The sequence below is a fragment of the Hyperoodon ampullatus genome, assembly GCF_949752795.1.
Source record: "Hyperoodon ampullatus genome assembly, chromosome: 17".
Taxonomy (NCBI): domain Eukaryota; kingdom Metazoa; phylum Chordata; class Mammalia; order Artiodactyla; family Ziphiidae; genus Hyperoodon; species Hyperoodon ampullatus.
In genome coordinates, this window is record NC_136930.1 from 46,892,345 (window position 1) to 47,036,523 (window position 144,179).

At 38.8% G+C, this 144,179-nt stretch overlaps 1 protein-coding gene across 2 annotated transcripts; it reads right to left on the reverse strand.

Moving 5' to 3' along the window:
• Window positions 1-299: 299 nt before the first annotated feature.
• LRP12 (LDL receptor related protein 12) lies at window positions 300-78,781 on the reverse strand (the record flags this gene model as incomplete). 2 transcript variants are annotated; one of them, XM_079722549.1, is made up of 7 exons in its annotated part: window positions 300-1,246; window positions 5,481-5,613; window positions 7,092-8,196; window positions 9,694-9,896; window positions 19,114-19,249; window positions 40,299-40,355; window positions 78,688-78,781. In XM_079722549.1, the coding sequence occupies 7 exons, from the start codon at window positions 78,764-78,766 to the stop codon at window positions 380-382; spliced, it is 2,580 nt and encodes an 859-aa protein (XP_079578675.1). In that variant the 3' UTR covers window positions 300-379. The 2 variants fall into 2 exon arrangements, with proteins under 2 accessions (XP_079578675.1, XP_079578674.1); XM_079722548.1 differs by lacking the exon at window positions 40,299-40,355 and having other exon boundaries at window positions 78,688-78,766.
• Between the last annotated feature and the right edge of the window lie 65,398 nt (window positions 78,782-144,179).

The window sequence follows — 144,179 nt, forward strand, 5'->3', positions numbered from 1 at the left end:
TTCAATTAAAAGAAGGTATTATTTTGAACAAAGAAACGTTTTAACATAGGATAGATAGAAACTGACAGTCAAATGAGTTTTAGCAGCCATATCTCTACTGCGAATTACAGTACCGGGATGAAAACAATTAGAAACAAATGGAAGAACATTACTGAACAATCTGAATACATAATGCATTTTTAGCTGCTAAAATAGTAAACTCTAAAGTTTATAGAGTTACAGGTGTTTAATTTAACCATGCAGGCTAACATATGAGAGTAAGAAATCACCCTGCATCTTTTCTCTTTTTAAATTAAAACTAGTTTAATTGTAAAGTTACAAAACAATGAATGGATATTGCTCCAACTTGTATCCAATCTCCCTGATGGGATTCTTGTACCTAACAAAGTAACAAAGCTTCATCATCACTCGTTTCATTTTTCAGCGTTGCTTCTAAGCAAGAGTCTGGTATCTGGGCAGTGTGGACAATACCGCAGCGCTCACAGGGGCCATCGCGATTACTTGGTCTTACTCCAGGGTTTGCTGCACTATATGGTTGTCTGAACCTCTGCCCTTGATCGGAGGCAAGATCAAGAAGAGGTCTGGAGCAGTCATTCACATCAAAGTCTGAAGCTCCTTCAGAAACTGGAATTAGCATTTCGACATCATCATCTTCTTCTCTTCCATTTACCCCATTATCAAGTTGTCTCAAAGGGCTCTGGTTCTGACTTACGGAACTTGATCGCCCTAATGTAAAACGTACCCAACGTAGCCCCTGAGTCATACGACTTAGCGCACTTGTGAGCTGGTGACGCGCCGGACTCACACTTGGGGGTTCCGCGCTTGTCACATCCCGTCCGGTCTCTGTGTGACCACCTCGGGTATTCTGAGTGGAGGAACTTCCACTTGCTCCCACTGTTGCTTCTACAGCTGTTGTGGGAGGGACTTTTTGAGGCAAAGGAGCTGCAACCCCGCCAGATGCTCCTACCGTATCTCTTCTCTCATTTTCTGTGTCTGTGTCATCAGATTCCACAGAAAACAAACTTCTGTGAGTATGATTTCTTTCAGGTTCTCTGCTGGTACTCTGACTAGGGGCAACCTCATCCCCATCTGCTGAGACCAGAGCCAATGACCCTGAATGGCGTGATCTTGCAAAATTAAAAATACGATTCCAGATGTTGCTGGATCTGCCTGCCATAGGAAGTCTGATTGAAGTAAATCCGAGCTGAGACCGTACAGCTAGCCTCAGGTTTTCCAAAACAGAAGCCTGCAAAAAAAAATAATAATAATAAAAGAAAGAAAGAAAAGATCTTAAGACAGCTAACAACAAGGTATTAAGATGGAAAACACCCTTCTATTCAGCATGTGTTGTGGATGAAAGTTCTATTACTCATTTCACGGTCTATGGAGGATGAATTAAATTCTCTCATGGATACAGGCTCACCTCACTCCAGAATCTAACCTATAACTTGAACCACTGTTCATTGTGTTTAAGATTTTCTTGATACTTCATTTCACATATGAACTTTAAAATGATGTTTAATGCCAATTACAACAGCAATTTTGTTTCAAAACTTCACATAGTAATCCAATCCTAGAAATGCACCAAAGATGGAAAATAATTTGATACTTCTTTAGCTAGGAAGATAGAAGAATCTCTACAATAATTCTCTAAATGACCTAAAGGAGTGTAAAAACCAGGCTGTTTGTTTTTTTTGTTTTAACACAGAACAAGTTAGACTTGATTTACAAGGTTGAAACCTTCCAAAACATGTAAAAGTTATATCTCACAGTTGGTTCTCAAGGATTTGTTGAATGAGTGGATATTGAGGATTTATTTATATTGTCATAAACAAAGAAATTACTGTATTTGTAATGCAGCACAGGAAACAAAAAGCCAAAGAAATTAATTTGTTTATAGAACTATTCAATGGTATTTGAGACATTTGGGTTCCTTCTCAATCTTAAAGAGTTAAGTCTTATTTTCTACAGCTTCATGTTAAACATAAATTATAACCTTATTCTTTGAAAATTGGTGATTTTTAATTAGTGCATATGGGAGGTGATCTTATTGCCCAACTGAAAGAAAAATCATCTAGATTTTCTTTTTTCTAGAAATGACTATTGGAATTAAACAAAACAAAACACTACAGTATTTACAAAAACAGTCTTTAAGCTCCATCTAGTGGTTATAAAAAGGAGTAATCAAACTTGGAACAAACAGAGCTTTCGTCAATCTGGCATTTAGTATTTAAAATACAGTATTTCCAAGAAACAATGGTGAATTGATATACTCCCTTTCAAACGGTGATACAGTTTCCCTCTGCCAAATGAATGGCTCTTGCCTTTCCCCCCACAGAAAAAAAGAAGGGAAGAGAATAAGAAGATGTGATAACATATGTTTTCCATCTCTGTTTATGACTGGTATTGAAGTAAATCCAAGCTGATACCATACAGCTAGCCTCAGGTTTTCCATATAGATTTGTGATTTCCATATACACCCTTTGAACATAATCCCTGGAATATAATTCACAGAAAGCTAAGAAGCTACTATCACAGGAATATTTCATAGTCTAGCCTTAGTAAATAACAGATTGTCAATAAGAAATCTGAATATCAGCACATAAAATTTATTATATGAATGAGTAAGGTTTTTCACCAATTGGGAATGTAACTATAAACTAACTGAAAAAAAAAAAAAGTGGCTCACATCCCTTTGAACTCCATAGATTTGGTCCTCCTCATCTGGCATTCACGTTCTAGTTCTAAGGCTTTGTGTGAGCACTGTCACTAAATCCAGAAATGAATACAAGGCTCTTCAGATATCCTCCCCTCTTATGCAGCTGCCACCCACAATGCCTTCAGCACACTTCAAAGCCGTCTTTAACAGTACAGTCTGTCAGTGAGATGAAGCTCTCTACTGGCTTCAAAGTCTGTTTAATTAAATGATTGCCAATTTAACATTAGATTCTACAAGGGGATCTCATGATTGTTTTAGGAATCATTTTATATACTTCTTCCGTTTATGAAGCAGAAGAAAAGCATTCTTCAGAAAGAATTGCTATTTTGAATGAGTTGGTAATCAAAAGATTCTTTTTCTTTTTTTCTTTCTTTTTTTTTCTTGCGGTACGCGGGCCTCTCACTGTTGTGGCCTCTCCCGTTGTGGAGCACAGGCTCTGGACGCGCAGGCTCAGCAGCCATGGCTCACGGGCCCAGCCGCTCCGTGGCATGTGGGATCTTCCCGGACCGGGGCACGAACCCGTGTCCCCTGCATCGGCAGGCGGACTCTCAACCACTGCGCCACCAGGGAAGTCCTATTGTTCTTTTCAAAAACAAATAAGGAAATTTGATAATTTATTACCAAAAGTTTCAAACATAAGAGTGTAATCTCATTAACTGAATAAAATCTAGTTTCCCATTTGCAAACATATTTTACTTTAAAACTTTGTTGAAGCAGAATTCCCTCACAAGGGTAAATTATAACCCTACAAAAACGCTGTAGTAGGTAGTAAAGAATTGAAACCTTACCCAAAGTGAGGTCTGACTTTTGCCCTTTACTTCTGGGATGAGACCTCAGACCTTGGAATGTCATCTTTGACGGGAGTGTCATTGCATGGAGACTTGGGCCAGCCAGAGAGTTGCACTGTGTTTTAGGTGGAGGCTCTGAGCCACACCAATGTGATGTAGCGTGGGAGTGTTGAGTCAGCAGAATCAGTCAACCTCTGCAGAGGCTAGAGGCTGGGATCAGCCACATGTGCAATTAATCATGCCTATGTGATGCAGCTCCAATAAAAACCCTGGACACCGAGTTTGGGTGAGCTTCCCTAGTTGGCAATGTTTTGTGCATATTGTCACACACCTGTGTTGAGAGAATGACACTGTCCTGACTTTATGGGGAAAAGACAATTGGAAGGGTCGTGTTTGGTACCCTCCTGAACCCTGTCCTATGTGTCTCTTCCTTTGGCTGATTTAATCTGGATCCTTTCCCAGCAATAATAGTTACACCAGATTATACTATTAAGTAAAACAGCTTTCAATGAGTTCTCAGTCCTTCTAGTGAATTATCAAACCTGAGGATGGTTTGGGAGCCCCTGTACTTAAAATTGGTTTTAGAAGTAAGGGCTGTCTTGTGTGGACTGTACTCCCTCTAACTTCACAGTTGACCAACCTCTTGAAGGTAGCCTCAGGGTATAGGGGTGGGGTGATAGATGGTGAAGTGGGTGGATGGAATTAACCATCCTCTGAATTCCTACCTAAAAAGAACCCTTCCCCACAGCAGGGACAACAATATATAAAAGCCACAATGTAGGTTTTTCCTATGTTGCACACAAAATTCCAACCAGTGGAAGTTCTAATTACTTACTTAGCAAATTACATCAAATTCTCACAAAGATTTCCTAAAAGACTCAAATAAGATGACCGACTGTAATTGGAAACCTATTTACCAAAAAAGGAAATGGTCTTTCATTTTGAACAGAATTAAATTACTGGGAAAACAATGTTCATCAATTTTTCTTAATTCTGATACTGGGAACAATTTTTAGAAATGTTTCTGGATAAATTTACATTTTAAATGTAGAAACCTTAATGGCCTTAAGAACCCTGGCACAATTGTAAGCATTGAAAAAGAAATTTAAAAAGAAATTGCAGGGAACTATATTCGGTATCTTATAATAATCTATTATGGAAAACAATCTGAAAAAGAATATATATATATATGTATAACTGGATCAATTTACTGTACACCTGAAGTAAAAAATTGCTCACAAAAATTTAAAGAATTCAGAAACATTAATAAAGAATGAGTTACTATTTAAAGAAAATGATATGAATTTTTAAGCACTGTAAAATCCAGCTGTGAAGAAGTTTTTTCTCAAGTCAGGTAGAAATGTTAACTTAATTTCAACAACTTTTATTTTAATTTAGCATGTTACTAATCTATTACTAAGCATATCAACTTTAGTATTTCTTTTTAAATCTTTGAAATAGTTCAAGTAGAAAAAAAGTTGTCAAACTTTACTTTTGAATTTTAACACACTGAATTATCCTAAACAGTAAAATGCTTAAGAATCACCTAACCAAATCAGAAGTAAAGAATGAAAAGTATACTTCTGAATTTGTTAAAATACAATGGAACAATCAGAGTTGATCCTTGAACAACAAGGGCTTGAAATGCACGGGACCACTTATACGTGGATTTTTTTCAATAGCAAATACTATAGTACTACATGATACATGGTTGGTTAAATTTATGGATGTAGAGCCCCAGACACAGAGGTCCAACTACAAAGTTACGTGTGAATTTTCACCTGCACAGAGGGTGGGTGTCCCTAGCCCCCTCGTTGTTCAGGGGTCAACTGTATAATTTCAAATCCTCCATATATTTAATTCTTAATGTGACTGCAAATATTCTGACCCAGTCAAGGATACTTTACCATTATATACAAGCATAGATTTCATTTTAAGAGGTACGGAAAGAGAGATAATAAATTGTAACATACCTGATTAGGTGGACAAACAGGAAAATCTTCAACTGGTGGAATTAAACCCTGAGCAATCAATTGTCCATAAGAGGGAGGAGCTTCTCTTCTTAACAATTCTGCTTCCACTCTGGACAACTGTGTTTCAAATGATCTTTGAGAGAAACAGGGGGATGAAAAGGGTTAAAAAAAAAAAAGGCAAGCCAAAACAGTAATTTTTAAATTATCAACAATTAAAACAATCTGAATTTTAATATATTTGTTCATTTGTATAAAGCTTACTTAGCCAACATTTGATGAGTATCTATACTACCCTACACTGAGAACACAAAGATGAAGCGGACAGTTTAGCCTCATGCGGTTTTACACTAGGGGCCTGGATCACTAAGTTTTAATAAATTAGAAATCTCCGTAAAAGATAAAAGTACTAGATCTTTAAACCCCTAAGAACATAGGGGCTTGAGACTTCAGGTGAAAGTATTTGAAAATTCTTAGAAGACACTTTATTCAGCAAGTCCAACACATTTACTTTTCAGATAAGGAAAAGAGTGAAATGAGTCACCAAAACCCTTTCTGGAATAACTTGTTCTTAAACTCAAGACCTCTGGTCTTCATTGTACTCCTACACTGCAATGTAGTAAAACATTTTCTGGCCATTTATACTGAACCAAAGATAAGATGCACTTGGTTATTGTGATATTGTGCATCTATTCTTAGCTGTCTGGTATGTGACTTCTTTGTTGTATCTATCATTTGTAATTCTCCTGGGACTGACGGTCATGGTCTCCACAGGAACTTTCTAGAAGGCCTCTCTGCCATCAACTTCTCCCAGGTCCAGTCTCTCCTCTACCACACCAAAGACAGCTCTCCCTGAAGGCCACTCTTTAACGCTGAACCACTGCTTACTTAACTGAGATCCTTCAACTTTTTTTTTTTTTGCGGTACGCGGGCCTCCCACTGCTGTGGCCTCTCCCACTGCGGAGCACAGGCTCCGGATGCACAGGCTCAGCGGCCATGGCTCATGGGACCAGCTGCTCCGCGGCATGTGGGATCTTCCCGGACTGGGTCATGAACCCGTGTCCCCTGCATCGGCAGGCAGACTCTCAACCACTGCGCCACCAGGGAAGCCCCCTTCGACTTTTATACCACTTTATTTTATAGCTCTTACAACATTTATATTTTTTGTCATCTAATTCTACCCACCAATTCCTTCCTTCTAACTGTAAACTGCCCATGAGATTACTCCTACTCATTTCTCTATTCACCTGTATAATGCTTTCAACATAGAAGGTTCTCAAATTATCTGGAATTGTTGAATATTTATAAAAACTGAGGTTAAAGAGCAACAACTGAGAATTACAGCTTGCAAAATTCCTGTAAGACAGATTAACCTGAAATACAGATTGGCTTTTCTCACCTCATAACTCTTAGTGTTTATGTGTTTTTTAATGTTCTTATTAGGCTTTTGAGTCATAGGCTTTTCATAGTCATTTTATAAATCATAAGAAGTATTTATTTCTCAACAATATAACAAAAATATATTGCTAATCTCATTAAAAATGTGTTGTAAATATTTGGGCCATGCTTTTACTGTAGAGAGCATAAGCACTATAGTTTTGTCTTGATACTGACCTTCGTTCAAACATTCTCAGAGAATAAAGCTTACAAGTACATCCCAAGGCAATGACCAGTAACAGGCCACAGATAAGGCTCCCTATGACAGCTGCAGTTATGACTCGGGTAGGCACGATTACCGGGCAATTCTCCTCATCGCTGCCATCGCCACAGTCGTCCTGAGAGTCACACACCCAGCTTTCAAACACACAACGATTGTTTTTACAATGAAAATTTCCTGGCTGGCAAAAAAAGCAGTTTTTTTCATCGGAGCCATTTGGGCAATGATTCTGGTAGTTGCAGCGATCAGAACGAGGGTAACAGACGCCGTTCCGGGAACATGGGAACTCTTCCTTTTGGCACATGGTACAATTGATTTCATCCCTTCCGTTTGGGCAATGCCAATACCCATCACAGCGCTGCTGCTCCGTATAACACCCCCAGTTCCCTCCGCAGGGTATTTCCCATGGCAAACAGAAGCCGTCTACTTGGTAAGTAGCATTAAATCCCCTGGCAGCGTTGACTTTATCGGCACAGAAATGTACCCTTATCTGTCCAGAAGAAGACACGACAGTGAGAGGTGCATGAGAATCAAAAGCAGTTAACACACGCAAAAGCTTGTGTGGATTCTCCTCTAAGCCATCATATATTTTGACATAATCACCATAACCAGTACCATCAAGTTTAAAGTCAGTGAAGCGTAAGATGACTTTACGATGATCACCAGTGTCTATTAACCAGGTGCAATTGCTTCCGGGAGGATAAAAGTCTGGATAGTTGGGAGAATTAAAAGTACCATAAAAATATTTTAACCACTGCCCACAAGTTGGCACATCACAGTCTATCTCATCTCCAAGGTCAAGGCAGTCAATGTTCCCATCACATTTTAAAGATTCGGGGAGGCAAGTGTAAACTTTGGTAAACCGAGATAGACACTGGAACTGGTTGTAAGCACAGGGTTGGAAAGAGGCAGATGTTGGAGGATTCACTTCTTTGGCACAGATCTCTTCATCAGAACTATCTCCACATTCATCCATATTATTGCATTTCCAGGCCGCTGGTATACACTTCCCATTACCACAACGAAACTGGTCACAAGCACAGTTTGGTTCCTCAGATTTCCCTGGGAGGACATTGGGAGGAGGGAGATGGAGAGATAAGGAGGAAAAAACATACTCTTTAAAGGGTATATAACAGCAAGTGGCATTTTTATCATAAATGCTGATTAGCCCAAATGATAGTTGGGCTTGATCAAAAAATAGGTTAAACTCTAATGGCAAATTAATATTGGCTTACTGATTACTCAACAACTTATTAAACACTTATGATTTGTTCCATGAAGATCTCTACAGCTGATCTAAAGAGAAAATACCAATCCTGTTTTCGCAGAAGCTATTTTACTGCAGAACATTTAGTAAAGTGATGTAAGATATGTAAGTCAGTAGGATGTATTGCCTAAGAATTTCAAATACTCTATTGTATAAACATTTTGCAATGAAGAAAAACTCCTCTATAATAATCACCTTTTCAAATCCAGTTTTAATATTCTTTTTGAGTTGTCTATATATATATATTATATATATATATACACATACACACAATATTTGCTGTGTATCATAGCATATTTTGCAAGCCCATTATTTAGACTCAAATTTTTGCTAAGATTATCATAAGTTAACTTTATTCTATTTCTAACATTTCATATAACCACAACATGGTACTTCCATTTTATAACTGTTTTAATACAACTGCAAAATATTTTATGAATCTGAGCTAAAGGTATAAATTTACTCAACAAAACAGTAGGGAGAAGAAGAGAGAAAAGAATGGAAATGTTTATAGAATTCTGATTATCTTAGTGGACTATCTTAAATATATAACAATAATGAGGTAGGGAAAGAAAACCAAACATTAGATTCCTACAGTCCACACTGATGGTGTCGGCCAATGCCTACCTCTCCATTAACAACTTTTATTTACTGGCAAATAGGTGACAGAAAATGTGCTTCAGAACCTAAGTAAATATTACAGACTGTGCTTTTAATAAAAAAGAGAAAAAGCAGCATATGTTGCTAAAGGAGACCATGTAATCTCAGAAAATGTAAAATGATTTTCAGCAAAGATTTATATAATTCTAATGCTCTGAGTTCTTCATATTTGTATGATTTGCTCACTCTTTTTGGATAAAGTTTAAGAATTAGCAAAAGAAGACTTCTGATACTACAAACTACTAAGGGGAAATTGATTATGTCTTTTCTTTGAAGGTGTAAAGACAAGGGTAATGCACACACACAAAAATACATTCTGAAGTAACTTGCAGGATACTGGTAAACACTTGAGGGGAAAAAGTTCCTTTTAAAATAAACGTATTCAAAATATTTAAAAAGAAAACTGACCTTAGTTTGTAAAATTAATCATTTTATTAGGATTATACAAAATGCCTTTTGGAGACCCGGATCTACGGTACCTGAACCTTTAGCCTCTAATTCCTCAATCTCAGCTGCCTTGAGGACTGAGTCACAATTAAATGGACATTGTTTAGAAGGCGAGTCCCGAAGTGACTGAGCAGTAAATACTATAGAATTCTGTTCCATATTTTTCTTCTTATTTAAAAACACACCTGAAAAGTATGCCAGTCTGAAACCCTTCCTAGAGATACTGTCATCGGAATGGAACCTGATCCAGACGTGGTCTTGTGAAGAAATATATGGTGGTGGGATTGTAGAACCACAGGCTCTGTAGCTTTCAATATTCTTGTATGTTTCTATCGTCAACCAGTCCAAACTGCATCTTCTGGACCCTTGAATATCAAAATCCTGAAAACTACAAATAAAAAGTCAGAAAAGCCTACTGAAAAGGAAATTTTGGAAAAAAATTTCATTAATAATACAAAGTAACTGAGGACTTTATTATAAGCCTCCATATATTCACTGATTCTCCTGGATCTTCTAGGCCCACGACTATATCATCAACAAATAATAATACTGCTTCTGTGTTCCTAACATTTGTATCTCTTTCCCAGATTCCAGAACAATACTTCTTCATAAGTAACACGAAATTCCAAAATAACGCTAAAAAACAGGAGACAATTGGCACCTTTCTTCTTTTTCTTCTCCCTGTGTGTGTTTAGGAAGGACCACTTCTAATTCTTAGCACCTTAAATTGTTCTCTGTTTGAACTACTCCATAATTCGATGAACTGAAAGACACAGAGAAAGTCTGCCTTCTCTAGATTAGACTGGTTCATCTGCTTGCTTAATGAGTTTACAGCTTACATTTTCAGGAGAGCAAATCACACAAACCTGAGCCAAGTAAAAAAGTTAAAAATGAACAAACAAAAAACTTCTTCAGTGAAAAGTCCCTGAGTGTGGGAATACTTTTCTACATAAATGGTTTATAACCAAACGTTATCTTGTAGTTCATAAAATACGGGCATGAATAAAGGGCAGAAAAGTCAAATAAGAACCACATACAAAATTAGCCACTGCTATGAAAAAAGAAAAAACAAAATAGCATTTTCTACTAACATGTCTCACTGAAAAGTGAGATTCCTGCCTTAAGCCAAGTGACGATAAAGTTAATTATCCAAGGATTATTATACCAGGATATTTCCTCTTTAAATATTCTGAGTAACTATAACAAAGGCTGACAATTTGACTGCTTCCAGTTTTTCACTATTATGAACAATGCTGGAATCCTTATACATGTTCTCTCCACACACACATGAGTAAGTATTTCTCTAGGACAAATTTTTCTAGAAGTAGAATTGCTAGGTCAAAAGACACAATTCCACTTTAAATTTGATAGCAACACTGAGAAAAATGTTTATACCAACTCACAATTCCACCAAGTGTGTATGAAAAAGCACCTTATACCTCACAACTCTGGCAAAATGAAACATTTTATTTCTAAAGATTTGTTGCCAGTTAGGTGGATAAAATAGATTGATCATTGTTCTAGTCTGCACTTCCTTATTTACTGAAATTGAAACACTTTTTCCTATGTTTATTAGCTATTTCTAATTCTGTGAATGGCCTTGTTATATCCTTCATACCTTACAATTTGTTCTTATTTAAGAGCTCTTTATATAGTATAAACATGTATCTATTTGGGGCATGTATGTTATGCAAGATATATGTAGATCCACTCAAACCCTCATTCTCTCCAACAGTTGGTGCTGTCAGTTTTTCTTAATGGTATCTTTTACTGAGGAGTTTTTTTTTTTTTTTTTTGAAGTATAGCTGACTTACACCATTATATTAGTTTCAGGTGTACAACACAGTGATTCGATATTTTTACAGCTTATACACCATATAAAGTTATTATTACATATTGGCTATATTCCCCTGTGCTGCACATGACATCCTTGTAACTTATTTATTTTATACATAGTAGTCTGTACCTCTTAATACCCCTCACCTATCTTGTCCCTCTCCTTGATCTCTGTATCTGTCTGTTTCTGTTTTGTTATATTCGTTAATGTGTTTTATTTTTCAGATTCCATATAAACTGAAAACATACAGAATTTGCCTTTCTCTGTCTGACTTATTTCACTAAGCATAATACCCTGTAGGTCCATCCATGTTGTTGCAAATGGTAAAATTTCACTCTTTTTTATAGCTGAGAAATATTCCATTATATCACATCTTCTTTACCCACTTATCTGTTGATGGATACTTAGGTTGCTTTCATGTCTTGACTACTATAAGTAATGCTGCTATGAACACTGGGATGCATATATCTTTTCAAATTATTTTTTTTCATTTCTTTGGATATGAAGAGTGGAACTGCTGGATTGTCTGGTAATTCTATTTTTAATTTTTTGAGGAACTTGCATACTGTTTTCCATAGTGGCTGTGCTGAATGGGAGACTATATTTGCAAATGATATGTCCAATAAGGGGTTAATAATCCAAAATATACAAAGAATTCATACAACTCAATATCAAAAAAAAAAATCCCAATTAAAATATGCACAGAGGATCTGAACAGACATTTTTCCAAAGAAGACACGCAGATGCCAATAGGCACATGAAAAGATGCTCAACATTGCTAATCATCAGGGAAATACAACTCAAAACCACAATGAGATATCACCTCACATCTGTCAGAATGGTTATTGTCAAAGCCACGTTGGCAAGGATGTGGAGAAAAGGGAACCTTTGTGCGCTGTTGGTGGAGACGTAAACTGGTGTAGCCACTATGGAAAACAGTACAGAGATTCCTCAAAAAATTAAAAATAGAACTACCATATGATCCAGCAATTCCACTCCTAGGTATTTACTGGAAGAAAAAAACACTAATTAGAAAAGATACATGCACCCCAAATTTCATTGCAGCATTATTTACAATAGCCAAAATATGGAAGTAATCAAAGTGTCCTTTAATATACTTTTTTTTTTTTTTTTTTTTTTGCTGCACCTTGTGGCTTTGTGGGATCACAGTTCCCCGACCAGGGACTGAAACAGGGCCATGCCAGTGAAAGCCCAGAATCCTAACCACTAGGCCACCAGGGAACTCCCAACTTTTAATCAACTAAGATTCATGAAATCAGGGACCTGATCCAGAACAAAAGAAATAATCAATAAATACCTCTTCACATATACACTACTAGGGATTTGGTCTGCTAATATTCATTTAGGATGTTTAAAATACATTTACAAGTGAAAGTAGTTTTCAGTTTTTCTTTTTTTATGCTTCAGAATAGTTTATGTAACAAAGACACTGTTTACAAACCTGTGCCTTGTGCCTCTTCAGAGTACAGATGATTTAGGGTAGAGATTTTCAATTTCTTCATGCTTTTTGGTTTAATCAGCTTTTCCTAAACTCATTAAGTCAGTTTTGATAATTTAAATTTTCTTAGAAATTATCATTTTATCTTGAAAGTAAAATTTATCATTGCAAAGCTTTACATAGTACTTTCATACAACTGGTTAAATTTTCATATCTGTGGTCTTTAAATTTGTTTGGATTTTCTATGTAGGTAAGTGTAGTATTGGCAAATAAGGAAAGTTTCACCTCTTCCTTTTCATTTTTTTTTTTTTTCTGGCGGTACGCGGGCCTCTCACTGTTGTGGCCTCTCCCGTTGCAGAGCACAGGCTCCGGACGTGCAGGCTCAGCGGCCATGGCTCACGGGCCCAGCCGCTCCGCGGCATATGGGATCCTCCCAGACCGGGGCACAAACCCGTATCCCCTGCATCGGCAGGCGGACTCTCAACCACTGCGCCACCAGGGAGGCCCCCCTTTTCATTTTTTTATACCACTAACCTCTCTTTGTTGGAACGTTGTATTGACTGAGGTTCAAGTACAAGCAGTGAAAGCATGTATCCTTGTCTTGGTCCTTAGTGCTAAAATTAACTTCAATATTAAGTTTGATTTTTAAATTTTTTAAACAGATAACTTTTATCAGGTTAAGGAAATTGCTTCTCTATTCATTTGGCAAAACTTGCCTGTAAAACTATCTGGGTGTAGAATCTTATTCTGACTGTTGATTTAATTTCTTTAATAGCTATTGCATTCATTAGTTTTCTAATTCTTCTTGAATCAATTTTGGTAACACACATGTAGAAAATGCTTCATTTCTTCTAATTGTATAAAAGTATCAGTATAAACCATTCATGATATTCCTTTACGACTTCTAAAATCTCTATTATTGTATTTATAACTATAGACACTTTTTAAAAAAATTTTTATTTGTACCTTTCCTCTTTTTTCTTCACTCTTGCCTTGAGATCTGTCTTTGTCTATTTTCCTCACTCTTTCAGAAAACCAGCTTTTGGTTATTTTTTCTATTTAATTATTTTCTGATCTTAACTTTATTTTTTCTACTAAAGATTTGTCCTGTAGTTTTTCTTCTAAACTCTTGAGAAAATGCTGAGCTTATTTATTTTCCATCTTACTAATTTTTAAATCAATGCATTAAAGCTGTAAAATTTTCTAAGTACTCTTTCAATGTATTCCAACAGTTTTAATATCTAATACTTTCATTATGGCTATTTAAAAATATTTTGAGTTTCATTGTGATTTCCATCTTTAATGCAGAAGTTATTTAGGAATACATTTCTGAACATATGGGGTTTTTTAAATTGTTGGCTTCTAATTTAACTGCATTATAATCAGAGAAAATCTGAATGATGTAAAGTCTGGAAATACATTCAGAATTCCTTTATTTAATACATAATCAATTTAAAAATAAACGTCACATATGTCTTTGAAAGGAATGTGTATTCTCTATTCACTGAAATAGGTATAAACATTACACACCTATGTAATACATGCGTCTACTGAATCAAGCTTGTTAGTTTTATCAAATCTTCTCCATTTTTACTAATTGTTTTCCTGTTTAATGTATTAAATTCAGATTAAAACATATGTTTAGAAACTTCCACTGAATTGTGCACTAGTCAAACCTGGTCAAACTTGGTAACTCCCCCCCCAGTCTGCTTTGCTTGTAAAGTTTTATGCTGTGTTATTAGGTACACAACGTTGAACCAGGATTTTATCTTCCTAGTGGATTATTCCATTTGTCACTAATACTTTGTGTCTTAAGGTTAATTACAACTGATGTTAACCTTCCTGCACTAGCTCTCTCCTGATCTGTACTTCTATAGCTTGTCTTTTCCTATCCTCATTTTTTTTTTTTTTTGCGGTACGTGGGCCTCTCACCGTTGTGGCCTCTCCCGTTGCGGAGCACAGGCTCCAGACGCACAGGCTCAGCGGCCATGGCTCATGGGCTCAGCCGCTCCGCGGCATGTGGGATCCTCCCGGACCGGGGCACGAACCCACGTCCCCTGCACCAGCAGGCGGACTCTCAACCACTGCGCCACCAGAGAAGCCCACCTATCCTCATTTTTTAGACTTTCTGTTGGTGTCGTTTTAGGTATGTTCTTATTAAGCCCACTGGAGAGGAATCATATCAATCAACCAACCAATAAACCTGATCGGATAGTCTATCTTTTAAAGGTTAAGTGAGTTTTTTTTGATTGAATAGCTTTTCTATTTGGGGTGGGGGATGGGGTTCTCATTTTCCTACTTTCCTGTATTCTTCTGTATTAATAGGTTTTTGAAGGTTTTTTATAAAAGTTTCTTTCCCTCTGCTTTGGTCTAATAAAGTCCAAGTAAGAGTATTCAGTGTTTCTATTCTCTCAAATTCTCAAATTCAGTAGAAAAATTTACTTTATTTTCACCCATCTGTAACTGAAATTTAACATTTCCTTCACTTATGACTATAAACAACAAACCATGAATAGTTTTTTTTTTAAATAAATTTATTTATTTTTGGCTGCGTTGGGTCTTTGTTGCTGCATGTGGGCTTTCTCTAGTTGTGGTGAGAGGGGGCTACTCTTCGTTGTGGTGCATGGGATTTTTATTGCGGTGGCTTCTCGTTGCAGAGCACGGGCTCTAGGCACGCGGGCTTCAGTAGTTGTGGCACACGGGCTCAGTAGTTGTGGCTCTCAGGCTCTAGAGCGCAGGCTCAGTAGTTGTGGCACACGGGCTTAGTTGCTCCGCGGTACGTGGGATCTTCCCGGACCAGGGATCGAACCCATGTCCCCTGCATTGGCAGGTGGGTTCTTACCACTGCACCACCAGGGAAGTCCCATGAATAGTTTTTATAGTACCTCTCACGCTGTCACCAATAGAAATCACAGATAATTTCATCTTACATTTCAGTTTTAATAGAGATCTAGAATAACTATTTACACTCAAAACCACTTTGAAAATAGTAATTGTTAAAAGCATGGCTTGCTCATTAATACGTTAATAAATAAGCATATATGTACTATCATATTATAAATTTGTAAAAATACCTGATAGCTATATTTCAGGAATAATTGGTTCCCTTTGTAATGCTATGTGTTTTGTTTTATAAATTTAAAAACATTCTGAGAAAGGATCTATAGGTTTCACCAAACTACCGAAGTGTTTGTGGCATAAAAAAGGTTAAGAAAAAACCCCCAATATATTAAAGTGTACAACATCTGTAGTAAATCTGTTCCAACTTGATTTTGTTGGCTGTTTTGGTTAGTATTAAAGTTTTTCAAACATTCTAGAAATTTGGGTTGCACCCTTTTCTTTTGTGAAAGATTTTTGGTGCTGTTTTTGTTTTGTTTTTAAAATTTTATCTCCTCCTATGTTCCTCCACGGCATCTGTTTTGTAGCTACCTCCACTTAGGTCTCCATCCCAAAACCAGTCCTAAGATGGTGGTTCAGAGTAGTATTACAGACCCCGTCACAGAGTCAATGGGGACTTAGTTAAATTCCTATTTATTATGGTATGTCTCCTACCTTTCTAAGCTCTCAGCCCCATGAAAGTTCAAGCAGTGGTTAGTAGAAGTTTTTTTCAGCCTCCTTTCTTGAGCAAAATATCCTGACCCTACTCCTTGGCTTCAAGCAGGGAACAAGAATCCAATCCTCTACCTCCTGTGGATAAGGTGGCCTTTGTGGATTTGGGAAGATTTAAAGGGAAGGGATAAAAATGTTTATATATCACCATCTTTAACCAGTTTTATAAGGAGAGGTCTAAATATTGTTTGTTTATAGTCGGTAATTTTAGTTTCTCTCTTTTATCTAGATTTTAATTATTTTAAGCTCAGGAATGAATGCTGATTTTGTTTTTACCAAAAAGCTTTAAAACATGTCTAGTCTAGATCATATACCTTTTCTCTGACTTGTTAATATGGTAAATTAATTTAATATTTCCTAATATTGACTCAATTGTGTGTCTAAATGAGCTGAATTTGATTATGGCATAAATTTCTTTTGAACAATATATTTAAGATATTACACCAATGTTCACAAGTGAAACTTGACTTTCTTTGTGTATTATGTGGGTGTGTCATCTTTTTAAAGTTTGGTATTGCCATGTTAATGGTTTCAGTAAGAACTAGGATGATTACTAAAATTACTTTCTGATTTTATGAGGCTGGCTGTGTAAATCCAAATTTGTTAACTCCATCCAGAATTTAGGAAATCTTCCCTTAGATGTGGAGCTCACCTCCAATATTGTTCTGCATTTCACTATTTTGCTTGGTTTTTAGCGTAGCTTTGTGAAATCTCAAGGATCCAACACATGATCAGAACCAGATGGCAGTACTCCATGTCACCTCCTTTGTGCTGGCAAGAATTTCCAAGTTTTACATAACTGAGCTGGTAGGCTGCAAATTTAATTTGGGGTTGGATTTTTTTTTTTTTTTTTTTTTTTTGCGGTATGCAGGCCTCTCACTGTTGTGGCCTCTCCTGCTGTGGAGCACAGGCTCTGGACGCGCAGGCTCAGCGGCCATGGCTCACGGGCCCAGCCGCTCCGCGGCATGTGGGATCCTTCCGGACCGGGGCACAAACCCTTGTCCCCCACATCGGCAGGCGGACTCTCAACCACTGCACCACCAGGGAAGACCTGGGGTTTGATTTTTAGGTTACAAGAAAAAAAATCTCCAAAAAGTCTAGTTTTATGTTTAAAAAATATTTGGAATCCCTATGGTAAAATATTACTTTGTAAACACATTTGTACTTAGTCATGTTGTAAGTAACAGAAAATAGGCATATTGTTCAGATTCCAACACTGGTACTGCTGCAGAAGGATAACCTTAATGATACATCCTACCAATCCATCAAGCAAGGGATCATACTTCTCACAGAGGAGTGTTACAGCTTCCACAGAAGCTCAGTTCCAGTGTTCCAAAAGATGTGGCCTGGGGCAGAGAGGAACCAAAGGAAAACATACCATATGTCCCTGGTTTACAGCTGCCACAGAAAAAAGGGGATAGACTACAATTGTGTTCCTCAAGAGACTGGTTTTCTCATTAGTTAATTAATATAAAAAAGGAACACGGAAAGATTCAAAAATAGGCTAAATTTACAATCTCATTTGTAAAAAATTGTAAAATTAAGAGATATATGTCTACGATTTGCAAGGTCTCTTCCAAATCTAAAATTCCATGATCTTTACCTATAAAAATGTAATTAATGAAAGAATGTCAAAGATGCCTTTGCGCTGTCTCTGTGACAGGAGTGGCATTCTTAACTGTGTCATGGTTCTTTGTTTAGGTACACTATTTTTTTTTTCTCCCCTTCAGGCAAATTTTTTTTTTCCTAATAGCTTTTTTTTTTTTTTTTTTTTGCAGTACGCGGGCCTCTCACTGTTGTGGCCTCTCCCGTTGCAGAGCACAGGCTCCAGACGCACAGGCTCAGCGGCCATGGCTCACGGGCCCAGCCGCTCCGCAGCATGTGGGATCGTCCCGGACCGGGGCACGAACCCGTGTCCCCTGCATTGGCAGGCGGACTCTCAACCACTGCACCACCAGGGAAGCCCCCTAATAGCTTTGATATAATTTCCTTAAGCAAGCAATATCTAGTTCCACTGAATGTTTCCTCCTTAACATCTTACTCCCACAGTTTTTCTCTGCAATTTTAAACGTCTGTAAAATAATCTTAATTTTCCTGATTTATATCATATTTATTCTTAGGATCTTAAATTTATGGTTATTTCCCCTAGGAGTATCTTTCGTTTTATATTCTTAACAAATGTTCTATTGTCTCAGTGCTATGAAAGAAAGAGATTTTTCTAGACACAGTATTTATCCACCATCAGCTTATTTCAAGTTTTATACACAGACATAGCCTACAATCATGTTTTAACTCCTTAAGGTAGAGGACTCTACTAACAAGACCAAGATTATGGGTTAGATCTCCAAGTGGATTATGGAGTCCTGTTTGTTTGTCTCATGGCCAAAGATTACACTGTTGATCCTAATAAGCTGTTCTGCAAATGTGTACCTTTTGTTAAAAAATTGCCTAGAAGAATACGGATGGCTCAGTGCAAATTCATTACCGCCACTAGAAAATATTCAAAACACATGCCCTAATAAAAGAGGAAGAACGGGTTGCTATTCCTACCCTCAAGACGGTACTGATAAATATAATTTACTATATTTTCTGAAAAATCATTTTTTTATATTACTGCATGTTGAGCAATGATACTTGGAAACTGAACTTATACTTTGTAATAAAATATCATACAATAATTCAGGAAGGTATCAGAATTACCTTATAGTAATAATTTCCCCTGGGTTTGCCCTTATGAACCAGCTACAGTTGATTTTAGCAGGATATTCAGAAGGCCAGCCTGGGCTCGTGATTATACCGCTTGGTACTTGAATTTGTTCTGGAGTTTCTCCACAAGCTGGAAGATAGTCAAAGCAATCTTAGCTAATTATTATACTTTAAAACAAAACATTAAGTAAATCAGTATTTATTAAAAAAAAAAAAACTTCAGACATCAAATCATATACAATAAAATATAGTACTGCCGACCTTAAAAAGCTTTTATTATTCTAATGAAATTATTTTATTTTCTTCCCTTTTAGTCAAAGTATCTTATTCTAATTAAATACGTCTTAGGGAGGTGTGGAAGTTTTCAAATTGGATCTCTGAATAACATTAAAATTGTTAAGATTGCTAGCGTTAGCCAGGCAGATCAGTTGATCCATCTATCTTTTTTCAAAATTCACTTTTAAATTTATTTTATTATAAACCAGCTAACGTTCAACTGAACTACTTTTTGGACACTTTAAATAAAAAAAAATCAGATAAATAGTCTTCTGAACAAAATAATTGAAGGAAAGCACATATAAACATAACAGTAAGATGCTGGGTTGTTAAGAAGTTAGTGGATGATTGGATAAAAACAGCAAAACATTACTTCAAAATTACTTCAAAGCAGTTCTTTAATTCATTCCATGAATACTTTGAAACTTTATTACAGGGTCATAAATGATTCCTAAATTATTTTAAAAATAAAGGTTTGAAATAGTCAGTGATTAAAGTAGCATGATGTGGTTAGATATCTAAATATCTTAGAATAGAGAATAAATTCAAACTACTACCAACACTTTCCCTGTATTATTCTCCTTTCATTATCTTGAACTCTCACAGTTCACATTTTACCAATCCAGAATTCAGCTGATAATCTGACAATTTATTCTCCCTTAATTTATAAAAGAGTCACTGGTTACAAGAAAATGGAATGAATGTTTAAACCTTCAGGAAAATGTACAATCTTGGAACCTCTTATCTGATAAAATGGATTAGCTTATTTTTAAAGTGAGAGCGGATTAGAAGGAGCAAATTAGAAGTGGGGAGAGCAGCTGCCAAAACGACCATTGTGTGTGTGTGTGTGTGTGTGTGTGTGTGTGTGTGTGTGTGTAATAGAGGTTATAGTCTGCTCAACTTAGGGTAATTATGCTAGGAAGTAATTTTACAAAATTTGTATCCATAATGATCAAAATAAAAGCAAGCTATATTGCTCAAAGAGTCAATACTTATTTCTATAGAATTACCCATTCCCTGAAAAAAACATGCAATGGAGGTTTTAAACCTCTGCAGGTTCATGCTTAAAATGCGTCTAGTCTGGAATTAGGGTATACTGCCAAAGGGATCTTGATTTTAATCACTTTTCAAACACAGAGATTCATGGCATAAAACACAAGGATATAATATATCAAGAGCCTAGCATACATCTTATTGCCCACAGACAAAGCTTCCAATTTTGGGGGGGTTAAATTTCATTAAGAGTAAAATTTCCCTTACAAAAAAGTGTAATTTGATACTTTAGAAAAAGACTAAATTTATCCAAATGTGATTCTATTTTGGGCTTATTAACACTGAAGTGCCAGAGTTTTGCTTCCAACCTTGTTCTAATGAGTTATTATCACAATAATTAATGAAAAGATGCCCTAAATCATTTATAAGACCTTTTTTCTTTCTTTACCTCCTCTTGCCAAAGCATTTTGTAGCAGTATACTGAACAAATTCTTAAGTTCATGAAGATACAAACATACAAATAAACTGGCAAAAACTATTATCATCTCTCCCCCAGGATGTAGAAAACTGTTCATTTTCATTAAAAGATTCATTTACATTAAAGAGAATAATACAATTTTGAGTTAAACTGTGTTTAACTTACAAGTATAACACTGTAAATGGCATATAAGTACTGAAATACTTATTAGCTGATCTAACAGCAGTGAGACACATCCAAAAACTGGGTGGAAATAATCTATGACAAAGCAAACAACTTTTTTTTTTTTTTTTTTTTTTTTGCGGTACGCGGGCCTCTCACTGTTGTGGCCTCTCCCGTTGCGGAGCACAGGCTCCGGACGCACAGGCTCAGCGGCCATGGCTCACGGGCCCAGCCGCTCCAAGGCATGTGGGATCTTCCCGGACCAGGGCACGAACCCGTGTCCCCTGCATCGGCAGGCGGACTCTCAACCACTGCGCCACCAGGGAAGCCCCGCAAACAACTCTTAACCTTTAAATAAATGGAGATGGAGAGACTAATTATAGGGAAAAACTAGAAATAATTTTATTAGGTTTTGCTTAAATTTTTTTTCCCCAAACATCTGAGAAACCCATAGGTGGTGCTCTTATACCAAAGACTAAAGAAATGATGATCTGGTATGGATGCTCAAAAATACTGTTGTGAATACTTTATTTTCACACAATTGCCAAAGGATAAGACATACCACTCGTAAATAAGAGTGGTTATTTTAAGATTCAGTATTTTACATTTTTAATTCACTTAGTACTTTTATAACATTATTTAAAAATATTAATGAGTCTCCCCAATCAAAAACAAAATTATTTTCTCTTAATGGGTTATGAATACATATTTTGCTTAAATTTTGCAACATGACTGAGTTTGGCATTTTGTTTTAGATCCAGCCAGTGGCTTTTTATCAACATTTTTATACGTACAATATTAATACATTGGGCATGTAGATTCATATACCCTAGCAGAACCGTAACTTATTCCCTTTTATATATGAGAAAGAATAAATCCAAATGCTCAGTGTGATAAACATTAAAAATCATTAAAAAATTTCCCTCCCTTTTGAGCTTAGAGTTTGCCTATATATACTGGCAGATTTGGAATCAGAAGACCTAGATGCCATCTGTTCTATCTGCCACTATTAGCTTTGCCACAGAATAAACTACTAAACCTTTTTAAGACTTGGTTTCCTCATGTGTTAAAATAAGGAGTTGCTGTTTGGGTATCTCTAAGGTCTATTTCAGCCCTAAATTATGGCCCCCCTCATCATCATAATATATTTCCACTACATTTCTGATACTTATCAGGATGCATTGATACATTTTTTTCGCATTTCATCACTTTGCATTTTCTCTTTGACCCACTGAGATCACACTTCCAATTCTTACCTTTACCCCTTAAGAACTGTGTTAGCAAGCAAAGGCCATCACTGAGCTCACCACCAAATCAAATGTACCCTCACTCCCAATGGTACCTGATCTTTCCAGAGCACCTGACAGTGATTTTTTTCCTCTTGATACTGTACTACCTTGACTTTGCAGACATCACTCTTCTGGTTCTTCTAACTCAGATTATTCAGTGTTAGTTCTCTAGCACTAGATCCCTCTTCTTCAGAGAGCTCCTGATATACTGGTGTTCATGGTTCATGCCCAAGCCTTCTACTCTTCTCACTCTCTATGGAAGATCTCATTCACTCCTACATTTCCACTATGATCTATAGTTCATGAGTTTAAAAACCTTTAACCCAGAGATTTTGCATAATCAAGGGCCCACTGGACATTCCAACTTCAAATTCAACATGATCAGAACTGTGTGTTTCTCAAATCCTTCTCTTTATTCTATATTCTGAACTGTTATTATCTTAGGCATCATATTTAGCAACAGGAATAGTCATTTCACCTAATTCAAGTAAAAAGGACACTTACTTTAAGAATACCACAAGCAATCTCAAGGAAATAAAAGCTCACAGCAACTAAAACTAGAAATCTCAAAGTCAGAACCTGAGGCTGCCTTCACCACCTCTTAAATCAAGGCTTGCTTTATCTCCTATACATCTGCCCCAATCTTCCAACTGGCTTTCTGAGTCCTCTATTTCTGAGTCCTCCTGCCCACAAGGGAGCTCCCTATGACACCTGGAATAATTATCAGGGAGTGGATGGAAAGCTGCCTCAATAGAATTTCAATAAAGATAAAAACGGTCTGTTTTGGTAAAAAATGTCTTGGTCCTATATTAATGTGGAGAGAAAAGGTATAGGATCTATGATAACACAGAGAAAGAGGGTATACTTAGATTTAAAGCTTCTAAAGACTGATTCCTATTTGCTACAAATCTATATGGGGACTGCAGGCAGGAGAAAACTGCTTCTTAGTCTCTTTGGAATTAAAAAAATGACTTAGAAAAACAGGATTCTAGAACTTTCTTTAATAATAAAACATACATATATACATTAACTATAGGTTAGCTGATTAGGGAATGGGGCAGAATAGAAGCAATAAGGGTATGCAGTGAATGCTGAGGGAACTATTGCAAAGGAAAGAGAAACAGAGAAGAGGAAAGTAGAGAAGCCTGGGTGATTAATGAAAAGTGGTTGTGTTCTTAAAGATGCTTAATACTGGACAGACTGGCCAGAGTTTACAAAGCAAGCATACTTAGTATGAAGGCCATGGGTCACTGACAACACAGGGCAAGTACCAAGTGAGTATCAGAATCTGCACGATGAATGACGTGGAAGTACAAGAGTGGTCCTTTGGCAGGCTGTGCCCCGTATGACACAGCTCAGCCCTGCTACTCAACAGGGGACCAAAGAAGTCCTGGCCAGGAAGAAACTCCTTCAGTTTGAAAATCCTCTTCTTGCAACTTGACTGGTTTTTTTTTTTTTTTTTTTTTTTTTGCGGTACGCGGGCCTCTCACTGTTGTGGCCTCTCCCGTTGCGGAGCACAGGCTCCGGACGCGCAGGCTCAGCGGCCATGGCTCACGGGCCCAGCCACTCTGCGGCATGTGGGATCTTCCCGGACTGGGGCATGAGCCTGTGTCCCCTGCATCGGCAGGCGGACTCTCAACCACTGCACCACCAGGGAAACCCTTGACTGGGTTTGTTGCTCACACTTAGCATCTTGATTTCTTTGACTCCTTTAATACCTGAGCTGTCATAATGGAAATGTCAGAACAGTCAACATACCAAGGATGGACTGAGCCGGAAGGAGACAGAGGTTGGACGTGATACTATCCCCGAGAATTACTCCAAATTTTATTCCAATTTTTTCAAGAAGTCAGCAAACTGAACTTTTCTTTTTAGGGAAATAAGTAGTAGCACTCTAACAGCAATATTTACTAGCCAAGATGAGAAAGCTTTTAATTATCATTTAAAAGGTAAGAATCAGGGGGCATCTTCAAGATGGCAGAGGAGTAAGACGCGGAGATCACCTTCCTCCCCACAAACACATCAAAACTACATCTACATGTTGAACAACTCCTACAGAACACCTACTGAATGCTGACAGAAGACCTCAGACCTCCCAAAAGGCAAGAAACTCCCCACGTACCTGGGTAGGGCAAAAGAAAAAAGAATAAACAGAGACAAAAGAATAGGGACGGGACCTGCACCAGTGGGAAGGAGCCATGAAGGAGGAAAGGTTTCCACACACTAGAAGCCCCTTCGTGAGTGGAGACTGCGGGTGGCAGAGGGGGAAAGCTTAGGAGCCGCGGAGGAGAGCGCAGCAACAGGGGTGCGGAGGGCAAAGTGGAGAGATTCCCGCACAGAGGATCGGTGCCGACCGGCACTCACCAGCCCGAGAGGCTTGTCTGCTAACCTGCCGGGGTAGGCGGGGGCTGGGAGCTGAGGCTCGGGCTTCGGTCGGATCCCAGGGAGGACTGGGGTTGGCTGTGTGAACACAGCCTGCAGGGGGTTAGTGCACCACGGCTGGCCGGGAGCGAGTCTGGGGAAAAGTCTGGAGCTGCCGAAGAGGCAAGAGACCATTGTTTTGGGGTGCTCGAGGAAAGGGGATTCAGAGCACCGCCTAAACGAGCTCCAGAGACGGGTGCAAGCCGCAGCTATCAGCGCGGACCCCAGAGACGGGCATGAGACGCTAAGGCTGCTGCTGCCGCCACCAAGAAGCCTGTGTGCGAGCACAGGTCACTATCCACACCACCCCTCCCTGGAGCCTGTGCAGCCCGCCACTGCCAGGGTCCCGTGATCCAGGAACAACTTCCCCGGAAGAACTAACGGCACTCAGCCTGTTGCAACATCACACCGGCCTCTGCCCCGCATTCCATACCCCTTCCTCCCCACGGCCTGAGTGAACCAGAGCCCCCTAATCAGCTGCTCCTTTAACCCCGTCCTGTCTGAGCGAAGAACAGATGCCCTCAGGCGACCTACACGCAGAGGCGGGTCCAAATCCAAAGCTGAGCCCCAGGAGCTCTGCGAACAAAGAAGAGAAAGGGAAATCTCTCCCAGCAGCCTCAGGAGCAGCGGATTAAATCTCCACAATCAACTTGATGTACCCTGCATCTGTGGAATACCTATATAGACAACAAATCGTCCCAAAATTGAGGCGGTGGACTTTGGGAGCAACTGTAGACTTGGGGTTTCCTTTCTGCATCTAATTTGTTTCTGTTTTACATTTATCTTAGTTTAGTATTTAGAGCTTATTAGCATTTGTAGATTTGTTTATTGATTTGGTTGCTCTCTTCTTGTAATTTTATATATATATATATTTTTTTCGTCCTTTTTCTCTTTTTGTGAGTGTGTATGTGTATACTTCTTTGTGTGATTTTGTCTGTACAGCTTTGCTTTTGTCATTTGTCCTAGGGTACTGACTGTCTTTTTTTTTTTTTTAGTATAGTTTTTAGTGCTTGTTATCATTGGTGGATTTGCTTTTTGGTTTCGTTGCTCTCTTCTTTCTCTTTTTTTTATTAGTTTTTAATTTTTACTAATTTTTTTATATTTTAATAACTTTCTTTCTCTCTCTCTCTTTCTTTTCCTCCCTCCCTTCCTCCCTCCTTCTCTCTCTCTCTTTCTTTTTCTCCCTTTTCTTCTGAGCTGTGTGGCTGACAGGGGCTTGGTGCTCTGGCTGGGTGTCAGGCCTGAGCCTCTGAGGTGGGAGAGCTGAGTGCTGGACATTGGTCCACCAGAGATCTCCCGGCTCCACATAATATCAAATGGCGAAAGCTCTCCCAGAGATCTCCATCTCAATGCTAAGACCCACCTCCACTCAACGACCAGCAAGATACAGTGCTGGAGACCCTATGCCAAACAACTAGCAAGACAGGAACAGAACCCCACCCTTAGCAGAGAGGATGCCTAAAATCATAATAAGGTCACAGACACCCGAAAACACACCACCAGACGTGGACCTGCCCACCAGAAAGACAAGATCCAGCCTAATCCACCAGAACATAGGCACCAGTCCCCTCGTCCAGGAAGCCTACACAACCCACTGAACCAACCTTACCCACTGGGAGCAGACACTAAAAACAACAGGAATTACGAACCTGCAGCCTGTGAAACAGAGACCCCAAACACAGTAAGTTAAGCAAAATGAGAAGTCAGAGAAATACACAGCAGATGAAGGAGCAAGGTAAAAACCAACTAGACCAAACAAATGAAGAGGAAATAGGCAGTCTGCTGAAAAAGAACTCAGAGTAATGATAGTAAAGATGATCCAAAATCTTGGAAACAGAATGGAGAAAATACAAGAAACGTTTCACAAGGACCTAGAAGAACTAAAGAGCAAACAAACAATGATGAACAACACAATAAATGAAATTTAAAATTCTCTAGAAGGAATCAATAGCAGAAAAGCTGAGGCAGAAGAACAGATAAGTGACCTGGAAGATAAAATAGTGGAAATAACTACCACAGAGCAGAATAAAGAAAAAAGAATGAAAAGAATTGAGGACAGTCTCAGAGACCTCTGGGACAACATTAAACACACCAACATTCGAATTCTAGGGGTCCCAGAAGAAGAAGAGAAAAAAAAAGGGACTGAGAAAATATTTGAAGAGATTATAGTTGAAAACTTCCCTAATATGGGAAAGGAAATAATCAACTCCAAGAAACGCAGAGAGTCCCATACAGGGTAAATCCAAGGAGAAACACGCCAAGACACATACTAATCAAACTATCAAAAATTAAATACACAGAAAAAATATTAAAAGCAGCAAGGGAAAGCAACAATTAACATACAAGGGAATCCCCATAAGGTTAACAGCTGATCTTTCAGCAGAAACTGTGCAAGCCAGAAGGGAGTGGCAGGACGTATTTTAAAGTGATGAAAGGGAAAAACTTACAACCAAGATTACTCTACCCAGCAAGGATCTCATTCAGATTTGATGGAGAAATTAAAACCTTTACAGACAAGCAAAAGCTAAGAGAATTCGGCACCACCAAACCAGCTCTACAACAAATGCTAAAGGAACTTCTCTAGGCAGGAAACACAAGAGAAGGAAAAGACTTACAATAACAAACCCAGAACAATTAAGAAAATGGTAATAGGTACATACATATCAATAACTACCTTTAATGTAAATGGATTAAATGCTCCCACCAAAAGACACAGACTGGCTGAATGGATACAAAAACAAGACCCATATATATGCTGTCTACAAGAGACCCACTTCAGACCTAGGGACTGAAAGTGAGGGGATGGAAAAAGATATTCCATGCAAATGGAAATCAAAAGAAAGCTGGAGTAGCAATTCTCATATCAGACAAAATAGACTTTAAAATAAAGACTATTACAAGAGACAAAGAAGGACACTACGTAATGATAAAGGGGTCAATCCAAGAAGAAGATATAACAAATGTAAATATTTATGCACCCAACATAGGAGCACCTCAATACATAAGGCAAATGCTAACAGCCATAAAAGGGGAAATCAACAGTAACACAATCATAGTAGGGGACTTTAACACCCCACCTTCACCAATGGACAGATCATCCAAAATGAAAATAAATAAGGAATCACAAGCTTTAAATGATACATTAAACAAGATGGACTTAATTGATATTTATTGGACATTCCATCCAAAAACAGCAGATTACACTTTCTTCTCAAGCACTCATGGAACATTCTCCAGGATAGATCATATATTGGGTCACAAATCAAGCCTTGGTAAATTTCAGAAAACTGAAATCATATCAAGTATCTTTTCTGACCACAACGTTATTAGATTAGATATCAATTACAGGAAAAACACTGTAAAAAATACAAACACATGGAGGCTAAGCAATATACTACTAAATAACCAAGAGATCACTGAAGAAATCAAAGAGGAAATCAAAAAATACTAGAAACAAATGACAATGAAAACATGACAACCCAAAAAACTATGGGATGCAGCAAAAGCAGTTCTGAACCAGGAAGAAACAGAAAATATAAACAGACCAATCACAAGCACTGAAACTGAAACTGTGATTAAAACTCTTCCAACAAATAAAAGTCCAGGACCAGATGGCTTCACAGGCCAATTCTATCAAACATTTAGAGAAGAGCTAACGCCCATCCTTCTCAAACTCTTACAAAATATACCAGAGGAGGGAACACTCCTAAACTCGTTCTATGAGGCCATCATCACCCTGATACCAAAACCAGACAAAGATGCCACAAAAAAAGAAAACTACAGGCCAATATCACTGATGAACATAGATGCAAAAATCCTCAACAAAATACTAGCAAACAGAATTCAATAACACATTAAAAGGATCACACACTATGATCAAGTGGGGTTTATCCCAGGAATGCAAGGATTCTTCAATATATGCAAATCAATCAATGTGATAGACCATATTAACAAATTGAAGGAGAAAAACCATATGATCATCTCAAAAGATGTAGAAAAAGCTTTAGACAATATTCAACACCCATTTATGATAAAAACCCTCCAGAAAGTAGGCACAGAGGGAACTTACCTCAACATAATAAAGGCCATATATGAGAAACCCACAGCCAGCATCGTTCCCAATGGTGTAAAACTGAAACCATTTCCAATAAGACCAGGAACAAGACAAGGTTGCCCACTCTCACCACTATTACTCAACATAGTGTTGGAAGTTTTAGCCACAGCAGAGAAGAAAAAGAAATAAAAGGAATCCAAATGGGAAAAGAAGAAGTAAAACTGTCACTGTTTGCAGATGACATGATACTACAGATAGAGAATCCTAAAGATGCTACCAGAAAATTACTAGAGCTAATCAATGAATTTGGTAAAGTTGCAGGATACAAAATTAATGCACAGAAATCTCTTGCATTCCTATACACTAATGATGAAAAATCTGAAAGAGAAATTAAGGAAACACTCCCATTTACCACTGTAACAAAAAGAATAAAATACCTAGGTATAAACCTACCTAAGGAGACAAAAGACTTGTATGCAGAAAGCTAAAAGACACTGATAAAAGAAATTAAAGATGATACAAAGAGATGGAGAGATCCATGTTCTTGGATTGGAAGAATCAACACTGTGAAAATCACTATACTACCGAAAACAATCTACAGATTCAATGCAATCCCTATCAAACCACCAATGGCATTCTTCACAGAACTAGAACAAAAAATTTCACATTTTGTATGGAAACACAAAAGATCCCGAATAGCCAAAGCAATCTTGAGGAAGAAAAATGGAGCTGGAGGAATCAGGCTCTCTGACTTCAGACTACTACAAAGCTACAATAATCAAGACAATATGGTACTGGCATAAAAACAGAAATATAGATTAATGAAACAGGACAGAAAGCCTAGAGATAAACCCACGCACATATGGTCACCTTATCTTTGATAAAGGAGGCAAGAATATACAATGGAGAAAAGACAGCCTCTTCAATAAGTGGTGCTGGGAAAACTGGACAGCTACATGTAAAAGAATGAAATTAGAACACTCCCTAACACCATACACAAAAATAAACTCAAAATGGATTAAAGACCTAAATGTCAGTCCAGACACTATAAAATTCTTAGAGGAAAACATACGGAGAACACTCTATGACATAAATCACAGCAAGATCCTTTTTGACCCACCTCCTATAGAAATGGAAATAAAAACAAAAATAAACAAATGGGACCTAATGAAACTTAAAAGCTTTTGCACAGCAAAGGAAAGCATAAACAGAATTTTTAAATTAAATTATTTATTTTATTTATTTATATTTTTGGCTGCACTTGGGCTTTCTCTAGTTGTGGTGAGCGGGGTTTACTCTTCGTTGTGGTGTTTGGGCTTCTCATGGCAGTGGCTTCTGTTTGTTGCAGAGCACGGGTTCTAGGTGCGCGGGCTTCAGTAGTTGTGGCACATGGGCTCAGTAGTTGTGGCTTGCAGTCTCCAGAGCACAGCCTCAGTAGCTGTGGTGCCCAGGCTTAGTTGCTCCACAGCATGTGGGATCTTTCCAGACCAGGGCTCAAACCCGTGTCCCCTGCATTGGCAGGCGGATTCTTTTTTTTTTTTTTTTGGCAGGCGGATTCTTAACCGCTGCGCCACCAGGGAAACGAAAAGACAACACTCAGAATGGGAGAAAATATTTGCAAATGAAGCAAGTGACAAAAGATTAATCTCCAAAATATACAAGCAGCTCATGCAGCTCAATATCAAAAAAACAAACAACCCAATCCAAAAATGGGTAGAAGACCTAAACAGACATTTCTCCAAAGAAGATATACAGATTGCCAACAAACACATGAAAGGACGCTTAACATCAGTAATCATTAGAGAAATGCAAATCAAAACTACAATGAGGTATCACCTCACACAGAATGGCCATCATCAAGAAATCAACAATTAATGCTGGAGAGCATGTGGAGAAAAGGAAACCCTCTTGCACTGTTGGTGGGAATGTAAATTGATACAGCCACTATGGAGAACAGTATGGAGGTTCCTTAAAAAACTAAAAATAGAACTACCATACGACCCAGACATCCCAGTACTGGGCATATACCCTGAGAGAACCATAGTTCAAAAAGGGTCATGTACCACAATATTCACTGAAGCTCTAGTTACAATAGCCAGGACATGGAAGCAACCTAAGTGCCCATCGACAGATGAATGAATAAAGAAGATGTGGCACATATATACAATGGAATATTACAGCCATAAAAAGAAACGAAATTGAGTTATTTGTAGTGAGGTGGATGGAATTTGTCATACATAGTGAAATAAGTCAGAAAGAGAAAAACAAATACTATATGCTAACACATATATATGGAATCTAAAAAAAAAAAAAAAAAGGTTCTGAAGAACCTAAGGGCAGGACAGGAATAAAGATGCAGACGTAGAGAATGGACTTGAGGGCATGGGGAGGGGGAAGGGTAAGCTGGGACAAAGTGAGAGAGAGGCATGGACATATATACACTACCAGATGTAAAATAGATAGCTAGTGGGAAGCAGCCGCATAGCACAGGGAGATCAGCTCGGTGCTTTGTGACCGCCTGGAGGGGTGGGATAGTGAGGGTGGGAGGGAGACGCAAAATGGAGGGGATATGGGAACATATGTATATGTATAACTGATTAAATTTGTTATAAAGCAGAAAAAAAATAAAATTAAACTTAATTGGTTAAAAAAAATTTTTTTAATTAAAAATAAATAAAGTTAAAAATCAGTGCAAGCAGAAAACTTTATATTAATTTATCACTCACACTCCGGATACTCTTTCATTACTTGCAGACTTATTTCCAGAAATCATACATTTCTACGGCAAGCAGGATATCCTATATCCAGAATGAATATTAAATGGATATTCATTCCTCTGTATTAGTACAGATACTTAAGAATGAACACTGCAATATCTTTATTCCTATTATTTTTAGTGTTTTTTTAAGGACCAAAATATTCACTTGGTCCTCAACTCTATTCAAGGCAGGTAATTCCTTGCTTTCTTAAAGCTCACTAATGTCCAGAACAAACAAATAATAATCAGAGGCTACATGGCAGTAAAATAATATATATTTTAAAAAGTCAAGGTAGGTACAAAATATGGAAAAAGATAAGAAGGAAAAATAGAAAAAACAGTTTTTTAAGTTGTAATAGGGTCACAGCACAATATGAATAAGATCAGAAGAGTACTCTTTTTTTTTTTTCGGTATGCGGGCCTCTCACTGTTGTGGCCTCTCCCGTTGCGGAGCACAGGCTCCAGACGCGCAGGCTCAGTGGCCATGGCTCACGGGCCCAGCCGCTTCGCGGCATGTGGGATCTTCCCGAACCGGGGCACGAACCCGCATCCCCTGCATCGGCAGGCAGACTCTCAACCACTGCGCCACGAGGGAAGCCCCAGGAGAGTACTCTTAATGGAACTAGCTAACTAGCTTTATCCTAAAACTTCTAAGGGCAAGAGTAATTTTGAAGTTTGCTACCAAAGCATAAGATAAAATGAATACAGAAGATTCAACCTTTTCTGTCTTTTTTAAAAAGGACATAAAAGGGCAATTTATTTCCTGGAAGAGCATAAAAACGATTGATATGTTACTACATTTTCTAAATTTAAGCACTCCAGGTGAATGAAATGCTAAGCAAACTACAACTTCTATTTCCTGAATGGGAAAAACTATTAATTTCTGAAGTTTACTGTGATTCTTGCCGGAAACATAGAAGAGGTAAGGCAGAATCAGCACATGAGCAGAGATAAATTGGCCTTGGAGTTCACAATTTTCTAAGTCATTTCTATCAGCCTTGATATAGTTTTTAGTATACTCACATCTTCTTCTGAGAGTGTTCCAGTCTTGGTGTCTTCTGTCAAGGGTGATACCCAGAAACAAAACTAATATCAGACTCTGTTAGGGAGGAGTACAGAACTATGACGGACTTTGTTCTGGATACTGTATTTCTATCACTGCAGCTTAAGATCAAACCACCCCCTAACTTGTATTGGTCTGTTAGTCAACCTGAAAACCAAAATTCAGTTTGCCTACCTGCTAAGTGACTGGCTTTTGCACAACAGATGCATAGTATCTTTAAATCCATGCCTTAGCAAAAGTACAAAAAATTAACATGATCTCACACTGAAGAATTATTCTCAAAGTAAAAAAAGGTTTATTCTCAAAGTTAAAGAATGGAAAAGAAAATGTCAAATGTTTGAATGCAACTTGTTTTTTACCTTCAATGGATCTGGCCCACTCACTTGAGCAGATAAACTTCAATTCTACCATCTAAGCATCGCACACTTCTGTCACATTACAACCTGTTCTGTCTATGGTCCTGGTACATTTAATGTTCTGCTGTTGAGTTTATTTATTGTTTATTATAGTAATAAACAATTATAAGATATAACAATCTTGCTATAAATATGTAATTGTTCAGTAAATATGTGATAACATATGAAATGTTATGACTATGTAAATGCTTCACATAAAATATATTATTGTATAATAAAATGTTATAAACAATATTTAATTACATAGCATATAATATTACATATAAAAGTATAATATATAATAAACATTTATAATATATAAACTTTATAACACTATATACTATAGTACTATATAATACTATATACTATAGTACTATATAATACTACCATTACTTTCTTTTCTAAAACTTACAGGGAATGCTCTACTCCAAAAGCTGAAGTGTCTCAAAAATAAACTCTGAAGGCAGGCAATGCCTTTAAAAGTTAATAGTTTCCTAAACTAATGTGTTGTTGGTTTTTTAAAAAAATGTACTCTGTCTTGTATTCTCCACTCACTTTCTTCATTTGAAGGACAGTTTCTTGGGTTCACACTAAGTTATATTTTTATATTCTAAAATCCTAAAAACCCTAAAATATATAAGCTTTCTTTTTTTCTCTCGGTTTGAAACATGGATAAAAGACACTGTATTGGACAAAAGAATTGGTGAAATTCTTTTTCATAAGTTTAGCAAGAGGTCCAGGTATTTAACTGAATAATTGAAAATAACAAAATAACAGGAAAGGTACAAAGGGGCACCTGCTGCTTTATTCATGCAACTTTTCTACATTAAAAAAAAAAAGCTGTAAACTGCTATCAAATAATTATAGGTTAAGCTTCATTTCCTTTCAGACTTTTTGTTTGGAAGATCTGAAAATTCTAGAATAATAAAAGTATTACCAGACTAGATGTTCTTCCACAGAAAGTTCAAATTACTGTATTATTATTTAACTGTGGTTAAAACAAAAGCCATTTTACTATAGTGCTCCACACTTCCGTAAAATGTTGCTAAACAATCTGTAAGCAAACTACTGCAATTTAGAAAATAATATCTCCTACTTTAAAAGGCCACAACTAAATTATTAGTTTAAAAAGACTTATAGGACCAGCAGTGTGCTAGGCCTTTGAGTACTAGAATAGGAAGTATAAAATGAAAAAACGCAAAAGCAAGAAAGGGTGATGATTTTGATGAAATAAAAATTCTGACAGAACATAGGAAGAACAACGCCTAACAACTACTATTTTCTATACTCTGCTAATTCAGTTAATATGAACAAGGATTAAGAAAGAAACTTCCCAAACAGATAACTCTCTTTCTCCACACCCAGAAACTTCAGCCTTGCCTAACAAAAGATTTGAAGTCAAATGTAAAGTAGACTCAAGATCAGGCTAACCTCAGGTAGAGCTTTTAGCTATGGATGTTATGAGGTACGAACATTTAGCAGCTGTGTCACTGGTGAATTGGGAATAACGTGTTAAACTTCATACATAAAAACTTTCTAATCGAGAAAGCATATGCCCCAACATCTGTTCCTACTAGCCACCAAAAAATCATTTTTAAATTTCAGGGTAGTTTTTGCCTAACCATAAAAGCCAATCCTATTCTTTTATTCTTTGCAATGTCACAACTCCAGGCCATGAATCAAGAGGAGAAATAAACAGTTACATTTCTGAACAGTTTGGGGAAAATAAAAGGTTGGGACTTTAATAGAAACATAGTAAGAAAACAGTTAAACCGGAAAAACATGCATTATATGCAGTGTAAGTGCTCTCATACCTTGCAGATAGCTGTGTAGATCAATACAATCCTTTTTGAAGGCAATCTGACAAAAGGTTTCTAGAGTCACTACATTATTTATGACGTTTGATACAGAAATTCCAATTCTAGAAATCTATGCTAAAGAAATAACCTCAGAAATTAAAAAAGGGCTATAATCTCAGAAATTAAAAAAGGGCTAAATGTATATTAATATGTTCCTTGCAACATGATACAGACTAGGGAGAACCCATTGGAAAAGAATCCATTGATATGTTTAAGAACATTACAATATAGCCACAGGATGGAAATTTTATACAGGCATTAAAATAACTATGTAAAAAATATATTCTATAAAATGTTAAATAGAAAAGGCAGGAGATAAAATTAGTTACAATCCAAATGCATATACACTTACCTTTAAGGTCCGCACAGAAAAAGTACAAATGAAGTAAATTATAATATTATTAATTATACTAAGAATGCAGGGTTAATGGGTGATTTTCGTAATCTTTTTGCTCTTTTTCCAATTTTTCTAAACATTTAATGAAACTTGTATAATGCATAAACAGAATTTGTTGAAACAAGCAAAAAACTAATTTGGAAGTAATCAAGAGTAATGAGGACATAATCAAATTATATCTAGAATTACACTTTTTTTTTTTTTTTTTGAGGTACGCGGGCCTCTCACTGTTGTGGCCTCTCCCGTTGCGGAGCACAGGCTCCAGGCGCGCAGGCTCAGCGGCCATGGCTCACGGGCCCAGCCGCTCCGCGGCATGTGGGATCTTCCCAGACCGGGGCACGAACCCGTGTCCCCTGCATCGGCAGGCGGACTCTCAACCACCGCGCCACCAGGGAAGCCCTAGAATTACTTTTTTTTTTTTAAATTGAAGTATAGTTGATTTACAATGTTGTGTTAGTTTCAGGTATCCAGCAAAGTGATTCAGTTATACATGTGTATATATGTGTATATCTATTCTTTTTCAGATTCTTTTCCATTATAGGTTATTATATCTAGAATTATTCTGACTCAAATAAATATAGATTATAGAGTAAAATTCAATTAAAGTGGATACATATTAAAAATCAAATATATTTGTTCAATTTGTATAAATCAATCTGATCTAAAAAAGTTTCATTCTATGTAGCAGATGAGCAATACATTAGCTATTTTACAAATTTAGACATTTAACAAAGAACATGAGTCATTTAATTTACATTTTTAAAAAGAACACTAAAATAGCCTTCCTATTGTCTCATATATACAATTATATTACTTGCAGTTTCTATGATGTAATTTCATAATGATTTTCACATATTATTAGATTTACAAAAATACCATTTGTCTTTTCTCCTTTCTCTATTTTATAAATGAAAGCAGATTTAAATTTCCGAACCATGAAAAGTTCTAAAGAAAAAAATATGTAAAAGAGAATACTTTATCCAGTCATTCTTTTCCATTATACAACCACTAGATGTATACTTTTTTGATAATTTACATTGTCTTATGACAATTCCTATAGCATAAGAACCAGCAAAAGGACAAAAACATATCTCTAAGCAAAGATCTGAGGAGGATGAAAATGACTAGAACGTTAGAAATAGAAACAAATTACCCTAAGCGTAAGAAGCCAAACTATATTATCAAGCAAAAATTGTTAATTCCCATAAAAATTATATGAATAAACAAAACTAAGTACTTAGTACTACTCACAATTAAATAAAGTAAGAAAAATACGAAGTCATTTACTACACACCAGACATTGTAACGAGGCCTTTTAAATAAATTCGTGATCCAACTTAACGTGGTCATTATTTACCATAGGATTTACTACATTAAGGCCACATTACAGGGGCATTTTTCACATGTCTACTTTCTCCATTAAATGGTAAGTTCCTGTGGCAGTACTATTTTACTTACTGCTAACTCCCACCCTTCTTGGCACAAGGTACACATCAGGTGTTTAATACATGCTGAATGAATTTAATTCGTTACAGATAGGGTGGCTCTACCTCCCAAACTGTCCAGGATAGTTCTGGTTTTGCCTGTGGTATCAGCATTATTAAAAACAGTATACCCTTTTGCTTTCAAAGTGTCCTGATTTGGACCACAAATTACCTGAAAATACTACTGCATGTAAGTTAAAATTCTTTCTAAAATGTCATTAAAATTTCCAGAATGCAAAGAATGAATGAGCTAAGGCACTGAGCACTGTCAAATAAAGTAGCAGAGGCAAAAAGAGCAGGTGCGGAGCAGAAGCAGGCAGCACCACAGAACACCGAGTCACCTCACCACTTCTGTTGCTTGCTGGTCTCAAGAGAAAGCAAGTCCTACGTTTAGAGATTCTTCCAAAAGCTAATTTTCCATTTATACCAGCACTGAAAGGACTCTCATTTCAACTGGGGATGCAAGGAATTCAGAAGGCTTATACTATATCAAGCATTACACCTTCTACAGTTCCATATTGACTAAATAAAGAAAAATTGCAATGAATCTGTATATCCAAAAGCACCTTTTGAGAGAGCATTCATTTATATTTTTAATGGTACAACTGGAATAGACTTCATGTTATTCTTCTCTTTCCATAGAAGAAAGATTTTATAAGACCAACCTTCAGAAAAACAATAAGGCATAAACAATGAGCTCTGAAATTAAGTAATTTATTGACACATAAATACATTTAGTTAAAACACTCATTTTTTTATGGGCAGAACTGTGTCAATCCCAAAACTCCTATGTTAAAGTCCTAACTGCCAGTACCTCAGAATGTGACTGGATTTGGAGACAGGATCTTTAAAGAGGTAACTAAATTACAGTGAGGTCATATGGGTGGGCCCTAATCCAATATGCCTGGTGTCCTAATAAGGAGAGATCAGGACGTAGACACACACAGAGGGAAGACCGTGTGAAGATAACAGGTAGAAGACTGCCATCTACGAGCCAAAGAAAGGTGCCTCAGAAGAAACCAACCCTGCTAATACCTTGATCTTGGACTCCTAGCCTCCAGAACTATGAGAAAATAAACCTGTAAATCCACATAATTCAGCAAACCAATATTTTCAAATAACTAATTCATATTACAAAATGATGCATGGTGAAAAAAAAACCCATTTAAAGGGCAAGAAAGGCCACTGGACTTTTGCAAAACAGAGAACAAAATGTTCACTGATATGGTTTCAGATCCTACTTGCAACTAACCTTTAAGAAACAAGCACTTGTTGAGCTTTGGTATAGGATCAAAGAAGAATATTCACAATTATCTGAAAAAGGCTATGGAAATACTCCTCTCTTTTCAAATTACACAACCGTGTGAGGCTGGATTGTCTTCATATTGTCAAACAAAGCAATATGTTACAAAAGTCTGAGCGTAGAAACAGATGTGAGAATCCAGGTATCTCCTTTTAAGCCAATCTTTAAAAGGTTTGCAAAATTATAAAACAATACCATTCTTCTTATTGATGTATTTAATTTTTACATTTTTAATAAAATTATGTTATTGATGTAAGCATGCAATAGACACTACTTTCATTAGCAAATGAATTAAGAAGTTTTTAAACAACTTCTCAGTTTTAATTTCTAATACAGTAATTATCAGTAGCTATAACCTACATAAACAAAAACTCTTTGAAGTCCTTGTTAGGGGCTGAATTGTGTCCTCCCCACACTCATTTGTTGAAGGCATAACCCTCAATGTGACTGTATTTGGAAGCTAGGGACTTTAAGGAGGTAACTCATAAGGATGGGGTCCTACTCCTGTAGGACTGGGGTCCTTATAAGAAGAGGAAGAGACACCACAGGCCTCTCTCTCTGAGTGCACACAGAGGAAAGGTCATGTGAGGACACAGCGAGAAGGCACCATCTGCGAGTCAGGAAGAAAGGTCTTCAGACCAGAAACCAATCCCACCAGCGCCTTGACCTTGGACTTCTAGCCTCTAGAACTGTGAGAAAATAAATATCTATTATTTAAGCCACTCAGACTTTGGTATTTTGTTATGGCAGCCTGAGCAGTCCCTGATAGTGTTAAAAGCTTAAAAGGGGTCCTGAGAACAAAAAATCTGAAAATCACTGAATTAGACAGTAACTATTCGGATGTGTAAATTAAATGTTTCTACACAACTTCTTACTTCATAATTACAACTTGGAAAAGTAATCATAATTTTCATTAGCTATCCAAAGTAGAAAAAGGGAGAAAATTAAGATCAACTCTAAACGAACCTTTTTTAACTTGATGTACACAACTGTATGCCATTTGAAAGCATATGAAAATGGGGAAACACACTGTAAAAGAATTAACGCAGGCTGCAAAAGCGCCTGCTTTTCATTTTCAGGAAACCAGGCTTGTCAATCTGCTTGGCCTAGCACAGACTAACTCTTAGAGTACTTAAGTCTATTCACTTTCTGAATATAAAATGAGACATAAAACAAAACAGAAAAACATTCAGTTTTCCTTCATGAGAAAAAAATAACCAAAAAATTCCAAGAAGACATGAAGAAATCAATCAATAAATTGATAAATATACCAAGTGCAATTTTTTTAATCACACAAAACTTATCAAGAATATAGGGAAATAATAAAATAGTAAGAAACTCAATTTCCATACATGCAAAAAATTAAAGATTCTGCTATCCTAGTAATTGTAGTTGATAATGCAAAAATGGTATCAAAGTTGTGGAGGTCACCCAAGAATGAAAAAAATTTTTTTTTTATTGAAATGTAGTTGATTTAAAATGTTTTGTTAGTTTCAGGTACACAGCAAAGTGATTCAATTATGTGTGTGTGTGTGTGTGTATATATATACATGTATATATATTCTTTTTCAGATTCTTTTACATTACAGTTTATTACAAGATATTGAATATATTTCTCCATGCTATACAGTAGTTCCTTGTTTTTTATTTTACATTTTTAAGAATGAACATTTTAATAGTTATGGGCCCTTAAATAATTATTAAGTTATAAAAGCTTAGATGAGTGGAAAAAAATGCATTTACCTCAACAAGTTTCTGAATTTCATGCACACAAATATGTTGTTTGGTTGCTTTTTAGTAACATATAAATTGTGCACTCAAGTACTACAGTTTTATGCATAGTAGTATTTTTAATCTAAAAAATCAAGCAAAATGCTTAATTTCTAAGGCTCTAATGCTAGGAATAGCATTCAAAATTACATTTTAATAAATTTCATTTCATATAACTTTGTATGTAAAGAAAACACTAATTCAACTTGAGCTAACTTTTTCTCTTGGCTCAGTGTTTGTATGGAAAAATAATTATGCAGTCCGTTTGGAAAAATATAATCAATCCATGGGCATGCAAGTATCAATTTTATCTTATGAGAATTTCTCCATATTCCAGTTACTTCATTCCTTATTACATGCTGCAAAAAGCAGTAATAATTTTTATAGCCAAATATCACTTCATAAGATACCAGGTGGCTGTCAATATTTACCACAGAAGTCATGCATGAAATTTAAACATTACAAAAAATGACTTACCAGTTGACACTCCTGAAATATGCACATTTTCAGAATGTTCTGCAAGAGCACCATTTCCTAAAATTAAACATAATGAATAAACTAATTTCCAAGATAAAATTTAAAAAAATATTTCAGATTCTCCCTCTAATAGAAAAACAGGTGCATAGAGCTACTTGTAATATCCAGAAATGAAACTGAAGTCTCTTACAATAATCTTCAAAACAGTACTAGGCAGCCCAAAATTATAATAGTAGTAGGGAAATCAAAACGTTTTGGAAATCACTACAATGTAGTGTAATATAAAGGCCAAATATATAGATCTGATTAATACCAGAAAGAATTTTCTATCAAGTTAATAGTCAAAAGATAACTTAGTACTATTACCAGAAAAGAGACAATCACATACTTTTTAAAAACAGCATTCCTCTAAAAGCATGCTTAATTAGTCCAGAATGTGCTTACTGCTGGGGTCACACGTGTGTCCCATGTCCTATGTTTTGCATTACCTTCTAAATCCTTCAACATCTCATCAACAACTCTAACAGTCTTTAGAGTAGGGACATGATTATATCCTATTTTGGTAGCCCCTGATTTTCTACACCTCCTACCACAAAGTTGGGCAAATGGAAGCGTTCAAGTAACTTACTGAAATGAGTTACTAAGTGTTACCTAGTAAAATAAAAGTGGTTTTAAAAAGACTCCCATTTAAAATAGAGATTATTTACTCCTTTAAATCAGTAAAGTGTCCCTCAGCTGTTCTTTTTTAAAATTTAATTTAGGGCTTCCTTGGTGGCGCAGTGGTTGAGAGTCCGCCTGCCGATGCAGGGGAAGCGGGTTCGTGCCCCGGTCTGGGAGGGTCCCGCATGCCGCGGAGCGGCTGGGCCCGTGAGCCATGGCCGCTGGGCCTGCGCGTCCGGAGCCTGTGCTCCGCAATGGGAGAGGCCACAACAGTGAGAGGCCCGCGTACCACAAAAAAAAAAAAAAAAAAAAAAAAAAAAATTTAATTTAGTTTTATTATAAATTATTTCCATCTACCTCTGTTCTTTTCTTTCTACAAGTTGCTCATCTTTACTTCTGAAGTTTTCTCTCTCTCTATGCATCAGGTCAATTTGGCAACACAACAGTTCAGGAATCCAGCTGACAGAGAAAGAATTCTCCCTGGAGTGGGGCAGGGGAGGAAGCTAGGTGGGAGAAACTTAGATGGCAAAAGCAGAATTCTCCTGATGGTTGAAAGAGTAGAGACAATAGCAAATATTATAATTAACAACTTATCTTTTACAACCATCACACTTCTATGGCTGCTTGATTACTGTAGAGCATCCCCCAATGCGCTAAGTTCTAGGACAGCAGAATCTGTGTAAACTTGCCACATCACTGTATGCACGGTTCCTAGAACAGAGCAGGTGCTCAAAGAGCTAACAAATGATGAATAAATGAGGGAGTTCATGATGATTAAATGAAATCATGCCAATTAAGCACTTGATATAGTGCCTGACACACAGCACTGAAGAGGAATTCATTTTTGTAACTGTGTGAAATATATTTTTACTATTACTAAAGAATAAAATAATAGTGATAAAACAACCTTCGTAGTTCAACTAGAGCTACAGCCTTCAAAATTAAAAGAAATGTTATGTTTCCCACCATTAAAAATGATACAGTGGAAATGGTGACAAAGGTGTGTAAGCTATATTTATTACACAAATAAATCTGATTACAGTTATTTAAGTACTGTGCATTAGTACCACAGAAGCCACAACTTAATTTTCCTAACAATGTTAAATGTTACAGACATAGAAATGAAGCTACTAGAAAGCTCCCACATTATTTCTTTAATGTGTACCAATGTGAAAATTGGTATCCTAAACAAAATGGTATAAGAAACTGATTCAATAAAACAACTAACAAGATTTGCCGAAGGTCAGTATAAGTTGCCTAAACCTTTGCTACTTACAAGTATATCAGCAGTACTGGCATTACCGGGAGCTTATTAGAAATGCAGAGTCTCAGGCCTTACCCCAGATTATTGAATCAGAATTTACATTTTAACAAGATCATCCCCCACTCCCAGTGATTTGTATGCACATTAACATTTGAGAGCCAATGGCTTAAACCTTCTACTTCTATAGTAGATACAACTCCAAATTAAAGCCGTGTAATTTGTGACCCTAAGGTTTCCAATATCCTTAAGGCAGCATATTAAATTATCCTCGGGAGTTTTAATATTAGATATATTTTATACATTAAATTTTTATTCTAATTCAGTAAACAGAGTAAAGATGGGCAGAAGGAAAACAGTAACATAATGCAGTATCTAAGACTGTGGATTCTGGACTAGATTGCTAGGATTCTAACACCAGTTTCACTTCTTACTTGCTGTGCAATTTAGGGCAAGTTACATAACCTCTTTGTGTCTTACTTTCATCTCAAAAACAGAGCAGATAATACCTATCTTATAGGGCTTAGTAGAATTCTTTATAATAGAAAAAAATAGAACTTAATCTACATCTCCATCAGCATGTAAATGAATAAACTAAAAACAGCCTTACAATAAAATATTCAAAAAACTGAATTAAGTAATTCTATATGTACTCACTTGGAAAGATATGCACATTGAGTTAAGTATGTTTCAGAGTAACATTAGCATATGCTCTAACTTTAACTTTTAAATGATGTCTGTATAGTTACTGTGCACATGTTACATAGGCATATGATATATGTATGTACATGCATCTGCACACACACACACAGAAGAGTCTAACGGTGTATACAAACTTAAATTAGAGAGGAAGGCTTCCTTTGTATACTTCAGCACTGACCGAATTTGCTACAACAGGCACAGAGTTCTTTAAAAAATTTATTCATATTATCAAAAAAAACAGGCGAAGAGACTATAGTTCATTCCCCGTCATTCTAAATAAAGAGGTCTGATAAATATTGTGTGAAATAAAATATTATAATTTCAGAAGTATTATTAACGATTTAAAAAACTGAAATAACAGTACTTTAAGACATAAAACATGATACTATTGCTAATTTCCCACACATTTACTCTAATTTAAAAACAATCCGATTTAGAAGTTAAAAAATCAATGATAATTTCTAATAAAATCAAATAACTATTCCTTTCTTTGAGATTACATTATTAGATATTTCTTATTCTAAGTATCACATGAAGTAAGTGGGCTACTTAATTTAGGTGTTCTGCCATTTTTACAAAAATGCCACTTACAAAATACAATTATTTCTGTTATAAGCAGAGAGCACCACCCCAAACTGCTTTGTTGATATAAAGCTCATTATATTTTCCCTAATGTCCCACCCCCAACTCCTGAGGGAAGAAAACCCCACACATATGAGGACGTACACACACCATCTCCTGACTTTAACTACACTGCAGCCATGCTAGACATTCTCATAGAAGTCACCCTTTAAAGGTGCCATATACTGGAAAAATATACAGTCTGATAAAACATTACTTCTATAACTATGCATTAGCAGCTGACTAGTTAGTAGACCAGCTAATTAACTAGAACTCCTAGAAAACAAGAAAAAGTTTCATTATCACCTAAATCAGGAAATAATTTTTTACGACTTAACTCTTTTTTAGTCCTACTAACCAAATACCAAAGGTAAGCAATTGTCCCATTATTCTTCTTGCCAAGCTGAAACATGGTTTTGTCGTTTTTTACTGCAATACAAGAGAGAATCTTCTAAAAGAGATATGTACTGTTTTAGGAAAAGAGGCCATAGGATATTGAGTTTGAGCTCTGGAACCAGACTCTGTGGAATCAAACCTCAGCTCTACTGTTTAGTCAGTCATGAGCCTTAACTGAATGATTTCTCCTAAGATTTAGTTTGCTCACCTGCATAATCAGAATATCATCATTAACAGGATGTCTAAATCTATGGTCTCTGCGTCCCTGTTGCTTTGTATCTTTCTTTCTGTTTATTGTTGTTCTTTTTATTTAAGAACTAAAGTTCTTAAAGAAGAGCTGATAAATACAGCTAAGACGTGATAGATACGTGCCAGCCAAACCCTAAGTGCCTCACAAGGCTTTCCTCAGCTCATCCTTAAAACAACAGTTCACTTTACAGGCGAGGAAACCAGCTTATAGCAACTTAGTAAATTTTTCAAAGAGCTAATAATTGGATGGATTAAAAATTCAAATTCACAGTCATTAAGAAGTTTGTGTTCCTTACTTTTTTTAAAAAAAGAATTTAGACATGAATATACTTCTTGCTTGTAAAAGAAACAGTACTTAACTTTCAGAGTTAAAACCCACCTGCCACCAGCTATTCCAATTTGTTATGGGGGAAGACCACTGGTTTAAAAGTTCATGAGCAGCAGTTACAAGTAACTTATATGCTCAGCATCCTACAATCTCGTTTTCACTGTGCCATGAGAACAGATGTCGAACATCAAAATATGTACACACATATATACACCCCCAACATCGTTCCTATTTTACTTTACTTAAAGAAAAAGTCCAAAATCCTAATAAGGCTTACCAAACTCTCCACCCTTCGAGTCTTCCCAACTACTCCAAAAGCTTCATCTTTTGTGATTCACTTTCCCACTCTATTTTCCTCTCCAGAAATATTAGATTTTTGCAGAAAAGGGTCAGCTGTCTCTCCTGCCTTTGGACCTTTCTTTAATATGTTCTTTCTTTAGGAAGGCATCTCCTGATTCCCCCATCCTAGGTTACGTCATTCTGTTATAGGTTCCTAGAATATCTAATACCATCACTTTTTGAAAATTTATCACACTTCTGTTATCTGTGTAATGTCTATATTCCTCAGCAGATCTTAATCTTGGTGGGGGAAGGTGGGGTGGAGAAGTGTGATGTGGTGCTGGGACATAGCTGGGTTTGTTTTGTTTTGTAACCCAGGGACTAGCAGAGAAGATACTCCATATCTGCTCAAACACATGAATGAATGGTAGGTTGATACATAAGTAAGAGGCATAGTCCCTGCCACCAAAGAGTTGATAATCTATTGAGAAAATAATTTAGAACATCTGGAGCAGAAGCAAACAATATAAAACCAAACTAAAATTAGCAAGCTTCTTACTCAAGTGGGAGGCTTTTCTACTCAAAAATGGGAATGGAAGATAGGAGTGCCCACCATGATATTAGCCAGGGCAATTAGATAAGAAAACACAATTATAGGCATAAGGATTGAAAAAGAAGAGGTAAAACTACATCTATCTGTAGATGATATGATTGTGTATCTATTTAAAAAACCCAAGACGGTCAAAAGAAAAAGTTATAAACAATATGAAAATTAGTAAAGTAGCAGGATATAAAATAAGCATACAAAAAATCAAAAGCCTTTGTAAATACGAACAATGGCCAGTCAGAAGACACAGAAGACACAATTCTTAGTAGCAACAAAAAGATTTTTAAAAACTCAAACACAGAACTCCTGCTGATGGTCATGGTGGAACAATGGGTTATGGACCAGCTTTCTCCAGGTAGAAAGCTAGTGCAATAAAAGAACTCATTCTAATTTGTTTCCGTTTTCTCAGAGATCACAGTCTTACACTGCCTGTTGTCCTGTGTCTGAAAAAGTTGGAAAAAACATGTTAAAAATAAAATTCAGACACAGGACAACAGGCAGTCCTAACCAACAATAGAAAGAAATCCACAGTGGACTTACTATTGCCATTTTGTTCATTGTTTTCTGGCTTTTTTATAATTCCGTTCTTCCTTTTTTCTTCTATTGCTCTCTTCGTTTGTGATTTGATGATCTTCTGTGGTGGTCTGATGAGATTTCTTTCTCTCTTTTGTGTATCTACTACAGATTTTTGCTTTGTGGTTCTCATGAGGCTTAAATATCTTATGTTTATAATGGTCTATTTTAAGCTGTTAATGTTGAATGCATACTAAAGCTCTACATTTTTAAGCCCCCCCATTTTATGTTTTTGATGTCACAATTTATATCTTTTAACCCTGAGTATTTGTAACAAATGTAGTCACAGTTACTTTTAATACTTTTATCTTTTAACCTTCATACTAGACTTACCAGTGATTTACTCACCCCAACACATTAGAGTATTCTGAATTTAACTATATATTTACTTTTTCCAGTGAGATTTATGCTTTATGTTTTCTTGTTACTAATTAGCACCCTTTCATTTCAACTTGAAGTCCTTTTAACATTTCTTGTGAGGCAGTATGGTGGTGAACTCCTTCAGCTTTTGCTTGTCTGGAAAACTCTTTATCCCTCCTTCAATTCTGAAGGACAATTTTGCTGGGTAAACTATTCTTGGTTGGCAGTTTTTTTCTTTCAGCACTTTGAATATATCATTCAACTCCCTTTTGGCCTACAAAGTTTCTGCTAATAGTCTTATGGGGATTCCCTTGCATGTAACAAGTTTTCTCTGGCCACTTTTAAGATTCTCTCTTTAACTTTTTATAATTTAATTATAATGCATACAGCTATCTGCTTGATGTTGTCCCATAAGTCCCTTAAACGATCTTCATTCCTTTTCATTCAAATTCCTTTTTTGTGTGTGTTATTCATTAAAGGATGCAAAATGCTGACCACACGAATTTTAAAAAGTAGTCATTTCTGGTTAGGACGGTTATTGTATTAGATGTTGTTCTAGTATGCAGACCAAATTTTTCTAAATTGTGCAAAGGGTATATGAGAATTTCTTAGACCCTTGTAGAAGCTACTAAGCATTTGCCTCTGACAATTCTACTATCAATCTGTAAAGGAAATAAGGTTTGCTAACATTGCTCTAACCAAATTCATATGGCTTGTACATTTATTTCCTTTCCTAGGTATTCATAAACCACTTCTTCTCTTTTGTATAATCTTCCCTAGAGCCATTATCACTAATTGCTGGTTTGCGGAATTCTCATCCCTCCTGCCCCAATCTGGAAAATCAAAATTGCATTTCCTGTTTCCAGTCATCTGATCTTTCTTTGCTTCTCTCATTCCTTGGAAGTATTAGCACCTAAGTCAGAACTCTTTAAGTTATTTAGAATACCTGAATGAACTCCTATAATCTTTGCACATATGTCCTTCAAGAAGGTTTTCAGATATAGTTACTCTTACCCTTTCGGTTTGAAGAGCATATTTGACAGAGGGGACATAAACATCACCAGTGTTACACCATTTGCCCAAGCAACAGCCCTATAAACCTTTCTGTTATTCTTTATTTTACAAAGAAATGTTTACAAGACCATTTTGTTGTCCTTGGTGTTTTTGCTGAACTCAATCTTGCATTTTCTCTATATTAGTAATACTTATAATTTATTCTTGGTTAAATATCCTTTTTATCTTGGGGATATGTTCTTAATTAGTCTTAAGTCATTGAGGAACCACTAATTTCCTTAGATTTTTTTGCCATTCATTCCTTTTTGGGTTTGTGATTTTAATAACCAGAAATCATTTTTGAGAACTTAATAACATCCATGGACTTTCCAGATTTTCATGTTGTGGAGGCATATTAATTTTTTTTCTAAATTACTTTAGAATCTATAGGTTTTTTTTAATATCTTTATTGGAGTATAATTGCTTTACAATGGTGTGTTAGTTTCTGCTGTAAAACAAAGTGAATCAGCTATATGTATACATCTATCCCCATATCCCCTCCCTCTTGTGTCTCCCTCCCACCCTCCCTATCCCACCCCTCTAGGTGGACACAAAGCACCAAGCTGATCTCCCTGTGCTATGCAGCTGCTTCCCACTAGCTATCTATTTTACATTTGGTGTTGTGTATATGTCAATGCTACTCTCTCACTTTGTCCCAGCTTACCCTTCCCCCTCCCCATGTCCTCAAGTCCATTCTCTATGTCTGCATCTTTATTCCTGTCCTGCCCCTAGCCTCATCAGAACCATTAGATTCCATATATATGTGTTAGCATACAGTATTTGTTTTTCTCTTTCTGACTTACTTCACTCTGTATGACAGACTCTAGGTCCATACACCTCACTACAAATAACTTTCGTTTCTTTTCATGGCTGAGTAATATTCCATTGTATAAATGTGCCACATCTTCTTTATCCATTCATCTGTCGATGGACACTTAGGCTGCTTCCATGTCCTGGCTACTGTAAATAATGCTGCAATGAACACTGTGGTGCATGTTTTTTTTTTTTGATTATGGTTTTCTCTGGGTATAAGCCCAGTACTGGGATTGCTGGGTCGTATGGTAGTTCTATTTTTAGTTTTTTAAGGAATCTCCATACTGTTCTCCGTAGTGGCTGTATCAACTTACATAGAATCTATAGGCCTTAAGCTCTGATTGTGCCCAAACTCATAATTAATATGTTGAAGCCCAAATGCCCAATGTGACTATACTTGGAGATAGGGCCTTCAAGGGGATAATTAACATTAAAGGAAGTCATAAGGGTGAGGACCTAATCTGATAAGACTGGTTTCCTTAAGAAGAGATATCAGATATCTCTCTCTCCATCTGCACACAGAGAATAGGCCATGTGAGGACACAGTGAGAAGAACACTGCAAGCCAGGAAGAGGAACCTCATCAGAAACCAACCCTGACAGCACCTTGATCTTGGACTTCTAGCCTCCAGAACTGCGAGAAAATAAATTTATGTTGTTTAAGCCACCCAGTCTGTGGTAGTTTGTTATGGCAGTCCAAGCAGACTAATATACACACTTTTCCCAGGTCATAGCTGAACTAAGATGTCTGCGAATGCCTTGAGAGTGTATGAAAAATTCAGTACATTCTTCTGAAAACAGGCTTCATAGTGTCTAACAAATACCTATAATGAGACATTTCATGCAAAAAAAGGTTAAGAAGTCCCTTGGAGACAGAGTTTATTTTCCTACTTTATTTAATTACTGGTATTCTAAAAGTACTACTTCTACAGCTTTTTAATTGCAGGTATTCATTTTGGATTTAATAGACTTTTATGAACTGGCCTGAACCCACCTGCCAATTAAAATAATAATGATCATTTACAACATTACTTTTTGTGGAAATAAACATTCTAATTTTCAAACCACATTCTTAAAAAACATTTGGGAGTTCAATGTTTTTATGTTTAGGCTTCCTATATTATGTTAGTAAGATTTTACATTGGAAATGTCTTCAAATAAGGGCATGATGACAATGAACTATTAGTCAAAGTACAAATACTAAACAAACACAAGTTCCCAGTATTCAGAGAATGAATCATATCCCTGAAAGGACATGCAAGACAGTTATGAATCCCACTGGTGAGTATCTCAGTGACAATGTTCATGCAGATGGAAATAATTTTCTTTATTCTAAAACAGCGTGAATCACTGATTTAAGAACCCACAAAAAAAAAACTAGAAAGGGGCTCAGCTAAAGACTATTTGGGTTCAAAGGTTCCTACCTGTGACTTCGGTGGTTCACAAGAGTAAATATGAAGGTTTGAAGGGATTAAGAAATCCAGAAAAAAAACAGAATTACACTCCTATATTTCCAGTGAGATTTACTGACATATACTTCACACAACATAAAACTCACCTTTTAAAGTGTGCAATCCAGTTATTTAGTATGTTCAGAAAGTTGTGCAACCATCGCCACTATCTCGTGCCTGAATGCTTTCATCACCCGCCCCCACAAAGTGTACCTATTAGCAGTTATTCCTCTTTTTGTTCTCCTCCAGCCCCTAGCAACAACTAATCTAGTTTCTGTCTCTATGGGGTTTTCCTTTTCTGGACATTTCATATAAATGGAATCATACAATATCTGATCTTATGTGTCTGGCTTCTTTCACCTTGCATAATGTTTACATGGTTCATCCATGTTGTACCACGAATCAGTACTTCACTCCTCTTCATGGCCAAATATTATTCCATTGTATGGATAAACCACCTTTTGTTTATCCATTCATCAGCTGACAAGACATCTGGGTTGTTTCCACTTTTTTGTGAACACTGCTATGAATATCTGTGTATACAAGTTTTTGTGTGGACATGTTTTCAATTCTCTTGAGGATACTCATAGAGTGGAATTGCTGGGTCTTTTGATAATGCTATGCTTATCTTTCTGAGCAAATGCCAAACTGTCTTCCAAATGGCTGTACAATTTTACATTCCCAACAGCCATGTGTAAGGGTTCCAATTTCCCCATATCCTCACCAACATGTTATTGTCCACCTTTTTATTACAGCTAGTGGGTGTGAAGTAGTATCTCACTGTGGTTTTATTTACATTTCCCTAACAAGTAACGATGTTGATGTTCCTTTCGTGTGTTTATTGGGAACTTATGTATATTCTTTGGAGAAATATCTATTCAAATCCTTTGCCTATTTCTTAATTGGTTGAATTGTCTTTTTGTTGTTGTTGAGTTGTGAGTTTTTACATATCGTAAAAACTTATCAGATATATGATTCACAAATATTTTCTCCCATTCTGTAGTTTAATTTTTCACTTTCTTGATGTAAAGATGTTTTCTGATGTTGAAATAAGTGTTTGAGATACAGGTGTTGTTTGATTTTGAGACAATCCAATTAACCTATTTTTGTTGTTGTTGCTTATGCTCTGGTGTCATATCTAAGAATCTATTTCCTAATCCAAGGTCAAAAAGATTTACCTCTATGTTTTCTTCTAAGTTTTAGCACTTACATTTGGTCTCTGGCCATTCTGAGTTAACTGCTGTGTACAGTGTGAGATAAGGGTCAAATTCACTCCTTCACATGTGGATAACCAGTTGTCTCATCACAACTTGATGAAAAGGTTATTTTTCCCCACTGAATTATCCTCACACTTTTCTGAAAATCAATTGATCATAAATGTATTATTTCTGGACTTCCAATCCTATACCATTGATCTATAATGTGTATCCTTATGCTAGTACCACACACTCTTGATTACTAGAGCTTAATATCGTACTGATATTGATATTGTAGCTTCAGAAATTGGGAAGTATGAGTACTCCAATTTTGTTCTTTTTTGATATTATTTTGGCTATTCTGAATCACTTAAATTTCTGAACTAATTTTATTTTATTTATCTATTTTTTGGCCATGCCACATGGCTTGCAGGATCTTAGTTCCCTGACCAGGAACTGAACCCAGGCCCTCAGCAGTGAAAGCACGGAGTCCTAACCACTGGACTGCCAGGGAATTCCCTCTAAATGAATTTTAAAATCAGCTTGTCAATTTCTGCACCAACAGCTGAAATTCTGATTTGGATTGTGCTGAATCTGTAGATCAACTTGGGGGGTATAAACAATACTAATTCTTAACAATATTAATTCTTCAGATATATAAATATGATGCAATGTCTTTCCATTTATTAGGTATTCTTTAACTTTTTCTCACAATATTTTGTAGTTTCTGAGTATTAGTTTCACAGTTTGTTATATTTATTCATTTTATTCTTTTTGATGCTATTGTTAATGGAATTGTTTTCTTAACTTGATTTTCAGTTGTTCATTGCTAGTATATAAGAATACATTTTTTCTTGTATTCTGCAACCTTGCTGAATTTGTTTATTAGCTCTCATAGGTATTTATGAATTTCTCAGGATTTTTTATATACAAGTATGTCATGTTTATAAACAGAGATAGTTTTATTTCTTCCCTTCTAATTAAGATGTCTTTTTTCCTTGTCTATTTGCCCTGCCTACTGAGTTTGCTTCCTTTAGGAGAAGTATGCATATTTTTAGGTGCCCAACAGCCCCATTACCTTCTATGGTCATTCTGGCACTGAGCCAATGCCCTCTTAGCTTATTTCTGTCACTTTCCTGGTCTTTGTCAATACTTGAAATTGTGATCTGTGGTGTACTTTTTGAGTCCAAGTTATATGTGTAGGAAAATATATGAAAGGATACAAAAAAACCCTGCTAAAAATGTTTACCCTACTCCCTTAACCCCATCCCCAAGGTAGGAAGAAGGGGAGACAGAAATGATTAGCTTTCATTCTTTTTTTTTTTTTTGCCATACGCGGGCCTGTCACTGTTGTGGCCTCTCCCGTTGCGGAGCACAGGCTCAGCAGCCATGGCTCATGGGCCCAGCCGCTCCGCAGCATGTGGGATCTTCCCGGACCGGGGCACGAACCCGCGTCCCCTGCATCAGCAGGTGGACTCTCAACCACTGCGCCACCAGAGAAGCCCTTAGCTTTCATTCTTGATATATTTCTATAGTGTTTGACTTTATTAAAGTATGTATTACTTTTGTAAGTTAGCTCACGTGGATTGATATTATGAACTAAAATGTTACCTTCTGAAAAAAAATTAACACAACATAAAATTCTATAGCTACAGTTTCAAGTTTTTCTTTATAATAATTATAATTAAAAGTGATTACAGATGATATCTTTTTTCTTAATATTATTGACAGAATGGTACAAGAACTGTCACTTAATATAAATACTAAAACATTCATTGCCATCTTGTATAGCAGCAAGTCACTTTAAAAAATGTTCGTATACATGAGATCCAATGATGAGAAGACTAATTTGTGGCTGCAACTTTCGTATTCTTGCTGATGTCACTAATAACACCATGGCGTTTAGGCACAGACCAAAGCACACAAATAGAAACAGTGTTGCTTCTGCAATAATAACAAAGATAAATGATTCTTAATGTATTTGTATTAGACTGCAGGAAAAGAGCTTTTTAAAGGTAAAATGATAAAGAAAGCATAATTTTAAAACCAGTAAACATCGAAATTTTTAAAGTATACTTTTAACAACATTTAAAAGAAATCACTAGGGCTTCCCTGGTGGCGCAGTGGTTGAGAGTCTGCCTGCCGATGCAGGGGACACGGGTTCGTGCCCCGGTCCGGGAAGATACCACATGCCGCGGAGCGGCTGGGCCCGTGAGCCATGGCCGCTGAGCCTGTGCGTCTGGAGCCTGTGCTCCGCAACGGGAGAGGCCACAACAGTGAGAGGCCCGCGTATCGCAAAAGAAAAAAAAAAAAAAAAAAAAAGAAAGAAATCACTAAACTTAAAATCATAGTCAATACCATTTGTAGACTTATGTTTTTCTTGACATTCACCCCATTTTCTTTTCTTGCATTAAATGTCCACACTGTTGTGTTTTCCCTACCTTTATTATTTATGAAGGATGAGATAAGTGATTTGTTTCTACTTCTAGTAAGGTCCAGAGAACATGACATTGTGAATGGTTAAGTATTTTGTTGGTAGGGAAGACTGTTCTCAAGTTTATCAGAGGCTCTATCATGGGACCCAAAAACTGTAAGTCTAAAAGCACTTTGGATCCTGCAGTCTCATTAGCCCCTCTCTTTCCTTCCCTTTAAGATCTTTCCTCTCTCTGGTTCCTTTGTTTTCTCTTGATATATTAAGGCCTTTCTCATCCATAAAATAAAATCATTTTTGCCAGTATACCTCCCTGTTTCTGCTTTCCTATCCTGGTCTTTACTTTCTCAGCCAAAAACTCTTTGAAAGAATCTACACTCACTAATGGAGCTTCCTTACTTCCTTATCATTTGCTCCTGTACTTTTACCCCCAGTGCATTTCTGAAACTCATGGGGCAAAGATTACCAAAGACCTACCTATCAAACACAGTCCCCCAAAACATCAACTCTGAATCCAGTTCCCTGATATAGGAGAAAATCATGTAACTATGTGGAACTGTGTCACGATAAATTCATGGTTTCATCTTGTCTGGATATTTATTACTGGAGTATGACCTTTTAATACAGCCTTATTCAGCTCTAACTCCAATTCCCTCAAAAACTACATTAGCCCTTTGAGCCTCCAAACCACTTCCTTGACCAATAGTTAGTAAATTATCTCCCTTGCCAACCACTCAGAGATCTTCTGGCATATTATCCCCTCCCTTTCTAGAAACTCTTCAGCATATACTCGAAAGGCTCGAGTCCTCCACATTGATATCTCTCAAATTTTTACCCATAATAAGAATCTTTCTCCTGAGGTGCACATTCTTACTTGACACCCACCTCCCCCAACATTCACTGGGCACTTATCTTGTGCCAGTCACTGTGGTTGGTGCTTTTCATATACTATTACTGACCTTTACAGCATCACTGTAAAATAGATACTACCGCCACTTTACATGCAGAAAAATTTAGACTCAAAAGAGGTTAAAGTTAAAAGACTTGCTCAAAGCCACACAACTGGTAAGTGGCATTGCCAGGATTTAGACAAATTTGTCTAGCTCAAAGCTCTTATTCTTAAAATAACAAGAGCAGCAACTAATGAGTTTGGAATATGTGCCAGATGATGGTCTAAGCAATTTCCACGCTTCAGCACATTTAATCTTCATAATCACCCTACGAAGGAGCTGCTATTATTATTTCCATCCGAAAAGTTGTCTTTTAACTTCCTACTGAACAGGAATTCGGTATTACCTTAACATTACCTAGCTATCTCAAACTCACTACGTGTGAGATGGAACTCCTTTTATCTACCCCCAATCTGCTCCTCCTCTGGTATTCCTTACCTGGGTGAACGACACCAAAATCTCCCGCTTGTCCACAGAGAAACCTGGAAGTCATTCTTTACCATCCCCATCTTCCCCTTTGTACTATATAGTCAGTTCTCTTGATTCCTTCCAAACCTGCTATTTCCTTCCTTCATGTCACTGATATTTCCTTCCAGTTTTACTGCATTAAACATAAGTTCCACGAGGACAGAAGTGTAGAATAATGTTTGGTTCACAGCAGACATTTGATAAATATTTGCTGAATGTATGAATGAATAAATGAATTAGCTTGCAAGCTTTGTACTTTTGGTCTTGCAGCTCTCTGATCTATTCTTCATAGCGCTACTACAGATTTTTGTAAAAGGTATATCTGATATGAATCTTCAGCTTATAAATCTGTAACTGGTTCAACTCCTTATATGTATTAAGAGCCCCTGAGACCCACTATGATCTGGCTCTTCTGTATCTCCTCGCCCCTAAATTTAATACTCCTTGTCTGCTTTTACCTCATACACATATATTCTGGTTTCAACACAGCTAAAGTATATACAGTTTCTGAAATTGTGATGTTTTTGAACATGACGTTGTCTCTGCCTAGAACAGTCTAGCACGCTGCCACCAGTTACCCGCTGAACTCCTTCAACTCAGCTCAGGAAACAGACCTCCATCCACCTCAGGATGAGTTAGGAGTCCTCCTTGATGGTCCCACAGGACATCACACTGGTACTGAGCATATCATTACCACAGTCCTTATCATCCTGTTTTGGCTTATTAATTTAACTGACCATCTTCCACAGCAAATTTTGAGTGTCCTAAGAGCAAAGAGAGTCTTGTCCCTCCTTTCCTTTTTTCTCTTTTTCTTTCTTTTTCACTCTCTTTCTCCCTGCCTTCCTAGTCCCCAGCAACCATCTCCCAGTTTCTGACACAGAGTGAAACTTCAGTAACTGTTGAGTTAAAGAATCAAAATTACTGGATTTTAAGATTAAGCATGGAACATCCTCCTTACAATTAGCCATTTGGTTTTCATGGTATAGTTTGCTCAGAGGGTAAGAGGGAAGAAGGAAAAGGATGAAGAAATATAAAGAGGAAAATAGGCATTCTTTCATTAGTGAATGAAGTTAAAAAGCCACAAGGGGAAAGAGAGACTTTGGATCCAACTGTCAACTTGGACAACAAGCTTTAGAGAGCTATTTCTTATCACTGTCCTTCAAAATGTAAAATATTGGTAAATGACTACTCAAAGCTCTTGAGCAGCTTCAGTCTTTATACTGTAAGGGACTCTACTCTGCATTAGCTTTAGCAACTTGCTGGTGGACAAGAGAGGACACCAAGCCAAAGGCAAGATGCTTTTACCATTTTTGATCTTCAATGACTCCTGGGTTCTTAATAGCTTATAGCCCATCAATCTAATAAATATATTTAAAGAATTCCCTTTTTTTTCTCTGAGCAAGTAGCTAGCTTTTCACCTACCTCTACTGAAGCTCATCTCATAACTTACCTATTCTTTCACAGAATCTTAAAACTGTATCTTGCAGTTTATCCTGTCAACTAAGCATTTTCCTATAGAAGTATCATATATGAAGTTGAGGATTATCCTTTTCACATATCTTTAAACAATTATTCAATGTAAGTGTACCTATCCTTGCTATATAGGTATGTTTCCTCAAGTGAAAAAAGAGAAAAATATTTATTTACCTAGCGTGTATTTGCTGCTGTACTATGAACTTTCAAAATTTTTAATTTACTTCATCATCAGAACAAATATTTGAGGTAGGTATTGTCTCCAGTTTACAGATGAAAAAACTAAACTTTAGAAATAGTAAACTACTTGCCCAAGGTGAAACGTCTAAGAAACAGTATCCAAACTTAGGTCTGTATCATTACACAGATCATGCATTTAATTCCTTCACTGTACTTTCCGAAATATAAATGGGTCACATTTTGAATAATGATTTTATCATTTGCAAAACACCTTCCTAATACGTATCTTTTAATTTTAAAACAATTCCAAGAGTAATGGATATTCCCATATTAAGGCCCAGGAAGTTGAGACTCAGCAGTTAAATCGATAGGACTAAATCTCAGTTACTGAGACTATAGTCAAGTACGGAATACCAGATCTTCTGCTACCAAGGCCAAAAGGTGCAGCTCTAACCTTAATAGATGCTCCTCTGTTACTGATGTCTAGATGCAGTGGAATAGAAGAAAAACAAGAGTTGTACTTAGATTGACAAGGATTCCAAGAGATGAGGGAAGTTTAAAAAGATAGGTCAGTAGTTGTGAAAAGCAACCCAGAAGACCATACTAAAATCTATTATAGACAGTATACGACAGCATGATGACATGGTGGAAAGTATATGAGCCTTGACATCAGAGTCTTGAGTTTGACTCCTGCTTTTGGTATTTGCTTACTTTCTTTTTTTCTTTTTGTGAAGCATGTTAAAGTATATGCCACATATCATTTCACCTCTGTAAACTTCAATATGCATCTCTAAAAATATAAACATTCTCTTACCAACTACAATGCTCCTATTTTAACAAAATTAATAGTAATTCTTGATATCATTTAATATAGCCAGGTCATAATCAGGTTTCCCTGGTTGTCCCATAAATGACTTTTTACAATCGGCTTATCTGAAGCAGGATCCAATGTCTCCACATTTCCTTTGGTGAGTGTATTTAAGTCTCTCTTAACCCACAGTGATACTCCCTTATTTTCCATGCCACTGACTTGTTACAGAAACCAGATCAGTTGTCCTGTAAGAGGCCCATATTCTGTGGTGTCACTTCCTTTTGGTGTCACTTAACTTTGTTCATCTAGCTCAAGGGTCAGCAAACTTTTTCTGTAAAAGGCCAGATAATAAATATTTTAGGCTTTGTGAGCCATATGGTCTCTGTCACAACTACTCAGCTCTGTCACTGTAACGTGAAAGGAGCCATAGACAAGACTTAAATGCAGGAGCTTCCCTGGTGGCGCAGTGGTTAAGAATCCGCCTGCCAATGCAGGGGACACGGGTTCGAGCCCTGGTCCAGGAAGATCTCACGTGCCACGGAGCAACTAAGCCCGTGTGCCAGAACCACTGAGCCTGCGCTCTAGAGCCTGCATGCCACAACTACTGAAGTCCACACGCCTAGAGCTCGTGCTCTGCAACAAGAGAAGCCACCGCAATGAGAAGCCCGGGCACCGCAAAGAAGAGTAGCCCTCGCTCACCGCAACTAGAGAAAGCCCGTGCACAGCAACGAAGACCCAACACAGCCAAAAATAAATTAATTAAATAAATAAATTTTTAAAAAAAGACTTAAATGCATCAGAGTGGCTGTGTTTCAACAAAACATTATGAAAAAGACAAAACAAAAAACATGCAGTGGGCTGGATTTGGCTCAAAGGCCATAGTTTGCCAGCTCCTGCTGCAGAAGCTTGATTTCATGCAGGTTCAACATTTTTGGCTGGAATTCTTCTTCAGAGTTGGTGCTGTTTGCTTTATGTGTATCCCTGCAGGCTCACTATCTGCTTGCCCTACTTTTTATAAGTCTGAGATTAATCAATAGGTCCAGATAGGGCAGTCTGATCTCTCTACTGTAACTTCCCACACAACCATTTGTCTAATAGTTTCACTTATTGATGATCATAGCCTGAATAAATTATCTCATTAGGGGTGGAAAAATAATTTTCTAATCCTGCCATTCTTTATACATTCATTAGCTAAACCTCTGCAAAGAACTTTCCCTCAACAAATGTTATTTACTTACCCTGAAACACAGTTCATACAGAAAAAAGGGAGGATAAATGCTTAATTCTTTCCTTATAATTGTTTATTTTCAGAGTAGGAGTTAATGCCCTGTTTGTTACTACTGCTATCTGGTAACTTGTTGAAGTGATGTGTGTGTGTGTGTGTTTCTTATTACAAGTCTGTTGTTATGAACCAAGGAGTTTTCTATATTCAACCAGCTATCTTTATTACTCTTTCTGATACTTAAGTTCTCTCATCTTTGGCCAATGGGAGCCTCTTTATATTGGTCCCTGTGTCCTTTTGGCATGAACCACTAACTAGTCTTTGAGAGTTCCTTGCTTTTTGATACAACAGAATGTCCCAGGCTCATCTTTTGGTATTTTCTGCCCCAGACTGAAATCAGCCATTCACCCATGACCCTTGGATCCTTTCAATGAGGAATGGTATTTACGATGACAGAGTTCCAGTTGTGCTCAATGCTGTTGTGCTGTTATTACAACATGTCACTGATGAGGGTATAAAAAATATATAATCTTGGGACTTTCCTGGTGGCGCAGTGGTTAAGAATCCACCTGCCAATGCAAAGGACACAGGATCAAGCCCTGGTCCAGGAAGATCCCACATGCCGCAGAGCAACTAAGTCCGTGCTCCACAACTACTGAGCCTGCGCTCTAGAGCCCGCGAGCCACAACTACTGAAGCCCATGCACCTCGAGCCCATGATCCGCAACAAAAGAAGCCACTGCAATGAGAAGCCAGAGCACGGCAACAAAGAGTAGCCCCTGCTCGCCGCAACTAGAGAACGCCTGCGTGCAGTGACGAAGACCCAAAGCAGCATGCATAAATAAGTAAATAAATAAATAAATAAATGAATAGTCGAATTCATGGGCAGAAGTAAAGTAGTATACTCTTTCTGGAAAACAAACCCTAACTCTAACTGTGTGACCTTAAGAAATTATTTAATTCCTCTATGGTTGAGTTTTCTGTAAACTGGAATTAAAACAGGGTCCACCTCACAGTTTTAATATAAAGATTAAATGAATTTACATATATATGGCATTAAAAGCAATGATTAGCATACGGTAAGCACTCGATAACAATCAGGTACTATTTTTATTGAGAGCTTTGAAAATACTCCAATCTCTGACCCAGTAACTCCACTTTTATGACTTAACCATAAGGAAAATAATTTAAAAGTTAAGATAAAAATTAACAAAAGCATGTCAATTACAGTATTTATAAATGTGAACAAATCTGTAAACATCTAATGGTCACCATTAGGGAAACAGCTCATGAAGAAAAAGTGATATGGAAAAATGCCCAAGATATATGTCAAGTAATACTAATAAACCCATCAGCCAAAGATACCATTTCTACTAGTCAAGTATGAATGCTTATTTCATTGCGCCCTAACCACACTTTGATTAGTATGCCTTTATTGAACATTTTGAACACTTAACAAAACAGTTTGAGTTTTACATATTTACTAAATTAGTACGTGGTATCTATTTGCATTTCTTTGTGAAGTTAATTTTTGTTTCTAATTTTATTAGCTGTCCAATTACTATTTCTGTAAATTATCTTTTGTCCATCTACTAAGGAAGAAAGAAAATTAACATTTTATATAGAAAGTATTTGCATAAGTTATTTAAAATGCTCACAACAAACCTTGAGAGTACACAGCATAAAATCCAATAATCCAGCATCTTGCCATTTAGAAATCTCAATTAATAGCAAACCAAAATTAATTCAGAAAACACTGGGACTCCCCTGGTTGCGCAGTGGTTGAGAGTCCGCCTGCCGATGCAGGGGACAAGGGTTCGTGCCCCGGTCTGGGAAGATCCCACATGCCGCGGAGCGGCTGGGCCCGTGAGCCATGGCCGCTGAGCCTGCGCGTCCGGAGCCTGTGCTCCGCAACGGGAGAGGCCACAACGGTGAGAGGCCCGCATACCGCAAAAAAAAAAAAAAAAAAGAAAACACTAATGATCTGGCATCTGTGGCTCATCTATCAGCATCACAAGCAGATGTGTTCTAGTAATGAATTTAAAAAAGCAAATATATCAGGAATTAATCAGTTTGCATATAAGCTGCATTGAGTTTAGGGAAGTCTCAGAGTAAAACTACAAAGCAGCATGGTATAATGGTTAAGAGCACCAATTCTTTGTGGGTTCAAATACAAGCTCTTCCACTTACTAATTATGTGACCTTGGCTAAAATACTTAACCTCTCTGTGTCTCTGATTCCTTATATGTAAAGTGGAAATAATAATAGTATCTAAGCTGACAGGGTTGCTATGAGAAGTAAATGAGTGTGTGCGTGTATATATACATACACAAACACACAGTGATTAGAACACTGCCTAGTACATAGTAACTGCTGTATGTTTGCTATTGTTACAAAAATGAGTTTATGAATCAATCCCTCCTTGTCTCCTACTACTTTGTATAGCATAGTTCGCTATTCAAATACTGTATTGTTTTGTGACTATTTCAAAATATTCCTACTTTAATTAGCTATGCACAATTTGGGTGATCAAGGTACGATTCTTTTTAAAGTTCCTCTGATGACACTTTTTAAAGTGCCTCTGATGACACGATTCTTTTTAAAGTGCCTCTGATGCCAGACATAATATCCTAAAAACAAACAAACAAACAAATGATAAAGCAATCTCAAGAAAGAACAACAAAGCTGGAGGCATCATGCACCTTGATTTCAAACTATATTACAAAGCTATAGTAATTAAAACAGTGTGGTATTGGCATAAAAACAGACACATACATCAATGGAACAAAATAGCCAGGAATAAACCCACACATGTACAGTCAATTAATTGACAACAAAGGAGCCAAGAATATACAATGAGAAAAGAATAGTCTCCTCAATAAATGGTGTTTGGAAAACTGAATAGCCACAAGCAAAAAAATGAAAATGGACCTCTATCTTTACACCATACACAAAAATTAACTCAAAATGAATTAAAGACTTGAACATAAGACCTGAAACCATAAAACTCCTAAAAGACAACACAGGCAGTAAGCTCCCTGACACAGGTCTTGGTGACAATTTTTGAATTTGACACCAAAAGCAAAAGCAACAAAAGCAAAAATAAAGAAGCAGGACTATATCAAACTAAAAAAGTTTCTGTACAGCAAAGGAAACCATCAATAAAATGAAAAGGCAGCCTACTGAATGGGAGAAAATATTTGCAAATCATATATTTGATAAGGGGCCAATATCCAAAATATACAAAAAACTCAAACAATAGCAAAACAAACCAAACACTCAGATTACAAAATGGGCAGAGCATCTGAATAGACATTTTTTCAAAGAAGACATACAGATGGCCAACAGGTACATGACAACCTCATTAATCATCAGGGAAATGCAAATTAAAAACCACAATGAGATATCACCTCAAACCTGTCAGAATGGCTCTCATCAAAAAGACTAGAAATAAGTGTTGGTGAGAATGTGGAGAAAGGGAACCCTTGTGTGCTATTGGTGGGAATGTAAATTGGTGCAGCCACTATGGAAAACAGTATGGAGGTTCCTCAAAAAATTAAAATTAGAACTACCATATGATCTATTCAATTCCACTTCTGCACATTTATCTGAAGAAAATGAAAACACTAACACTAAAAGATACACTCACTCCCATGTTCACTGCAGCATTTACAATATTCAAGATATGGAAACAACTAAATGTCTATCAATGAATAAATGGATAAAGAAACTGTGGTATATATATTACATATATATGATAGAATATTATTCAGCCATAAAAAATGAAATCTTGTCTTTTGTGACAACATGGATGGACCTGGGGGCATTATGCTAAGTGAGAGAGGTCAGACAGAGAAAGACAAATACCATATGATATCTCTCATATGTGATCTAAATATATATATATATGCGTATGTGTATATATATTTCCAAGCTCACAGATACAGAAAATAAAGCAATCAATATAGATCATATATACCACAACAACAAAGGTTTCTAACCTCCCACAGCAGTCCTTCTCAAACTTGAATATGAAATAAATCACCTGGGGATCTTGTTAAAATGGAGAGTCTAATTCAGTATCTGGGGCAGGGTCTGAGAGTCTGCATTTCTAACAAGCTTCTTAGGTAGTACCAATGCAGCTGGTTCAAGAACAGCACTATGAGGGCTCATGAATGAGCTTTAAGGAATCTGGAATCACACATTATCACATACAACATTTTCTGTGACTGTGCATATGTGGATTAGTTTCTGAGGAAAGGACCTATGTACAGTTCTTACCATATTCTCACAAGCGGGGGAGCAACTAGGGAAAGGGCAGGTAGAGAGTAAGAGAATTTGTGGGAGAGGTGACAAAGACACAAACCAGTTCCACTGCTAAATGAAAAGAAATTGTCATTATAAAAAGGAAAAATTATTTGTAAAGGCAACTATTTTACAGATGTACAACAATTATAACTTATAAGACTAAGCTGAAGAATGAGACAATTCTATATTATAGACAATTATATTGTAGAAAATTACAACTTAGAAGACCAAATTGAAGAATCTTTAAATTCTAGAATAAAAAGACAAGGATATAAAACTAAGAGAGAAAAAAGATGCGGCCAGGATATCTACTATTCACTCAACGGGAGTTTTAAAAGTAGAGAACATGGGATAAAAGGCATTTAAAACACATATATGTAGGTATACATACATATACACACATACACGATATATATATATATATGTGCATATATTCACACACATACATGTACATGCACATGTATTTTAGAAAAATAACTTTAGAACATACAACTAGATATGTTCATATAAAATGCCCACCAAATACCAAACAGTAACAATGACTGAAGATACATACTAAACACACGCTGGTGAAAACGGTAAACTCCAAAGATAAAAAGAAATTTATGATAAGCTTCCAAAGGAACAAAGGAATTACAATCAAAATGGGAACTTAAAGTTACAAGATGATAAAGTAACATACACAGAATTCTGAACAGAAAATATTGGAACCTGGAATTCTATACCCAGCCAAACCATTATTCAAGTGTGATGGCAAAATAAAGAAACAATTTCAACTGTGCACACCTAAGAATATATACAACCAGTACGTATTTCTTAAGGGGGGGGATAATATACAAGAATGTACTTCAGCAAAATAGAAATATCAATCTAATTAAAGACTTCAAGAAAACTGTCATGGGACAAAGAAAATGGTAAGGGAGAGGGAGAATAAAACTTAAGGAATCAAAGTAATTGCTGAGAATGAGGATGCAAATTTTAATGTAATTAATTTGGGGAAGTATTTTAACATCTTTTTTGTTTTCTATGTCTGTGTGTATATATGTTCTGTAAATAAGTTCACTTGTATCATTTTTTTAGATTCCACATATAAGTGATATCATATGATATTTGTCTTTCTCTGCCTGACTTGCTTCACTTAGTATGATAATCTCTAGGTCCTTCCATGTTGCTGTAAATGGCATTATTTCATTCTTTTTTATGGCTGAGTAACACTCCATTATAAATACACACACACACACACACACACACACACCACATCTTCTTTATCCATTCATCTGTTGATGGACATTTAGGCTGTTTCCATGTCGTGTCTATTGTAAATAGTGCTGCTATGAATACTGGGGTGCATGTATCTTTTCGAATTAGAGTTTTTGTCTTTTCTGGATATATGTCCAGGAGTAGGATTGCTGGATCATATGGTAACTCTGTTTTTAGTTTTTTAAGGACCTCCAGGCTGTCCTCCAGTGGCTGCACCAATTTACATGCCCACCAACAGTGCAGGAGGGTTCCCTTTTCTTCACACCCTCTCCAGCATTTGTTTGTAGACTTTTTGATGATGGCCATTCTGAGTGGAGTAAGGTGACAGATAACCTCACTGTAGTTTTGATTTGCATTTCTCTAATAATTAGCAACACTGAGCATCTTTTCATGTGCCTGTTGGCCATCTGTATGTCTTCTTTGGAGAAATGTTTATTTAGGTGCTCTGCCCATATTTTGATTGGGTTGTGGGGTTTTTTTGATACCAAAAATATAATTTATAAAATAAAAAATTGATAAATTGAATGTTATCAATTTTAAAAACTTCTGTTTTGCCAAGGCCACTGTCAAGAGAATAAAAAGACAAGCTATACAGCTGTGTGTGTGTGTGTGTGTGTTTGTGTGTGTATTGATATCTATATAGATATAAAAACTCTCAAAATTCAAAGTTAAAAAATAAACAACCAAGCCAAAAATGGGCAATGGACTTAAATACTTCATCCAAGGGGATACAAAGATGGCAAAAAAAAAAGTATATGAAAAGATGTTAAACATCATTAGTCATTTTAAAAAATGCAAATTCACATCAGATGAGATACTGCTATTTACCTAACAGAATGACAAAAACAGAAAATACTGACAACACTAAGTGCTAGCAAGGATGCAGAGCCACTGGAACTTGCACACGTTGCCAGTGAGAATGCAAACTGGTACAGCCACTGTGGAAAATGGTTTGGCAGTTTCTTATAAAGTTAAGCATATATGTATAACTTATAACCCAGCAACCCTACTCCTAATTATTTATCCTAGAGAAATAAAGCATATCTACACAAAAACCTGTACAGGAATGTTCACAGGTAATTAATAAAATAGCCAAAAGGTGTTAACAACTCAAATGTCCTTCACCAGGTGAAGTGACCGACTGTGGTGCATCCATACAAAATGGCATATTGATCAGCAATAATAAACTGTTGTCCTGTGCAACAGTGTGGATGATCGCAGACTATGCTGAGTAAGGGAAGCCAATCTCAAAAGGTTACACACTGTACACTTCTATTTATTTGAAAAAGACAGAACTATAGTAATGAAAAACAGATGGGTGGTTATCTGAGATTATGGGTGGGGAGAGGATGGGACTATAAAAGATAGCAGGAGGGAGTTTTTTCGGGTGATGTATCCTGATTTGTATGGTAGCTACACAAATCTGTAATGTGTTAACATTCATAGACCTGAACACCAAAAGGAAAAAGAATTAATTCTACTGTATATCTTTAAAAATAAAAATTAAAAAATTAACAGTCATCTTAAAAGCTAGAAAAACAACAAAATAAACCAAAAAAAAAGTGCAAAGAAGAAATTAATAAAATAGAAAACAAGAAAATCAGTAGACCATAAAACCAAGAGCTGATTCTTTAAGAAAACCTAAAATAGAGAAAACTGTGATAAGTGTGTTCAAGAAAAGAATGACAGACAGGTATTAGGAATGACAAACGTGATATAATCACATGTAGAAAATATTTTTGAGAGCACATTACTTACAACTTTAAAGCAAATGTGGAAATAGAAATGAAATTACAATATTCTAGGAAAATATGACTTAGTATTTTTAACAAAATTGGCTTAAAGAGGTAGAAATTGAAAAGATAAAGTTATTCCCCAAAAGTACCATGCCCTTATAGTTGCAGGGTAGAGTTCTAAAAAACCTATAAAAAACCGTAACTTCTATTATTTTAAATTTTGTTGTGGCGAGCCCCCTACTTAGGTCAGGGAACAAAAGAATAAATTTTTTAAAAATACACAAAATAAATAAAAAGCGGGGATAAATCATGTATCCTAATTCGAATTCTCTGTAACACCCACATACTTCAATCAAATCAAGCACTCAGTTCCTTATTGTAATGCAGTGGAAGAAGTAATGTGGAGCTGAATCCTATTCATACTGAACTTATGCAATTTTATCTGTGCTCACTCATATTTTTCATATGGCCCCTAAATACAACCATTTTATCTGGTGCTCAAAAAAACTTCTGTACCAACGCTAGAGAGAAAACTGGATGTTTTGTACTTAATGAAAGTTTGCTGTTCAGCACTGAATATTGTAAAACATGTATACCGTACTTGAAGATGATTTCTGAGAGTTTTAAAAGAACTATACTTTAGCCTTACTCACTGACATCAGAACCTAAACTGTGTGTAGTGATTCCACTCCAGCTGCACAAATAGGAGGCTCCCCCTCCATCTCCTACCCTCTTACCAGCGTGAATAGTCTTACGTACAAGTAATCATGTCAGTGAAAACACAAGGTCATACCTTACATAGTACTGGGGCCATATTTTGGTTAACGCTATGGCTGCTACCTTTTGAGCAAATAAGTGTGGTCTTAAAGTATAATCATCCCCAACAGACTAGAAGTACCCATCTGGCAGAACACAGTGGTCCTTCCCCTGGACTTGAGCTCAGTCTTCATTTAGCATCTCCATTTTACTCCACAGATGCCTCCTTCAAACATGAATTCTACTTCTCATACAACCAGTCCATTTCCACTAAGGTATCTTATTTGCTTCTTTGGTCATAAGGCCCATTCATAAGAAGGGATTTACTTCTGACAGGCTCATCTGTATTACCTTGCTTAGTGAAACAAAGTTTATCCTCACTAGGAATGAAAACATTTCTCCTGTCAGCAGGACAAGGCTGTTCATTTTTGCTTTCTTATTGTAACTGTAGCTATACAGGTCTCCTTCCCCTAACCTGAAAAGGCAAAATAATCACAACTGTAACAGTAAATTTTTTTACACTGTTCTTGACCACTGAAATCAATTTTAAAAGGTGTATGGGGACCTCCCTGATGGCGCAGTGGATAGGACTTCATGCTCCCAATGCAGGGGGCCCGGGTTCGATCCCTGGTCAGGGAACTAGATCCCACGTGCATGCCGCAACTAAGAGTTTGCATGCTGCCACTAAGACCCAGTGCAACCAAATAAATAAATAAATAAATATGAAAAAAAAAAAAGAGGGCTCATGTCATTTGGGAAAAAAAAAAAAGGCTTCCCTGGTGGCGCAGTGGTTGAGAGTCCGCCTGCCGATGCAGGGGACACGGGTTCGTGCCCCGGTCCGGGAATATCCCACATGCCACGGAGCGACTAGGCCCGTGAGCCATGGCCACTGAGCCTGCGCATCCGGAGCCTATGTTCCGCAATGAGAGAGGCCACAACAGTGAGAGGCCCACGTACCGCAAAAAAAAAAAAAAAGGTGTATGTATTATAAGTGTATCTAAAAGAACAGATCAACAGATATGAAAATTGGGAAAATGAGAGAGGAAGTCAGGTCACAGGAGAGAGAAAGAAAAGGGGTGGAAGGAGTTAGAAAGCTGGCAGTAACTACAGACTGATTTCATAGATACAAACACAAGCCTTAAGAAAATTAGTCAATGTATTCCAGCAGATTAAAAGATAATATTTCGTTACCAACTTGTTGTGGTCTATCCCATAAATGCAAAAGTAGTTCAACATAAGGAATCACATGAATGTAATTTACTCCATTCGTGGATAAATGAATTCATTTATTCAACAAATACTGTCTGGCATGATGCTAGGTATGATTCACTCACATAATTCTGGCCCTCATAAATAACTTAGGATCATCTTGGAAATGAAAACACTTTTGTGTCAAAATTAAATATCTATTCTCAAAAACTTATTTTATATAGGAACTCATTAATAGCTCCAATTTGATTAAGAATATCAGAAACCTATAGCAAACATCACATTTAAAATTTTGAAAAAAAGGGGATGGGAACCATTAAAACTAAAGACTTAACAGATATGGACTGCAGAGTATGGACCTTATCTGGATCCTGATGCAAAGAGTTTCTAAAACTTCATGTTTATATGACAACCAGGGCAATGTGTATATGGCTAGACATGTAATGATAATTAGGAACTGTTAACTTTTTAAGTGTGATAGTGGTATTGGACTTAAGGTTTGTTTTTTGTTTTTGTTTTCTGAAGCTTTCACATCTTAGAGATACATACTGAAATATTATTAGATTAGGTACTTGGGATTTGTTTCAAAATCATTTGCATTTAGGGAGTGGGTGGAGGAGTGGATAAAACAAGGCTGGCCATATAATGATCACTTGTTGAAGCTGGATGTTGGGTATATCAGGTTAATTATACTAGTGTCTCTACTTTTGAATATGCTTGAAATTTCCAAAGTACAAAGTTTTAAAATTGTTTTTAATTATCAAACACAATGGCAAAAAATCAAGCAAAAAAGAACAAAAATTAAATGCAAACACTAGAGAGAATCTACATTATCAGAAAACCTTCTATGGATACTATTATTCAACATTATTCTTTTTTTTCAAAAGTTATTACTTAATAACTTTTATTTGAAATATACATACATAAAAATGTACTAATTGCAAGTTTATAGTTCCATGAGTTATCACCCCCAAAACCCATATCTGTGTAAACCATCGCTTAGGTCAAGATATAGATTTGACCAGCAGCCCAGAAGCTTCCATGGTACCCATCTCAATCACTACCCCCACCCCCGCCCAACCCCAAGAGGCAACTGCTCTCCCACATTAGTCTAACTTCTAACACTGTATTCATATGGTAGCTATAATTGTGTGCCTAACAGTTTTTGATCAATATGTGAAACCTACCCACCCTACCTGCAGCGGTACTTTGGGGTTTATTCCTTATTTTTTAAAAATTTGTTCTTTTCCATTACCTTGTAATGAGAGCACCTTGTTCTCAAAACGTGGTCAGTGGACTCTTGGGAATTCCCAACACCCTTTCAGAGTTTAATAGAATACAGAAAGCTCACTGATTTGATTTCAGATTCCACACTGCAACTAAACTTTAAAAAACGACTTGTCAAGTTCTGGTGTAGCACCAAAGAATATTCACATTTATCTGAAAGGGCTACTAAAATTCTTCTCCCTTTACAATTATCTATGTGAAGCCAGATTTCTTTCCTATACTTCAAGCAAAACATGTCACAACAGACTGACTGCAGAAGCAGATGTGAGAAATCAGCTGTCTTCTATTAAGCCAGACATTACAGTGATTTGCAAAAATGTATAGCAACGCCATCCTTCTTACTAAACTTTTTTTTTTGGAAATTTTAGTGGTCATTTTACATATTTTTAAAACGTACGCTACTTAAGGTCACACGTAATGGGGTTGGTTTCTTCTCTTTTTTTTTTTTTTTGCGGTACGCGGGCCTCTCACTGTTGTGGCCTCTCCCGTTGAGGAGCACAGGCTCTGGACGCGCAGGCTCAGCGGCCATGGCTCACGGGCCCAGCCGCTCCGCAGCATGTGGGATCTTCCCAGACCAGGGCACGAACCCGTGTCCCCTGCATCGGCAGGCGGACTCTCAACCACTGCACCAGCAGGGAAGCCCTCTTCTCATTTTAAATGGGTTAATAAATATTTTAACAATCTCTCAACTTTAATTTACCATGTTTAAAAACATATATATCTGTCATACAAAAAACATACTTCGGATCCCTCAATAACTGTGGAGCCCTGCATCCCAAAAGTTTTAGAACTGCTGCTGTACAGTTTTCCCTTATGTGAATATACCATATACCATATACCATAATTTATTCATCTATTCTATTGCTGATGGACATATGGGCTCTTTCTAATCTGGAATTAAAACAAGCAAGGAAAGGATGCTATGAATATCCTTGTACGTGTCTTCTGACGCACGTGACGTCCCCACTTCTGTTGAGTTTATACCAGGAGCAGAACTGCTGGATCACAGGGCATGTTTACATTCAGCCTTAATAGATACTGACTGTTTTCAAAGTGGCTATTAAGCATCTGAAATGTGGCTAGTCTAACTGAGATGAGCTGTAAGAATAAAATTTACACTGGAGGGCTTCCCTAGTGGCGCAGTGGTTAGGAATCCACCTGCCAATGCAGGGGACACGGGTTCGAGCCCTGGTCCGGGAAGATCCCACATGCCGCAGAGCAGCTAAGCCCGTGCGCCACAACTACTGAGCCTGCGCTCCAGAGCCCGCCAGCCACAACTCCTGAAGCCTGGGCGCCTAGAGCCCATGCTCTGCCACAAGAGAAGCCACCGCAGTGAGAAGCCTGCGCACCGCAACGAAGAGTAGCCCCCGCTCACCGCAACTAGAGAAAGCCCGTGCACAGCAACAAAGACCCAACGCAGCCAAAAAAAAAAAAAATTTACACTGGATTTTGAAGACTTAGTATGAAAAACATAATGCAGAATATTTCATTAATAATTTTGTATTGGTTACATGTCAAAATGATAATATTTTGGATATATCAGGTTAAATACATTACTAACATTAATCTCACCTGCTTTTTTTTTTTTTTTTTTTTTTCAGTACGCGGGCCTCTCACTGCTGTGGCTTCTCCCATTGCGGAGCACAGGCTCCAGACGCGCAGGCTCAGCGGCCATGGCTCACGGGCCCAGCCGCTCCGCGGCATGTGGGATCCTCCCGGACCGGGGCAGGAACCCGTGTCCCCTGCATCGGCAGGCGGACTCTCAACCACTGTGCCACCAGGGAAGCCCTCACCTGTTTTTTTTTAATTTTGAATGCGGCTACTACAAAATTTAAAACTATATATATGACTTACATTTGAGGCTCACAATATGTATCTGTTAGGCAGTGATGTTCCAGGGGGAAATATAGAAAGGTAAAACAGGAAAATACCAAATGTGCATACTAAGAACAGTCTGAGATGCTTAGGAGACAGGCACCTAATTCTGAGGAACGAGAAAAGACTTCCCAAAGGAGGTAATATGTAAAGGAAAGCTGAAGGATGGCAGGAGTTAGCCTAGTGAAGAAAGTGGTGGAGGAAGGTAAAACCAGGCAGGGAGAACAGTGTGTGCAAAGGCCAGGAGACAAGAGAACCGTGTTTAGTATGGCACAAACACGGTGGAGGGGAAGGGCATGGTGGAGGGAGTGACAAGAGACAAGAAAGGGAAAAACTAGCTACATCGTGAAGGGCCTAGTGATGCTTCTATTTTAAGAATAGGGAACTACTGGTTTTAAGCAAGAAAGTTACATAATCATATCCTCACTTTAGAAGAGTCACTCTGCTGCTCCTCTGTGTGATGTGATTGAATCAGGATAAGACTACAGTCAAGACTAGTTGGGGCTGTTACAATAACATAGATTAAAAACTAATGAGCCTTTACATGAAGAGAACAGCAGCAGAGAGGCGCAAACCTTAGGCAAAATCACTACTCTCAAAGCTTCAGTTTCTTCTAATAATATCTACCTCAGAGTTATTTTGAGGATTTAAGAAAAGCATCTTTTTGTAAAGGAGTTCTGTATTCTAACTCTTGGTAAAAGGTTTTAGTATCACTAGAACAGGCAATAATAATTCCAAGAAACTGAATTCTATTTCAGAATATGCCAGATAAAAGATTCATGTCTTCTCCAACTTATTAAAACCTATAAGATACTTTAACAATCAATGAAATTAAGTCAGATAATTACGTTTGAACGGTAAATTCCAACTACGACACATCCCACTGTGCTCCATTTAACCTCGATATGAAAAGATTAACACCATATCCCATCTCTAAAGACTAAAATTCAAGTGAATTAAAGGTAAGTATGAAGTTATGCTCATTCAATGGTAAAAACATGAATGTAAAACGATTTCACTTCTTCACCAAACTGATACTAGCAGGGCAGGGCAGTGAGTTATAAAGTATTCGAGAGAACTAGAAAACTGTTCAGTTGGCTTCATTTATTTTGAAGTTTGGGGACCTTCTAAAGTTATATATTCTGTAAATAAACTATTCAATCCAGGGAAGAAAGGTAAAAGGTCACTTTATTTTTCCGAAAATGTTTGAAGTTCTCTAATCCGCCGATGCATTCTTGACTCTTCTAAGATACAGAGCAATCTTTAGTTGATCACTTAGTAGAAAGCGTTTAACTTGGGCAAAAAGTCCTTGAAATATAACTTTTATTCCACCCTTTCCTTTTTGCCTTAAATACTCTTAAAACACTGTAGAAAGTTTTGTTCTGTACTTATTTCATCCACAAAAATGAACAGTCCTTAGAACTGAGTTCTCCACAGAACCCTTCTTAAGCCTCCCCCCTTGTAACTTAAATCCCCACTCCTTAGTGTCATATGCTATACAACTATTCACACACAATATCCCTTCTTGAACTGAGTGTTCTTAACCTTCTCTTTTCTAGATTAAAATAAACAGAAACGTAACTTCCTAAGGGTGTAAACTGATTTACTGAATTATGAAAACAGAAATCACCCGCAACCTCTCAGCCCTTTTCTTCACTCTCACCTGATGATCTCATGTCCATCATCCTACTACAAAACCTACAGACCTAAGTACACTTGAACTAGTATTTTCCTCCTTAACCTCTTGGGACGAGGGAGGAAGCACCCCTTTCTTCCTTATCAAAGGGGCAATCCACACTCTTCTTTCCACCTCCACTGCTGCCACCTCAGGGTCCCTCACCTGCATTACAGCCAAAACCCATCATCCCACCTCTGCTCTTGCCTACTTCTCAACAATCCACACGGGGCAAAAGCGACTGTTTCAAAACAAAGATCACGTTACAGCATTTAAACTGTGTCAACAGTTACACTTAAACCCAAACTCTTTACCATAGTTTCCAAAGCCCTGAGTCCCTGCCTAAGATTCCAGCCTCACCTTGTCACTCTTAGGACCACTGTGCTACGGCTACTGATTTTATTTGTTTACCTGCAACACACCAGCTCTTCCACATCAGCTTTCTCCTAATTCTGGGTCTTTCACATGTTGCTCCCGTGTGCAAGGTTCTCTTATCCCAATCATGACATGGTTAGCTGTCCTTCAGGTCTTTCATTCTCCTCTACAAGGAAGGCTTCCTCTAACTACTCTGTGCCTGGTATTCACTATCGCTGTCTCCTGTTTGTTTTTTGTTAAAGCACTTACTACAAGTTATTCACTAGACTGGAAGCTCCACGAGGGCAGAAACCACGTCCGCCAGGCTGTCGTGCCTTACATAGTGCCAGACGTAAGCAAGCGCTCGACAAGTATTTGCTAAATGAATGAAAGAGTGAAGAGACAGGATTAGGTTGCGGTCCTGGCTGTACTACTTCCTAGTGCTTTGATCTTAGATAAGTGACAAGTTCTCTGAGCTCCAATTTTTCTCTTCCATAAAAAAAGGAATAGGGCTTCCCTGGTGGCGCAGTGGTTGAGAGTCCGCCTGCCGATGCAGGGGACACGGGTTCGTGCCCCGGTCCGGGAAGATCCCACATGCCACGGAGCGGCTGGGCCCGTAAGCCATGGCCGCTGAGCCTGCGCGTCCGGAGCCTGTGCTCCGCAACGGGAGAGGCCGCAACAGTGAGAGGCCCGCGTACTGCAAAAAAAAAAAAAAAGGAATAAATACCTTGTAGGATTTCTAAATAAGACCTAATGAATATTAACAGACTATGAATGAAGACCAACCACAGTATCTGAACTTAATTGAGTAAATGTTAGTTTCCTTCCCTTCCTTCTACAGTTTAGAGAATTCCCTAAGCTAATTTCATATTGAAACTAGAGATAGATAGACAGACAGACAGATAGACAGACCTATCTATCTATATACACATCTACTGTTGCATCTACTTAAAAGGACTAATGACATGCATCTGAACAGACAAATTGGTAACTTGTATTTGTAGGATCTAATCCAATCCTACACCTTAGAAAATGGAGAATAAGTAGTATACATCTTACTCACCCCTCCCACAAAGGACGGGGTGGAGTGAGGAGAAAATGAAGAGAAACCAAGAAACAAGAGGGAAAGATAAGCTGAGAAATTAGAAATCATTAATTCAACCTCAATTCCTAAGTTTAGAACAGCCTTCATTTGCCTATAAAGACCTGTAGCAGGAACAGGATTAGTACTCATTCCTAAATTCTGAAATAAAACATTTTCTATTTGCTTAAATCTACATATATCTCACTTATATTAAAGGTATTTACCTCCTTTTTACCTTTCATTCTTTAAACTGTAATTTCATTGATAAGATGTAAAAAAAAAAAACAAAAACCCTCCAAATACAAAAATGCCTCACATCAGAAAAACAAAAAGTTCTCATTGTTGCCTTAATTTCTTGATAAGCTTTAAATTTTCTAACCACAAAAATTAAGTCCTTTTTTCCCAAACATTTTTTTAAACTGCTGCTCACTTTCCAGCCTGACATCATTTTTATGTTTTCTTCAGAGATTTTACTTTCTAGGGACCTTCTAAATCATTTACCATACATCACTCAGATCTCCTCCACACTCTCCCTGGAACACAGGTACCCCTCTGAAAGTGGTCATTTAATACTTTCTGCCTGGTAACCACCTAGAATTTTGTGGAATGTGCTGCATACCTTTATATTCTCCCTACGATATGGATATAATTTGGATTCTAAACCCAAGGAAGGGTTTATATTAAGCAATTAATTCCATTTTATTCAACATATTTTATGTAATCAAGGCTGACTTTTTTAGAAGTAATTGGAATCTGGTTTAGATTTTTTTCTCTCATGTTCTAGTTATTTCTACAACCTTTCTAAAATTGGAACTTCTAGCCTATCCTTAAACTGGAAGTTTCTAAAATCCTGCTGAAAGTTCCATAAAATTCACAGAGAAAGACTCACTCATTAGACATAAGATGCAAGAGTAAAAAGAATACACTATGCTCCCTCAACCTCTAGAACAGCAGTGTGTACAGAAAGAACTTTTGACTAGAATAAGCTGAAAACCAGTTTAAAGATACATTTTTGTCATAAGTCAGTCAGTACATGTCAGGGAGAGTTCTTACCGCTCCCAAAAGCTCTAGCAGCAAGTAACCTAAGACCTTACCACCTACAACTCTTCAAGGCTACTGTAAAATGATATACAAATACAGCAAACATTTAAAATTACATTTTAAGGCTTCATCTAGGTCAGTGCTTTTACAAACTAATAATTGTATTCTATAAGTGGGTCCAAAGTTACTTTAATGAGTCCAAACCAGTACACGAAGAAAGGAAGCAGGAGAGAAGGGAGGTGAAACAGATTAGAAAACCTCAGAGTACATCCATCACAGGTAGTACCAGCAAGTATTAGTTCATGAATTTTGTTTTGTTCTGTATACTGGGAGTAATATAAAATGTATTTTAGGTATTTTAATCTTCTAAAAAAGATTAGAAAACACTGATTTGGGAGACAAAGAGAGTGGAAAAGGATAAAGCAATGGAACTGCCATAATGATCAAATTATGGCTTGGGAGGTGAGCAAGACTAACAGCTTCGGGCTTCCCTGGTGGCGCAGTGGTTGAGAGTCCGCCTGCCGATGCAGGGAACACGGGTTCGTGCCCCGGTCCGGGAAGATCCCACATGCCACGGAGCGGCTGGGCCCGTGAGCCATGGCCGCTGAGCCTGCGCGTCCGGAGCCTGTGCTCCGCAACGGGAGAGGCCACAACAGTGAGAGGCCCACGTACCGCAAAAAAAAAAAAAAAAAGAAAGAAAAAAAAAAGACTAACAGCTTCTATTGACTAGGAGACATTTTGGAAAACCTCCACACATTTTAACAGCCAGATATCCCCATGTGAGATATGAAGAAGCACCTTCTCCTCTTACAGCAGGACTAACACATGCCCAGCAAGGTCACAGCTGCGCCCACTAACTGTTCTTACCCCTTCAAACTTCCAACGGCAGAGGTCAACCTTTACCTTCTCCTAACTCTCAGGAACATTCGGTGCAGTTAAGCTACAGCAGCTCCTGAAAGATAATTGTTGGTCTTTGAACAACTACTCCTAGAAAACATTAACTGTATTCCATATCATAATCTAGAGTTTCAAATAAGGCTTTGGCATTCAGAAAAGTAACTTGGAAGTAAAACAGTCATACTATTCCACTAAAACAGTCACGTTTATTAGTCACATAGTCCACTAAAACGGTCATGTGAAGAAACAAAGCACCAAAATAAAAAGATTACTTTTAAGGTATTTGAAATGTTTCAAAGATTCAAGGCACAACTTGGAGCCATTTAATATTACAGTTTAACAGATAAGAAAGAGTCACTCTGTGAAGAGTTAGTATTGGAATTGCCCAACTATCAGCCAATCAACCTGCATTTTTTTCACTGGGTCTAAGTTAAGGGTTACTCTGAATATTCAATTGCATTAACAGAGGTTTCTCATTATTTTTGAAGCCACTTTGAAAAAAGCACACATTTTGCTGTATAAGGGACAGTTTCATAAGTTACAGTGTATATTTGTTCTAAAGGCTCAGAACAGGTGATGGGTACTTCTCAGGACGCATCCACTCCTCATCACAACTACTGCATATTCAAGTAAAACAACCCCACTATCGTTATGAAAGCACACCCCCACCCCCCACCACACACACACTATTATTATAGCTGCTTCTTCTCTAATATAAATCCACACAGGACAGAAGAGGACAAAAAGTGCAGCAATAAAGAGAATTTCCCCAAATGCAGAGTGAAGGGTTCCTTTAATCTCTGCTCACAGTTTAGTGTCCCGCCTGGCTCACTACCTCCTTTTTCTTTATACTTTGAAACTTGCTGTGTGGCTTGAGATATCAACCCTTAGTATAATCACTTGCTAGTTTTATAATGTGACCCCACACTGTTGGAAAAAGGAGCTTCAGTCTTTGCCTACTAACAATTCCTCACTAAACACAAATTCCCAAAACATAAATATCTGATAAACATCTACCAGAAAGTCATTTTGTGTACAAGTACAAAAGGATGCACCAAGACAAATTCGCGGGTTCACAGCCTCTTATACCTAGAGGCAAAAGGAATTTTAGTTCAAACACTAATGACATAGTTCTTAATGAAAGCAGAGCTAAAAGAACCTATTTATCCAATCTGATCAGACATCACTAAGACTCAATTCTGATTATAGCAGAGGACAAAGCTGGACACTCTTAATCACCCTAGATTAAAGATGCCTCTAGCTTTCGGCTCTCTCCTGGGCCATTACACCAAACCTAGAGGAGAACTACACCCACCTTCAGGCTAGAAGAAACACATAATAGCTTATTGATCTCTGGTGCAGACCCAAACCCACAAGTCACCAAGCAAGTAGGGATCACAGCCACTTGATGCAACAATCAGAAGTCATGCACTGGGTTTTCTGTTCAAATAAGCACACCACTGGCAATTACCACATCAAATGTGGACCAACTCCTCCCAAACAAAAATAAAAATATATTAATCAGGTCAGGGAGCAATACATTCTGAACCACACAGAAAAACTACGATTTCTTGGTTGGCAGTAAATGTCAATTTCAGTTCATTAAATTCTTCATTTCGTGTAATTTCTCAGGTTTTAAAAGTTACCGTGACATTCAATTCCATAGATAAATGCTTTCAAAAGAGATAATACTTGCTTGTAAATTACATGTTGACTGAACTCCATCTCCACCACCATTGGTGGAATTAAGTGTTTGTGGCAAATGACTTAGACTTTTCAGAAGTAAAATTTAACAAAGAATGATAACTTCTAATTATTTTCTTCTGAAGAAATCAAAGCACCACTCCGAAAAGTAAAGGTTAACTGTGCTCTCTGAAACAACTATACAATGTTTTTAACTGATGACCAAAAACAGTCAAGTCAGAAGTAGAACTCAAGTCTCTCAAGCAATCAATGTTCTTTCCAATTAATAACATTTAGCTCTTGTTCTGACCCCTGTGTACTACGTAAAGCTTGGTCCTTACTCATAGCCTCAGCCTTCTCCTAACCTCAAAGGAATATATGTAATACAATCCACAGACTGGAATAAAGCAACAGTGACAACATTAGCGGACAATGATGGATGAAATGCCAAACGAACTGGGAGTCAGGGCAGACATGTACGCCCTAAGAGGGAGAGACTGAGGTGGGGATGGAAACTATTTTCTGGCCTTCTCCCGCGTGCTGCTCCAGAGCAAGGGGCAGGATCCTGCATGCCCGGGATCAGCAGAGCCCCCGAAGTGCAGGGATGGGAAGAAAATAGTGGGCTGCTTTGCCAGGGAGTGGGGAAGGTGAGGGATCGGTACGGTGTGAATTCCACGGGGGAGTGAACTTCCTGGCCCCGGGAGGGTCGGGGGTGGCAGGACGGTCCCGGCCAGCGGCCGGGGGCGACCTCCCTTTCTTTCTCCCACAGTCCTACATCTTTGTGTGTGTGTGTGTGTGTTAGTCAAGGGGCTACGAGTCCCCGAGGAACCAGCCGGCCACCGTGGCCCTCCAGCCCAGGTCGGGAAGTCCGTCCGCCACCCTCTAGCTCCCAGGGGGCTCCCCGGGTCCGGGACGCCCAAACACCCTCCAACACCCCGAGGGTCTGGAGACAGACGAATGGACCAAAGCATCTTCGTGTGTGGACACCCCCTCCGCTACATCCATCCCTCGCCGGGTCTTTGTCCCGCCGGCGGCCGGGGTCTCTGCCGGTTCCTCGGGGAGCCCCCTGTCCTGGAGGCCTCGGGGCCCGGGGTCGCCCCAGCTTTGTTCGGTGAGCGGGGCGCGGGGACCAGGACACTTACCGTACACCCCGGCGAAGAAAAGCAAGACCAGCGCAGACCTCCACCGCGGAGACTCTTTTGTGCTCCAGCGACGGGCCATAACCACGGCAGATGGAGCGAGCGAAAAGGAGATGGAGGAGGCGGAGGCGGAGGCGGAGGCAGAGGAGGAGCTGGGGCCAGACGCCGCCGCCACCGAGCCCCCGGCTGCTCCCTGCGCTCTCCGCGGCGGCGGGAGGGGGAGGGGCCGCCGTCGCCACCGCCTCCGCCGCTGCCCGCGCGCGCTCCCTCCCTCTTTCTGCCTCCCTCCGGACCCCCCTCAGCAGCTCGCCGGCTCCCACCCGGGGCGGCGCGAGAGTCCTCCACGGGACGGCTCTCCCGGGAGCCGGGGTAGCCAGCGCCGGTACGAGATGAGGGGGCGGCGGACGCGCGGCTCCAGCCACGCGCCGCATAAGCTAGTCGGCGCCGCCACCCGCCAGACAGCGCTAGCCGGCACCCGCGCCCATCCGTGCGATCGGCAATCCCCTGGCCCGCCTGCCTTGGTTCCCACCCCGCGCTCCTCTGGACTTTCCAAGTCTCAGGGCCGCTTTCCCCGTGACTGAGGCCGGAGGAGCAAGGCAGTGCCAATAGATGAGCGAGCTAGAGAACGCGGGTCGATGGGTTCCCCCGGGCTGGGGAGTGGGGGCCGGCTTCGGCGCTTCGCTGCAGTCCGAGGTCTCGGGGCTGCCCCTGCGGGTTGTATGAGGACGTGTTGGGTGGCGGAGAGTGGCTGCGTGAGCGAGGAGAGTGGGTGTTCGGATGCTGGGAACTTGGGAGTTACTCTCCCCTACCCCTCCCTCCCTTCCTCCGCTTAACCCGCGCGGAGCTCGGAGTGGGTGGGCGCAGGTTAGAGCCGAGACCCCGGCCGCTGGTCGCTGTGAATGCCTGCTGGGGAGCTGGGGCTGGACGCCCACGCTCAAGGTGCCCGCGATGAGCCGGGCAAGGTTGGAGTGCGGAGCACTTCCAGTCTGGCGTGGAGGTGGCTCTGACATCTCGCGGGGGTGTTGAGCTGGGCCGGGATGTTTGGCTGGAGCCACCTCGGGGGTCGGGAAGTGGGAGAGGGCTTCACTCAGAGACCCGTGATTTCTCTAAACATCTTTCTCCATCCCAAGAAGTGTGACTCCTCCTTCCCTTACCTCTCCGTAGCACTTTCTAAATACAATTGTAGTGACACTGGCACGTCAGACCTTCCGCCTTGTATTTGTAAAGTGTTTGTCGATACGTCTCATCTCCCCTACTAGATTATCATTGACCTTTACATGCACTCTCCGGGCTATTCAAGGAAGACCTACAATGCACTATGCTGTCCAATTGACATAGGTTATCTCTTTTTAATCTCTAACAACCTTGTGAGATAAATATTATTATCCATATTTTATAGATAAGAAAAGGAGACAAGTTAAATTACCCAAAATAGTGTAACAAATGAATGGTTTGAAACAATTTTTCTTATTCCAAATTCAAGGCTGTTTCCTCTCTACTGCAGTGTACTCTAGCACAATGCTTAGTGCATAGTAGGTAAATATTAAAATTTAAGATGAATTTCTTTGAAGGTACATTCAGTCTTTCCCTCTATCCGCTACCAATTTGTCCCCTTTTAGATTTTCTTCCCCAGGAAATGGTATTACAAACGGTGAAAAAATTATTAACAAACAATGCAAAACCCAATAATAACAAATCTTGTATCATTTGGCAAAACAAGCAAACAAAATCGAGAGCTCCAAAAATGTTTTGTACCCTCGTTGGAGAAAAAGGAGGAGCTTCAATGTACTTCATTTAACAATCAGCAGTTGTCTGTCCTAATTTTAGGATTTGAGATTCTACTTGCTTGATTCTTGAGATCTGTTTCCAGAAATTGCGCTGCCATGACCACTGTGTTTAGAACAGGTCACAAACAAAATGAAGAGAGACTGCACGGCATCTTCCTCTCTCCACTTTTAGTACCAGTCAAGGAACCCCAGTCCAAAGACAAGAGGCACATTGCTGTCCTCCGTCCCTTGACTCTTGTATTCACACCCCTCTCACCCTTGCACTTGCTCATCCACCCAGACCTGTCTTCTGAGACTTACCGAGTTCTCACACCTTTCGGTCTCAGGGGCCCTTTAAAAACACTTAGTCAGAAAGAGAAAGACAAATACCGTATGCTAACACATATATATGGAATTTAAGAAAAAAAAAAAGGTCATGAAGAACCTAGGGGTAAGACAGGAATAAAGACACAGACCTACTAGAGAATGGACTTAAGGATATGGGGAGGGGGAAGGGTAAGCTGTGACAAAGCGAGAGAGTGGCATGGACATATATATACTACCAAACGTAAAATAGATAGCTAGTGGGAAGCAGCCGCATAGGACAGGGAGATCAGCTCGGTGCTTCGCCTAGAGGGGTGGGATAGGGAGGGTGGGAGGGAGACACAAGAGGGAAGAGATATGGGAACATATGTAGACGTATAACTGATTGACTTTGTTATAAAGCAGAAACTAACACACCATTGTAAAGCAATTATACTCCAATAAAGATGTAAAAAAATAAATAAATAAAAACACTTAAAATTTGGTGAGGACTCCAAAGAGCTTTTGTTTATGTGAATCATAGCTACTGATATTTATCATTTAGAAATTAAAACAATTTTAAAATATGTGTAAATTTACTTAAAATAAAAAATGCATTACAGATAATCTCTATTTTCCAAAACAAAAAAATTTAGTGAAATGTGTGGCATTGTTTCCATCTTTGTAAATCTTAATGTCTGGCTTAATAGAAGACAGTTGGATTCTCATATCTGCTTCTGCATCCAATCTGTTACAATATGTTGTGTTGGTTGAAGTATATGAAGAAAATCCAGATTCACAAATATATGTATGGATAACTGGCAAAGAGAGGACGTCATGCACCTTCCCAGGGTCCTCAGATAAAATTTTGAGAACTGTTCATCTAGGTGTCTATCTTAACACCTTCAAAAATCTAAGTATTTTGTTTCTTGTTGGAAAAAAATCTGATAAATATTCATTCGAAGGTATTAGAAGCTGAGCACTTCAGTGTTCACCAACCAAGGGTATTTATGTTTCACGAGAGAACATTTTATTTATACAAAATCTAATCCTAATAGAAGATCAGACATTGGTAAGGAGCAGGGCACAGAGTAGGTATTCAGTATTAGACCCTTTTTGTTACCTAATCTATTGAGCTGAGTACCTAGATGTCTACTATTAGGCTAATATATCAAATAACTCATCTATGAGAAAGCATTTAGTAGTTTATAAAACTATATAAAGTGGTCAGTATTTTTAACAGTTCTATTGCAGTTGGAGTGCTGATTTAACTCGGCCAACGTTCTAATCTACACCCTATAAAGCATAAAGCATTCTCCTGAGACTCATGTGGTTCTTAATCTCGGGGTCCCTGGATCTGTAGATGTGTTTCAAGGATCCTGAAATTGTATGAAATTTTGTGCTCACGTACTTTTATAGGCAGAAGATTTGTTATTTTCAGCAGATTCTTGAAGGGCTGTGTCAATCATTTAAAAAGAATGTTTAAGAAAAATTGAATGAGGTAACTACTTGAGTTGCTTCTTAATCCTTTTCCAAATGGTTCTCAAACTCCTCAGGTACGTGCATTTGGGAGAGGAGAAGCTCATGGACTATTTCTTTTCCCCTTGACATATTCTGAAAAGAGCCACCCGTGCCCCTCCACTTTATGGAGATGTGCCCTTAAATAATCCTTTTGTTTTGATTTTACACTTCTCTTTCCTCCCTATTTGGCTATCATCATATATGATGGTTTAATTTTCACTCTTGTTACCAATAAAAATTCCTTCCTTCCTGGTGTAGACCCTGCTCCATTTAGTAGCCTTTGAGAACCTCGTCCACACCCAGTGAGGTTAGACTGGGAATTTAAGTCTACCACTGAGCATCATCTTTTATTGGAAAGAAGATTGATGGTAGTAGTTTTTCTACTTGGCATGCTGCCAGGCAAAGCTGACTCTTTTAACTCCCCTTCAAAGGAATATTATTTTAAAAAAGAAAAACAAGCTTGATAAACACATATAAATAACTAAGAGGGAAAGAAAATTTTTTTTAAAGATTGAAGTTAAATAAATGAGAGATCTTTACAAGCAAATTGTAATTTCCATTGGAGGTGAATAATAGAGGGTAGCAAATGAGATCCATCAATCTAGGCAACTTCTATACCAGTTTCCTAGCACATTTATTGTGGTTATTATTTATTATGTTCTGTGCTCTGACAGCATACCCCAGCATTGTACCAAGTAATCAAAGACATAATCCTGGCTATAAATTAAATATCCCCAGTCCACACAGATTGACCTTCATGGGCTCAACTTCTTAACTGCAAAACCTGATGGTAGAGCATGCATGAATTTACAGGGCTAACAACATCTGTCTCTTGTAGCCATATGAATCAGTTGCACCTACCAAGAAAAAAGGAGGGAAAGGGGAATTAACTACAGACATTGGCTTTTATAAAGAGATACACTGAGTGCTTTGTTGTTTAACTGCTAGGTTTCAAAATGTACATAACTGTGTTTTGTAAGTTCTTCCAATGATTGATTGAGATTATGAACTGGAAATGCTTGTGGGATGGAATCTTATTCCTTACGAGTCCATCAGAAGTGAATTTAGCAACTGTGATGGCAACCCAAGGACTCTTATATTGCTCATTTCAGGCATATACAACTTAACTGTTTGTACTCTGCCCAAGTGCAAAAAGGATTTGAGGTGCCCAGTGTTATTTGGCAATATAGTATATTGTAGTTATTAAATGTATAGGCCTTGAGAATTCAACAGAGCTGAGCCTGACCCAGGTGGTTAACCCTGGTCAAGTAACCTAACCTTATGTGCTTCATATTGCCACCAAAAAATGGGAAAATATGGGTGCCTCATTAAATTATCTGCATGCCTTAAATGAGATAATAATTGCTAACATATATTGAGTACTTACAGTATGCTACACCTTTAGTTCTCAAACAATCCTATGATGTCGATACAATTATTATCTCCATGTTTCAACTGAACAGACAGAGAGAGGTTCAGTAGGTTTCTCAAGAACACAGAAATAGGGCTTCCCTGGTGGCGCAGTGGTTGAGAGTCCACTTACCGATGCAGGGGACACAGGTTCGTGCCCAGGTCCGGGAAGATCCCACATGCCGCGGAGCGGCTGGGCCCGTGAGACATGGCTGCTGAGCCTGCGCGTCCGGCGCCTGTGCTCCGCAACAGGAGAGGCCACGGCAGTGAGAGGCCCTCGTACCACACACACACACACAAAAAAAAAAAAAAAAACAACAAAAAAACACACAAATAGTAAATGGTCAGCATTTAAACTCAGGCAGTGTGATTCCAAACATGCACTTTTAATCATTCTACCACGTTTCGTGTAAAGTACTTAATACAATGCCAGGCACTTAGTAGGTGCTCAATAAATGGCAGCTACTGTTATTAAACATATAAATAACATAAGCAAAAGAGTCCTTATTCTCTAATCTCATACAATTTAAAAAGCAGTGTAAGTAGTAATTTTCTGTCTTCCTTTTTCCTAGAAGTAGCTGATACTCCCCTGATTTTGGTTTAAGTTAGACATAAGCCTCTTTTAGATTTCTTTTTAAAAAGAAAAGTCAATCTTTAAAGTTTTATTTCCTTGAGTTTTGGAAAACATGAAGCAAGCATCAGATGAAATATAAGTCTGGTTTTTTTGCTGCTTGTACTAAAATTTTTTTTCAGTGACCTTGTAGTCATTATTTATAGTTTCCTTTGAAGATCGGAGAATCTTAGGTTGCTTATTGCCCTAATCTTCAGAGAAGATCTATGACAGATTTTTCTGATCCCAAAGAATACATCAAATCATATGAAACTGCTCAGTTATCAGGCCATGAAAACAGGTCATTTCTACTAAAGAATAGATTACTCCAGCGTCATCATGAAAAGAATATTCTCCTTGGAAATACCCAGGCAGGTTTGCATTTTGAATATGTACCAGCTGTGATGGAAAAGAACAGTCTAATCCTTTCGATTTCTGTAGTCTCCTGCTTCACTTGCACAGCAGGGGATGTGAAAGAAATGGTATCAAAAAGCATTTCAATATAAAAATTTTATTCTCATACTCAATAAAGTGAATTAAGTGACTGAAGAAAAAAGTTAAACACTTCAGAACATTATGTCAGTTGGTTCTGGTCACCAGGGCAGTTAACTCTAGTCACCACACCTTTTTTCCACATTATGACTAGCTCTGCTTAAGTCTAGACACTCCTGAGATGGAAACCCCAATTTATAAATACTCACATATATAAAATTGTATAAAATACTTTAGCTCTTTAAATGTATGACTTAAGGGCAATTAATGGCAATTGGCAGGTAGAGACCAAGTTATATGGCAGCTGCTTTAGCAGGCCTGTGAATGAGAAAAAGGACACAGTGCCAGAGCAGCTGTGCTGACTGTGCTCTCTCTCTGCATCAGATTCCCAGCAGTAATAACCTTCAGTACTCCAGGGACCAGGATATGTGGGACGATGCTGTATTCCAGGAAGTCTGTTCTCAGTGTTATCCATCCTCATCAGAACCATTGACCTATTCCCTCAGGAGATCCCTAGTACAGGTTTTAGACCTGTTCTGGCAAACCACTTAATGGGTACCCCTTAACTCAGAATTGAGACCTGGGACAGCCTCTGAAGGTGGGAGAATTTACTAATCCCATCTATGGCCCCTGGACTGGCACATTTGCTAATCTGAAGAGTAGAACCAGCATATTCAGATTCTCCCATCTTCAGTGAGGGAGGTGGATAAAGGAAATGAGAGAAAGCTCCAGTGAGACAGGGTCATTTATCTGTTGTGTTCACTGTATCTTCAGCACCTCGAAGAGGGCCTGTCTGCCAGTAGATGCTCAGGAAACATTTGTTGAGTGAATGTATAGGGAGTTCAGAAATGAAATAGATCCCTGGGTGAAAAGGAGAAGCAAAGCTGTTGTTCAGTGACATGTTGAGGAGAAAGGACCCATGCTTGTCCTGTCATTAGTGCCCAGGTGGCCTGCAGAGAAGGCAGCTTGCTTTGGAGCTCAGGCAAAAATGGAGTGAACCATCAATTCTTGGTCTTTTAGGAAGAGCCAATAAACCTCACTTGCAGGATGAGACCCATATAACCTTGTGTGCTGAGACTCAAGATATTGCTTAACAAGGTTTAAAAAACCTTAATGAGGAGGTTAAAAAATATATTCTGGTGTTGAAGCCAGTTTTCTATAATTTTATTGCCACTGTTTAATATTTCCAGTATACTATAGGTTAAATGGACTTTTATGGCCTCAGCTGGCCTTATATGATCTGTAAGTTGGGCACTATTTATTTTATTGACTATTAAAATAAACAGGTTCTTTGTTCTCTAACGTAGCAGAAACCCTTAGAAAAGAAGACTTTTTAAAATGTTCTTCTTCAGAGAGCTGTGAACTAATGCCTTGCTTCAGGTGTGCAGAGAAATTCCAATTCCATTGTCCATGAAGTTAAACTGTTCCTTAATATCAGTCTAAGAGGTGATGAAATCAGTGTCCAGTATGAAGTCAGGATCAGAGGGCAGAGAAGGAAACCCAGGTGGCCAGTATGAATTCAAGTATGAATTCAAGATTTGTTTAATGTATTTTGAATTTCTGGGTCATCAGTCAGTCCCATATTATAATGTAAGTACAAAGAGTACTTTCCAAATTCCAAAGTAAATTATCTTTATTTTTTTATCATTTGCTATTATCAATATTGTCTTCTCTCCATTTATATGTACTTGCTAAAGTTGGTTGTTCAGCAAAATAAAATAAATACTCTCTAAATTAACTAGAATATTCTTGGGATTTTAGTAATAATTCACTTTATGTTTTTGAATACTTGAAATATGCTAAAGATTGTAAAGTGTAGAAATTCACATAACCTGACTCAATCACTTAAAGGTGGAGGTCTTACTCTGTCAGACCAGTTATTACAGATACAAGGGAGCTAATAATCTAGTAGGGAAACAGATATACCAATAAGTATAAGCAATATTCATTCATTCAACAAATATTTATTGAGTGCCTACTATGTGCCAGTCATTTTTCCAGATGCTGGGGCTGCTCAGTGAACAAACATGGCAACTGCCATGGCACAGGTACATGCACATAAGACACACCAGAACCACAGGGGAGAATCAGAGAGGGCCTCACAGAGGAAAAATATCTGATTTGAGAAACAAAGCATAAGTAGGAGATTGACAATAAAAAAGGAGGCAGGCAAGGGGTGATGGAAAAGCATTCCAGGCAAAAGAAATCAAGTGGAAATAGGAAAGGAGAATAGGTTGTGTTCTGGGAACGTAAAGTAGTTTGTATTCCTGGTTTAAAAGTAGTGTGTGTCAGGCTTCCCTGGTGGCGCAGTAGTTGAGAGTCCGCCTGCCGGTGCAGGAGACACAGGTTCGTGCCCCAGTCCGGGAGGATCCCACATGCTGCGGAGCGGCTGGGTCCATGAGCCATGGCTGCTGAGCCTGCGCGTCCGGAGCCTGTGCTCCGCAACGGGAGAGTTCACAGCAGTGAGAGGCCCGCGTACCGCAAAAAAACAAACAAACAAAAAAAGTGTGTGTCATGTGTGTGTGTTGAGGTGGGGAGGAAACAAACATATAATCATAAATTACATAATAAATGACATGCGTAAATGTGTGTAGAATTTATTCTGTAAGATGCAGGAGATGGGAACCTTGAAAGAATTGTGAGGCGTGGAGTCCTGTTCCATCTATGATGGAGCCTAGAATGGGAGGGGAAGGGATTTGAAGTCCTGTCAGGAAGATTTTGCTGTAGCAAGGAATGGGCTGCACTTAGGGGTGCCTCGTGGCAATAGGAATGGAGAGTAGGTAACACCATCGATAGTTGATCAGAAGGTAAGAATCCATGACCCCCAGATTTCAGTTGAGCAATTGGATGGTAATACCTTTCCTTATGATCTGGAATATGGGAAAGGGAGTGAAGTGGGGAGGAAAGGTGTGTAACTTCGAGGAGCACATTCAGGTAGAGAAGTCCGATACCATATAATCCCAGAGGAGAAAAATGGGCTCACGATAGAAAACTACTGGTATTGATAAGACTACTTTTGGAGAGGATGAATTTTCCCTTAGAGAATATGAAAGGCATCAGTAGTTCATGGAGTAGCGGTGGTAGAGGAACCAGCAATAGGAGGATGAAAAGAAATGGCTAATGGGTAGGAAGAAATGCAGAAAAGCCTGGTGTCACAGAAACCAAGCACAGAGAACTTTACAAAGAAAGGAGAGGTAAAAGATCGAAAGGAGAGGTAAAAATTGTCAGCGCCGAGGAGAGCTCAAGTAACAAAGGGCCAAGATGTGGAGAGGAAGTAATATAACTGGCTACAAGAAAGTCTAGTGTACTTATCTAAAGACTTCTACAGGCATCTGTTTAACCTTTAATTTAGATCAAAGCTGAATTGTTGGTGATCTATATATTCTGTTGCTGTATCTTCAAGAATTGTATCATTATTTCCTCAGTCTGTTCTATCCAATCATTATCCACTTAGAATTTAAACTTAAGAATTTTGGAGTTCACATGGACCCTAGACACAAAACACTGAAGTTTATAAAGTTAGTCTTCACCACCCAATACTCCTTTTCTTCATTTCCCTTCTCCCCTCCTGAGCCTTGCTTATATTCTCTTTTCCCGACTTCAGACTCCTGACATGTTCGTGCTTTCTGACCCTCAGCTTTCCTCCATCAAAAGTGATTTTCAGGAAAGCATTTTTTTTTTTAAGAAGATGTTGGGGGTAGGAGTTTATTAATTAATTTATTTATTTTTGCTGTGTTGGGTCTTTGTTTCTGCGCAAGGGCTTTCTCCAGTTGCGGCGAGCGGGGGCCACTCTTCATCGCAGTGCGCGGGCCTCTCACTATCGCAGCCTCTCTTGTTGCGGAGCACAAGCTCCAGACGCGCAGGCTCAGTAGTTGTGGCTCACGGGCCCAGTTGCTCCGCGGCATGTGGGATCTTCCCAGACCAGGGCTCGAACCCGTGTCCCCTGCATTGGCAGGCAGACTCTCAACCACTGCGCCACCAGGGAAGCCCAGGAAAGAACTTTTTAAGCAAATAAGTCTTGAAGCCAGATATGGTATCTCTCCCAGGAGGACAGGGGGAAAATGTTAAACAGCCTTGGTGGATGTTTTGGGCTGGAATGTCAGTGGATGAGGGAGAGATCTGGGGCCAGTGAGGTTTTCCTGATTCCCCTCTAAGGTGACCTCTTACTGCGAAGCAACCCCTGCATAAAGTAGAAGATACGGCAGTGCAAGCATGCCTAATTTTTCCTCCTGGAACCATACTAAACCTTTAGAAGATTGAAAGGTCACAAACATTTATTACATCAGTGATGTTCTTTTTGGAAATTATATTTTTGGCTGATAGTATTTCAAGGTACTTAGTTGCTAACATAATAGCCAAGGCACACATATCCTTCATCTTGTTTAATGCCAATTACTCTGTCACTATTTTGCTTGGAGCTATTGGAATAACTTCAAAAGTGGTTTGGGACAGACAAGTTCAAGTCTACAGAGGACATATTTCCATGTCCACTGAATCAGCTGCTTCCTATTGGATTTTTTTACAACAATATTAATGACTGACTTCTGTACAGCCCAGTAGCTTGATCATGCTTTTAATTTAATTCAGTTGTTTAGGAAAGGGAAACAACCCCATTAATCATTTTTTAAGATTCAGTTTATGCATATGATATAGATACCATGTTTCCTGAAAGTGTCTTTGCTGAATTTTTTGATTAGAAAAAAAAAAAGAGTAGCTCAGTGGGTGAAAACTTTAATTGTTATGAACTTCGTTTCTAAAAGTAAAGATAAGTGACAAGAAGATTTGCCTGTTCTGATAGGTAATGGAAAACTATATTAACTTTTGCTCAGTATATCATTAAAATGTGTTATGCTTTCATGGATATGTTTGTATCTCATGTCAATTAATTAAAAGCTTTTAATCCTCTACTTATATTTAAGCCTCGGGTAACAAGGCTCCTAATAAATGCACTGTGTAAAAATATTCTCTTACAAAGAGAAAGGAGGAAGTGGACAAGTCCAAACATTTCCTCACCAGCAAAGGCCCAATACCAGAGGCACATATGGGTCCCAGCCAGAAAGCTTACCAACAAGTTCCTGAGGGACAGGAAGCAGTAGGTTAGCAGTGCTTTCCATTTAAGTTCAAGTTATGTTTTGTAAGAAACGCAGATGGAAGATCTTTAACACATCCCATAATGGTCTGATAATAACTAGAGTATTTAAGGAAAAATACTCTCTAAGAAATAGAAACATTACTCCAAAGAAATGGTGAGAAATTGCTCATGTGAAAAAGAAAGAACTAGACACAGATATGTAGGAATAGAAATAATCTACTTAGAGCCTGGTGTGATTTTATTTTCTCTGAGGTGCTGTCAACGACCATTAAATCAAAGCAGCGGGGCTTCCCTCGTGGCGGAGTGGTTAAGGATCCACCTGCCAATGCAGGGGACACGGGTTCAAGCCCTGGTCCGGGAAGATCCCACATGCTACGGAGCAACTAAGCCCGTGCGCCACAACTACTGAAGCCCATGCACCTAGAGCCTGTGCTCTGCAACGAGGGAAGACACCGCAATGAGAAGCCTGTGCACTGCAGCGAAGAGTAACCCCCGCTCGCTGCAGCTAGAGAAAGCCCGCGTGCAACAACGAAGACCCAACACAGCCAAAAATTAAAACAAATAAATAAATAAATTTTTAAAAAGTCAAAAAGGCATTTATAGAATCATAAGACTGTCAGAGCTGAAAGGGTCATCTCTAGTATAATCTCCTAGTTTTACAGGTGAGAAAACCCAGGCTCATTTATACAAGGGTGATAATACTCTGTGAATTCTGCTAGAGGACAGGCAACCTGGGAATAATGAGGATCTAGATCTAGACCGACAAACTTGGGTGGAGATGGGGGAGGAAAGATGGATTGGCTTCCAGAAAGGAAGCCCAATCTCATGGGAAGGACGTGGTATATGAAGGGTACAGCAACAGAGACAATGTTGTATCTTGGAAAAGTAGCTTCAGCTGGAAGGGCTGAGGCAGAAAGAATATTTCTATAGATGGATAGCACATAGCTGGTACTGGAGGCCAGCCGTTGGGACTGAAAAATTTGAGGAGGTAGTGCATCCTGAGCAGGTAACTCGCACCTTAGCTATTTATCTTCAATCCAGAGGCAGGTGTCCCATCCCTGGAAAGAAAAGAAGCTTCACAAGAGCAAGACAGTGCTTCGATCCCAGAAAGATATCTAACTGGGATGCCAATTAGGCTAAAATATATAATCAGCATTGAATTATCAGGATGTTTAAGATGTGTATTTGCAGCTTTAGAGCAAGAGAGATTCTCAGTACCAGGGCACAGGGTGAGACCTAATAGAAACAAAATAGACAAATGGTGGGCTCCAAGATGCTAGGATACAACTCCCTAAATTCCTCTTAAGAAAGGATTTTTCTAAGAAACTCTAGTTTGTGGAAATCCAGTGGTTCCAGCTGTGAGGGAGAGAGGGCTTCAAGTCCCATGAAAATACACTTAGTCGCTTCTAACATTGCAGACCCAATGTCATGTAGAACACTTTTCTGCATTATCAGGTAACTTTTCACATTTAGTAAATGAACCTAATCTAGAGATTTCACTTGAGCAGTTCTCAAATATAACTTATATTGTCATTATAGGGATGGAGAATTAGAAGAAAATGTGTCCTTTCCTTCCTCATTAATACTACTGATTACTCTCATGCATGAGTCTAACAATAGAACTTTGAATTGTAGCTCTTGCTTTTGTTTCCAGCAAAAAGAGAAAAGTAAAGAACAATGTAATTGGAATATCTTGCAAAATTTCAGATGTGTGGGATAATCTGTGTCATTGAAAATGAATATTATTCAGGTCAGCATTTACTGAGACCCTACCATGAGAAGGGTCTTTGAACTGAAGGTTAACATGGTATGACGGTTCATGTTACGTGTCAACTTGGCTGGGTGATGGTGCCAAATTTGGGTTTGTTTGGTCAAACACTAGCCCAGATTTTGCTGTGAAGGTATTTTCAGTATGTAATGAACAATTATATCAGTAGACTTTGCATAAAGCAGATTATCTTCCCTAATATGAGTGGGCATTGTCCAATCAGTTAAAGGCCTCAAGAGCAAAGACTGAGGTTTCCTGAAGAAGGAATTCTCCTCAAGACTGCAACATAGAAATTCTGCCTGAATTTTCATCCTGCTACCCTGTGGAATCTGGACTGTGACATCAACTCTTGCCTGAATTTCCAGCCAGCAGGCCGCCTACTTTACAAATTTTGGATTTATCAGCCCCCCACCCTCCGACAATCATATGAGACAATTCTTTAAAATATTTATCTATCTACCTATCTATCCATCCTATTGGTTTTTTTTTCTCTGGAGAACCCTGGCTAATATACATAGCCTATTCTCACACTGAGAATCAAATTCAGAAAAATCTTCAGTATCTCAGGTAGCTTGATCTGGTTACATAGGTAGCATTTGGAATTTTTTAAAGTGTTATCAGGAAAACAATACATCTGAAAACATTGTACTTCAGTTTTTCATGCCAAGACCTGATTAGTTTCGTCCAAATATGAGTCACAGTAAATTTTGCATCTGCTGAATCTCTGCCATTTTTTCCTTTCAGGAGCTCTTCAAGCCAAGTTTCAGTGGACACATGTAAAAATATCTGTGAGGCCCTGGCAAATAGGAGAATCTGAGAATGTGAAGGGCACTTTGATGAGCAGCCTAGATCATCATGAATTAACTGTTGCCAAGTACTTATTTAAAAATAGTGTCAAGTTAAGCAATTGATTTATTGTTTGTTGTCGATCACAAAACATTTAATTCAAGTAAGGATTTAAGAAAATTCTTTTCCACTCATATTTTTATGATTTCTTAAAAGTTGAGGGACTTCCCTGGTGGCTCAGTGGTTAAGAATCTGCCTGCCAGTGCAGGGGACACGGGTTCGAGCCCTGGTCTGGAAGATCCCACATGCCATTGAGCAGCTAAGCCCGTGTGCCACAACTACTGAGCTTGCTCTCTAGAGCCCATGAGCCACAACTACTGAAGCCCCCGCACCTAGAGTCCATGCTCCACAACAAGAGAAGCATCTGCAATGAGAAGCCCGCTCACTGCAAAGAAGAGTAGCTCCCGCTCGCCGCAAATAGAGAAAGCCTGCGTGCAGCAACGAAAACCCAATGCAGCCAAAAGTTAATTAATTAATTTTTTAAAAAAGTTGACGCAAACTAAAATGATCTCTGATCTAACTTACTGGTTTTGCGCATGAGGTACAGAAAAATTAAATGACTTTGAACAGTGATTTATTTTCAACCAGCAGACAGAGTGAATTTTTTAAAACATGTCAGATCATGTTACACCTACATCCAAAATGTCCAAGGACTTCCCAACTCACTCTAAGAAAAAGCTAAAGTTCTTTAAGCTATACAACCTGCTTCTTGGTCTGCATCTTCCCTCTCTGCCCCTTGGTTACCACTTTGACCTCATCTCCGTCCATTGCCTTCCTGGCTCAGTCTGCTCCAGCCAGCCCCACTGGCCACCTGGTTGTTCCCTGAACAAACCAGTGACTCTCCGACCTCAGGACAGAAATGAGTACCATTAACAAAATGTTCAGAAGAGCCCATTCACGCAGAAAAGGTATACATAACTGATGCAATCCAGATGGCAGGCCACTAAGTAGTGGAGGTGGCAGGAGCGTGTTCAGGATCAGAGAAGTCTATCAACAGATTTTGAAAACCCTAATTTGTAAGAAGACTAAGAAAGGAATTTCAGTTCCTCCATTTTGGGGAAAGTGGGAAACAAAACTAGGCGAGACTATTCATTCAGCAAACATACTGAGCACTTATAATGGGTCAAATACTTTAGGGTCTGGGCATAAAACAATAGACACAGGGGACTCTATCCCTGTTCTTATAGAATGTAGATTTTAGTGGAAGAGGATACACAATAAAACAAGTAAATGTGGTATATGAGATCATGATAAATGGTACGAAGAATAATAAAGTAGGAAAGAAGGGTGGGATAAGGATTGTCAGAGTCCGGGAAGGGTGGAGAGGGGAAGGCTCAATTTTATATAGTAAAAGCCCTGCCGAATAGGCAGCTAAAATGAAAAGAAGTGAGAGAATGAGCCATGTGTATATACGAGGCCAGAGTGTAGAGGGCTGGAGTTGTAAATGTGTGGGTCAGGGGACTGAATGACATCACCAAGGAAGAGAGGATCGGAAAGGAAAAGAGGGGTCCTTGTCCTTGGCGCCTTCTTATTTTGGAGAAGAAGAGGAATCAGCAAAAGAAAACTGAAAAGGAGGAGCCAGTTGAAGAAGCCCAGGAGAACGTCGGTATCCTGGAAACCAAGAGGAAGTGTTTCAAGTTGGAGAGAACAATTAACTGTGACAAACGATTCTAGTAAGTCAATTAAAGTGAGGACTGAGTCTTGACCATTAGATTTACAACATGGAGGCCTTCAGTGACCTTGAAAGGATTAGATTCAGTGGAGTGGTGGTGAAAACCAGAAGGGAGTGATCATAGAAGAATAGAAAGAAAGGCGATGGAGACACCAAGCACAGACAACTCTTTTGAGGAGCTGTGTTGTAAAGGAGAACAAAGAACTGAAATGTTTAGCTGAAAGGGGATGTAGCGTTAAAGAGTTTTTTTAAAAAAACTTTTTATTTCTTAAAGTGGGAGAAATGACAGCGTATTTTATGCTGTCGCTATTGAGCCAAAGGAGATGGGGGAACTTGATGAGGCAAGAGAGAGGGGGAGAATTTTTGGAGCAGGTGAGGAGGATGAGATAAGTGGATAAGTGGAGGGGTTGATCTCAGGCAGGAGTACACTGGGAGGAGGGCAGAATATATGGACAATAGCATACACTATTGGGTGGATAGTTTCTGGTGGTAGGAGCTTGAGAAAGTTCTTTTCTATTTGCTTCTATGTTCTCAGCGAAATGGGAAGCTGAGGGAAGATGGGGGAGAACACAGTGTGTTGGAGTTTCTAACTTATCTTGTGACTGGGGAGTGAGAGAGAGACCATCTACTGAGGAAGGAAATGCATTATTGAGATAAATGCAAATAGGTATCTGAATTGGTTGGTTGGTTTCAAACAAAACTAAGTGTGACTTAATCATGTGCTCCAAGCTGGGCACAAGTTCTCCAGAGAAGCAGATAATATTTATGAAATTTTACCAATAGGAAGAGAGAGAGAAGGTGGTGGGGAGAGATTATATTTTAAGGAATTGGCTCATGCTCATGTGACTGTGGGGCTGGCTGAAAATCTGAGATCCACAGGGCAGGCTGGACACCCAGGAAGAGTGGGAATGCAGCTTGAGTTCAAAGGGAGTCCAGAGGCAGAATTCCCTCTTCCTGGAGAAACCTCATCATTTCTCTTAAGACCATCAACTTATTGGTTGAGGTCCACCCACATTATGGAGGGTAATCTGCTTTACTTAACATCTACGGATTTAAATGTTAATCTTATCTGAAAAATACCTTCACAGCAACATCTAGACTGGTTGAGCAAATCTCTGGGTACCAAGTTGACACATCACAGTGGTATAGTCTGAATTAACCAAACTGACCATCATTGAGTAACCATATTTACCAAATGAACCATCACAGTGTTATAGTCTGAAGAAATGAGACTCAAAGTTAGAGGAAAATGAAATGGAAGAGAGAGGAAGAATGTTGTGGAAGCCGCAGTGGGGAGCGAGGAAGACACCCACCCCATATTCAGTTTCACTTAATGCTGGGTCAATTAGCTACTTAACTAGAGAGTTTTATTGTCCTGATATATATGAATGAAGACTGGGTTTAGAATCAGGAACAAAAGTAGCCTAGCAGATAGGTATAACATGGTCTTTAATTGTTAGAGCATGTGGTCATTGACCTTCTAGCCATATATGTTGAATATATTTGTCTAATAGTTATAGCAGTTTGCCTCATTTTTTCTTATACTACATATATACATTAAACAAGGTGTATATCACATGTAATAGAACAAATGAATCCTCTAGGCTTCTTTTCATTGAATATGTATATTTTTGTATTTTCCCTACTTCTTGTTTTTAAAATATAAAAACAATTTTAGGAAAATGTCATGTGGTAATGAATACTGGGTGTTTGAGTTTAATTATAGCAACAATGGAAATGATTATGAACAATTTTCCTATGTCACCATAAATTCCATCATGGACAGATAGATGTGTCATTGCTAAAGTGAGATCCTACTTCTACCAATTTTACTACAGCAAATAGGACTGGATATCTCACTATCTAACCCCTACCCTAGCCTAGCATGTCAGACCAGTCCAAAAGAAGTTACCACCCTGACTTTTTGGAATTACATTAGGCTACATATATACTTCCCTTTTAAGCTTTGGATAGTAAATGTGTTTGTTATGATTATGGTGAAGGTCACTCATTGACTAAGTCTGATTTTCTTAGAAAGAAATATACATATAACTTACCAGTTGCTATTTGGCTAACCTACCAAGCAGAAGATTGTGCTTGTGAGACCAATGAACTTTTCTCTTCATTTTGTAAATTTTGCTGCCATGGTCTTTATTTTGTTATGGTCACAGATTTGTTCCATTTCATTGTTGTTGTTTTTCCTGTTTCTTTAGAATAGGCTTTCTTCTTACTCTTGCTGCTAAGGCTTGAGATATGGTCTTCATGTATCTCTGAATACTATTCTCTTATAAGTACTAGTTGAGTAACGATTTTTTTTGCAAGTTAGTTTTTCATAATACTCATAATAACCACTGTTTCTTAGATACTCATGCTGCCCTTTATGCCTACTACTGTTAATATTTATAATTTTGAATCTTGCAATTAAGGTAGCTAAGGCTTATAGTGGTGGAGTAACTTATGTAAGATGTCACAGCCAATAAATGGGAGAGCATGATTTGAACCCAAGTTTGTTGAACTCTGAAGCCCTTCCTCTTTCAACTCTGTCATGCTGCATACACTAATTCATTTTATCTTTTCAACAATAACCAGAGCTGACATTTTTAAAAACAATTGTCGGGCTTCCCTGGTGTCGCAGTGGTTGAGAGTGCCTGCCGATGCAGGGGACACGGGTTCGTGCCCTGGTCCAGGAGGATTCCACATGCCACGGAGTGGCTGGGCCCGTGAGCCATGGCCGCTGAGCCTGCGCGTCTGGAGCCTGTGCTCCACAACGGGAGAGGCCACAGCAGTGAGAGGCCTGCGTACCGCGAAAACAAAACAAAACAAAACAAAACAATTGCCGTGTACCAATTTCATATATCTGGCATATAATATCTCATTTAATCCTTAAACAGCTTTATGAGATAAGTAATATTATTACCCTTAATTTTTTGTAAAAGAGGAAATGGAAGCTCAGCGAGGTTAGGTAATGCACCCAAATCAAACAACCAGTTTCTGGTGGAGGCTGCATAAGTAAGGGAGATGTCATTATGATTCACATTTTACAGAAGAAGAAACTGAGATTCAGAGAGAGCCGTGATTTGTTCATGTTTACAAAGCTGGTAGGTGACAAAATTGGGTCTTGTAGGTTCAAGTTTCATGGTTTTAACAAGAGTAGGAAAAATTATTTTTTTAAAAAAGTAGAGTTCTTAATGGCTCTTGAAAGATATAAGAGCTGTGTAGTGAGAACTCTAAGCATTCACTGTATATAAAACTTAAAGGAAGTGAATGCAAGTGAGGGATGCAGAGGAAGCCCATTAGGAACACTGACGAACCGTTTCATACCTTGAAAGATAACTGTGGACCGTTGAGAAACAGTAATAAAAGATAGTCCAACCAAGCGTGTAGAAATCAGAAATTGGGTTGCTCTTTGAAAACAAATGTCACTAGCAATTGCAAAGATATTTTTTAATCTGTGAAATAAGTATAACCTTTTAAGTCTACATCTTTCTTGTTCTCTTTTCTCCATGTTCAATAGACTAAACATTTTGGTCAGCTTTTTCAGCATTTGAAATGCAAGCAATCATGACTTCATTAATATAATGCTATGAAGTTCGTAATCCAGAGTTGCGAGTTTGTAAGAACCTAAAAGAGTCCATTTCTGAACTCCAAGTTCTTCCTAGCTCTTTTCTTTTTAGGAGTGAGTGTAACTATTTACTATCAACAGTATGTTTTAGCAATAAAAGAATTATTGTTTAGGCACTTGATTTGAGTCCTGGTTACTTGGGTAATGTGTTATTTCCAGTAGCCATGGGCCAGGCTGGTAGAAACTCTACCCTCATTCATGCACATGTCACACGGAACAAGAGCAAAATTTGAGACCAACAACAACAAAAAAATAACAAAGAAATGTGTACTCTTAACAGGAGTTCAGATTTCAATCTTCAGAATGTCCAAATATTATAAACAAGTTTTTAAAAAGGACTATCAGTTTGGTAAAATATTAATGCACTTCCTCATCTGAAGGATTCTGTGTTGCTAAATTTATAATTGAGTATTATTGAGTGACAATATATATGACACAGAGTGTGTTAACATTGCTGATCTTTTCGTTTCTATGTGTCACTAAAATCAATTTTGTGAAGTTCAAAACACAAACATAAGAAAACTGAACACAGTTTCCCTTGTTGATCTCTTCTAAGCTTCTTTGAAATGTGTGTACGCGTCTTTGTGTCAGTATAACAACATTTTAAAGGCTGATTTGGTTCCTTAGGTCGTTCTTATGACAGGACAATTATTTTTAGTAAGATTATCCATCTTGTAAATGCATCTCTTTGTTTTATCAAATATGCTAATAAAATATATCTTATGTGTGATATTGGGTGTATGTTTATAGGAAACAAACATGCTACAGTTCATTGGCATGTTAGTAGAAAAAGTGTTGGAATTGATCCATTCTGGATATTTAGCCATTTAAGAAATAATGTTTAAAAACTTTACTAAGCCTCTAACAAGATATATCTCAACTCTTCAGAGTGTGGGGAGGATCAGTGTTGGAATTCTCAGAGTTAAAGTTCAAAGTGGAGGAAGAGAGGCCCATTGAGGTTGAGAATGTGTATCCAGAGAGAGTCCGGGAACTTATCATCAAAACAAAGCAAAATGGAGTCACCAAGAATGAGGACCATATTTTAAAATCACAGTGACATTATTTAAATATACTGGAGAAAGGCTGAGTATACCAGAAAATTCTCTACACAGAGAAAGATTCACAGTGGAATTCCCTAGGAAAAAGTGACTAATCTATTAACATCTTTAAAAAATTGTAAGAAAAGTGAACATGATGAAATTTTAGGGTTTAAAGAGTATGAAACGCTTCTTCAGGTGGCAAAATGTTGAACCAATTGAAGTAAATCTCGGGGAAAAAAGTGGCTGATGACCTTGTGCCGTCAAGTGTGAGACAATAATAGCAGTATGAACAGTAACCACATGCCGGATGCTAAGCAAGGTGTTTGATGTACCTTGGCTTTGATTTTCACCAATACCCTTGCAGCTTCAGGGTGTTCTCCCCATAAGCAAAGGCTTGGGAGTCCAACAGTGGGGCTCCTGTAAAGACTCCACACCTGCCTGATCTTGGGGGGTTAGGCCAGTTCCTGTAATGTTCTGCCTGGTTCTGATAGATCTACTCTACATTTTTCTACTTCTGAAGTGCTTCCCAGTGAATTTCCCCCTTGGATCGTGTTATCTTTGATTTCTCAAGGAACTGTAGCTGAGATTAGACTGTGTCTGCAAGTAGCTCCTTGGTTTTTTTTTCCTTCCAGTTTTATTGAGATGTGACTGACATACAGCACTGTGTACGTTTAAGATGTACAGCATAATGGTTTGACTTACATGCATCATGAAATGATTACCTCGATACGATTAGTGAACACCCATCATCTCAAACAGATACAAAATAAAAGAAAAAGAAAAAAAACTTTTTCCTTATGATGAGAACTCAGGATTTACTCTCGTAACTTTTACATATAACGTACAGCAGTGTTAATTATATTAATCATTTGTACATTACATCCCTAGTACTGATTCCTCCTATGACTGGAAGTTTGTACATTTTGACCACCTTCATCTAATTCCCCCTCTTCCCATCCCCTGCCTCTGGTAACCATGACCCTGATCTCTTTTTCTATGAGTTTGTTTCTTTGTTGAAGTATAATTGACCTATAACACTATGTTAGTTCCTGGTGCACAACCTTGTGATTTGATATTTCTATACATTGCAAAATGGTCACCACTGCAAGTAGCTCCTTGTAAATCTTGGTCTCTGATCTCTGCAACTGGTCACCCCCATTTCTGGCTCTTTTTTTTTTATATTCTTGCCAAATTTCAATGAATTCTCTCTTACTTAGCTGCTCTCTCCCTTTGCTTATAGAATGTGGTACATGTCCTCCTGGAATTAACCCTGAGAATGCACTAAAAGTCAGAGCAAGAAATGGGTTGGATTCAGGTAGTCAAACTAGATTGAGGAAGGAAGAGAAAGTTAAGTAAGGCAAGGTCATGAGTGCTGGATAACCTTTTCAGTAGAATCCTGGTGTGAGCTTGACTCCAGACCAGGGATGCCTTGAAAAGCACAGAGTGCCCATGTAAAATAATGTTGCCCCTGCTCTTGGCTGTCTGCACTGTATCCACCAGCAGCACTTCGGTGGCTCAGGACCCGCAGTTGTGTAACTGTAGCCGAGGAAGCTCTGGAAGGTCGGCAAGGGCACAGTGTTCCTACGTGGGGCAGCAGCAGAGGGGCTGCAGTTACTGGAAGGGCCTGATTGAATTGTACAGCAAATCTCCAGGCAATCCTAAAAATCCATGCTTGCCATCTGCCTTGGAAAACATTATTCTATGAGAATTTAATATTTCATTATTGTTATAGTTAGGAATGTATTAGAGTTTAGAGGCAGAACCAAATTTTGAGGTAGGGATGTGTGTTGATATAGCGTATTTTTAATGTGTTACACTATTGCCATTTTTAGACCAGAAGGGCTGTCTTTGGTGAGAGGTTTATTCTCCTGACACTGTAAGGGCTGTTCACTCACTCGGCAAGCTTATGTTGTTGTCCGTGTGTTTGTGCTGGGAGTAGAAGGACGAATACATTCTGGTTCTGACATCAAGGAACCTAAAGTAGGTTCTGACATCAAGGAACTTAGCATCCTGTAGAATTATTTTACGGTGCAGTGAAGTATTCGGAGTGGTATGGCAGATGTCGGCAAAGGATGCGATGGAGGCCTAGGGATGAGTGATCAATTTTATGGGGTTGGGAGGGTTAAGAAATCTCCACGAGGGGCTTCCCTGGTGGCGCAGTGGTTGAGAGTCCGCCTGCCGATGCGGGGGACGCAGGTTCATGCTCCGGTCCGGGAAGATCCCACGTGCCACGGAGCGGCTGGGCCCGTGAGCCATGGCCGCTGAGCCTGCGTGTCCGGAGCCTGTGCTCCGCAACGGGAGAGGCCACAACAGTGAGAGGCCCGCGTACCGCAAAAAAAAAAAAAAAGAAATCTCCACGGAAAAAGTCATCCTTGAAATGTGCCTGAAAAGTGAGTAAATGCTCTGTGAGTAAACAAGGACTAAGACACTCCAGGCCAAGGCATGCGGGTGAGCAGACACAGAAGTATAAAGAAGCAGGGCTTAGAGAACTGCAGTCTGACCATAACACAGTAGAGGGGTAAAAGGGACATTAGACTGGAGGCGGGGAGAACCTTAGAGAACTGTTTCTAAGGGACTGAATAAGGCAGTAGCCACAAGGATGGAAAGAAGGAGGCAGATTGGAAAAATGATTTTGAAAAGGTAGAATCAACAGGACTTGGCTGTGGATTGGAATAAAGGACAGGGAGGAATCGAAACGGATTCCTAGATTCCTGGCTTGAACGACCTGATAGAAGTTCAGCTATTCACTAATAATGGGGAAAGTTCAGAAGAAAAGCCAATACAGAATATAGCTTTGAGATGATTTTGAGATGTCTGTGAGTAATCTAGGCAGTAAAATTGGTATTTCTGGACCACAGGAGGGAGGTCTGATATAGAGGCATTGGATTTGGGAGTTACTGGCAGGTAGGTGTCAAGCTCTTGTAGCTCCAGGAATTGATAAGATCACATAGGAGGATGTTAATATTGGAAAGCCATAGAGAAGTCATCCCTGGCAATTACCACCATTAGAGGACTAGAGAGGAAAGAGATATGGCAGATAAATGAAGGGGAGTGGCAAGATTAGTAGCGTGGGGCTCAAGAGGGCTATTTCCAGTTGACCAAAGGAAGAGTTGTTCCATGCAGGAAGATGTTAAGTGATGCACAGAAGTCAAGGTTTCCAAAAAAAAGACATCAGTGTGTTAGGATGTCAAAGATGACCTCTGCCAGAGCAGAGTCGGCAGAGTAGGAAGGGCAAAATCTTGACTAGAGTTCACTGAAGAATCAATAAAGGAAGAAAAACTATTCTTTGGGGAAGCTTGCTGAGGAGGGACAGATTACTGGTGGAGTGAATAAGCCAAGGAGTGAGTATTTTCAAATGGAAACTTGAGCTGGTTTAGCCTTCTGAAAGGAACCTATGGAGAGAACAAGATGTTGAAATACAGGAGAAAGAGGAAATACCTTCACAGCAAGTTCCTGGAGATGAGAGGAAATGGATTCAGGAACCCAGGCAGAGAGGTTAACCCAAACCAAGAAAGATGCTTCTTTCTCTGAGACTTTGGGGGAGAAGGTGAGATTAAGCACAACCACAGTTCTTCCAAGAATCCTTTAAAGCATCCTGCAAAGCAGTCTAGTCAGCATTTTCCTGATTGTTTTATTTGGATATACTGAATCATTGGAGTGTTTTCTTCAGGTTTTTGTTTTTCTTCAGCTATTTAATCAAATATTTGTGCTTGTTTATTCGCTATGATTTCATGTTTTTGATTTTTGATTTTTGTGAAGATGCAGTCTTTCTGGCACAAGCATTTGCAAATTAAGTGTTATTAAATCCACAAGAGCTGAAAAACCCTGATTGCCAGCCTTAATGATCAGCCTTAATTCTCTCAGTTGTGTGAGCATTGGTGTCATAAGGCAAATCCCAAATGTCTGCTTACAGAAGTTCTTCTGTTATAGTCTTTAAGAATTATAAAAGCAGAAGCTACTCTCCTTATGTAATTTTATGTGAAGTTTTCCTGAAAATCAAACCCAATCACACCCTTCATTTCTGGTTACCTATAGTCTGTCTCTCCTTTCTTTCCTCCCTCTGGCTCCTTTTCTCGCTCTCCTTACCTCCTGCTTTCCTTCCTTCCTCCCTCCCTTCCTTCCTTCCTTTCCAAATCACAGATTTATCTCTTTTTGTAAATAATTTTATAATCAGTAAACCATTGCCAATTCCTTCTTTCAGACCTTTCGCATTTCTTGCTTTAATTGTGGGAACAGTCTCCCAAATGGTACTGCTGCCACAAGTCTTAGTCCTCTCTAATCAACCTTCTATGTGTCCATCAGCATTATGTTTTTTAACACTTTTAAAAACACTTATCTGCCACATGGAAACTGCTTGTGGCCTTGACGGTGATAGTTTAGTGATGTGAGGGCAGTGAAAGCTAGAAGGGCTGGGCTGATGACTTGTCTTACTCTCTTACTTTAGAGCCGAATATGACTCTCATTGACAAGAATATAGAGACCAAATGCGTTTAAGGATTTTCATAATCAATCCCCAACTTATTTTTTAAGACTTGATCCTCTATGATATATCTTATCTTCTCCATATGTGTTTATAACTGACATTTTACACGTTTGCTGTCCTGGAGTAGTTTCTTTTCCCAGAACATTCCATGTTCTCTCTCATGCTCATGTTCCATTTTCCCTAAATGTCTCCCATTCTTTTCCACATTAAAAAAACAAACAAAAAAACAAAACAAAAAACCTCCTACTTATTCTTTGAGGCCCAACTTAAATATCATCTCATCTGTAGTCTACTGTCATACTTTGCGTCCTATTGTATTGTCCTTATAGGAAGTGGCAGTAGTTATTTCAAAGAAAACTAAATACGGTTAGGAGAGGGATCCCTGTGGTTTCCACCCTGCCTTATTCTCAAGATAAAAAACTTCTGCTGACTCCACTGAAAGGAAGTGAGCTCTTATCTCAGAGTTCCATTGTAGTTGTTTACTTGTCTACTTCTCTTGCTGATTAATTTTTGTATTCCAGCACTTAGCTCATAGGAGACAAAAATAAATGTAGAAGAAATAACATTTAACTGCACAAATAGGTGATCCCTAAGGATTAGCTTTGCTCCTGGATGGCAAGAGACGATAAGGAGAAGTCCAGGAGATCAGCTATCTCTAATAAGCAATATTGCATAGTTAGAGTTTGAAAGTTATTGCAAGATGTTTAGTAGTATGTAGAAGTGAGTGGTTTCTCACACTAGACAAACTTCACCATTAACCTAATTTTTATTAAAGTGCACATGTGGTTTCAGGGCTTATGAGGCAAATACAGCTCAGCAGTTTTGGAAACTTGAGAAGAGTCCTGTAAAAGACTCTGGGTCAGTTCAGCCTACTGTGAGGTGAACCACTCTCTTAATCATATATTTTAAGTCCTTTAAAACAGATACCACTTAGCAAGTATGTGTGTGTGTGTGTGTGCGTGTGTGTGTGTGAGGGATGCTAGCAATAATTTTGTTCACTAAGAGAAGACTGGCTATAATTCGTAGACTTGGTTGTTTTTTAAGTGCCAAAAGGAAAAACTACTCTACATAGCATGGAAACCAGATAGACAAAAAGTGGGTTTTTATGAAAGTTGTTGTTTAGCGGTATTAATAACAGCTAGTATGTTTAAGCAATTATTATGGATTTGTGACTATATTTTTTGTTGTGGAGAAAACTAGAGAGTAAATTTGTTTCAAAAGAATATAAAATTATTTTAGAATGTTTTTTGAAAAGTTACTGAAAGATTAAAAATGCAGAGAAATACTTCAAAAACAGGAATAATATGGATAGGGATGAGACCTATCATGTTTGAAAACAAATTTCAAAATGCAGTTTTTAAGACTGTATGATACTGATGCAATGATAGACGGTCTGATCAGAGAAGCACAATATGCAGACCAGAAACAGATGCCATTATATATAAGAATTTAGTACATAACAGAAGAGGCATAACAAAGCAGTGGAGAACAAGCTGATTAGTCAATAAATGATGCAACAATTGGCATTGTTATACTGTGAAAAAACAGTCAATTTAGTTACTCACTCTGCACCATACAAAAAAGTAAATTTCAGGCAGAAGGGTTAAATATAAAGTCAATTCATGGATAATCTAAAAGAAAATAGGATTTACTCTTTTTTTTTCTTAAGTAATTAATTTAAGGCTGTGTTGGGTCTTCGTTTCTGTGCGAGGGCTTTCTCTAGTTGTGGCAAGCGGGGGCCACTCTTCATCGTGGTGCGCGGGCCTCTCACTATCACGGCCTCTCTTGTTGCAGAGCACAGGCTCCAGACGCACAGGCTCAGTAGTTGTGGCTCACGGGCCTAGTTGCTCTGCGGCATGGGGGATCTTCCCAGACTAGGGCTTGAACCCGTGTCCCCTGCATTAGCAGGCAGATTCTCAACCACTGCGCCACTAGGGAAGCCCCAGGATTTACTTTTTATCGGGCTTCTAGAAAGGGGAGGATTTTGTAAGCTTAGAAGCAAAAGAAGAAAGCATCATGGAAAAGGTCAACAGCTTTGTCTTATTCGTGTAGCTAAAAGTGCACAGCCCCTTAAAAAACAAATACCTAAATAAACTGACAAGCCATAGAGTAAGATATTTTTAGCACCTTTAAGAAACAAAAGTTTAATATCTTTACTAAGGAAAGAATATATACAAATCTCTCTAAAATCTAACTTCACATATGCAAAAAAATGATAAACAAATATGGCAAAATATTTGACTTCATTAGCAACCAAAGAAATATAAATTAAAACAAGATTGAAATGCTATTTCTGCATATCAACATAGCATACATCAGAACTGACGAAAATAGTGATGGAGAGGGTATGGTGAATAGACATTCTCCTACTATATTGGTGTTTATATAAATTGTTTTTTAAAATCAATTTAGTAATCTTTATTGAGCGAAAAAACAGTCATATATTTTGACCCATAATTCCATTTCTAGGAATCTGTCCAAAGGAATTAATTGCCCAAAGCCAAATCAAAACAATCCCTATGGGAAAAGATGTATATCAGTGTTTGTATTAGTGTATGTGACCACTTTAACAAATTACCACAAACTTGGTGGCTTAAACAACAGAAATTTATTCTATCACAGTTTTGGAGACTGGAAGTCCAAAATCTTTATCACGTGGCCGAAATCAAGGAGTCAGAAAGGCTGTGCTCCCTCCAAAGTCTCTAGGGGAAAATCCATTCCTTGCCTCTTCCAGCTTCTGGTGGCATCTGGTATTCCTTGGCTTGTGGCTGCATCACTCCAATCTCTACATCTGTGGTCACATGGCTTTCTTCTTTTCTGTCTGTAGTCAAATCTCCCTCTGCATCTCTAAAGACACTTCTGATTGCAGTTAGGGCTCACCTGGATAATCCAGAAAAATCTCTTTACCTCCAGATTGTTACTTAGTCACATCTGCTAAAACCCCTTTTCCCCATAAGGTAACATTTACAAGTTCCAGTCATTAGGACTAGGATATCTTTGGGGGCATTTTCCTGTCCATCACAATGTGCATGCATTAACTCCACAAATATTTGTGCAAGACACTGAACAAGGCATGGGAGTGGCTGGACATGGTACCTGCCCTCAAGGAGCTTACAGTTGGGTGAGAAAGCCAGATAATAAACCAGCAACTGAAGTCCACAATGAAGAGAAGCCCATGGCACTAAAGGGACCTGAGTTTGAGGGTGTCAGGGAAGGGAGACAGTAGTGTGTCATTTGCAACTTGAAAGATAAATGGGCGTTGGCTGAGGGGTGTCACGGGGAGAAAGGAAGCCAATCAGACTTCCATACTTCATATGTCCTTTAAAGTACAACATAGTTTAGTTCTCCTTCTGTGCATGGCACTCTCTTATATTTGAACCTTCGTTCATCTTTGGGCCTTTACGCACGCTGTTACCTCTTTGTGGAACACCTTGCCACTTCATTCTCAAACTCTGCTGGTCTTAGCCTGAGCGCATTGTGCTTTCATAGCACTCCCTACTTCCCCTGCCACGACCCTTAACCCAATTCTAACTGTCCATTTTCTTGTATAAATCCTCCATGAATTTGTTACTTCTGAGAAATCCTGGTTTTTGTTTGTCTTGGTTGCTATGGCAGTGCTAGCTTCCTATCTTCTAGTAGAGGATCTGGCACCTAGTCGATGCCAATAAATATTTGTTGAGTGAATGAGTAAGTGAATGAATGAACACAGCTGGTGGGGAACGTCCGTCCAATTGATTAGCATTCACTTACCAATCCTTGGTTTTGCATTGAACTTTCATGAAATATGCAGCTTATCGAGGTAGACTGAACATTAGAGTTAACATAGGTCAGACAGATGCAGGTTCAAGATTAGTTTTTCCGCCTTCTTAATTGTATAACTACATATCACCTAACATCCCATGGCCTTGTTTTTGTTTTTTGGTCTATAAAATTCCCAGCTTGGATTAAAGTATTTCTAAGGTCTTTTTCTATCCTGCATTTCCATGATTCTTACCATTTCCTAATCAGACCATTTCTTTGTTTGTGCACCTCTCTCTCTGTTTGGAAGGCTTTTTCTCCTCTTGTCTCCCTTGGAGACCTCCTAATAACCCCTTAAGGCAGAGCTCAGATATCTGCTGCTCCCACTTCTCCCCTAAAGCTGGCAGGACTCCTCACTCTTCTTCCCAGAATGCACTGCAAGCATCACTCTTATAGGATGTACCACGTTGTACATAATTGCTTATGTGTTTCCTATTGACATCCTTCCCCAACTCTTCACCCTCAAATAGGATGACAGCTCCCCAAAGCAGGCATGACATTTTCATGTTTTAAATCTCTTTGTATCCCTACTCCTGAGTGCGGTTCCAGCATCAATTGACTTGATTCTTTTTCCTTTTCTCCCATGTTACATATGAGCTTTTTAGAATACAAGGTAAGAAGGGAAGAGTGATTATATCATGGCAAGTCAGTAGCAACTGGGTAGCAGCAGTGCACTGCGATCAGGCAGCTTATACAACTGCTCTGGTCAGCTATGTAAGTTCAGTCCAAATGGTTAGTTTGTGTAGATATAATTCTTAATATCTTATCATCAGTAGATGGACTTGGCTGAGGTTGCTCAGAGTAGAGAAGGGATGCATAGCTTACTTCTTAGAAGGAAGTAACAGGTATTAACCTTTTTGAGCTACCTGGATCCATTTAGTAACATACTTTTAGTAAATTGTTTAAATAGAAACTTAGTGACCCGGAAAGTTAGCACATCTGCCTAAAAGTAAGCAATTTACTCTCTTCTCAGTTATGGGATTAGTCCTTAATGGTCTCTTTAAATCTTAATGTCTTCCTCAGTGTGTGGAACAGCGTAGTCTTTTATGGTATTCTAACTTAAGCATTTCAAATCAAATCACATATATTTATTGAGCTCTGTGCAAAGCATGGTGCTTAGCTGTAGGGCGTACAAAGATGAATAAGATATAGTTGCTATCGTTAAGGAGGGTACTATCTTATTTGGTACACAAGACAGATGTGTGATAAATTAAATAATAATGAATGATTTAAATAACAATTTGAGAGACTCATTGAAAAGATTTCACAAGGCAGTAAGTGCTTAATTGGCAGATTAATTATTCAGACTACATATAGCAGGCATTCCAGAGAGTGGGGAGAACCCTTTAGGTTATGTAAGGCTTTTCGAAGAAGGAAGTATTTCAGTTAGGGCTTCAAAAATGCCTCATAAGGGAGAAGGAATTTGTATTATCTGGGGACTTGAGTAGGAATGGCCTATTACCTGGTAGGACGGGTAACACTCTCAGGAAGTAGTAGGTAGTGGGCTGTCTTAGGTTGTGCTATTAAAACAAAATGCCACATACTGGGTAGCTTATAAACAACTGAAATTTATTTCTTACAGTTTGCGAGGCTGAAAATTCTGAGATCAGGGTGCCAGCATGTTCGGGTGAGGGTCCTCTTCTGGTTGCAGACTTCTCATCATATCCTCACATGTTGGAAAGGGTGAGGGAGCTTTCTCCTGGGCCTCTTGTATAAGGGTATTCATCTCATTCATCTCATGACCTAATCACCTCCCAAAGACCCCACCTCCAATACCATCACATTAGGCTTTAGGATTTCGACATATGAATTTTGAGGGACACAAACATTCAGACCATAGTGTAGATCAAATGTCAGGATCAGACATGGAAATTGCTGGGAGAGAGTTCAGTCTGTAATATAGCATCTAGAGGGAAACAGCCAATAACATGTGACATAGTCTTGGCAAGAAGTCAGTATCAAGAGATCTAGCATAAAGAAGATATCAAGATAACTGACTGTACATAGATAATAGTTAATTATAGCAACAATGACAATTAAACAACAATGGCAGCAGCAGTAATCAATAATTTTGAGGTGTTTGCTAAGTGCCAGGCACATATACATGATCTAATTTCCTGTATTAGTTCTTCTAATCCTGACTAATTTATAGATTAGGTACTAATATAATTCCCATTTTACAGAAGAAGATTTTGAGACACCAGTCTACACGCAGATGTTACCTAAAAGTCAAGTGGCATAACGAAATTCTGCCCACAAACAGTACCAGTACCTGGGCAAAGACTATCTTGGCAAACATCTAGCCCTACAAGGATCTGAGACTTTTAAGTAGGTTGTTAGGAGATGATTTAATACACAAGGGTCATTACTCTGGCCTGAATCATCCATTCACCATGTATTCATCAGCTCATAAATTTAAGTCACAACCACCCAGTGGTGCCTGTGCCATCTGACTAGACTTCTCGGTACTTAGACTCTATTTCTGCCTGTTCTATCCATCTAGCTCTGAGACTCTGCCTTGATTCCTGACTCCAGCTTCTGCACTGGTTTTGGATTTACTCTCTCCGGTCTTCAAACTCAGTATTTACCGATAGATATTGACTTGACTATTGTCTTGGTTGTTGGCCTGTTGGCCTATCTCTAGCAGGAAGTTCTAGTTTCCATTCCAACCCCCAAACTCAGTCTTGTGGGACCCAACACTCCCCTTACCCCGTATTCCACACAGGCCGACCCTACAGCTCCTTCCTCACTATTCTCCTAAGTGGAGATAGGGTAGATGGGAATATGAGTGGGTTCAGACATAAAAAATATTGATCTGTGTTTGGGAATCAGTGAATTTGCCTGGAGCAGAGTTCTTCGAGGGAACGGAGGGAGACAAGTCCGATATTGTCCATGGAGATTGAGATGGGGAGGGACCTAACTTGAAATACTTGAAATGTAACATTTCTAGCAATAAGATTTAATGTGAAAGTAATCACAAAACTAACACAGCAATGTGTTTTAAGTGCTCCAACTCTGGGTTATCTTTGCAAAATTAAAGTCACACGTGGGATCTATTTTAGGTAGATTTTCCTTTCCAGTTTCGAGGAACATATACAACTTCAGGATATCTTAGATTAATGTTTCTTAAGGGGCAATTTATTGAAATATCAGGCTCAGATACATAAAATGAAGATTCCTAGGCCATGCCCCCGGGCTGCTAGATCAGAAACTTTTGGGGGTTGTAGATTTTGAATTCCTACCTCAGGTGGTTATTGAGTACAAGAAATTTTTAATGAAGGGAAGACCAATAAACACTGCAGCCACATGATCAGGCGTTACAGAAATGGTAAGAACTTTTGTGAGTCATTGTGATTCTAATGATAGTTTTTGTCTCTTTAGCAGTATTGTTACTTAATATTTCACCACTATGACTCTGCTTTTTTATTCTCAGTCACAACCTCTGTAGCCCTTACAGCTGGTATTCTCTTTTCTCCTACTTGTTACCTACTGATTTTTGCTTACTTATGGTTTCTACTACCTAATAGCCTGTACTGTCTCATACCTGTGCTTCCTGCCTTTTCTCTCGATTTCTGTCTGCTCTGCTTTTCCTCTCAACTGATATTTTTGTCATTGTCCGGGAGAAAGTTGCACAAAGCCTTAAATGAGAGATTAGGCTGCATGAAATAATGCTCATAGTTTTTATTCATTTTTATTTACCATCCTCATGAATAATTTTAATATTTGCAGGATTATAGAGGAAACACAACTGTGATTTATAGTTCCCAAGTTATGTAATTAAAATCACATAGTCTGTTATGTTTTCCCCATCTCCCTCGAACACAACACATGCCCTGCATTTAAACTCTACAATAGAGATAACCTGATTTATTTAGTTGGTGACTTTCCCAGGTATAGCAGCTCTGTTAGCAGAGGTCTCATGCCTTTCACATGTCCCATGCCAGCCTTGCATCTGGTACCCATCCTTGTTCTAATTCACTGTAGCCAGAGTAGTTAGGTCACAAGGTCACCTTTCCTTAAAAAAAGAAACAATGGACCAGTCAAGAACTTAGAACGTAAACATCCCTCTCTGATCCATAGCCGCATTAGTTGAGTATTTGGGGATTTGGGGATAGCCCATTGTGTGTGTGTGTGTGTGTGTGTGTGTTTTGTATTTGTGAAAATATAGTCTAATACGTCATTGCCTGCCTCAAGTATTTGGATTCACTTGAGGATGGCTCTGGACACAGAAGAAGCTCACGGTTGGCTACCTCCCTGGGTATTTGTCACCATGGCTTTACAGTAGAGATGCAAAGATAGGGCTGAGCATATTCCAAACGTCACACACTACTACTTCTCTATTCCATAGAGGCTAGATGCACATTAAAGATTCATGAACCTTTATTTCAAGTGCTAGCTAAAAATAAGACAATAAAGTTGGTTGAATGATTCCATAGATATCAAAAAATCACAGGCCTATAGCTTCTTAATCAATTACATGCTAGGTTCCTTGAGAAACCATGTATTATTATTTATAACAGGCTCATCAATTGATTATTATGGACTGTACTTCAAAAAAATAGGAAGTCTTGATTTATAGGCATCTGTTTTCTCACAGTGGACGTGAAATACTCGTGTCCACTGTGTTCATGAGGAAAGAAAAATTATTCAACACATGTCATGATGGTCATATTATGGGAAAATCTAAATGCACAATTATTTTCCTGAACACTGGCTATTAAACATATTACATGGAGCGTGAAACTTTTAGTCAAAAAGGATTGAGGGCTTCCCTGGTGGCGCAGTGGTTGAGAGTCCGCCTGCCGATACAGGGGACACGGGTTCGTGCCCTGGTCCGGGAAGATCCCACATGCCGCGGAGCGGCTGGAGCGTGAGCCATGGCCGCTGAGCCTGCGCGTCCGGACCCTGTGCTCCGCAACGGGAGAGGCCACAACAGTGAGAGGCCCGCGTACCGCAAAAAAAAAAGAAAAGGATTGAGAAGTTTATATTCTGTAAAATCTTTTCTACTGGCATTACTGTGCGTATTTACTAAATACAAGAAGTTCCCAACTGTTCACTCAACAAATATTTATCAAGAGTCTATTATGTTCCAAACATTATGTTCCAGACACTAACAAGGTAAAGTCCCTCTTTCATGGAGCTTACCTCCCAGTGGAGGAGAGCCGGAAAAAATAAGATGATTTCAGATAGTAGGAAGTGGCAGGAAGAAAATAGATTAGAGTAATGGACAAAAGAGTAAGTGGCATGGGGGTGTGTGGAGTAGACAGCTACTTTAACTAGAAAGGCCAGGAATGGATGCTCAAAGGAGATAAAATCTGAGCTGAGACCTGGATGAAGAGCAACAGGAACATTTATTTAATGCTGGTGAAAACACATATTAATACAACGGCATAAACGATGGGAGGTTGAAGACACACACGCCCTATGACTTAGAAATTCCTCGTCCAGGCATAACTCAACAGAAATGCTAGCAAGTTTGTGACAAGAATTATGTACAAGGACTGCCTGTCTACTTATATACTTAGTAATGATGCTCACATTTGTGCTAGCCTCATTAGAGCTCAACACTGAGGGTTTGCCCTTGAGAAGTGTTGTACAACATTTCTGACTGCTATTGATTTGCTGAAAAATATATTGCTCCAAACACCTACAGTGTTTCACAGCCTCAAACTGTGAACAGCTCAAATGTCCATCCACACTAGAATGCATATATAAATTGTGTTACTTCATATGATGGAATACTTTACAGCAATGAAAATGAATGAATTATATCTACGTACTCATCATAGATGCATCGCACAGTGATAAGTGAAGGAAGCCAGACACAAAAGAACACGTGGTGTGTAATTCCATTTATATAAAGTTCAAAAAGGAGGCAAAGCTATACCCTAGGGTTTAGGGGATGCAAGCTCAGGTGGTCATCTGAAAGCAGGCAGAGTGGTGATGGCTGTATAGGTCAGGATAGTAGTTATCTCTAGAAGACTGGGGTTAGTGCTCAGAAGTGGGTGGGTAGGAAGCTTTGGGGTGCTGGCAATGTCTGTTGACTTGCAGAATAATCCTCCTATCCTGACAGTCTCCATTGACCTGGGTTATAGTTATATAGATCTTCCCTTTGTGATGCTTCATTGAACTCCATATTATTATTTTGTGCATATAGGTATTGTATTTCACAGAAGAAAAAAATTTGTAAAAGCACAACCTATGCATAATTGAGTACTAATTGTACAGTAGCATGAAAACAAAATCAAAGCTTACTACTCAAAATATTTTTAAAAAATTATGGATGAGATTTTAATCTTGCATTTAAGATGTTTCAATTATTAAATAAAAATATGATTTTTATCTACAATAGAAAAATCTTATATTTTATTAATTTTTAATTTTCTACCTCATTACTGTTTACCTGTGAAAGATGATGATGAGTGGTTTATTCTTACCTTAAGCCATACCAGAAGGTATTCTATTAGATTAGCGACAAGAACAGAAAGTAACACTTTATATAATACCCTTTATGCTGAGAATGCACTTTACAGAGTAAACGTTGGTAGTGAATAACCTTGAACAAATTTCGCCTTTGTAACGCATTTAAAACTCTATACATATCAAATAAGGAAATGTTGGCCAGAATGCAAGGCTTCTGTTTTACTAATATTTATTTCCAAGCCTACTAGGGTGTATATATAATAAAACACCATGCTGAAAAAACAAAGGTCAACAATCATAAAAAAAGATTTACCTGTCTACTTATCTACTTGGTAAGGATGCTCATATTTGTGATGACATCACGATGCTTATGACTAAGTGTCAGGGCTTGGGATGTGTTATACAACTGACAACTATTGATTCCTCTATAACTTAATGCCCAATCCACTATGATGCATGGGACTGCCAGGGTGTACAGCAATCTCATTACAAAGGAAAACCCTGCATGTTTTTTCTTTGTTCTGTAATTTCTTTTTTCCAGTGTGTGTGGTTGTGTGTATGTACATGCACACATGTCTCCACAAAAAATGTACTGTATTAATTAGAGGTTATCACCTAAAGAGATAAAATTTATTAGAAGCCCTTAGCCACCCTTGGTCTCTTTCCAGCATCTCAAACATGGAGCTCAAAGTTTTCTAAGATAGGGGTGAACTAAATTGCATTAGGAACCCAGGTTCCCTCTAGGACAGAAGAGATTGAGATGTCACCAAAAAGTGTTATAAAAACCTACTGAGGCAGAGTGGTTGGTCCTGAGTAAGGCCTAGTGCTAGAGTAGGTATAGAAACTTCACTGATAAAATTATGAGATAACATTACTGTAGAAGGTAAAAAGACTTAAAACTAGAGGATTGGCTTGGGTAAAGAGATAGATGGTTAAAGCACAATGATTTTTCTGGGGCCAGTGAGGCAGTAGACCCCAGAACCTATGTATACCTGCATCCAGATGGCAGACTTGAGTGCTGGGGAAGTGTCTGAGTAGCAGATTCTAAAACTGCAAGGCAAGGAACCCAGGCCAGAGAAGGCTCTTCCTCTCTCACTCTAAGAAGCACTAGTGCAGTCCTGTCAGGAGTCTCTGCCACAGTGGTAGCTCGCTCAGCTGCTTGCTTTGGGGTGAACCAGCCAGGATGTATGCCCTTGGAGAAGCAACACCAGAAACAAATGGAGAATTGCTTCAGACAGTCTTGGGAAGGGGCTTGTCTGAGGCTGCTGTTCTGGGGAAGTGTGGTCCCTGGAACAGCAACATTAGAATTACCTAGGAGCTTGTTAGAAATGCATGCTCTAAGGTCCCCCTCCAGACCTACCAAATCTGCATCTCTGAGGGTGGGGATCAACATTTTGTATTTTAATAAGTCCTCCAGGTCACTCTGATCAAAGGTAAATGTTGAGAACCACTAACTTAGAGCAACCAGCTTATGGTAGAGGTGGTAGAATCCTCTAGCTTCAAGGGTCTAACAACAGGGTCAAAACCACCAGGAGTGGCCCTTTAAGTCTCTATAGGTGGTGACTATGAGCTCTTGTAGTGGTGACAGCATCAGCAATTAGTGATAACATCAGGGGCCAATGTGCCATCTAGGTGATGGTGGCAAAAACAGCATTGTGTTAACTTCTGGAGAAACCCAAACTTCACGCTGAGCTTCCATCAGCCTGAAGGGAGCTTGGCTTCGATGTGACTTAAGGTTAGATCAGATGGAACTTTGGATTCTAGAAAGCAGTCTGGGGGGCTTTTTGAACATTCAGGAGAGGGGGATCCGGGAAGAGGAGAGACTGAACTCTTTCTAATCTGTGATGAAGGGGTCCCGGTGCTGCATGGTGCAGCACTGGGGGCTGTCTATTGTACCTAAACCTGTAAGGGGAGATAACCTAATTACGCAAGGAGGTATTTTCATTTCTCAATTTACATTTGTAGTCAGTTTTGTTTAAAATGTTAAAACTTGAAACATTTGTATTGGTTAATTCAAGGATCAGCCTCCCGATTTACGGTATTCCTGACTCCACACTGGCATCTCTAAGATGGCCTTCTGTCTAGTAGGTGTCAGCAAGGAAGGAGTTGGTTCTCTCTGGAGGCAGCCACCCAGGCAAAGCACTCAGTGGAAACATGCTGCCTTTACTTTCTCAGGAAAATAGAACTGAAGTCAACATTGCCTTCAGGAAGAAAACTTAATACTCACTACAAGAAAGATGATAGGGTCTTTGTCATGCTTATCTATGGCTTATGTTATGAGTTAACATTTTTTAAAATGTGAAACAGCATGAGGACATTATTAAGATCTAGTATAAAACAGTGCAAAGCTGAGACTAGAGAAGTTTGAGGAAACTGAAGGTATTTATGGAAGGTCTCCTCTGCCTTGATTTTTAAATACTTCGTGCAATTTATTTCTCCTCTAAGGAAGACTGAAGGAAAAAATGAATTCTCATAACTTAACTATAAAACTACCTCCGATGTTAAAAAATGTTGTTAGAGCTAAGCCTGGCACCATTATTTTGTATTTTACATTCTCATTAATTTCTCTCATTTTTCCGCAACTGAAGAATACATTACATCATCTCCATATTAAGGACTGCAGGAAGCTATAGACTTCTCTGCAAAGTTTTTGAAATGGTGGAAACAGCCATACTCATAAACTGATGGTGCTTAAAATGATCACGATCTTACTTTAATGATTCTTAGCATATAAATGAGAGCAGAATTTGTTCTAAGCAAGTTATTGCTATACTGGCACTTCCTCAGTGGGGCTGTTGGAGTCCCTGACTCTATATGATTGTCTATATCCTATGGTACAGAATAAGTTAATAGTATATTTCTTTACCTAGTCAAAATCTAGATAGTCTCACAACTAGTAATCTTGACTTTTTTCAGAGTTGTCAGCAAACAGCAGATCACAATGAATAATTCTGATTTGAAATATGGTGGGACCCCAAATCTAGCTAACTGCAGAATACTGTGAGATGCTTTTATATATGTCTTCATATATATCCCCACCCCTAGAGATTTTAATACGTCTGGGAAGGAACCTGAGTATTTGAATTAAAAAAATTCCCAGATGTTTCTGTTATTAAACAGACTTGACAACCACTGAAATTATCTATCATCTACCTATCTATCTATCTATATCTAACTATCATCTATTGATCTATATCCATATAGATATACAGATTACATCTAAAACTTGTTCCTAACTTTATAGTTTACAAAATATATTCTGAGATAATTACACGAACTGCGTAATAAATGTTGAGGCAAGTAGGGAAATTTAAGGGCAAAGATCTGAAACTCAAAGAAGTCCTCTTGGTTTGAGGTTACAGCAATGGGCTTCAAACCCATGTCTTCTTGTTGCAGAATTTGAGCCCTTTTCCTGTAACATGCAAGGCTACAGTAAAGTCTTGCCAGCTGTTCAGTGCCATCTTCCTCCTTCAGCAGGGTGTGGACAACCCAGGCTCTTGCAACTGGGAGGCGTGGGAGGAGATAGGGAGAAAAGCCACCACTTTATTTTCTCCAGAATACCTCAGTAGTCTATGCATTCAGAAAAGTGATAACCAAGAATATTCAATGGTTATGTTTATACTAAGGGTTCTTGACCTGGTGGGTACTGGAAACCCAGAAGATACATGTATGGGTTTCAGAAGGTCTGTGAACCTTCCAAAATTATACATAAAATTTTGTATTTATGAGTAGTTGAAACATTAGTTTTTTTGGTACTCTAGTCTGCTGCATTCCACATTCTTTTAGTAATAACCTCACCCCCATTGATGAGTTCTATTCTTTTGGTGTATAACTTCTTCCTCATTGGAAACACTCTGGTAGGCAATTAATGAAGGTGCCCTACACATATCCAGCCCATGCCTAGGCATATGACCCATGTGAAACTAATTAAACTATCACATTTTCTAATTTGAATAATGAACCAGGTAATACAAGACTGAAATCATTTGGTATTTATTCATTGTAGCAGAGGGGCCCGAGCAATTCCTATAACTGGGACCCTTTAGAACTGCTTGGTTCCTAATTTTTTAGTCAATTGGTCAGCCTCTCCTCTGTATCTGTGAATTCCCCATATGCTTCCATAAATTATTTTTGTCTGTGCAATCAAAAGGGGTTCTGTGACTTGCAACCAAAGAGCTCTAGTGACTGTATAACTTTTTTTCTGGGGAGAAGGTTCAAAACTTTCATTAGAACTTCATTTCAGTCAGTGACCTCCAGAAAGCTAAGGGTTGCTGGTCTGGAGCAACTGGGAAGGGATTTGGCACTGTTCTAGGAGGTGGTGGTGGGCAGAGGGCTAGAGTGGGCTCTCTACAGAATTTGAGTGGTGAGAGCAAAATCTCACGGTACCCCTTCCTCTTCAGAGCTGCATCTCCATTTTAGGGGTGATACTGTCAGCCCAGGTGGCACTGAAAGTGAAACTGTCCCACTTTGAAGAGTCACTTTTTCTCTTCACATCTCCTGCCCCACTCCTCATCTCCCGTTGGCACATTAATCTATTTTCCTTCCTTGTATAAGAAGTGCTTATATAAATCAGTATTACACAAAATGTGGTTAGGGGCTCATCCACATCAGAATCACCTAGGGTCATGAAAAATCTATATTCCTGGGCTTCCCTGGTTGCGCAGTGGTTGAGAGTCCGCCTGCCGATGCAGGGGGACACGGGTTCATGACCCGGTCTGGGAGGATCCCACGTGCCACAGAGTGGCTGGGCCCGTGAGCCGTGGACGCTGGGCCTGCGGGGCCGGAGCCTGTGCTCCGCAACGGGAGAGGCCACGGCGGTGAGAGGCCCGCGTACCGCCAAAAAAAATAAAAATAAAAAAATAAAAAAACTATATTCCTGTGCCTTTCCTGCTGTTACAATAGATGAACTGTCCCTGTTTCTCTGTAAGGCAATTCTTCCACTTGTGTTCTGGGTTTTATCACCTCTAACCCACCCAAGAACTGTTCATCACAGTTATCCGCCTGAATCTTCTGCATCATCAAATTCTGTCAATTGGGCTTCCCTGGTGGTGCAGTGGTTGAGAGGCCGATGCAGGGGACACGGGTTCGTGCCCCGGTCCGGGAAGATCCCACATGCCGCGGAGCGGCTGGGCCCGTGAGCCATGGCCGCTGAGCCTGCGCGTCCGGAGCCTGTGCTCCGCAACGGGAGAGGCCACAGCAGTGAGAGGACCGCGTACCACGAAAAAAAAAAAAAAAAAAACTAATGGGAGGCCAAGGTGCCTAGACTATTAAATGAGAAGGAAACTGGTACAATGTGAGGCTGGAGACTTGGGTAGGAACAAGGTCATGGAAGGCCCTTGAGAAGGGTTTACAAATTTTGGACTTTTTCCTGAGTATAATGGGAGGCCCATAAAGGGTTTTAAACTGAGGAGTGACATGCTTTAAAAGATTGCCGGGAACTGCTGTGTGGAGAATGGATGGTGCAGGGGGCAAGGCACAAAAAACATAGTGAAAGATGGTGCTGCTGTGAATTGGGAGAGCAGGAAGTTGTCTAGGGGAAAGTTAGTGGGATAATTATTATGAGGCCACTTACACTGGCTGTCCTTTTTAATGACCTGGAAGAAGTGATAAAAATAATTTGATTACTCTTGCAGGCAGTAATAGGGAATTACCCATAAAAGTGGGAAAAGACATAATTTTTAAAGCTCTAGAAAAATTATACCTAGTTAAGAAAGAAAACCATATTAATAGTGAAGGTCTGTGTGCACGTACATAAAGCATCTAATAATTTGTTGGCTCTCATGGAAAAATGCCTTGTGAACAACAGCACATCTTGTCCAGTGTTGTATTGGTTCTGAGAGCTCTCTATTTGGTTCCAGCTAGTTCCTAGTGCTTTTACGTTCTACCTCTGCCAGAATGACTACTGACAATCTATTTAGTGAGCTCGCAGGACGATGACCATTCATGTTAAAAATTGGGAACAGCCTCACTTCTGCCATGAAAGAATCAAAAGAATCCCCTAAGGTATCCAGTCAACAAGAAGCTGTATAAACAAGATGCCATTAAGAGTCTGCACAGAACAGACATTAAAAATAATTACTGAATAACCCAACTGGCCTAGAAAGCTTTATATAATGTTTGCTGCTTCTTATAACAGTTGAAGCATGGAAGAGTGATGAAATGCCACAATCCAATGTTCAAATCCCCAAAGTGTGAATAGTCAGCCTTCGTTATGTCCATTGGAGACAACTGAAAAATACGACTTGAATTGCTATGGAAAAAGCATTAATTTAAGTTAATTAATTTAAGAGAATATTCTGTTCCGTCCCTCCAAATGAAAGATCATTTACCTTCTGTTACATAAGTTTAAGTCATACCGACTATAAACTGGCTGCTTCTTGTCTTAATTCCACTTAAACAGAGCAGATGGTCACCTTAATGCAACACATTTCATTCAGAGTCACCAACAAATAAACAATACGTTAGTTTGGCATATAGGGAAATTAATGTGCTGCTGACTAGTCATTAGGTTTGCAACTATAGTTTATTAATTTTGATTTTTATGATGATTATCTTTGTTACCAGGAGAGTAGGGTAATTGCCAGAGTGAGCCGTGTCCATTTCACCCTCACCCAAACTAAAGCTATTATTAGTGCTGCTACATTTTGTTTTCCCCAAGTTGAGAGATACATTTAAAATACTAGGTTAGGGGCTTCCCTGGTGGCACAGTGGTTGAGAGTCCACCTGTCGATGCAGGGGACACGGATTCATGCCCCGGTCCGGGAAGATCCCACGTGCCGCAGAGCGGCTGGGCCCGTGAGCCATGGCCGCTGAGCCTGCGCGTCCGGAGCCTGTGCTCCGCAACGGGAGAGGCCACAACAGTGAGAGGCCCGCGTACCGCAAAAAAAAAAAAAAAAAAATTAGGTTATGTCTGAAGATAAATAATATAAACAATTTGTGATGCTGATGGTGTATATGGGATATGATGAGATTAGATGCTTGATTACACACGTGGCTAATCCTGCACAGTCACATGGTTTACAAACAAATTGAGTTGGGTGAAAGATTTTTCAAATGCTGTAGTGAATTAGCCTCTTTGGAAAATAGGTTTATTCAGGCTTTGTAGATGGGAGGCCATGAAATTACTGAATTGTGTCCTTTGGTGAGTTTGTTGGTCAGGACCCTATTGGGGATCTAGTACCTTATAGTGTAACCCAGTGAGCAAGGTGGGGTCCTGGGTTTGCTACCATGAGGGGTACTTTCCAGGTAGTGCTCAGTTTAAATTCTTCATAGTCCTTGAATAAGCTGTGGGAAGGAACAATGGAGGGAGAAATGGAGGGAGAGGGAGGAAAGAGGAGGCCAGGGAGAGAATTCTAGAGAAAAGGCAGCAGCAGACAGCTTTGGAGAGTGAGTATCGGAGGAGCGTGAAGGCATTTTAAATCCCATAATGTCTAGGTCTGAGTAGTAGCAGATGGAAAGATATATAGATAAAGCTCTGAAAATAATATTGGAGATAGTAAACTGAAATGCATTCAGGAGCCAAGCAAATAACATAAATGTAAACAGGGACCAGGAGGGTCCTATAAAAGTGTGAAGCAGGCTGCAAGTAATTGGTGTCTTTATTGCCACCAAGCACAACACCCATCAAGTTATGATGCCTTTTAGGATACAATTTGAGCTAAGAGAAAAAATGACCCTATAAAACACACTGAGGTCGATTTGTGACCTCTAAGATTACGTGCTTAGAGTTTGAACTTGAGCAATTGCATGCAGTAAGAATTTTCTACAATGACTGAAAAAGCCCTGAAACCAGAAATTGTTCTTTCTCATGGAAGCAAGCAAGATAAAAAAAGACTATTTCAAAATCATATTTTAAAGGCATGTGTGGCTAAGAGTTTTTTTGTTGTTCCCAAATGTGGGGGGATTAGAGTTAATACCAAAAGTTCATTTTATGTTATTTATTCTCTGTGTGTATGTAGTATATATTTGCCTAAGTTACTGCTTCAGTACACTTTCACAATTCATTTCTCAGCAAGGAATTAGTCATTATCACCTCAGCTCTTTTCTGTGTAGGGTTACATTTCCAAGTTTAGTTTATTCCCCCCTTGTCTCTGATTTGAATTCTTGTAATTTCGCTCTCACTAGTTTTTTGTTTGTTTTGCCTCCAGTTTCTATTTCCCCTATCTCATCATTTATAACCACTTCCTTAGAGAGGACCTGGGACTCACCCAGTTGGGATTTCCATCAAGGGGACAGTGGTGGGAATTGAGTATGAGAAGGCAAGACCAGCTCTCCAGCAAAAGGTGGTCTAGAAATGAAGGGAGTAAATAGGCACATTGAAATATGAGTCCACTGGGGAATGGGAAGAGTTAGATGTTGGAGAGTCCAAATACCAAGGCCAAAGTGCCAAAGATAGGGTTCAAAGTTGGGGGATGAGTGAAGAATTTAGAGTTGGGTAGAACTAGGTCGGGGGGTGATCATGTGAGGAACATACAAGGACGATCTGTGGTTCATGTCTATTGGTCAAAGGCTGTGTGCATGGTGGTTGGAATGTCAGGCTGGGACTGAGACAGGATATACGTTATCCTCTTCACTATTGTTAAAGGGGACTTTCTAAAATATGAATTGCATCATGTAACTCCCTTTCAGCAAACGCACTTAGAATTCTGCTCGGAACTGTACTACTTGCCGTAAGGCTGTCTGATGTGGAGTCAACATCCTGGTGTGTTGCAATCAACTATGTGTGTGCAGTCACATTTAGGTGTGTCTCACGTAATTTATTGCTCATAATAAAGTGCAGGAGTTTGTGAAGCATTTTTTTTCAATATGAATCAGAGCAGATTGATTCTCCATAGTTTGTCCATCTCTCTTGCATCTGAGGTGGTTTCTTGAGCAGAAATGAAAGGTACAGTGTTACAAGTAAGTCTTGGGGAATTGCACATAACCTGAGGCCTGTCTTAGGTAGGCTGCAACCTTCTGCAAGCAACTACCTTTCCTAATGTGCTGATAGTTAGATATTAGAAAAGGTGATTGTGAATTATTATCGTGTGGGGCTTCTTCGAACTGTGGTATGCCCATAGGAGTGTGTCGTGAACGAGAATGTTATCTGTCACGTCTCTTCTGGAGAAAAACACATTGAGATCTGCTAGCAAAATCTAAGCTTGGTAATTGGAGCTGTCTGGTACAGCTTCATTTTTCTCTTCTCTCTACAGGTGTTTCAGACTTATCACTCTGCTTAGAGTCACCTCTCCATGCTTTCACTTGCCTTTCCTTTTGCCTGGAGTGGTTCATCCTGGGCTGCTGTATTGTCTAACTCCAGAAAGCACCATTTCCGTTGTATTCTTGAGTTATCCTTTGGGAAGTAGGAGGGGGGATCGCATTCACATAGATGAACATTGTTCCAGAAGTTGTATTCAGGGGTGTTTTTCATTATGCTTCCTTTCTCTCATACATCTGTTTATATATATATATATATATATAATATATATATATATATTTCCTTTAAAAATGTGTTATTAAAGTCCTCTTCCAAAAGTATCATATTAATTATATGTGATCACCTAGCTTTTGAAATATATCAAAGGTTTCTACATTTTAGAAAAAGAATCTACATGATTGAAAATTTCAGTCATATTACTATCACTTTTAAACACTGAAGATAAATGCCATAATTTTATCTGATATCAAGTGCTTAATCAGATTATTTCTAGAGAACGTTCCAATTCTTTAGTTCTAGAGAAATTATATAGACAATAGGGTATGATTTGGTTTGTGCCATAGTGTCATTGCATGGGGAAGATTGAAAGGGAGCCATGATAATATGAGTAGCATGATATTGTCCAATATACATAGATTTTGGAGCCAGGCAGACATAGATTTGAATTCCCAATAAATGACCTGGGAAATTTACTTAAGCACTCAGCTTGTCAGTTTTGTCAATTTGTAAAGTGGGAATAACAGTACCTACACCACTGTTAAAGACCAAGTGAAATGCCATATGGTTAAATCTACTGCTGTGCTTGATGCATAGAATTTTAATTTCTGTTTTAAAGTTCTATGAAAGTGACTTAGTTATAAAGAAACCTATTATGCTTTGGTGTATATGGCTCCCTCATTCAAACCTGAATGAAATTTTCTGTTACATGTTTTGCACATAAGATTCTACCCCCTCCCCCCCAAAAGGTTTATTTTTAAGTAGTTACCTGAGTTTAGATTCATTTGAGCAAAACAAGTGGCAGTGATGGGAAACTGAAGTTTACCAAAGACTAATTTGGAAAAAGATGCATAACTCTGGCTCAGGTTGAAAACACAACCGTTTAAAATGCAAACGCTAAAACCATCCGAAAGAAAGCCGAGGTATTTGTAACGCACAATGTTGAAATGGTATATGCTATATTGATTTCACTACTGAGTGGATGTTTTGCTTTTTGCTTTCCTCTATGTTTTTAAAGGTTTTGTAATGTGAATTATAGATGATACCAAAGTATTTGCTAAGCCCCAAATAGCATTTCTTTCTTTCCATTTGATTTTTATTTTTGTTGGAAATGCATGTTTGATGATGCTAAAACCATACATCTTTTTCGATAGTGCTCTGTTAGTTTTACTTAGTAGTAGCCAGGGCTGGCTTCCTTTTACAGTCATTGAATGTTAAGCAGCATTGAAAAATGTTAAGTTGTTAGATAACTGACTAGTTTTGTCGAAGCTCCTTCGGGAGGCTGAGAATTAGCCTGCTTTTCACACTCCATAGGGAATATGCTAATTCAGTATTTACAGCAATGGCTTAATATTCCATTTCTTTTAATTCACGATTCACTTGGAAACTTGTGCACAAGCCCTGTGTAAGCTGATTTTATCCCATCAGGAATACACACCCAGAGGCACTTGCCCTGATGTGGTGAGAATGAATGAAGGGAAGATTCCAACCCTCCCAACTCCAGAGCCCTTCATGATACCAGATACATAATAATAATAATAATAGTAATAATGATAATGATAATAATAATTATAATAATAGGTGGCTCAACAGATGTTTGTGGAATCAATGAAAACTAACCCCCATAATGGAATCAATGAAAACTAACTCCCATAATGCTTTGCTACGATGCTTCTGCTCACAAAACATACAAACTAATTTAATTCAGAGGAGATGGAGAGCAATGTTGTGTATGGGAAATCATGAATCCATGCCCATTAGTTTTTCTAGTAAGGCTCCTTGATGTTTCTTTCAGGAGCAAGTCCTCTGAGATTCTATGACTCAGGAACATGGTGCTTTCCCTGGATGGCAAGGCAGCATCAAGATCCTTCTGGGACTTGCACTCTTTTTTTCTGGAGCCTTCATGTCACTATTTTTTATTCTCCTCATTCTTTCCTGACTCACTCTGTTTTTCTTTTTCTTATTTGGCCTTCCTGTTCTTATATTTCTCTTATTATAAAGATCTCAGATTTTAAAACTTTTATGAAAAAAGTCCCACATGGGTACATTAAAAAAACATCACATAGCTCTGAGTTTCTCCCATGTTATTCAAAGCCACACAAATTTGTCATTTTCTTTCAGGTGGATGGGAAGCATATGCTCTGTAGGTGGCTACCATTGTTGATCAACTTACTCTGGCCTAGGTATTTTGTACACAATTTCTCTTTTTGTCCTCACCAAAAGTCCATGGAACAACTCTGAGGCAATATTATTTCCATTTATGAATGAGAATACAGAGGCTTATAGATGTAAAAGTCCTCTTCACTTAAGGACAATACTTTGGTTTTTAACAGAGATGGAAGGAAATAGAAGAAGACAGACAGAATGCTATGTCCAGACAAAATACTTCAGGACTGGACACTTCATTATAGTTAACTTTCCATCTGTGACATAAGATGTTTCATTATGAATGTATTTAAATGCATTAATTTTGCCATCCTATAGATATCTCTGAGCCATTCCAGGGGCCTTTGTAATGGTTTTTATGTAATTCGCTTTTTTAATGTTCACTTCCCTTTCTTCTTGTATCACCACGTACTTTCTAAAGTACAGAGGTCTCATCTCAGATGTTATTCCTTAGATCTGCTTTCTAAGATGGCTCTAGACCCCCCCTCCATCATTGTCTATTCCAATGGCCTATTTCATTTCCTTCGTAACTTTGGTATTCAAAATCATATGTTTTAGTCATTTGTACCTCTAACTGAAATGGGAGCTGCTTAGGAGAATGCTCTTTATTTGTCTTATTCATCTTTGCATCCCCAGTCCCTAGAACAGTGCCTGGATGTATCATTGCATATTCTTCAAGATGCAGACTAAGGTAAATAGCATGACTCTGATCCTTAAATTGTGAAAGATCGGCAAGGCCAAGGCCCCAGTGGCCCCAGTCACAGATAGTGGAAGATTCATAGCAGCATTCCCTTTTTGCCAGCTGCTGTGTTGTCCTTCCAGCTCAGCCTGCTAAGGTGGGTGTAATTAGCTTTTAGCATCTGTCTAAACAAGTGCCCAAGTCCCAACACGAAGTGATCATTATCTAAGTCCCTACAGGCTTCGTTGGTTTGTAAGACGTCAGAGCAGCCTCAGTAGTTACTCATAACTCCTAGGACATTAAATCAACCTGAACTAATTCTAGGGATTTCTGTCTCAATGTAGGATATTTGTAGATTGCTTTAAAAAATGATCTAACTCCTGTATCCCTGTAGATGACTACATATACTGGTCCAAATAAAACCCTACTATTGGGCTTCCCTGGTGGTGCAGTGGTTGAGAGTCCGCCTGCCGATGCAGGGGACACGGGTTCGTGCCCCAGTCCGGGAAGATCCCACATGCCGCGGAGCGGCTGGGCCCGTGAGCCATGGCCGCTGAGCCTGCGCGTCCAGAGCCTGTGCTCCGCAACGGGAGAGGCCACAACGGTGAGAGGCCCGCGTACCGCCAAAAAAAAAAAAAAAAAAAATACATTGAGAGGCCCGCGTACTGCAAAAAAAAAAAAAACCAAACCCTGCTATTCACCAGGCACTAGGCTAATTGTTTTAATACCATTTAATTTCATCTTCAAACACATCTAAAAAGAGATACTATTATTATCCTCATTTTTCAGATGAGAAAACTGAAGCTCGGAGAGAATAAGTGACTTGCTTAGGTCTCACAGCTATTAGAGAAGGGATGCAAACCCAGGCTGAATGTTCCCAACGTTGATACTTACTGATTGGCAAAGATGTGATGCTCCATTCTGATGTGGCCTCTAACCTTTAGGAAAATTGTGTTTATGTGCTAGGAATGAGTGCTCAGTCTGAGGATGGGCCTAAGGGACGTTTGCTTAAAAGTTAAGAAAGAAGTCAAGTTTTAAATCATCATATTTAAGTCCTAAAACATGAAAGTCTTATGCAAATCAATTTTTGAAAAGAGTTCATCTTTACTGATTTGAATTATATATGTACTTTGGAGACAGATGGACTTGGATTCAAAGCCAAACAGCCATTTAATAGCTTTGTAACCTTCAGTAGTTTTTTCTTTTATCCTCTTAAGACTTAATGTGGATTCCAATACCAATCTGGCCAAATTTTTGCAAGGAGAGCAGCTAATTCAGTGCCTGGCACATAGGATAAGGCGCAAAAGATGATTTCCTTTTTAAAAAAAATTCCTTTTACTGAGGTAAGATTGGTATATAACATTATATTAGTTTCAGGTGTACAATACAGTAATTGAATATTTGTATACACTACAAAGTGATGATCACAATAAGTCTACTTACCATCGGTCACCGTACAACTGATTCCCTTCATCCATTTCAACCACAGCCCTACCCCTTCCCCTCTGATGACCACCAATCTGTTCTCTGTATCTATGATTTTGTTCTGTTTGTTCATTTGTTTTGTTGATTATATTCCACATATGAGTGAAATCATATGGTATTTATCTTTGAGTTCGTTTTCTTTTTTTTTTTTTTTTTTTTTGCGGTACGTGGGCCTCTCACTGCTGTGAACTCTCCCGTTGCGGAGCACAGGCTCCGGACGCGCAGGCTCAGCAGCCATGGCTCACGAGCCCAGCCGCTCCGCGGCATGTGGGATCCTCCCGGACCGGGGCACGAACCCGTGTCCCCTGCATCAGCAGGCGGACTCTCAACCACTGTGCCATCAGGGAAGCCCTGAGTTCCTTTTCTTTAAGTACTGTAGTTGGGAATCTTTTGATTGTGAAATTTTGTTTTTCCCTAAATTTAATGTTCTCCCAGTATTTATGTTAAAATTTTATTCCTATTCTTTTTATTTCTTGTCTCAGGTACTGTTTAAGAAATTAATTAATTTCCTAAGATGTATGTATCACTTCTCTGCAAAGTCTCTCAGCCCTCATAGTAGCTGATAAAGTTCAATTTTTCTCTTCATTAAATCTTCTCAGACCTCTCCCTGTCTATAGTCTTGGTTTAATGCCTTACATTTCACACTGCTAGCCATGCATGAATCGATGCCACAACTTCTGACACTGTCCTGAAAGAGTCCCTCTCAAACCATACTTCTGAAAAGATGGGGCCTAAGACCTTGAGAGAATGTTCTTATTACTTTAGGAAGTTTGGATTGCTTTTGAATCATTTTTATAGTCTTCGTATAGAAACATTTGTGGTAAGAAGTGAAAATACAAACATGCAGTGGCTTAGTCATGGCCTATATCAGCAATGGAAACAAGGGCCCTTAACTTGGTTGGAACATATGAACCTGAGAGTGAATTCAGATAAAAACAGCTGACTCTATGAGCCCAAGCAAGGCAAGAAGCTACCTCCAATATGAGAGAGGCTATAAAATGTGAATTATCTGTAATCTCTCTCTTGGAGTAAGAGCACATTCTTTATACTTGACAGGCTACAGCTAATGAAATTATCCACAATTTTTGTTCTGTTTTTAAGGAAAAACAAACTATATAGCTTGCATATTTGTCACAGATATTTCAGGACCCAGGTAAAAAATTATAATAAACTTTATCTTCGTTTTCAAACTTCTGTTTTTCCCTTGTTTGGGAAACCTTGGGTTCCAGGACGTTCTTGTACTGCCCCAATCAATCCTAAATTATCAGGGGTGCAAAGGGCTGCCGTGGGTACTAGAACCCAAGTACTACAATCCTTCTAACCCCACACCACCTAACGACTGTCAATCAGCATTCTGCATTTTTATCTCCGGTGCTATTACGATTAGAATTGGTTCTGAGGCAAGCCCTTGCATCTGTGCAGGAACAGAACTACTAAAAAATACTTAGGATCTCCTTTTATTGGTGGTGGGTAAGCGCTATCATTCCCGTATTACAGATGAGGAAATTGAAGCCCAGAGAGGTTGAGTAAATTACTCAGAGATGCTGAGTAAATAGGTCACACTGTTCGTTAATTTCAAACTAACGGCACCCAAACTCAGAATGACCAACTGCCCCAGTTTTCTTGGGCCTGAGGGGTTTCCTGGGATGCAGGACTTTCTGTGCTAAAACTGAGACAGTCCTAGCAAACCTGGGTAGTTCATCACTTTAGATGTCTGCTTTGAGAGACTCTATACTCTTCATCTGTTTGCTTTCAATTCTAAAATATTTAGCTCCCCCTAAAATATTTAGCTCGCCATATACTTCTGTATCCTCACCCACCCACTACCCTACCTTCTTCTACTTGTTGAAACAGTGGACTGCGCTCACCATGGCATTCACTGCGAGATTCCTACTGCAAATTGCATCCCATATACCCTCCTTTCTGGGCCACAGGAAATCGACAGGCTGACAACTTATGTCCCTGTGGTTTTCTCGGCCTCTAACCCTATTGGATTTCCAGGTAGAAAATTGTTATTCTTCCTCCTTGGTGACAACTGTGTTGAGAAACTCAACAATTGCCCTCATTTCAAAAATACAAGGTCTGTGAAGAGAAAGGAAGCTAAAGATCTCTGGGAATTAAAAGCCCTCCATCCAGATACCCTGTGTCATGGGGTTTTTTTTTTTTTTTTTTTTTTTGCGGTACTGCGGGCCTCTCACTGTTGTGATCTCTCCCGTTGCAGAGCACAGGCTCTGGACGCACAGGCTCAGTGGCCATGGCTCACGGGCCCAGCCGCTCCGCGGCAAGTGGGATCTTCCCGGACTGGGGCACGAACCCGTGTCCCCTGCATCGGCAGGCGGACTCTCAACCACTGCGCCACCAGGGAAGCCCCCGGACGGATTTTTATTGGCACAGATTGGAGTCTGCAGGTGTGCTCACCCAGAAAAGGGAGGTATTATGCCACCTGATCCCCAGATGAGATTGGATGCTGACCAGGCAAAAACAAAAACAAACAACCCTCCCTCCAAAAACAAAACCAAAGAAGAATGCTCACTACGTTAGTAACTCAATTAGTTTACTTGAAATAAACATAAAATTTAGAATAATGACGCTCACGAAGGCACTTTTTTCTTCCATTTGTGATTTTATTCAACGACAAATCTTCAGTGTTGATGCTGTGCCGTCTATCACCACACCGGACCTCCCTCCTTGACTGCAGACCCAACATCCCCCCACTTGCTTGACGTCTTTAGCTGGATTTCACACCTTCAACTCACTCAGAAGTAAATCTCTTTCTTAAACACATGCATAAACAGACACACAGAACTTTTAAGTGTGTGTGTGTGTGTGTGTGTGTGTGTGTGTGAAGTAGAGAGAGAGAGAGATGATCTGTGTGAATACTTGGTATTTTTAAGTACCTTGTTGACATATAGCTACTTAAATGAAGCAACAGTTCCACATCAACTGATTCACTGGTAAGAAAAAAAGACTAACAAGCCAATGTGTGGGCCCATCAATGTGACCCTTTCTCCCCAAAATAATTAAAGGCATCATTATGTTTTGATGCTAACAAGCGATGGGAAATAATATGATTTTCTGGTGGGTCTTCATAAGAAAATCTGTTAACCTATTTCTGGACGTCTGTTCAAACTGATGGTGCTTACGATTCCATGGAGGAAAAGGTTACGTGGTGTCACCTTGGCCCAAGCACTGGCAGGCAAACCTACTGGCAAACCACAGCGTGTCAGGTCCCAGAAATGAGTCAGTTGAGATGGAAATGCCAATTAGAACAGATGTATACTCCTATTTTTATTCATCAACTTATGGAGCTATTCTGATTGTCACAGTGTATGTATTTAGGTTGGTGAGTTTTAAGTTTTAAATATGAAAATGTCCTGTTTCCTGTGACTCTTCAAGAGTGTGGTTCTGATGAGGGAAATACCAAGTTGTAGATCTTAAGAACAAGCGATAAAATGGAAATTTTGTCACAAGAGTCCTCTATAAAAAAATCGCAATTTTGAATGGAATTATTTTGTAGTACTCTTGTTTATTTAATGTCTTAAAATGCAAACTAAAAACATAAAAGCATTTTAATTTTTATTCTGCATTTTGTTAAACTCTTATCTAAAATGAAATAGAGGATGAGGAAAGACAATTTATCAAGATATGAGTATTTTCCTTCCTTCAAAACCAGCATCGCCTGAGGCCAAACTCATCATCTCCTGCCAAGACCAGCTCTTTTCCCTTGGTTTCTTCTTTCCATTCCAAGTTTGATGATTTTTCAAATGTCGTTTGCCTCTGTCTCAGCATACCGGTCTAATATTGATCATGCTTTTCTTTATGAGTATGTGATGTGAGAATTAATCATGTTTGTGCTTAAAATGGAAAGACATTCACTGCTTAGCATTTGATTTCTTCCACTCATAATTTTCACTTGTCACTGGCAAGTTACCTAGTAATGGTATGACTTCGAGGCCCTTGGAGCTTCTAAAGATGATGGGGGATACCGGCAATGAGGAAAATAGTTGATTATATTCCTGGTTTGAGTTTGGGGAAGAAAAGTTTTTAATCAAGAACAAGTTGAGTCCATAGGAAGAACTTTAGAGAGTGAAAATAGCATAGCTTTAAAAAAATGTTTCTACTGCTTTTGTTTCAAAAGGTGCTTCCAAGAATCAGGTAAAGAACAATTTCTATTCATCTGTATAAATAAATAGTCCTAATAGTATTGTGGTAAGGGCATAGTTTCCCTTCTGTAATGGTTTTTAATATCGGTCTACTATATTCTCTAAGCACTTGCTTTGCAATAGTTTTGTTTATCCCTTAGCTCTTCGGGCCATCAAAGGTCCCTGCTCCGGCTATAAAGCATGGTACTTAAACGTGCACCAAGCCCTCACTATAGTTTCTCACCTACATTCTCCATGTGTTGTCAAGTCTCAGCCTCTCTCTTATTTATAAGCCTTTTGGCTTAGTATTACTGTTGCCACTGATGCTACAGAATCTTGCTGATGTTGGAAGTCACTATTGTTAGACCAAGAAAAGACATAGTTTGAATTTTTTTTTTTTTTTTTTTTTTTTTTTGTGGTACGCGGGCCTCTCACCGTTGTGGCCTCTCCCGTTGCAGAGCACAGGCTCCACATGCGCAGGCTCAGTGGCCATGGCTCACGGGCCCAGCCGCTCCGTGGCATGTGGGATCCTCCCGGACCAGGGCACGAACCCGTGTCCCCTGCATCGGCAGGCGGACTCTCAACCACTGAGCCACCAGGGAAGCCCCATAGTTTGAATTTTTGACAGCTCAGATAAATGTCATATCAAAGCAATGTGATTATACCTAAAGTGTTTCCTGAAAATGTGGGTCACATCAAGGGACACAGTTTTAAGTTCAAGGAAGTTCACTTACTTATGAAGGGTCTGACAGCCTTGGCCCCAAACAAGATTATGGGACATTAAGGAGGTGGTGGAAGAACAGGTAAGTGCCCTCCTCTCAATAAGCTGGGTAACTGGAATGATATAATTCCCAGACTGAAGGATGTCTTCACACCTGTTCATAGGATTTCTCAGGGTCATTTGATAGTGTCTGCTGGCCCATTTCACTACAGTGCTTTGGTGGCTTGGCATGTTTTTTATTATTGTCGTGGTTTTGCTCAGTCTCTCATTATGTCACAGCTGCACAAATACAAGCTTTCTAAATGGTCTCCTTGCCTTCTAACTGACCCTAATCAAACTATGTTTTGCATGGCCGACCAAGTTATCTTTTAAAAAAGCCCCATCAATTTACTGGTTTTGTTTTTGTTTTTGTTTTTGCGGTACGCGGGCCTCTCACTGTTGTGGCCTCTCCCGTTGCGGAGCACAGGGTCCGGACGCGCAGGCTCAGCGGCCATGGCTCACGGGCCCAGCCACTCCGCGGCATGTGGGATCTTCCCAGACCGGGGCACAAACCCGTGTCCCCTGCATCGGCAGGCGGACTCTCAACCACGGCGCCACCAGGGAAGCCCCAAGCCCCATCAATTTATTAATCCAACCACTCAGGATTCACTTAACTTTTATGGAGCACCTATGATGGGAAGGCCCTTGTGACAAGTCTAGTGAGGGAGACAGACTTGTACCCTGAAAATTACAAGACAATGTGCTATGTATTTTATCTGATTAAAATTTTTTCATATTTCTTTACTGTTATTAAGAACAAGAGTTTAAATTCGTCTCCTAAAAGATCCTTCACAATATAAATCGACTCTACCCCACAGCCTTGTCTCCAGCCCTTCCCCTGTGTGCACCCCATGCGTCAACTACATAAAATGTGCTGATGTTCCTGGGACCTGCACCAGGAACAACTGGCAAATTCCTACACGTTCTTCAACATTTAGCTCAAGTGTCATTATCTCCTTTTTGACTCTGAGTTCATAACTCCGAAGCAGAGTTAGTCATTCATTCCTTTGGGCTCTTGTGGAAAATTTTATATATCCTTTTTCTCTCATGGGTCATAAAATACTTTATTTCATTATAATGTCCACTAAATTGCGAGAGGCTTGAAGGCAGAGAGGGGAGTGCATATTATGCCTTTTATTTTCCTGGTGTTTAGTTCAATGACTGGTACGCACAGAATGCACAATGCATTTTTCAGAGTGAGTGAATGAATAAATAAATGAATGAATTATGAAGCCAGCTTTTGGAATTACCATTGGATTTGTTTTACACTCAGCACTGTTGAAATACTCTGTACTGTTAAGTGATTATCTTCTGGTGGAACACCTGGTAGAATCTATAACTATGTTGGCCAACAGCTCAAAGTGATTTGTGCAACCAATTTACTGCAATTAGGAGGAGGACCACATTCCATAGAATTTAAAAGGTGCATTGATTACACACCTGTACAACATAAAAGAGACTATGACTACTGCAATAATCATGAAAGTATGTCACTCTTTCACTAATTAGTTAAATAGACCACCAGCATAGGTATTTCATAGAAATAAAGCCAGATAAAAGCAGGCTACAAGAATAATTTAGAAGAATCACCAAACAAAGAATTTTTAAAAGAAGATAATATAATTCCACACACATGACCATTCACACCAGTATAATCATTTTCAGGTCGTGTAGGGCATTTTTAGAGTTACCAGAGGCAACTGGATTAGAGAACATGAAATTCCATGGAAAACAACGTGCATACAACTTCATTTTGGAGTAGAATCATCATCAGTGTATGCAGGGGTTTAGAGCCTGGCCCCTGGAGGCAGACTGCCTGGGTACAAGTCCCAGCTTCACCCCGTTCTAGCTATATAATATTAAGAACGTTACACAATCTCTCTATTTTTCAGTTGCTTTGTCTATAAAATGAAGATAATAAGACCTATCTTGTAGGATTGTTGAGAAGATAGAAAGGGGTAAGCTCTCAAAAAATACGAGTTTTATTACTATTCATTGATTTCCTCTTCGGGTTTTTATCATATCCTATCTTTACTATATCTTTTAGCATGTATTCTCACTGGGACTTGGCTCTTCCATAAGTTTTCCATATTGTATGTCTTTCATATATTCCTGTAAAGTTGCTACATCCAAGACATTGGCATTTTCTTTTATCCAGGAAATGGTAATGATCATTGGTGAATGCAAGAGAAACACGAAATCCATTAGTAAACAAGGTCACAAGATGATTGCATTCTTTTACTTTTATTGTTTGTTGTATATTGGCTCAGAAATCCTTTATGTTGCCTACAAAGGCTGTGAATCAGCTATTATCACTGAGTTTAGGGCTAGATTAAGCACATTTAATTGTAACTGCGTTAACAAAAAGCTAAGTGCTGAGAAAAATTATTAAAAGTTTCTATGTAGTGATGATTGTATTCCTGGGCCTCATAATTAGGATGGGATACAATAATTATTGTATTGGTTAGAGCTATATCCCGCTTTGATTTGACAATCAGAGCCAGACACATAGCAATCTTCCCTGAAATATATGAAAGGCCTGTTCTGCTGAATGACTCACTGCAGTATTTCAAATAATTTCTTTTATGATCAAACTTGAAAAGTAAATAACTATTCAGATGATGAAGAGTTGATAAAAATAAAATCCAGGCAAACAAATGCCAACAAAGCTAGGCACTGTATATAGTAGGAAACATAAATTAAGATTTTGGATCTTAATACTTACTATTTTGAATGGAAACATTGAACTGTGAACTATATACTGCTAGTATGTTAGAAAGCTTTACTCTATTTTTTGACGAGCTAGTTTATATCCAATTTTAAATGGTTGTTAGTGCAAAATTAGCAAAGAAGTTCATCAGTAGAACTGATTTTAATGTAACTAGCCACATTTCAAACTTATTTTCTATACTAACCTATGACCAAAGATGCTAAAATCTTCCTATTTAAGAATATCATAGAGGATATGCCTGGAGGGTAAAATAAGGAAAGACACATGGTGTATTCTGTTTGCAGGAATCAAGGATAAAAATTTGCTTCACGTGGAATATTAAGTATCATCATAGTGACCACTTCTTCGACTAATAAGGATGATCTTAAACCAAAAGCTGTGTCAGCTGTGCCTTGGACAAAGTTATTGCTTTATAAAAATCAAGCAAATGAATGAAAAAAATAAATGGATAAATTTTAAGAACTAAGTTTTTTTTTTTAACTTATTTTTGGGGGGCTTCCCTAGTGGCACAGCAGTTAAGAATCGCCTGCTAATGCAGGAGACACGGGTTCGAGCCCTGGTCCGGGAAGATCCCACGATGCCGTGGAGCAACTAAACCCGTGTGCCACAACTACTGAGCCTGTGCTCTAGATCCCATGAGCCACAACTACTGGCCCGCGAACCACATCTACTGAAGCCCATGCGCCTAGAGCCTGTGCTCTGCAAGAAGAGAAGCCACCGCAATGAGAAGCCCGTGCACCATAACGAAGAGCAACCCCCACTTGCTGCAACTAGAGAAAGCCCGTGCGCAGCAATGAACACCTAACACAGCCAAAAATAAATTTATTAAAAAAATTTTTTTTCATTATTGAAGTATACTTGATTTACAACGTTTCAGGTGTACAGCAAAGTGATTCAGTATATACATCTTATATATTCTTTTTCAAATTCTTTTTCATTTTAGGTTATTGCAAGATATTGAATATAGTTTCCTGTGCTATACAGTAGGTCCCTGTTTTTTAATTTATTTTATATATAGTAGTGTGTATCTGTTAATTCCAAATTCCAAATTTATTCCTCCCCACCTTTCCCCTTTGGTAACTACAGGTTTGTTTTCTATGTCTTTGAGTCTCTAAGAACTAAGTTTTGATGTGATATCTATGCATAGCTCTATGGTTCCCTATAGAACAGGTCTCATACTGAGAAAACAGTCAACAGTTCCAGGTAAAGATAGGGGGTTGAACCTATACATTTACATTCAATCCCTAAATTCCTACTCAATAATAGTAAATTGATTTTTTTAAACGTTGTATGAGTTAGCTTTTGCTACGTAACAATGTACCTCCAAATGTAGCAGCTTAAGACAACTACTATTTATTGGGCTGGCCAAAAAGTTCATTTGAGGTTTTTCCATAACAGGAAAAACTCTAATGAGCTTTTTGGTCAACCCAATATTTAGCTCATGATTCTGTGGCTCAGCAGTGTGAGCAGGGCTCAAATGGGTGATTTATCTGGTCACAGCAGGGTTCCTTCAGTATCTTCAGTCAACTGCAGGTCAAGTGCAGCTTTGCTGACCTTGGCTGGGCTCTCATATCTCTGGGGCCTCTACTGGGACCACTGGGCTGACTCATGCTCCCATCTTCCATCAGGCTAGATGGGCCTTGTTCACACAGAAAAGGAAGAGAATTCCAAGAATGTGAGTGAAAGTGTGTAAGGTCTCCTAAGCTCTTACCATCAGATCTGACATATTGTCACTTCTGCCTCATTCTACTGGCCCATGTAAGCCACAAGCCCTGTCTAGATTTAAGGGATGGCAAAATTGGCCCCATCTCTTAATTGGAGGAGCTGCATATTTACATTACAAGGCACATGAATATGAGGAAGGGAATAACTGGAAATACTTCTGTAATCAATCTACCACAAGGACAAAGAGAACAGAAGAGAAGAGAACAGTAACTGGAAAGAAAACACAAGTGGCAATTGACTTAAAGACACCTGAGAAAGTTAAATCCTAAGCTGGTAGTGGAGAAAGTCAAGAAGTAACTCAATGTACTGGTATAATCTACGGAATCTTCTAAAGCCTCAGGAAATGGCATATCTGGCATATATACCAGGTATTGTATTTATAGAAGTGTGAGGGTGAAGGTAGAAATAAAAACAGGAAGATTTGTTGAAATTCTTTTTTCAGAAGTACTGTAGTTAGACCCTTAAAACCTCTTCCTCAGTCTTCCTAGTTGTTAACTGCCACCACCTTTACATCCCATTGTAGAGAAAACAGGAGATTTAGTTTATGAGGATGTTAAAACCAAGGGTCTCTGGACTTGACACCCTAGGCACAGTTGAAGACTCAGGTGCTGCGGTAGGCAAAATACTGGCCATCAGAGAGAACCACATCCTAATTTCCAGAACCAAGAATACATTAGGTTACATGGCAAAAGGGAATTAAGATTGTAGGTGGAATGGAGGTTGCTAATTAGCTGACCTTCAGTTGGAACATTGTCTTGGATGACCTGGGTGGGCCCAACGTAATCACAAGAGTCCTTATAAGCACAAGAGGGAGACGGAAAAGGGAGGATCAGAGAGACGGCAGCATGAGAAGGACCTGACTGCTATTCCTGGCTCTGAAGATGGAGAAAGAGATCACGACCCGAGGAGTGTGGGTTCCTCCAGGAGCCGGAAAGGGTGGGGGAATAGAAAGGAACACAGCCCTGCTCACATGTTGACTTTATTCCAGTAAAACCCTTTCAGATTCTGAACTATGTAACTGTAAGATGATACACTTGTATTCTTTCAAGCCACTAAGTATGCGGTAATTTGTTGGACTAGCAATAGGAAACTATACAGGTACTTACTGAAAACAGGAGGAGCGAATGAATATTTACATACTAAGTGCTGCAATCCCCATTAGTCTTGGTCTAATGGTTTCCAGAATACTGGCAGCCAGGCCTTTGCCCTTTAGGCGGGAGCCTGGAAGAGTCTTCTCTGGGGAAGCTGATCAGTCCAGACAGATTACGGAAAGATGCTGACATCTGGGATTGACCAATAAAATGGATCAGTCAGGTCACTTTATGGGAAAGCCCACAGTTGAGAAGTACTGTGTACTCAAGTTTACTAAAGCTTTTGAGTGGTCTCATGCCTAAGGCTCAACAGACATTTCAGGAAAGCATGTAAAAAGAAATTCACAGACCAAGACAGTCTGAGGGACTCCAGAGGAAGATTCTTGAGGAAATCGTATGAAGCAATGATGAAGCAGAGTAGTAAGTAGGCAAAGGTCGGTGACAGGGGGTGGGAAGAAGGACATCCCAGTCAGAATGAAGCGCGTAGTGAATCCCTGAGGAGAGATGCATCCTGGTCTGGCGTAGGAGCTGACAGTCGGCCATTATGACTAAAGCTTAGAGAGCTAGAGAACAGGGAGGAAAGTGAAGGAAAAACGCCAAGGAATAGTGTGAAGGAATAAAGTATTTGAGGCCTGAATTAGGGACTTCTAGCAGTCCACAATCCAATCAGAGAAAGAAAACATTTATATACATACATACCCATACACATATGTTATATATACGTAGTACATATATACACACAAATATACGTAATACTTACAGATGTATATATAATATATTTTTATACATAAATCTCAACTGCTATCTGGTATTTGACATTATTTTTTTTCTGATGGAAGGATAGGAGAAGATAATACAGGAATTATTTGTTCCTTTGTATCAATATATAATTGAGGCAAAGAGAGGCCAGGCCTTCCTGAGACGTAGCGGCAGAATTGAGAAATGAGATATGGTCAGAGTAAAATTTCTGGTGACTGTTCCCTGGGTCCCACATCTGTCAGGGTGATGAAAGACCTGTGATAGGTCTATTGAATATTGTATCTTTCCTCCTAATGTCATAGCTGTGTCATACTCATTTATTCCCAAGATGGCTAAGAAGCAAAAATTCAATCTCATGGCATTTCTGGAGCTGGATGGTCTGGGATGTTTAGGTTTCTGGTTTGAATTGACTTTGCTACTTTTTGCCTGAAATTTTTTGCAACATTGGGAGCCTCCTATCTGCAGGGAAGGGAAAGCACTCCCTCTTTGGCAACGCATAGGACCCTGAATTAAAACACAAAAGAAAACAAAACTGGCTTTGGCCCAATGGAAAAAGAATGTTTCAACTCCCAAAAAGGGAATGACATAAGGAAAACGAAACAAAACTAGACCATTGCTCTTAATGGTCCAGCTGTGCAGTTAAGTGCATCAGAGTTTTAAGCAGTCTGCAAAGCGGTTCCTGAATAATCTAGTTAATATAAGGCAGTGGCTCCACATTAATTGTGACTCTTCAAATGGAGTAACTCTCCGTGCCCTTCTCTGGAGAACACACTGGAGAACAAAAATGTGGCCCTTCTGACTCACCAGCTTGTTCTTAAAACAGCAACAAGAGCAGCAGCAAAATACTGGGTTTAGCTGTTGGGTTTCTTGATGCAGGAGCTGCTGAAGGAGGCTGGGATCTGCAGCCAGCTTGAAGCTGTCAGCTTCACCCCCCACATCCTGACAGCAAATAGTGGTCACATTTTAGTCTGCCTACTCCTTATTTCTGTAGCAGTCTGATTTTTCTTTATGAGCATCCATCTCTTTGGAGATGTAGCGGTAATTTCACTGAACCCATATTGTGGGTGTCTAGTACAACGATTTGTATAGAGTAAGCCCCTCAATAAACATTGGTTGAAGTGAATTGAATAAGATTTAAAAACTGAAAGGGTGAACTAGAAAAATCTTCTATAGAGAATATGCTGTAAGCCTCCTTTAATTGTAGGCATTGTTATTACGTCAAAGCATTATAGGATTGTATATTGATTCAATTGAACAAATATTTACTGAGTCTTCCTGGCCACACTTCACCAAGATCCTGGAAAGGTAGAAGAGAGAGTAGTACAAATGCTATTGAACAGATCCCTGGCTCTCATGGAGTTTATAATCTAGCAGGACAGATGGACTAGAATGATGGCCTGTTTTTTAAAAATGGGGTAATAGAGACAGTTGGAATGTCCTTGAAGCAAAATCTTACTTTACTTACTCATAAAGTACCAGGTAAATGAAGGGGAAACAAGAGCCTAGTCTGAGATTGAGAAAAAAGAAGAAACAAAAAGACAAAAAAACCCAAACCCAGGGTGCATAGTGTTTTCTGAGGGTCAATGAAATGCTCCTGGAGCCATGTCACCAAAAGCGAGGGCTTCTTGTTTCAGAGTGAAGACCTGACTCACAGGCTGGTTCCCTTCCTTTCCAACGTCTCCCTGACTCCCAACCCATTCCCCCACCTCTTCATGAGTAACACCCTGGGGCTTTGGCATAAACTCTACACAAGGGAGTTACCCGGCAACCATGGTGCCCCTCCCCCAATCCTCCACGTCTCACAGACGCCCTCTACTGGTGTGGCTCGCTCATGAACTGTAGTATTCAGGGATCCGTTTCAAAAGTTTGAGAGTTGTGAAAGGCTCTTGAACAAGAAAACACTTACATTGGCCTTGGAGGAACTTGTCTTCCTGGGTGCTCAGTATTTCTTGAAACTGTGCCAGCTTTGTGGAGGCATCTGCCAGGCATTAAATGGAGCCCCCAAACCAGACACTGGTGGGGTGACCCATGGAGGAGCCTACTTGTTTTATACTTTCTAGGGAGACAGGAAGCTACCATAATCTGCTCTTATCTCTTAAACTGCTTCCAGGGACTTCCCTGGTGGTGCAGTGGATAAGACTCAGTGCTCCCAATGCAGGGGGCCTGGGTTCAATCCCTGGTCAGGGAACTAGATCCCACATGCATGTTGCAACTAAGAGTTTGCATGCCACAACTAAGGAGTCCTGGAGCCACAAATAAGAAGCCCGTCTGCCATAACTAAGGAGCCCATGTGCTGCAACTAAGGAGCCCGCCTGACACAACTAAGACACAGTGTAACCAAATAAATAAATAAATATTAAAAAAAAACTTTTTAAACTGCTTCCAAGTGGTTTGGAATCATGCTGCTATGAGAACAGTAGTGAGCAACGCTAGTTTGTCTGTCCAGAGCCTTCTGGAAACAATCCCACTCTCGCTTGGGAGCTGCTTTTCCTTCCACTCTAGCTATGCGGTTCTAGAGGGAGCTGCCATGTTCTTACCTGACATCACCTATCTCACCACAGCTGATGGTTCAGGTGTGCACCGATTATCCAAAATGGGCAACTCAAAATAATTCCTGGGATTTTCCTAACTGGAATTGAGGAAAGAGAGTGAGTTTCTCTCAGGCTGTGGGAGGCTTGGGGTAGGAAGCTTGCCAACTCTTGGCAGTTATGTTTTCTATTATATGGGATCAGATGGTCTGCAGTGGGATAAGATACATGTGATACACAGAGAAAAGCAAAGATAGGAGATACACTACAAGAATCCTAGTGGGTTTGAGTCCCCAGTTCCTATTGTTTGGGGGGCACAGCTTAACTCTGCATGGACTGGTTATTTAATCTTTTATTCGGTTACTAGAAATACACCAGTATGCTTCCAAATAATCTTTCACCCTTTGTGTATCCTACTTCACATCGAGTTTTTATCACTTGCAACCTTTAAAAGAACTCTGATTAATAAAAGGATTTGCTCTGATGCTGGCTCCTGTCTCCACTTCTATATTCTTTCCTTTGCTTTTATAAGCCACCAGCAATTTTCATCCTTTTGTGTATAACTTTTTTAGTTTATTTCCTCTCCACTTCTCTCTGGCCTTATATTCTTTCCTTTCCCTCTCTCTTTTCCCTCCCTCCCTTCCTTCCCTCCTTCTCTCTCTCTCTCTGTCTGCCCAGATGCCCACTGTTCTTCCTTCCTGCTGGGTGATTATCATTCATTTTATGTAACCAACCAATTTAAAGACATTTTCAATTGCATCCTGAAGGCCTTTGGAAGTGATTCTTTGGCAGCTATTATTTAGGATTCTGTTAAAGATAAAGATTCAGAAAATAGAAAGAAATGTGTTACTCCTGTTGATTATGATTTTTTTTTGCTTTCTCGTATTTGTTTTACTTTTATTAAAAATCATTAAAATATTTTGTCATTGATCACATGAATTTGTTGCATAAATACCTGTTTCTCATTTGTCCTTGTTGGTAAACTATGTAATATTAAAAGATCTCTCTGAAGATGACTTTGTCAAAAAGTATCCCCTAAGAGAGTCCAGAGACTTACAGCTTAATTCTCCTTGAGAAGTACGAATGGATAAATGAATAAGTAAGTGAATGGGTAGGTGAATGAATGTATTTCCCCTAAACGAAAAGCAGATACCATCTTGGCAAAGCCTGATTCAGTATAAGACCCTCAGATAATTTACCAGGCTGTCAATTTCTTTCAGCAGGTATGCCTGTGCTATTTGACCAAAGATAAATATTCAGTAAATTCTCTGAGCTCAACCTGGCAATGGTATATTTGACAGCTTTAAATAGAGAAGGAAAGCTATACTTCTGGATTCATCTCAGCCAGTAAAGGAAAGGCAGATGCTCAATACAAATATTTTAGCAAGTTACAAAAACAGTGAGAAAAAGAAAGTTCAGACTAAAAATAATCCTTTCTCAAATGAAACATCTGGCCACGGAGAGTCACAGATGCGGTATCCTCGGTCTAAAGGGACCTATAACCCATATGACTTTAGACGGAGTTGCCACACGGATGGCAAATTAGGGGAAAAATAAGCCAGTTAAGGAGAAACTGAGGTAAAGAGAAAGATAGTACTCAGGATATGGAGAAATTGGTACATCATATACATAGAGTACCCATGGAAATGTATATCAGAGCCACATTTGTGCAAAATACTCAGGTCACATGTCGTATGTCTTCTAACCAGACACATCCACTTGAAAGAATTTATACTAAGGAAAGTTTCAGGAGACTGTACAGACATCTGGATATGAGGATGTTGACTGGAGTGTTACTGTTAATAACAAGGAAAAAATGGAAACAACTTAAATATCAACAAGAAGTTCCCATTTGCATTATGGCAGATCCATAAAGTGAATATTATGCAGCAGTTAACAATGATATTTATTGATTTATATTCATGAGCATGGATATATATTCAACATACTCGCATATAATTTTAAGTGAAAAAGCAGATTTTAAAGTAGTGTGTAGAAAGTGGTCTTGCTTTTGTTTATAAAAATATTAACATGTATATGAATTCATACGCAGAAATATAGAATTTTTAGAATTCAGAAAATTAGTGCCAGAACGTTTACAGTAGTTCTATCTGGGATTAGATGGATTTAAAAAAATGTTTGCTTATCTTAGTTTTCTGTTTTTATATAAGGAATGCAAGTTATTAGCATAATAATATAAGGTTTTAAAGGGGAGATGGGGACCCTGATAAGTCAATCACTTCCTGCCTTCTCACATTCCATTTGTAGGGACCCTACTCTCCTCACCAACTTCTCCTTACCCTCAGTCCCTGGACGAGGTAGGTGGACCCCTGCCATCCTGGACATTCCCCCGGGGCCCTGGAACTGAGACACTGAAAGGCAGAGCCACGTGGTGAGTGCCTAAGTCGAAAAGCCGTGCAGAGCAGAATCCAGAGTTAGCACTGGACCAGCCAAAGTCCCACGCAGGCTGAACTGTGGCAGAGCGGACAGCCCCAGAATAAGGCCTGAGAGGCAGCCTGCAGCGAGGGAAGGGGTGGAAGGCAGATGCCAGAGGGGAGCAAAGCTGAGAGACCTAGGGACCCACTGGGGAATGGAAGGCATAGCGTTGCTATCACCCCCCTCCCCCCATTTCCTGTTCCTTCGTGGCCTGACTCCATTTCATTTCTGGCTTTTTTTAGAACATCTGTGAAATTGTCTGTTCTATTTTTTTAAATAAGAATTCCTCTTACCCTAGGATTGGAGAGAGCTTATATTAATTGGGATAACCTTAATAAAGACAGAAAAGTATACTCGGAAACAAGCAGCAGGGCAGGGCAGCAGAATGGACTCTGCATGGGCTGCCATCAACGCATCACTGTCATCTTCAGCCTCTGGGCGAGGCTCACCAGCCTGTCCAACACGGAGCTGGGCTTTTACTTTTTCATCCTTGGCCACAACAACTGGGAAACTGGGGCGGCAGTTCTCTTTCAAGAACCAGCTGGAAAAAAATCGAGAAGTAAAATCTTGATCAACGTTTCTCCTGAGGCAGCTGCAATTCCTGAGTCATATCTACCCAAAAATGTGGTTTTGTGGGTTTCCTTAAAGACTTTTGAAGGTGAGGAATTTTACAGGGCAGCTTTCCTTTTCAACATTCTGAATTCTGTTGTGCAGAACTTAGCCTGATATGCTTGA